The sequence below is a fragment of the Pantherophis guttatus genome, chromosome 2 (assembly GCF_059756535.1).
Source record: "Pantherophis guttatus breed Tessera chromosome 2, ASM5975653v1, whole genome shotgun sequence".
Classification (NCBI taxonomy): Eukaryota; Metazoa; Chordata; class Lepidosauria; order Squamata; family Colubridae; genus Pantherophis; species Pantherophis guttatus.
The window spans coordinates 193,329,255-193,443,128 of NC_142064.1; the positions used below are offsets into that span (position 1 = coordinate 193,329,255).

The 113,874-nt window shown below is 37.4% G+C and overlaps 2 protein-coding genes and 1 long non-coding RNA gene across 21 annotated transcripts; 2 read left to right on the plus strand and 1 right to left on the minus strand.

The window, feature by feature from the left end:
* Window positions 1-28,365: 28,365 nt before the first annotated feature.
* LOC117655862 (uncharacterized) lies at window positions 28,366-74,724 on the minus strand. Its single transcript, XR_015732574.1, has 2 exons — window positions 74,587-74,724; window positions 28,366-30,789 (listed from the first exon to the last, which is right to left on the minus strand). It is a non-coding gene; the product is annotated as an uncharacterized LOC117655862 (long non-coding RNA).
* On the plus strand, window positions 30,719-64,308 carry SLC25A48 (solute carrier family 25 member 48). 3 transcript variants are annotated; one of them, XM_034403675.3, is made up of 8 exons: window positions 30,719-30,972; window positions 37,405-37,448; window positions 44,054-44,125; window positions 50,972-51,224; window positions 53,576-53,833; window positions 57,091-57,224; window positions 62,641-62,767; window positions 64,023-64,308. In XM_034403675.3, exons 1-7 carry the CDS (start codon window positions 30,867-30,869, stop codon window positions 62,758-62,760), a joined length of 987 nt encoding a protein of 328 aa, XP_034259566.1. In that variant the 5' UTR covers window positions 30,719-30,866; the 3' UTR covers window positions 62,761-62,767; window positions 64,023-64,308. The 3 variants fall into 3 exon arrangements, with proteins under 3 accessions (XP_034259566.1, XP_087743589.1, XP_034259558.1); XM_087887463.1 differs by lacking the exon at window positions 64,023-64,308 and adding an exon at window positions 49,352-49,497 and having other exon boundaries at window positions 62,641-62,924; XM_034403667.3 differs by lacking the exon at window positions 64,023-64,308 and having other exon boundaries at window positions 62,641-62,924.
* On the plus strand, window positions 74,519-95,256 carry LOC117655801 (F-box/LRR-repeat protein 21-like). 17 transcript variants are annotated; one of them, XM_087887455.1, is made up of 9 exons: window positions 74,701-74,833; window positions 75,287-75,305; window positions 76,522-76,628; window positions 81,868-81,933; window positions 82,730-82,857; window positions 88,240-88,693; window positions 89,884-90,006; window positions 91,544-91,715; window positions 93,465-95,256. In XM_087887455.1, exons 6-9 carry the CDS (start codon window positions 88,328-88,330, stop codon window positions 94,106-94,108), a joined length of 1,305 nt encoding a protein of 434 aa, XP_087743581.1. In that variant the 5' UTR covers window positions 74,701-74,833; window positions 75,287-75,305; window positions 76,522-76,628; window positions 81,868-81,933; window positions 82,730-82,857; window positions 88,240-88,327; the 3' UTR covers window positions 94,109-95,256. The 17 variants fall into 17 exon arrangements, with proteins under 17 accessions (XP_034259547.1, XP_034259481.1, XP_034259508.1 ...); XM_087887454.1 differs by lacking the exon at window positions 74,701-74,833 and adding an exon at window positions 74,838-75,144 and having other exon boundaries at window positions 81,868-81,951; XM_087887456.1 differs by lacking the exon at window positions 74,701-74,833 and adding an exon at window positions 75,046-75,144.
* Window positions 95,257-113,874: the final 18,618 nt, after the last annotated feature.

Below are 113,874 nucleotides of genomic sequence, written 5' to 3' on the forward strand. Positions count from 1 at the left end.
ACTGGGTGGAACTATATCCAGAACATACAGATACCATGCATGCGAGGAAATAGCCACATCATGGGGAAGGTATGGCATCCTTTTATACCCTCAGAGACGTCAGCTTAGTACCCAATTCTGACTTCCTAATTTAGGTTTGTGTATTCCTTGTTGCCCTGCAAGGGGGAATAGAAACTTCCCAATTAGTCATCTTGATATTTCTTTGTTTACTCAATTGGCCACTTTGGCTCCCTGGCCCTGGAAAGCAGGAGTTTATCCAGATCAAACATAAATTAGGGCTGAGGTGTAAATTATCCCTTGGAGATATGTACCATGCTCTTAGATGGCACAAGAAAAAACAGGGAGAAGATTGATATGGATTCAGGTCAAATGGCAGGGACATATGTTTGACAAATACCAGATACATTACAGAGGCCTAATAACAGAATATATTTGTTACAGGAGATACAAATATAAAGGCATATATGTATTACAGGAACCTAATGGTTACAGAATCTAGTATACCAGTATATCATATTCTAGTATTATTTATTATATCCTTATTATTGTTTCCCTTCACTAACAAGACATCCCAATCCTGAGGGACCCTGGGGTGTCTCGTCCTGCTCCTCCCCACATTCCTCTGAAGCCAACAAAGCCTCCCCCTCAATCTCTGTTGGCTCCAGCTCCGGCTTGTCCTCTTCTGCATATTCAGCCTCTGACAGGGGCATGACAGGGATTTTATAACCCTCAAATGTTCCTTTCTCTTTCTTTTCACTAAGCAGGATGTAGCAACAACTCCCCCCCACTACACCTTTTAACATATGTGTTCGTCATGTTAAAGAATGGAGATATTGCTCTTCCTCTTGCTGATTAACCTTGTTCAGAGGTTTTTTTTTACCTACCTCACCCTGCTTTTGGGGTCTACTTGAAAATTTGACGTTAAGGGAATATTGTCCTTGCTAACATTTAATCAGGTTATCACAGATAACTGGCAGAATGCCTGGAGTAATTGAGAGCTAACTGCATCTCATTGAGATCTCCATTGTGAATCAGATTTAAAAGATAGGGTGGAAAAATCATACTTGTGGCATATGTTGCCCTTGGGATAGAGGCTTCAATCTGGACACCAGGGGCAAGAGGTGCTTTGATTTGTTTAGAACCTGAGTTGCTAAGGTACATGGAGAGAGGAGGAGGGCTAGCTTATACAAGCACAATCTTTCTTGCAAAGTCTGCCAAACTTTCTACTTTCTGGGGATAAACTCAGATTGTTCTCATGAAAGCTGCAATCCATTGTGTGAAGAGCTCTGCCGAAATGTAAATCCTTACTATATACATTTGCTGTTGATGTTCTGTTGTAGAGTTTGGACTTACTTTCCCACACCTTTGAAACATTAATTTCGGTAGCTAATATTTTCATTTTAGGGCAGGACAGGACATGACTTCTTCCCCTTCTGGATTGCTTAACCCTATTCTTAATTTCAACTCCTCTTTCCATTCCTTTTTCTGCTATTTCAACTCCTATTTGAAAAGCAGGATTCTTCATTGCCAGATTTGTCAATGGAATGAGTTCCAAGATTCAGACATTTGGGAAAATTTTTAAAAAATGGTCCCAGAAATAATTATATTTTAATATAAACTATAAAAATAAAATATCTATAATTTAAGAAAACTATAAAGTTTATACTCTGCAAAATTAGTCCTACTTACTAATTTAGCTACTATCAAACAGCCTAAGAAGTCCAAATCAGCTTGCATCTGGTTTGCAAACTATCCTGCCATCCAAATACTATATTTGGAATAACCTCTGCATAAAATTTCATTGTGTGCTGTAAACAGATCATTTTCCGGGCACACATAATATGTAGAAGTAGTTTTAAAGTGCTTGCCCATCCTTATAAAAGAAAACATGAAGGAAGATTTGAGCCAATACTGTTAACTAGTTGTTTTCAATTATTGATTCCAAACTCCTTAGAGCTGCTCCAAAATCCATCATACAGATGGAAAAGCAAATATTGCCTATTCTCACAATATATTTCAAGGAGCTAATCATTCATGCTTTTATTACGTGTTTACCCTTTTTAGTAACCCTTTGTCATTTACAATATTTGAACCCTTCCTACAAAATCTGCATAGCTTCAAATACATAAGAGCCTTGATGGTACAGTGGTCTACGCACCCTGTTATTAACACAGCTGCCTGCAATTTACTGCTGGTTCGAATCTCTCCAAGGCTCAAGGTTGACTCAGCCTTCCATCCTTTCTAAGGTAGGTGAAATGAGGACCCAGTTTGTGGGGGCAATAAGCTGACTTTGTATAAATATACAAAAGTATGAAGGCTATTGCTTAATGCATTGTAAGCCGCCCTGAGTCTCCAGAGAAGGGCGGCATATAAATCAAATTTAAAAAAAAAATAAGGACAACCTTTGGAAAAAAAATGGAACCTATGTGAAGACTGTACTGTATCAGGGCATCCCACCAAGATTCATTATGATTTATGAGAAAGATTGTGAAGCCTATCTTTGATAATGAACACATCAGCCAATTGATAAAAAGTCTACATCTGCTCAATAATCTTACAGAAGTGTTTTGTTTTAACTAATCATCAAGAAATGCCTATCCTAAGATGGAAAAGGAGAATGATCTTGGAAGACATGGAGGAAGGATTAGAGATGCTGCCTAGGGAATGATTAGATAAAAGGGAGTGGAGACCACAATTTAGTAATGAACCAAAAAAGAAAGTTACAAAGGACTCATTCTAACTACCAGGTAATAAAAAGAGACAGGGGAGACTTATACTTTCAGACTTGCAAGATTCTGTTAATGTAACCTCATAATAAAGTCAGATTAGCTAACTTGTCAGTTTTCCTGACTGGTCCACTTGAGAGGCTGACACATTCTTATCAATAGTATTGAATGCTATTGACATTCTTAATATCATATAATCTATCAATCAATCAATAGTATATGCATGACCTACTTTGAAATAATAGCAGCAGCAGCAATAATTTATTATCATTGTAAGTATTGCAATTAAGCACTGCAATTGGGTGGAATGTGCAAAATGCAGTAGTTGCCTTTTAAACATACAGTTTAAAAGGCAACTATTTTCATTGCTATTAGGAAGAATGAAGAATTGGAGCATATCTTAACCCCTGCTAAATATATCATGCCTTTGAGAATGAACTAAAACTTGACAAAACATATAGACAGCCTTTCTCCCCCAATATTAAACATCTGTATCCTGGCATTTGAATAGCATCATCATTTACGTTAAACATAATTTATGTCATGTTAAATCGGCACTAGAAAATTGAGTTAGTTTGTTTTCCTTAACAGAGTGATCAGCAAGATCATTTAGCAATGACAGCAAGAGCTGAAGGTTCAACCTCTTCACTTTCAGCAACCTTGAATTTGTAGAGCCAAAGTTCTCAACTTCTCTCTCCTTGTTTACTGTATATATTTACAAAACTCTTTAAAGAATTGGCAGTCCTCATCAGAAGAATTGGCAGAAGTCAACTGACAGAGCTGCAGCCCTGGGTCTTTGGGGCTGGATTCCAAGACCAAGCTCATCTAATGAATTTCTTTGCAGAATTTCTTCACCAGCTTTCTATGATCAAAGGCAGATTAAACAGTTTCCGAGGGGGTTTAAACTACATTTATTTACCCAGGCATTTTAATTAGTCTAGTGGTAAATGTTTTTAACTGTTTTAATATTTACTGTTGTGTAATATGTGGAATCATTTGAATGTTTTAATAGTTGGTTTAAAGTGCACTTTTGTTTTAATTGCTTTTTTGGAAGCACCCTTGAGCCATTAAGGCCATACATATGTTGAAAAGAAACCAACCAACCAACCAACCAACCTGTTCTCCCAGTTGTAGTAGGAGCGATATCAATATAAACAGAGGAGGCTGACTCCACTTCTCACTTCTCCAGGTTTGTTATAATTGAAGACTATTTTCAATGCTCAACTCTTGATGTATTAAATGCAAGGACTGAGAGGTCTAAAACCAAAGGAGAATTATTTATGTAATCAGAGACTTTTTTTATGAGGTCCACCAATCCCATTAAGAGAAATGACAGTATTTTCATAGATTTGAGTAAAACCTAGGGGTTTTGTCTCTCAAGAGATTTAGGTCTGTACCTTCGTCTCAGGGGATTTGATTTTCTTGAGTTAGATCTTAATCCAAGCAAGAGAAGAATTCAGAATTTGTAGAGTTCACCTTCTATCTCCATTCTTGAGACCGTTCCACGTTTAATCCCATACTGTACATTTGTTATTTTATCTTCTGCATAGCACAGTTACTAATCAGTAGTTCCGTTTTCTGATCAAGCAGGGCAGTTCCACCCTGCTATGTTCTTGAGTTGAATTTAGGTTGGCCAAACTATCCCGAAGATAACAGATAATATGATAATAATTCCTTATCCAAGGAAGTCAGTTACATGTGCTTAGTTAGCATTCATACAACACTTGTTTGCCAATTCTAGTACAGATTATGACAGAAAAGATGGTTTATGCTTAGAAAATTGTACTATACCCTACAACAGTTTGGATTTTCCAGAATACAACCCAGGAAGTCTCTTGTAAAGAAGTCAGGGCAACTGGAGCCAGCAACAAAAATGTTGCAGTGTATCTCCTGTTCCTAACACAGAAAGAGTGATGTATGATTCTCCTAATTTGGTGAAATATGGCTTCCAGCTTAATTGGCCAATGGTAAGTGTGGCTGGGAGTTGTAAAGTTGCTGGGAGTTAAAGCCACATCTGAAGATTAGTACTTCATCTGTTCCTCCCCAAGATTTTGGATAGCCACAACTTTTTCCAGCAACCTGCAAGTCACAGTGAGCAGACCTTTGGTAATTACTAATTGTTTTAGAAGGACAAAGGTTATAGTACATTATAGCTTTTGCCCTTTTGCTGAAATTTCTCTCTCAAAATCCCAATTTTTTTTATCCTTTCTCAGTCTGTAGGTTATCCAAAAATATGAACATTATAATGCAGTTTTATCTTTTTCTGCTCCAACATCAAATAAAAATATAACATGTAAGCTATGAGATAGGTCTAAAATTAGCTTCCCTGCACCTGGAGTTAAATTTATTGAGACCTCTACAATATAGAAGAAGCTATTCATTTTGCCTATAGTACAATGGAAGAACAGAAAAGTAAACAATGTGCAGTAAAGTTTCTTATTTTATTATCTAAACATATTTTTATTCATATTTCCCCCTCCATTGTTTGCTACAATGGAATTTGCTACAATTCTATTGTTTAATAGAATTTATGAAGGAGAATAAAAGGCCTCAAAACTTTCTCCATTTGTTATGTTCAATCCAAAAGAATATCATGTATCTTTTTGCCAAACAAAATGCTTCACTGAGGGATTGATAAATATTTTGGTAAAGACTTGCCAGATGAAACATGTTTACTTTTATGTTTCTATCTGAAATATCTACAATTATTGTTCTGAGACCTCAATATTTCAATATGGCCCTTTCATGTTTGCAAAACAATCCACGATTACTTAGGAACAGCTCGTGTTGTTTTCATTGATCTTATATAATCCTTTAATTTCAGGATTCCATGAAGTTCATTCTTCAAAACAAGCCTAAACAAAATATACTGTTTTAATAATGAATGGGACATAGGGTGTATTCATGGTTTAATAATGAAATTATTGGTGTGTATTGGTGAATCGTCAGAGATCTTTCTCAAGAAGTTAGATCAGACCATATTTTGAAATATATTAAAAGAAATCCATCACATCTTTTGTTTCTGTACTGGATAACATTTTAACTAAACCTATCTCAAAGTGGTAGACTTCAGCTCCCAGAATTCCCCAGCCAGCTTACTGGCGGGAGAACTCTTGGAGTTGTAGTTCACACATCTTAAAGTTGCCAGGGTTGGAAAACACTAATTTAGATTCTCTACGGCTTTCAAACTGAGAGAAAAATTCCAATAAAGTACTGCTTTCCTACCAAAAAATAAAATCAATATGATCTTTACCACCAATATATAACCTTGGGGTACTGAGTTTCAATTTTGATATTATCCATAGACTATGTGCAGGAATTGTCTTATAACTTCTGTTGAGATACAGTATTTGTAATGCAAGGTGGCATTGCTCCATATTTTATATCATATTATTTATATATATATAATCCACCCACCCCCAAATCCTACTAGGCTGGTTCATTGTGGGGTGGGGGTTCTTGGGAGAGATAAGTGAAGAATGTTGGAAGTGTATGCAAATATATATATATTCCCTGCAGAGACACCCAAGATGTGAAGGTCAGCTGTCCAAGTAAAGCAAACATGACGGAAGCAGACAATAGGAAGCAGACAATAAATTTAGAGATTTATTTAGAGATAATAGCAAAGGCATCAATTCATACTGTGTGGGAGTAGGCAATTGTAAATCACTCCTGTATTTTTACCAAGAAAATCACATGTCACAGAGCCAATCGCTTTCTCTCAACCCTAGGAAGGAGGCAATGGTAAACTATTTCTGAAAAACTCTGTCAAGAAAATTGCGGGAATGTCCAGATTGACTCTGAGAATCAAACACAATTGAATGGAAGAGATAAAAAGAAATATCAACATGGAAGATATTTTAGAAGATATTCCTTACTTAACAGAACGTTTAGTGAGAGAAGATGAAGCTAGATCAGCACTCCAGTCACTATCAGGTTGGAAGGTTACAAGGGTATCCACTGAAATATGGCAAGCAACAGAAGAATCAGTCAAAATTCTATCTAAATTATGCTAGAAAGTTTGAGAAAGTCACAGTGACCAACTGTTTAGAAGAGGTCAATCTACATTCCAATACCAAAAAAAGAGACATAACAGCATGTGCAAACTACCATACAATATCCTTAATTTCACATACTAGCAAAATAATGCTTAGGATCACCTACCACAGCTTAGAGCCCTACATGTTCAAGTTGGTTTTAGAAACGTCCAAGCAATACAAGACATTACTGTTGATGCCTGCTGGATAATTGAGAAAGCCAAAAGAATAAAGCATGCACTACACAATTACATAAAAACCATTGACTGTGTCAATTACATCAAGCTGTGGTTCTAATGTTGGAAAAGGTGGAAAGCAAGAGGATGTTCAGCAGCCAAGTATTTATTTATTTATTTATTTATTTATTTATTTATTTATTTATTTATTTATTTATTGCGATTTATATGCCGCCCTTCTCCCTAGGGACTTAAGGCGGCTTACAAAATGACAACTTCAATACAAATCACAATACAATACAAAATTAAAATCAATAACCCAGTTAAAAGACCATTTAAAATTATACCAGTGTACCCCCAAACGGATCAGTTTAATTGGCGGAAGAGCCACATCTTCAGCTCGCGGCAGAAGGAAAGAAGGTCGGGGGCTGTCCTGAGCTCAGTGGGCAATCCATTCCAGAAGGTCGGGGCTCCCACAGAGAACGCCCTCCCCCTGGGGGGGAAATGGACTCATTTACAGTGGTAATGCCTGCACTGTTGGAAGACCTGAAATAACAGTTATAAGGATGGATTGTCATGCAGAAAATCTATGTCATCACTAAGGAATCAAAAATGGCACATAATCATTGATATAAATAAGAAAGAGGAAATCGGGAACCATTGCAATCAAGATATAGCTCATTGCTTACAACAACAGTAGATGCCATTGATGTTCATCAGATTTACCAAGTCTTTGCCAAAGAGATTTTAAGAGCAAAAGAGATTCACATACTCTAATAAGATCTATAATGGTCTGTTTGGATTTAGTTTAGCATTGCATATGCATCTAGACAACCATGATCTATTGAATAAACTGTGGTTTAAAATGAGTCAGCAGAACTGTGGCTTGGAGTATTTACCAAGGGGACAAAGTTCTCTCCAGCACAAACAGACGCTACCTAGTCAAGCTAATCACTGCATTGCACAGTGAGAAAGAGTTATGCATTAGACTTAGATTGACATTTAAACTGAGCAAGAATTGGTTCCAGTAGAGTTTAATGTAGTTTTTATTCTTTGGCACAACTGCTGAGAGTAACATAGAGAAGGCTTTGCTTTGGAATCACGCACAACTGACTAAACCCCTTAGCTCAGATTGGTTGTGGCTCTCCAGGAAGCAAGAAGATGTTTCACTCTCACTCTTAATAGCAGAAACAACTTTAACTCTTGTGTGTAAAGTCAAACAAGCTGCGTGGATAATAATGACAAATATTTTTAAAAGCTTATTTTTTTCTTATAATATATGACTTCCTTCTATTACTCTCCCTCCTGAATAGCTCAATCAGCTTTTCCTAAACTATTGCCTTCCAGATGTGCTGGAGGATAACCCAATCATCTCCAACTATGCATAGCTGCTGGGATCTGTAATCTAACATATCTGGAGAATAGGACACTGTGAGAGGGATATGTGCAATGCTTCAGCGTACTGGGGCTTGAACATAGCACCTGCTCCCACTCCTTAAACAAAAGGATTTCTCAGGATTGTACAGCAGCTGGGAAGAGCAGCCATACAATTGAGGAAAGAAACACGGCTCCTTGAAGGAGTTAGAGGTCAATGGTATGTTTGCATTCCAGCACACTCTGAAGCATCTTTTTCAGCTTCAAATTGTTTCACAAGCCTTATTAATTTATGTCAATATTTATAGATTGTCCTTTATTAACAGAGATGGGGCTGTATGAAATAAAACAGTAAAATGCAATCTCAGAACTCCAAGAAAGGATATTGAATATGTTACAGAACAAACTTATATAAAGTACACTTATAATAATATAATAATATAATAGAATTGCCTCCCCCCCCCCTTTTTTATCACTTTTCCCTTTCTCATCAAATTCTGGATTCCCATTCTAAGCAAACTTCATTATCTCTGTTCTGAATTAATGGCATATGCCTCCCTCTCTTATTCTTCCATAATTATTCCTACTTACTGATCTTTTCTATCATCTCCACTTTTCCCCTCCTGTTTCTGGGAGAGATGATCATGCATGTTGCAGATATGTGAGTTTATTCAAAAGAAACTTTATTTTCAGTAATGTCTTCAGGGAACGACACAGTGTGTCTGCTCTGTTTCCAATCATTAAGGGCAGATTTTTTAAGGTGGGGGGTTTGACATCCTTAAACTCTATATCTACAAAAGCATATTTCCATTGCAATAAGTACTGAGGTTAATCCCCAAAGCTTTAGCATTTCCTTCTTAACCCCCCAAGTTTAAAAATTAAAAGCATAAAGTCAACTGCAGAAAATTATACTAAAGGCCAGCTTTGTCTGTTTTAAAGCAACATAGACAACAATCCTCTGCTCGTTTACTTGGGAGGAAGCTGCACTGAGCTGTATAAAACAAGCTGGGGCAGTACGTTTAAGATTGTGCCTCACCTGCTGAATCTGATTTAATATCTTGGCTTTGAACTCTTGTTAGAAGCTCAGCTTTTGGCATTTTGCATTTATCACAGAACAACAGAACTTGACATTTAACAAAAGAGGCTTATAGAGATTTTGCCTTTTCATTTCATGCAAAAATGGAAATGATTCATTCCAAAGGAGTTAATTTGCTCCTGGAATTTTCCTTCCCAAGCTGATTTTAAAAACTCGCCAAGCTGATTTTTTTACTTATAATATCATTGTATATATTCATTTATCCCTGAAATGTCTACATTCAGAGCATTTCTGGCTTTCTTCACTAAGAGCTGCTTGAATATTTAAGTGAAGTACATACTGACATATTCAACAAAACCTCAATTTATAACAAAATTCCCCTTTCAGTTCTTGTTCACATGAGTGATTTAGGCTTTCTCCTGAGAATGGTCATGCAAATGGCTACAATTTGTATTTAGATCTAAGCCATTCCCCAAACACATCTGTATGGAAAATATGGCCTAATTCCCTCTAACCCTCATTAGGAAATAGAGTTATTAAAATAGTACACGATCATTATTCCCATGAATATATTGTACGCATAATATGAAGAAAAGTATAATTACCACTAGAAGAGAATATTTGTTACTCATGGTTGAACTGTGGGGTCCTCTCTGAGCTCGGCTGTCTTCTTGCAGACATTAATGCACTGATGATGTTACCTAGTTTGGTAATGAAATGTCTACAAGAAAACAACGAAGCTCAGAGAGCTCCAAGAACCCCATAAGTTATAATTATCCACAAAATGCAGATAAGCAGTACACTATTAGGATTAAATAATATTTACTTTTAGGGCCAGGTAGGAATAAAGGACCACCCATTTGAGTTTCCATTTTCTCTTTTGCTTGTGTTGTTATTTCAGAGAATGAATCATTACATCCCCTAATCATAGTATGATATGCCCATGTCACCATTTTTACATGTCACTAGACAACCCATGACCTGTTGGGTCATTGTTTCAGAGATAATTCCTTACCATAATCCTCAGTGCCTTCAAAAATGAGAGTTTCTAATGTATTTCCTTTACTGGAAAAGGGTGAGAAGGAGATATTCAGGGAGATATTCAGGTATACATCTGTCTTATAACCCATGTTGAACTGTGTAGTACAGTCAAACATCGGGAAATGTTTTAGGACATTTTGTATTTAAATTGTACAAATGCTTTGTAAAGCATTTATGTCATAAGTTGCTTTATGAAATTTTTAATATCAAAACATTTTACAAAATTTGCCAAATTTCAGTTCCACTGGAGTCATGGGTCCCAGAATTTGGACTGTATTCTGTAAAATGATTTGAAGCATGTTGATTTAAAAATTGTTGCCCTATTGTTTTGCCCAATTAAAGATTACGTGAATGAGAGTTTTAGTAGTTTTGGTATGTAGATTATCACTTGATATTACATTCTTCCCATTCCCAGTGCATAATAGAGACTCTTTAAAATTATACTTAATCTTGAAGTTTGAGGTGATATTTTCCTAATTCTTCCAATGTAGATTTTGCTGTGGACATAATCTAGGATACTTCATCAGCTATATGGTTGATGATTTCATTGGAGTTGGGAACTTTAGGTTGTTACTGACATGCCCCCTTTTCCCTGGTTGCTGGGCATTGCCTCTATGGATATTTTCCTATGATTATGGAAAGGATCCAGATAATTAGCCCCTACAGAGGTAGTTGCTCATGTAATGCCTGACCAGTGTTTTCTGAAACACTTGTTAGGTCTTGGGTAGACTCCTTATACACATAGATTTAGTGCTGTTTTGAAAGATGTATAAATCTGTTTTGTAAACTTAGTTTTGTTTTGAAAAGAAAGTGCTAGTTCTAAAGGTTAATTTAAGCCAGGAAAAAGGTCTGGATTCTGTAAACTGTGCATTGCTGCTCCTGTCACCAGGGAATGTGTCACAGGTTTTTGCACTGCTTCTACCAATAAGGTGGTTCACAAAACCATAGCATACAAACCCAGTATCCAAGGTTAAAACAATAATGCCACTCACAAAGAAACACCTCAGCAGTAGCAGAGCTCACCTAATTTGTCCCAAATAATATCCCAAAGAAAGGATTTTAAAGATTTTCTTCATTGTTAGCATCTACATCTAAGATTTTGGGATGTTAAGCTCTGTAACCATCAGGGATTGCTACCTGCTCTCATTTGGGATTTTCTGGAATGCTTTCAAAGGGCATGCTTTTCACTACATTGGATACGAGGGAAGCTTACAATTTCATTTGAATGAAGGAGGGCATGAATACTTTGCAAACTTTCATCAAAGTCAATGAAGCTTGCTATTGGTTGATTGATTGCTCCTCCCCACTTCAGCCTGTTCCCCTTTGCCATGTCTGTTAGCCTGTCTGACAGCACACAGGCTTGAAGGAGGAGAAAGTACATCTGAACCAGTGGTGAAATCTGAATTTTTTTACTACCAGTTCTGTGGGCGTGGCTTGGTGGGCGTGGTGTGGCTTGGTGGATATAGTTTAGGTCTGGCAGGGGAAGGATACTTCAAAATCTCCATTCCCACTCCACTCCAGGGGAAGGATACTGCAAAATCCCCATTCCCTCCACACTCCTGGGGGAAGGATATTGCAAAATCTCCATTCCTAGCCCACTCTTGGGCCAGCCAGAAGTGGCATTTGCCAGTTCTCCGAACTACTCAAAATTTCCGCTACTGGGTCTCCAGAACCTGTCAGAACCTGCTAGATTTCACCCCTGATCTGAACCTCTTGGCCAACCCCACTTCTGCAGCTGTGACCTGTCGGCTGGGCTATTTCTTAACATGAGTTTAGAATTCTTTGGAAATAATGCCAATCCCTCATCCAAAAATGACTATTTGAAAAGTCCCACATACAGAAGTGGAGAGTGGGATGAAGTGAGAGCTCCAGACATAAAGTTATGACTTGGACAACTTGAAAGGTGGCTGTACCTTCCATTCCAAGCACCCACCCTTTCTAGTTCAATCTTGCTCTACCTCCCATTAAAAGCAAGCATTGGTGGTTATTTTCTAGCTGGTAGGTGATGTTTGGTGGGAGGGGAACCAAAAGCTAGGGAATCTGCCAACTGCTTTTCTTAACTTGTCCTGCTGTAGAACAGTAAGGATCACATTAGTCACCAGTCTCATTATTGTGGCTTGGCAGCCAAGGTAGTGCAATATATTCCAACTCAAGGACCGGAGGATAGCATGTTAACATGGGCAGCTGGCTGTGCCCATACAGAAAGAATTGCCAGTTTACACTTGCTCAGCCGCAAAACCAAACGGAATCTGCAAAAACAGTCCTATTGAGCAAAGATGGATGGCAACCACACAAAAAAGCAATTGCCCACAGGTTGCTTAACCCTTGTTATTTTGTTTTATTTTGCTTTCTAAATAAATAAACTCTGGCTCTCAGGGTTATTGGGAGAAAAAATACAGTCTTATGTCGATCAGTCTTCATGACACTTAATCATGATGTTATTGCATACTTGAAAAGAGACAACTGAGGAAAACATATTTTTCTCCCACTGCACTATTCCACAGCCAAGATCACATCTCTATAATCTCAGTATCAAGGCTTTCCATCTACCCACAGACTCCAGTTCATGATCATTCATAGCTTGATTGTGTATACACATAGAGTGTATTACCAAAAACTACCTTCTTGGATCCTGCCACAGTCTTGAACTATTTACCACATGAGGGGAAAAGATGGCAGTGATGTTACCTATCTTATTTTTTATTGAGGGCCTGCCCCCATGATGTCGGATAAATAAATACCTATATTGAACTGTCAACACAAGCTGGATATTCTTCTGTTATTCTGACTGCCTTGTTGCCCAGTGGGAACTCCCTTGGGGCTCCTTGACTTTGTCACTTGGCTGATATTTAGTTCAGATGTCCTTTGGTGATTAGTTACTTCAATCCCATGTCCTGTGGGAAAGATAAGGAACAGCTATGGAATTCAGGACCTTCATGGTAGCCATGATTTTGTACAGATAATCTCTGGTCCTTCACATATAGGTAGACACATTTTGAACCTTATCTTTTCCTCAGAGCAGTTATGCTGCAATCTGGAAAAGGAGGACATTGTTGCTAGTCCATTGCATGGTCAGATAACTTCCTCATCCAACTGAGATTGACTGCCACCTGAAAATTTAGTAGAGCTGAAAGACCCGTTAGGAGGATTCTTTCCTCCCACCACCACTTGGGGCAGATCAAATTCAAAAGAAAAAGTTGAAGTTCTATTTTCTTACTTCAACATCCTTATTCCTAGAGGGATACGTGTATTATTGAAATACTGTAAACTGAATGACTAATCTGCAATCCAGTGCTTTTCTTATAATACATAATCATTCCTTCAATTAAAAAATGCAGATATGCAGATATAAATGCAGTTTTCCTTTCTTTCTTTCTTTCTTTCTTTTTTTTTTTAAAAAAGATGAAATTTAAGCACATACTGCTGCCTAAAGGAAATACGAGGAATGACGCAGAGTTACGGAGAAAGAAATATAGGTCTTCTGGAAAACTAAACATGAGAGGATTGGTACATCTGCATGTCATTTCTGAAATCAAACATGATGCATTTCATTATGATAATTACACTGCCTTTAATTATTCTACCTGTGCGTTCAATTGCTATTTTAATTATAAGTCTCATGGAGACAATTTATGGAGGCAATCTTAACTCTGCATATATTTTCCCTCAAACTTTGACTGATAACATTTCCAGGAGTGTATAATACTTTATCACGTGTTCTTGAATGGTAATGTTCTTGTAAATCAATACTTTTACATAAAACAGATTCTTCACTAAAAAATGAAGTACCCTTCATGGGATAGAATATGAGAAGAGCTTTTTTGAACAGATCAAAACCTACCTAGATCAGTAGTCCCGTTCCCCCCCCACCCCCACCCTTTAGTGGCTAACTACATTTTTTAGAATATTCACATTCCCTCCCCTCAGTAACTAATATTCAGCATAAGCTTTAAATTTTGTGTAAGATATTATGTATGGGGATGGGAGTGGGATAGATAGAGAGGAGATTAAAATGTTAACTGCTTTGGGAATAGACAATGATAAATCTTAACTCTGTGTCTATGTATGTGCATAAATATTCATTTAAAAGTAAGGTAAACTACACCATTATCCCTAGCTCCAAATTCCCTAGGAAACAACAGTCTCTAATTGTTGAACAGGCTGAGCCCAAGAGAGGGGTCAAACGTCATCAGTCTCAAGTCCCTTTGTGCCCACAAGAGATCTAAGTCCACCTTAAATTCTACCGACTCTTATCTACTGCCAATTTGTTTGGACCATTAGTAGTTCAGATTCTTGTAGAGAGCATAAGCTTGCAATAAACCTTTACATGCATTTGCACTGCCTGGAACTTCTGATTTCCCTGGTGTTTGACACTAATACTATGAAAATTTCAGGCTAGCACTTACTCACTAGGATAATGTAGTACAACTATCTAGAGATTTATCTAATCCCCATTCAAAGCCATCCAAATCAGCAGCAGCGCTGCATCTTACTAAACTCTGCATTTTGACAATGTCTTTATGAAGAGGTAAATTTTTCCTCTCTATCCTAGACTCTCCCATTCTGCATTATTGAGTATTTCAGGACAGTAATCTTTTGAGAAGAACAGACTGCATACAAGAAGTGAAACTTTATCTCCTTACATTGTTGGCAAGGATTTCTTTTCAAAGAAAATTAAGGATACATCCATTTTTTCCAACCTATTTCTTGATATATCTATTTCTAAATTGTATTTTACTACGTATGTATTTCCTTTGGTAGATATAAGTTCTTAGGGGCTGGTCTCTATAAAATTCTCTATTTTTCTGTTACAGATAGGCTTCAATTGCCCAAGTTGGCCCAAATTATTTTTATTATTAAGTATCACTGTTAAAGTAATTCTCAGGGCTTAGCTGGGCCAATCTTAGTCCAGCTAAAGAAGAAGAAACAAAAAATATTTTTTCTGCTTAGCTTGAGTCCAAGCCAATCTTCAGCCTCTGTGGTTTCACTGACATGGTTGTTAGTAGGTTTTTCAGCCAGGTTGCCTCAGCTGCTGTACATTTCTGGTTGGAAGGGGAAATCTTGTTATGCTGTTGGCACTGCTGCAGAAGTTGGTGTGGCTGCAGGGCTCTGTCTCTCTGCCCACAGTGCAGCTGCTCTTCTGAACCAGTTCCTCCTTCTTCCAGGTCTTCAGTTGCCCGCTGCCCACAGGCTCTGACCCCACACACTCATTAAATCAGCTTTATCTGGGGCATCCTTTGCTTTGATCTTCTGTCAGCTGTGACGCTCCCTTTCCTGAACTCCAGTGCAAAACTATGTAACCCCTCCTCCTCTGACACACCCATATCCCAGCCTGCCAGTCTCCACCTTTTGTGGCTCAAGGAAAGGTGTGGTACAGCTAATTCAGGTCCAGCCTGAAAGTCCTGGTGGGAAAGGATGGACTTATGCAGACTGCTGCCAGCCTCTCTTCTCCTGCCTTTATTTTATCACAATTGTTTCCTCCCTGCATAATTTTTAATCCTTTATCGTGCCTCCAATACTGTAACCTTTCCTCATAGGGGAATTCTTCCAATCTCTTTGGTTGCCTTTTTCTCTGGACTTTTCTTGGGCAGCTTCCGAATTATGTACAAGTCTTCCATTTGCTATGATACTCTGGCATACAGAAGGATGGAGATGGCAATATATATATATATATATATATATATATATATATATGTATGTATGTATGTATGTATGTATGTATGTATGTATATATATATATATATATATATATATATATATATATATATATATATATATGTTTTCTCAGGTTTTTGCGGGTGTTTGTATGTAGGTCTTTGGTTATTCGGGTCTTCTCCCACGTAAAATTGGAAGTGTCTTGGCGACGTTTCGACAAAGTCTCATTCGTCATCTTCAGGCTGGTGTTCTCGGCTTCGTGCTTCCAGGAGCAAGCTGGAAGCACGAAGCCGAGAACACCAGCCTGAAGATGACGAATGAGACTTCGTCGAAACGTCAGTTCTATATAATAGCAATTTCGGCAATGCGATGGTGAATGGCTGGGTCACATTAGTCTAACAGCAAGAGTTATGATCATTTATATATGCCTGTGATCTGAATGATCCCCAGTGCAATTCTGCTTTGTATTTGTATGGAGCGTTTCTTCCCATGGACTGTAATTAAAGTAATACTTTTTAAAATATGTCAGGGCATTTGTATTTTAAAAGTTCTCCCTTTTCTTTTCATTGAATTTGCAGTAAATTATCTCCAAATGTTTTGTTGTGGTTCACAAACCCTGAGCACTTCAGCCTGCAAAGCACATATTATGCTTTGTGGTAGAAATTAACTGTTGTTTTTAATACACATAACATCTGCTAGGAGCATTTCTTGTTAAAATTTCACACATGCACATACTTCTGGTTTTGCAATGACTTCCCAAGAAAAAGTACTGTTTTATTTGATGATGTATAACTTATTTATTTATTTATTTTATTTGACAAGCATGTATAAGATAACAGATATAAATATAAACACGATTATGATACAGGAAATGGATACGGATAAATGGGGACAGGAAGACAGGGACGGTAGTCATGTTGGTGCACTTATGCATGCCCCTACACCCCATTTTAGGAATGGGGTGAGGTCAACAGTAGACAGTCTAAAGTTAAAGTTATGAGGGTTTGGGGATGAAACCACAGAGTCAGGTAGTGTATTCCAGGTATTGACCACTCTGTTGCTGAAGTTGTATTTTCTGCAATCGAGTTTGGAGCGGTTTACCTTAGGTTTGTATTGAAGCTGAAGTAGTCATTGACAGGTAGGACGTTGTAACAGATAATTTTGTGTACTATGTTTAAGTCAGGCCAAAGGCGGCATAGTTCTAAGTCGTCTAAGCCCAAAATTCCAAGCCTGGTGGCATAAGGGATTCTGTTGTGAGCAGAGGAGTGGAGGACTCTTCTCGTGAAATATCTCTGGACTCGCTCAATTGTATTAATGTCCGATATGCAGTGTGGGTTCCAGACAGAGGAGCTGTATTCAAGAATTGATCTAGCAAAGGTTTTGTATGCCCTAGTTTGCAGTACAATATTACCGGAGAAGAAGCTTCGCAAGATTAGGTTAACAACTCTTAATGCCGTTTTGGCAAAAATAATCTTTTTTATAAAATAAATAAATTTTAATAAATAAATAAATAATATTATTTAAATAATATTATTTGAAAAATAATATTTTTTGGCAAAAATAATCTGAAACAATAATAAAATATAGGCATGTACAATCTGAGATAAGAAAGTCATGTGATTATATATGGCAGCAATTGGTGGGTTTTTTTTTTTAAGGACAGATGTTTAATTTGGGATTGAATAACTCTCCCTAAAGGGAATATTTCAAAACATCAGTTGAAGAAAAGGCATCTGAATGAAACAGATTTGTAATTAAAATTGGGGGGAAGTTTAGAACAAATATGGAGATTTGGATTTTCAAAGCAATGTACTGTATTAGAATCACTATTCCCTTTGTCCTTACAAATAGTAGAAAAGATAAGGAAAATCATCCTGCCACAGCCCAAAACTTCAGTGAAAAGCAGCACACTATTTTTATAGCATCCTTCAACACAACTGAAAGGTGCCTTTCCATATAAACAATTAAAACAAAAACCCATGGGAAGAATACTTCTTCCATACACCAAAAATATTTGAGAAACTAATTGGCAGATTATTTCAACAACTAGGCACAGTATAGTTCTCAAACAATCAAAAAAAAAAAGGTGGGGGAAAGCAAAATTAAATGCAATACGTAGTTGCAATGGGTATGAACTGCTAGTAAAAGTTTTAAACAACCAATTGAAACTTAACCACACAGAATATTATTATTAACCTTTATGCTGATAAAGAGTTCCTGGTTATTACCTTTATAGTCCTATATGGCACAGGGTCAGTTTATTTGTGGGACCACTTCTCCTTGAGGGATCTACTATCTTATCAGGTTATAGAGTGAGCACACTGCAGGTCCTCTACCTTAAATGTTTTCACCTGATGGGACTTAGCTGTTTTTGGCAAATCATATTCATTTTGTGATTTTGCAAGCATTTTAAAAGCATCACTAGTGTAACTGTTCCATTGTCATTCTATACTTATCTGCCATTGTTAAATACAGTATACCAATTTTGAGGTGATTCTAGTGTCTGCTATGTTCATTCTTTCTCAGAAGCTCATGGGTACTTTCAACCATCTATTAATTTTACTATCAATATACATTATCCAAGTGTGCATGTGTGTGTGGTAGGTTTTTAAAAAAACAACACTGGCATCATTATTTATTGTAGCCTTTACTTTTTCTATTAAAATTGCTCTGCAATTAAATGGCCTTTCTAATTGTTTTGTGATTTTTCTGTAGGACATTCTTTTTCCTCATGACTGTTTGCCAGGGTCTGTGAGTAAACAGAAACATTTTCCTTTAAAACAAGCCAGTTTCTCTTTCTTCAGCCATTACCTCAGAGTACAATCATGCCAAATGTTGGCACTAAAACAATTCCATGCAAAGAAAGCAAACAACAGAATAAGACGGATAGAAGAATGCCTGAGAGATAAACATGGACAAAACTGTAATTAGCTTTCCAAAACCTCCCACGAAAGTTGAATGAAATACATCAACAATTTAAAAACAGGATTTGTGTTAAGTTTTGGAAATCGTGACTCTAAACTTGTGAATGTTAAAATATGTTGCCAGACAAACTCTAATTCACTTCTATTTTTCTTTTTACCAAGAGACATTGAGAACCTACCTGCATGTCACATTTGCATTTGAGTTTTGAAAATATTAAATAGATGGCTATTTTTAATCAGGACCACCGCATGCAGGAAGCACTATGGTCCTGAAAAGGACTTGTCCTGGACACAGCAATTCACAACTGACACCATTAGGACAATAGGAGCTTCGTTTTCCAAAACTACAGCACAATGGATTGGATTGGATTTTTTATCAAAAGTGTGGAAGAATTAAAGTTACCCTTTCTTTACACTCTGATCATACCGTTATATTTTAAATGCTATTTCATTTTTACAAAGTACAAGGCACTATGGGCAATGTTTATAACATTCTGAGTAATTAAAGCCCTGGGTATTTTAATTACATACACTCATTGTTTTAGCCACAAGTACTGAAGCAGTCCTGCCAGTGACATTTGCAGAAAGAATAATATGAAAGATTATGATGCAAACCACAACTGCATGGTTGAATCCCCCACCATTTTTACATGTGCCTTCTATTTTTTTATATGGGGCATCCATTATTTTCATCATCTTCCCAGAAGCTGCTGAGATCAGGAGCTATCAGTACATTTCAAGTAACCAGTTCTACTTTCCTCTTCTTGAAATATGAGAAGCAATTATCCTCAGGACAGCAATATGAGAAAAATAGGGCCAATTCTCCAACTGTTGCAGCTGTATTTAGAAAAAAAAGGGGAAAGCAAAGTAAATGGAAAGGCAATATTATGTAGGGGACGTCTGAGGGGTGGGATGGCTAATAAAAGCTCAGTCATTTCTCCAACTTAGAAAATGCATTAACTGCTGTTTTTAGTATGATAGGAGGCAAAATTTACTATTTATGAGTTCCAATCACAATTAATAAGTGCTAATTGACATGTTGGAAATGAACACTGACACTAGTGTTTTGGCTAGAATTTGGCTAGCTGGCTCCCAAATGGAGTGGACCAAATACTCTTTACTGAATTGCAATTCTATTCAGATGATGTGCAATAAATGGAATTTTGCAACTGTTTGGAAAGGATCTTTTTCTTTCATGTGTGATCATATTGCAGTATGATGTAATATTTTGCTTGTTAAAGCAATATGTTCATGTTTTATCTCTTTGTAATCTTTGTGCTTCTCCTTAGAAAGAAAAGATTACTCTGAATTCTGCCAGGCACAAAAGGCTATATTAATCTATGTGTGTGGATCTATACAAGGAATGCTGCCAAAATTTGAAACAAAAAAAGTTCTTCAGTATTTTAACTATGAAGGTAGTCACTATGTCCATGGGATGTGACTAATCTTGTTGCATTAAGCCACAGGCAGACAGGAATGTTTCTGATAGATGAATTGGGGCTCTAGTTGCTATCCAGGTGGCTTGCTTCTTCCACTCTTATCAAATTTCCAATTACCAAATGACTTGAGAGCTTCTAGGAAAGCTGCTCCATTATAGCAAAAGGTATTAGTAATGAAGATAAATGCATTGTTTAAATGGAGGTTCCATAACAGCTAGAATTCAAAAATCTTATATTGAGGACTTGGAGTGTGCTCACTCTATAACCCGGTAGGATGATAGATACCCTCAAGGAGAAGTGGTCCCACAAATAAATGGACCCTGTGCCATTTAGGACTATAAAGGCAATAACCAGGAACTCTCTTGGCATAAAGGTAAGTAATAACATTTTGTGTGGTTAAGTTTCAATTGGTTGTTTAAAACCTTTAATAGGAGATCATTCCTGTAACTATCTATTGCATTTAATTCATCACATTTTAATTACATTTCCATTTGAAATGTTCTGTTCTTCCAGAAACAAACACTAATGTTGAAAGACAACCCAATGACTAAATTCTCTGCTCTGTGAACGTATTTCTCTTGCTCTCATCTTGAAAGCTATTGTTTCCCTCACCACCTCCATTCTCTCCTAGGCCAACTGGAACTAGCACAGATCAACTTTTGTAACAAAGCACCCCCAGCAGGTAGATTTCATTGTTTCAGTTTTCCATGAGCACAATAGTCTCCCCATAAGGTAACAGTGGCTGGAAGAACATAAAATGCTAACTGAAAAGCTACAATTGCCATAGACTGAGAGGATCAAAAAAGTAGAATAAGGTCTTTCAGAGTCCCAAGCCATCTCAGTTCAAGCTCTTGCATAGCAACTGCCATTTCCTGACATGAGGAGATTTCCCTCCATTGTCAACTGTGTGAATTTCAACTGTTAAGTCCTGCTTCCTTCTCCAGAAAGTCTAAGGGGCATTAATCCCTAGGAGTTGCTAGCCAAGAGATTGTGGAAAGTTGAGTGTCCCTGGAATGTGAGCATTTCTGGAAACAGGAATATGACCTGACCAAGAGATAATGAAACAGGTTTTATTATTCTATCTGAGAGGAGACTGGGAAAGCCTAGCACCTTGCTAACCATATCCTATGAAAAGGAGAAATCAGAAGCATTTTCTCTGTGTATGTGAGCCTGGAAAAAGGAAGCAATCTCTTAGACAAAGATTAGAGTGCTATACAAAGATGAATCTTTGTATAGAATCCTCTCCCCCCAGTCTTAAGGTACTGAAGTGTTGGTGGCATTGGATTTGGACCTCCAATATGGTTTATTTTAGTGATATAAAGAATGTGGGTAAGAAATTCTGCCTAAAGAATTCTAGCTTTTTATGAGTATCATATTATTTTGTTCTTGATATTACATTGGTATGGAAATATGTTGTAGTAACTAATTCTTAGTTACTAACACTAACACAGACTAATTCTGTGTCTGTGTGCCAAAACTATCAACTACCAAACCTGCAAAAATCAAGATTATACCTAAAAAGCAGCGAAGAGTAAGAATTTTCTCTATCTCTTTGTTTCCATCTAGTGCAGTGATGGCTAACCTCTTCCGGACAAAGTGCCCAAAGAGCGTGTGCCAAAAGGCAATGCGTGCACGGTGCCCTGCATGGGCCCTGCCCCCCATGCATGTGCGGCAGAGACCCGAAGACCAGCTGGCCAGCAGGAGGTACACGTGCATGTGTGGCGGAGCTGCACTGGAGCGATGGCTGGCATGTCCTCAGAGAGGGCGCTGCGTGCCACCTCTGGCACATGTGCCATAGGTTCGCCATTAGGGATCTAGTGAGTATCTACGTTTTTGCATCCCAGTCTGATAATCCTACTTTGTTTCTCATATCATGTTAGAAAATGTAACACCTTGTTACCAAAGGTGTTAAATATTTATCTTTATTAAACCATTTATATTTAATTGGAACTTTTAAGGAAAAAAATTACATGTTATAGCAATTATGAGAAATTCTGGAATAGCAGCATTAAGAGGATTTAACTCTCTTTGTGCAGTTTGCCCTGATTAATAGCAACTGGAAGATTTGATTTTCTCAGACTTACATTTAAGTATTGTTTCTTTAAATTCCTAATATCTAATCGCAGAAGCTTTTCACATGTTTCTGTTCTCAACTGTTAACTTGTTATGAAAGGGGTGGATAAACTCAAGATAAATTGATCTTGCTGACAGCAGATGGCAGTGTGATAACATTCTTCCTTTAAAAAATAAAATATGTAATTCATGTCAATATTTACAGAGGATGCAGAGCATGTGGCTAAAAGTGAAAATTCAGAACATTCACTGATGACCTTTAATCTGTCATCATTGTACATTATGATTTCTTTTTCTAGAGGTGAATCATAACCTAAGGTTATAGATTCACACAAAGCGCAGGAAACTAACACCTAACTCCTTTCTCTTTTCCTTGTTTTGAGAAGGGTTGGAGATTAGTGGGAGAACTATCTCAACAAATATTTTTAAGGATATCTTGAATTCTTCATTATCTGTATGCAGAAAAGTATAATCAGAATTTTGAACACAATTCTAAAAAATATACACCTGTTTCAGGATGTATACATATGTTAATTAATTACTTAACAGGGTGAGTTAATTTAAACTTGTTAAAAATGTCTACCTATTTGTACCCAGCAACCTTTTTCAACCCAATAATGAGTTCAGTAATCATTTATTATTAATAATAGGTGGTAAAAAAGCACAAGCTTCAATGATGCACATGCATAGAAAGTGCATTTAGTATTACAGTCTTGGAGTATTTAAGACTAGCAAAAATTTCCTTTCAGCTTGAGTTTGCTGTCAACAGTCCTTCTCAGTCAGTCTGGGAAAAATCAGAGAAACCTTTAATTCAATGAAGTAATAAATTAAGCCTATTCAAAGTATTATCTTGGTACTTTTCATACTGTCAAATATTCTTGTGGGGTTATCCTTGCCCTCAGCTGCCACAGCCTAACAGCAGTAAACCCCTGAGATTAATTTGAGACCTGCTGTGCAGTTCACAGCTTTGTTCTTAATAAATAAAGTTAATAATAATAATAATAATAATAATAATAATAATAATAATAATAATAATAATAATAATAATATTGCTGGCAGAAACCCGTATCAACCATTAGCACCATATGGGTATTTGTGATGTATTTTTGAATGTTCAGTTGACTGAGTTTCATGTTTAATGAATAAAGTAAATAATATAAAAAAGTAGTATATAATTTGTTGTCAGGTGCAAATAATCAGCACCATTCACAAAATTCTAGTCAACTACAATCAGCACTAAATTGACACTATTTAAGAGTCGATGGAATTCAATCAGAGCTGGACTTGGATTGCTTCTGGCAATGCAAGAATTCTAAACTGATAATGCATTTAACTCCACCCTCCAGTTTTGCCTGCTCTTCTACACCATGGGTGTCAAACTCTCCGTGTCATGTTGCCATCAAGTGACCTTTCGTGACATTTTTCCCATTCGCAGAGCTGGGGTGGGCATGGCGTGTATGCACTGGTGGGATTCAATTTTTTTTACTACCGGTTCTGTGGGCGTGGCTTGGTGGGCGTGGCATGGCTTGGTGGGCATGGCAGGGGAAGAATACTGTAAAATCTCCATTCCCACCGCACTCCAGGGGAAGGATACTGTAAAATCTCCAATCCCTCCCCAATCCAGGGAAAGATTACTGCAAAATTCCCATTTCCTCCCAGTCCGCTGGTACTCAGGATGCAGAGAATAGATGTGGGCGGGGCCAGTCAGAGGTGGTATTTACCGGTTCTCCGAACTACTCAAAATTTCCGCTACCAGTTCTACAGAACTGGTCAGAACCTACTGAATACCACCTCTATCTGTCTGTGACGCATCCGGCCCACAGATCGTCAGTTTGACACCCCTGTCCTACACTTATTTTTGCAATTTCCACCACATTTAGTCAGACATGGAATGAAGAATGGGTGCAATGTTGATATCACCTCCAGTTATTACCCAGCCTTCCCAGTCTCCTTGTACTCATGCTCTACTGTGCCATTCATGCCCCAGTCTTTCTGTGCTCATATGTGGCCTGAGCCAGGCCTTCCAGCCTCACACTATTCATACATGGCCTACACCAGCCCATCTAAGGTCTCCCCCAGATTCCCAACAACACTCCCCATGCCCCTCTATAGTAGCACTACACATCCCTATTCCTTACCTAGGACTCCTTCTAGTTCCTGATTAGTGACCCACACATCTTGTGATTATGTGATTATGCTAAATAATATGATTAAATTACATCACACTTTACAACCACAAACCTAGTCCCAATTGCCATCAGAACCCTAGGACTACCTGTATCATCCCACAGGAAGTATTTAAATCAGAAGAGTGGCTGCTGTTTAACATAACAGATAGGTACTTGAAAGCAAATTGAATTCAATTATAGAACTTGTATCCATGGCTTAAACCACTATTTCCAGTCCTATATCTCATAGCAGGTGCAGAGAGTAACCATATAAATTTGCTTTACAGAATAAAGATGGGTGTTATGTTTGCATTCCTACCTGTACTGTAGAATCTTCTTGGAATCAAATTTAAAGATGGCAGAGACCTATAATAGAAGGTCTTTTTAAAAAGGTGCTGTAGTATGCAGAATCAGATAAATTAACGATGGAACTTAAGGACAGAGAGGAAACGATTTATTATGAAACATGGAATGGATGGTATGATTGGCTGGAAAAGGAATCTAAAATTAATGGATAGTATATAGCAAAAGAGAAGATATTATAATGGAATGTTATATTTAATGTGTAGTAGGTATGTATATAAAATGTATTGATTATATGAATAAGTATGTAACAAACAAAATGTGTATGTATATAGTTGGCTGAAAGATAAATTGGATATTACTAAAAATGCTGGTATTGGAAAGCTGTAAAAGTGTAACTAAGATTTAAAGATGTAAACATTGAATAAAAACAATTAAAAAAAAGAGGTCTTTCTACATCTAGGCCAGTAAGTCTACAGACTGAGTCACTTACAAAATACAACTGAAGAACAATAAGGGAATACTACTACTATTGGTTAAAAAAACCCTACATGTGCCATAAGGCCTGATCCAAATGGTTATCAAATCATTAACTTGATAAACTCATAAACAAGATTATTTATGATATTCTGCCTGGAGTTAGATATCACAAAAGATTTAGGGCATGACAATTAGAAATCTCTGGGAACAGCAGAAACAGTTTAAAAGCAACGATAATAACTAGATATTGGGAGGTGGCGGCAATTAAAAAAAACTATTATATTTTTAACCACTTGCTTTTATTCAAAATAAAATAGACACTAAATTGTTTTAACTTCGTATACTCTGCTTTTGTATCTTGGTTGAAAAGTATTTTGTTTCTGTAGATGTTTCAATATCATAGTTAAAATCATAATTATATAATTATGTTAAATTACTCACAGGTAAGGCTTTCCTATGCAAAGAAGAATTATCTCTAGTTTAATGATTCTTTCAGACTGAAATAGGTTACCTTTGGGAAAAAGTATATGATGGAGATGATCATGCTATGAAATTCATTATCCCTGTTAACATGTCACTGAATCTGTATGCATGGGGCACAAGGAGCTGTGAACGACATGATGAATTGCATGAATAGCTGGCTTATTGCTACTCGCACATAGAGAAGACCTTGCCAGACTAAAGTATACTCTGCATAACTATCAGATATATCCTGTGAAGGTTTAGGAAGAATCCTTCAAGCCTTTTTTCTGTATACTAAGGGCTCAAGGCTGATTTGTCTCTTAGCTCCTTGGGAAAGAACCCCTCCCTCTTAGTGTCTTACCTGGCAACTTAGTGTCAGATTCCATGATAGAATGACAAAGAATAACCATGAAGAATGACAGTTCTGATAGGTTGGTTACTTACTGTAAATCCATGAGGCACTTCCCTCTTTCATTCAAAGTACAGTATTATTTTAGAACTCTCTGGATTCTGTATGCACATACTTTGGCCACAGTGAGGTATCAAATGTTTAGACTGGAAAAGAGAGATATACATTCTCTCCAAGAAGATAGGTATTTTGACTTTTGTGACAATTATGCAGATTGTTATATCTAATTTTTTAGCTATGTCTCATTTTTTAGCATATACTGTGTATATATGTATGTATGTATGTATGTATGTATGTATGTATTTTGTATATATATACAAAAAGTTAAAATCTTGGGTGTTTTCCCACATCATGTTAAATAAGTTAGTTAAAATGTTTAAAATTCTGGTTAAAATCCTAGCTTAAAATCTTCCAAAAATCCTTACAGAGCACTCTGCAAGGTCCTTTAAAGCCTTAGCTAAAATCCTATCAGTACCTTAAAAGTTTTTCTTTCTAGCAATGTTCTGACAGGCTCACAACCCTGTCATCTTCAGGCTCTTGTTTAGTTTAGAAGCTATGCTTGTGTTGCGAGGTCAGAGCTGTCGCTTTTCTATGTTTGCTGCTGCTGACGTATGCTGGTTAGCCTGTAACTCTGTGTCCTGATTGGAGGACAGCAGTTTTTCTTCAGCTCCGACCTCGCAACACACCCATAGCTTCTAAACTAAACAAGAGCCTGAAGATGACAGGGTTGTGAGCCTGTCGAAACATTGCTAGAAAGAAAAACTTTAAGGTATTGGTAGGATTTTAACTAAGGCTTTAAAGGACCTTGCAGAGTATTTCCAGTTTCCAGTAAAAAAAAAAGTGTGTATTGGTCAAGATAGGTTTGCTTAATGATCACAGTATTTGGCAAAGAAACGTGCAAAAGGGCATAAAATTGGGCACAGGACACAAGGTAGCCTGCTTAATGACTGGAATGTCTTACAAGTATAATTCCGAGCTCAATTACAGTCATAAGTCAAAGAATGTAATTATAGATAGACACACATTGACAATGCTAATTATGCTGTTTTAGACCCTGTGCAAGAGTGTGTGTATGTATACACACACACACACAGCTACTTTGTATTTCAAAATGTTGAGATTGCTTTTCCAATTCTCAGCATTCAGACAAGAGTTATTACTCACAGAACACCCAGTGGTTTAGATCTTTAGGAATCTGTCTTCAAATATTTCTATCTATTTACTTTCTGTGCTATTCATTTATTTCATATTCTCTTTCTGTAAAGGTAAAGGTAAAGGTTCCTCTCACACATGTGTGCTAGTTGTTCTGACTCTAGGGGGTGGTGCTCATCTCCGTTTCAAAGCCGAAGAGCCAGCACTGTCCGAAGATGTCTCTGTGGTCATGTGGCCGGCCTGACTAAATGCCAAAGGTGCATGGAACGCTGTTACCTTCCCACCAAAGGTGGTCTCTATTTTTCTACTTGCATTTCTTATGTGCTTTCGAACTGCTAGGTTGACAGAAGCTGGGAAAAGTAATGGGAGCTCACCTCATTACGCGACACTAGGGATTCAAACCACTGAACTGCTGATCTTTCGATCGACAAGCTCAGCATCTTAACCACTGAGCCACCACGTCCCTTTCTGTATTAAGGATCAATTCTGATGTGAAAGAAAAATTAGCAGAAATAGTAACAATAGTGGAAGATACCCAGGAACAAATCTGACAATTGTAGTGCTGTTAGTAACATGATCCCAAATCAAATTAATCATGCAGGATAACCCTCTGGAGATGAACAATGGGCCCGCATTTGAATCTATTCGAAGTAATTGTGACTGAGAAACAGGAGTGTAGAACATGCATAAATGACATTTGCATACAAATTTTACAATTATAAGTCTCGGTCACATCTTGGAACAAAAGGAGGGAGCTGAATACTGGAATAAAAAGGAAAGTTCTCTTCTCCATGAAGCTATATAATGTGAATGCCTATCTGAGCAATTCTAGAAGTGTTAGTATTTAAAGTAATGGCTTAGGGTAAAACAGAAGAAAAGGAACAGCTGAGGTCCAGAGACTAGGCATGTGTAGTGATGTACAAGCTTTTATGTGTCACAAAACAATTTAATGCTGTTTCATCTCAGCCTGGCTACAGTGCACATATTGAGGAGCTGGAAAAATTATTAAACATACCAATAACACTTAGCCTTATTTACAGTGCTTTACAGCCCTCTCTAAACAGTTTACAGAGTCAGCATATTTCCCCCAACAATCCTCATTTTACTGACCTCAGAAGGATGGAAGGCTGAGTCAACCTTGAGCCTGGTGAGATTTGAACTGCCAAACTGAGTCAGCTGGCAGTCAGCAGAAGTAGCCTGCAGTACTGCACTCTAACCACTGCGCCATCATGGCTCATAAACATATAACCAATACAGCTAAAACGTCTGAAAATGTCATGTTACATTATTATGGAAACAGACAAAGAAGCTACAGGTACTCCTTGACTCAACCTCAACCACAATTGAGATTGGAAATAGTAAGTGGTTCGGTCATTAGATGTGATATTACATGAATATAGGTGTGATATTACATGAATATACCCAATTTTGTCACTGTTTCTGCTGTGTTAAGCAGATAGCTAAGGTCGTTAAGTGAGACATTATGTGACTTATGACCTTCCTTGCCAGCTTCCCTATAGACTCTGCTTGTCAGAAACCAGCTAAAACAGTCAGAAATGAAGATTGTGTGACTGCAGGATTGTTGTAAATTCAAGCTGATTGACAGGGGGTCTGGATTGTGATCACATGACTGTAAAGATGCTGCAATGATCATACATGCGAGGAGCACTCATAAGTCACTTTTTTCAGCAGTCTAAATAAATGGTGATTCCTTTGAATGGTTGCTTAAACAAATGGTCTTAACTTGAGGACTATCGGTATTAATGGGCTTTCACGCAAAATCTCACATAGAACTCTAGTAATTTAAAAGTATTATAAATTCTATACATTTATAAAAATTAAAATATGGGGATAATAATTAAAAAGCTCAATGGCATTAATATACATATACCTTCTGATACGTATATACTATATTTGCCTATCAGTTTAAAATCAACTTCCTTTACAGCAGGACTCCAACTCAGGAGCATGGAGAAGAATATGTTGCATTAAAGTGAGTGAGCTGATGCAAATGTCATTAAACTCAGCTGCACAAAATATAACGGGACTTAAAGCATAATTAACTTTTTCACTTTGATTTTCATTAAAGGATTTGATTCAACTCTTCAGACCAAATAATCCTGTAACCAGTTTATATGTATAAAAATCAGCAGCACCAACAGCAAGGAAACACAAATCTTGAGTTTACAAGTTTACAACCCGTAAGACTGTAAACTTGGTGAAAGGGGAGGATAGAGCAAAGTTCAGACCCCAGTTTTATAATGAAGTATGTCATATATGATGGTAATCTAGATATAACTTTTGACAATGAAAATACTGAAGTAGTGGGTATCTTCTGCCTTTGACAGCTATCAATGGTAAAGGAACCAACGATCAAGAAATAGGACATAGACAAGCATTTGATTCAGCACCAATGAAATTCTGGGAAAAGTTATTCAGTTGCCAAAAATGTGGCTATACCTACAAAAATCAGAATGACACCAACATCGTTTTCCCTGTGGCAGTCTATGGAAGCAGGTCAGAAAGATTATTCCTGTTTTTGAACTTTGGCATTAGAGAAACATTTGAACTTTGATATTAGAGAAAACTCCTGAGAGTACCATGGAGAGCTAAGAAAACAAATGAATCCATTATTATTTAACCCAATTTGTCTTGATACGGCTTTTTTTCCTTCAATTCCTATGAAAATACTATCAAAATAGCACATCTTCTCAATGTTTTTGCCTACATCTTCCATTACCCAAGAAATCTTCTTTTCATCTTTTTTTCCTCCTATCTTTTCAGCTTCTTGATGATTCTCAAAATCTGCTTTAAAAGATCCTCAATTCAACAGAACAGTTTTAAAGAATGCAGGCTCACTCTTTTCCAATACCAGATGCTGTTCCATCACTGGACGAATGCAGTTCTATTTCATCCATTGTAAATTCATCCTCCAGGGAGGAGTATCATAAAACTTTTAGGTTATAATATTTTTTCATTGCCATTCTTCCGAAATACCGTAGTCACTTGGATGTTTTCACTCGGAACAATTTAGTTTCCACATATACAATTTTAGTTTGGTTTGGTTTGGTTACAAAACCAAATATACAAGACATAAAGAGTTCATTATTTTCTATGTTGACCATAGATTAGCTATTTGCCTTTAATTAGTAACATCCTAGAGTGACTTCTGGAACCTGTGGTTCTTATTGTACTGTCCCTTTAAGCTTTGTGACTATGAGGTCACTTTGTGCTTTGAAGGCACTTTTGCAGGGAAGAGAGACAGAGACTGGAATCGAGTTGTTTGAGTTCTGAGCCTGTTGAAAGTTGTCAAAGGAACCACTGCTCTGCAGTCCTAATAGGATAAAAAAAAACAGGTTTAAAAGAGGGACATTGAGACTCTCTTCTGTTACTTGCCTGGTGCTGAAGGAGATGAATGTAACCACATCACCCAAGACTAAAAATGAACAGGACTGCTTAAGATATGGTAAAACGGGCAGCTTTCAGTTGGATGATTTTATAGCTGGATGGGTAGGAGGTAAGTAATTCATGTGGGAATAATGTGAAAATACAACAAAGAAGCATTAAAAGGGGGCACAGATTTAGTTGAATGTTGAAGAATTCTGAATTTAACAGTTTGCACACATAGAGTTCAGTGTATTTCTCAGCCATTTGTATGGTTCCGTGAGTATAATTTACCCAATTACTGAAGAAAACATCTGAATTAAGCAGTAATTGCTTGTTATGAACATTCAGTCCTGTGATCTTTCAAAGGTACTAGATCCATAAATCACAGTTGGTTCAGGAGAGGAAAACACAAGCAGGGTTAAGTTTAATGGAAAATTACTCAGGTTCCTTCCCCATTTTATTCGTGCCTCTAATAAAGATTCAATAGAGATCTCCTAATTAATTGTGTTGTGAAGTCAGATCCTGATGTTTAGACAGCTGGTCTAATATTGGCCAGTCAGAAACCTCCGTACAGCCACTCCTTTCATTAACTGTTGGTTTGACTAGAGATCAAGATAAGAAAATGTGGAAAAATACCAACATTGTCTATCTATTTCACTACCGGTCCCCAACTTATTGACAATCTAATGCTCTTATGGATTCAAATACTCTAAACTCCATAACTCCTGGAGAATGACAACAGAGTGATCACTTGGCAATCGCAGTTCATCTTCTGTAGTTCAGGTCTGTGTTGAAGGAAGAATTACAAGGCATTTATATACTCATTATATGATCTCCCAGCCATATACTCATCTATTATGTAGTACATTCCTTCAGAGTTAAGGTTATAAATGCAAGTAGTAAGCGGCAAATACTGTATAGGAGGTGATAGTTCCTAAATTCCCAAGTTATATCATGATTATTACATAAATGAAAAAGATAAGTTGTTTATTTATAAATCATACAGCAGGTCTGAAGGTCACAAAAGGCTTTAGTGAAGAAGACTGCATCTGCCTAAAGATCTAAATATGGCAGATGCAATGGTTCGACATCATTCATGTGCTTTTCAACATGCACAAGTATTCTGGCATTTCCACTACAATCCATCCTTACCCCTTTCAAATTTTGCTCTTTTACTGCCTCTTCTTTCTAGAATAGACTCTGCATCTTGGGTTTATAACTTTTTGATCTTAACATATAATATACTCAAAGTATTAATAGGACAGTTAATTCAAAAAATAATACTACAAGATAGCATGCCATGATTAAGGCATTTTCAGTTTGGAAATCCATCTTGTAAAGATGTTTCACCATGATGCATGGTAAGATGTATCCCGGGTGATTCTGACAAGTTAAACTTGTTTATAGTCAATTTTTAATACCTTTCCTTTATACTTTTAGTTTAGTTTCAATATATGAACTTTTCCAAACAAATTAGACTATTTGCAACACTAGATTCCATGGGGAATGTGAAGTTCTACTCCTCCACTTTATATTGATGTCTTCAATTTCATATTCAATAAAGCATTTAATATTCCACGGTGGTGCGGGTTGAGAAATATGACACACTCCTAAATTGTAATTTGGAAATCACTTCTATTTTTTTCAGTTATACACATCCTTTTCTGTTATCAGTGATTCAGGGGAGATTTTTGGGTAATTAGATCCATACACATATGGAACAATTAAAGGTAGTTTGCAGAGTGCTCAAATGGAGCAGCATCCATGGGATGGAAAATCCCATTATTTCACTGGAATGGTCATAATGCCAGTACAGTACAGTACAGTAAATTCCCAGTAAATTAGAAATAGGAGGCATGGGTAACTTTATGACCAGTCCTTGAATTTATGACCTTTACAGATTGGTAAAGCAAAGGAAAGCTAAAGTAAGATCATAAACACAGTTGCAGTTTCATTTAGCGACTGCTTTGGTTAAGAACTGAGTTGCTGGTCACTAAACAAGGACTACCTCTAATGTTAAGTTAAAATTATCTATTACTATCTATACACCTTGCTGAGATATAGCAGCCTTTTATAATATCTGCTTTTCTGTTATTTAGCCTTGGTTTTAATATTATGGTCTAGTCAAGTGATTCCATTTTTTTTCCTGAGCTTCTATTTTCTAGGAAGTTAACTATCCTAATTTTAGTCCTGACTATCTACTATGTTTCTGAATGTCTGCATATTTCTTCTCTTCAACTCAGAATTATACATTGGGATCTTCCATGGAGTATATTGAGTTATATATTGAGTATCTATCTATCTATCTATCTATCTATCTATCTATCTATCTATCTATCTATCTATCTATCTAATCTATCTAAATATTAAAGTATATAGTAATATTAATATTTGTTACATTAATCATACTTATGTAATTGTGGTATTATTATACATATTTGTATTAGAGTGTGTTCCTTCATTGTTTAGTTGTTCAGTGTTTTTGTGTGCCATTCTAATAACAATCACAATATTTAAACATACATAGTGATACCATTTTTCAACATCTAATCTTTAATCTAGCTATTACTTTTAGTATATTATATAAAAATATGTATAGTATTGTTTTTGTTTCTACCTCTATTCTAGCTCTCAATAAAGTCAATCTTATAGTAAACAGCATTCCCTTTTCTAACTATCATCTCTTGCCTGCTTTAGTATTTCAATTCTTATTCCTTTTTTGACTTGCCTCCCAAACTCCTCCCTTGGGTCTTTGTCTCTGTCTACATCTTTCCTATTTAGCCCAAATATTTCTCCATCTCTACTATCTCTTGTTGCTGTAGCTCTGGAAGTTCTGCCCAAGCCCCTATGTTCTCTTCAAAACCATCTTTCTTTTTATCTAACCCCATTTTTTGATCTCTTAATATATATTGTCCCTTATTTGATTCATAAATCTTTATTATCTTCTCCTTCTTCTATTCCTGTTTTATTGGTTGATTTTTTTAAAAAAAATTGATTTGTATGCTGCCCTTCTCCGGAGACTCAGGGCGGCTTACAATGAGTTACAATGCGATTTATCTGTTCTGTCTTTTCCTCTGGTCTTCCTCTGGTCTTTCTATTATCTCCTCTACTTCCTGTGTTTTATGATCTTTATTCATTGTCCCTTGTTGAACGTTTTCTGATTTCCCCACAATGTCATGCATTAAGTCTTTTATCTCCCTGTGGTTATTTATCAAGATACCATAAGTACTTTGAAGCATCAACACCATTTCTTTTTGAAATCCACTCATCTCCGCCCGATGCAACATCTTTTGCTGGCCCATAGATGCAGGGTGCCCCTCCTTTCTTCGTCACCCATACAGGGTGACTTTAGCCCCTTGGGGGCCCCTCCAACAAGGAGGATTGGGCGTGATTTCGTGGAGCCTTGCTCCTAGCATCCAATCTCATCGTAACGTCAAACGGGACGTCGAGTTTCAATGGTGTATATGTAAAAAGTAGAGTTGTACATGGTGACATGATAAATAAGTCTCTGCATAGTTTCCATTACTTGATGAACTTTCTCCCTTAATAAAATAACTCTGGAGGGAGAGACAGTTATTAACACATGTGCTTGAATAAAGTTTATATATAAAAATATATGGTCATGTTCATTTGATTCTCCCTTAATCTTTTCACCTGGGAATTATTGTATCTTGTTGAACATGCTTGGTGTCACTGGTTATCCTTTGCTTTTTAAACTAATACTGGTAATAATAATTTACCAGTAATTTTATTGGTAATAGTAATTTATGCTCTTTATAAAGTCTGACATTAAGAGCTTGTCAGTGCAATTTAAATAACCAATGCAAATGGCTTGTGGCTTCACGATAGCAAACATTATACCTCATTATTTAACAGTCCTGGTAACACAATTTTTAAAAAATTGCCAGTTGCCTTTGGTTGCAATTTGTGTAGAGTTTCTAGCAGAAATATTCAGAATATACTTAGGTTTGACTGCAGTGAGTATAGAAGATAATTGGGACAGAAATCTGGAGTGTAATAATCTTAGCAATGAAAAAATACTATTTTTCTATTCATTAAGCAGATTCCCCATGTTCACCCATAAGTATGGAAAGTAGGGATTGAAAGGCTTTTTTGCTTTTGGGAGGAAGAAGAAAATAATCTTTGCATTTTCAAATTCAAACTATATTATACACAGCAGTCTCAACTGCTCCTGATCTGTATTCATGCTGGTTTAACTTTAAGCTGCTTTAAGACAATATTGTCTACTCTAAGATACTTTGTCAACATTCTTGCAGGGCAATCAGCCCAGACAGCAGATTACCATGCCTTTCCATTAGACCAAGAGTCTCCAAACCTGGTGACTTTAAGACTTGTGGACTTCAATTCCCAGAATTCCTCAGCCAGTCTTAAAGTTGCCAAGTTTGGAGATCCCACACAGTGTTAAAATACATATACAGTAGATACAGGCATAATAACCAGTCTGTTGTTAGTCTCTGCTTATCTGGGTGTTAGTTGTTGGAGAGAATCTATTGTGGTCTGTTTCCTTCTTAGCTGTTTATTGTCTGTTTTGAATGGTGTGTAAGTGTGGATTTTCTCTATGTTTATTGATCGTTGATTTGTCTGAATGTCAAGCTTCCAGGTATTCTCTAGCATTTTTGCAGTTAACTTTGTTTAGGATACTCACAGTTTCCCAGCTGAAATTATGGTTGGGTCTATCCATGTGTTGTGAGATTAAGCAGTTTTCATTGTGTCTTTTGATTGCTAGTTGATGTGCATTGATGTGCTCTGCTAGTCTTCTGCCTGTCTGTCCTATGCAGTGGTTGTTAAAGTCCTTATATTGTATGTGGTACATGACTCCTGTTTTTATTTCTTGGGCTACTAGATCTTCTGACTTACTTAATATGTTTTATAGGATTGTAGTTGGATTAACGTGTGGCAGTGTTACCTTTTTCATAGCTCGTGTTAGTTGTGCTATAGTTAGTTGTGCTTCAGTTTTAGAAGACAATTTTCTTTTTTGCTTCTTAACTGCCAGGGTAGAGTGGTCAGGAACTTTCTGATAAAGTTGTGTGCTGCCCATTTTGTTGGAAGATGTTGTATAGCTGGCCTGTTTCCTTTTTCTGGTATTCTAGATTGTTGCTAGGGAAATCCTGGAAGCACATCATTCAGACAAATCAGCCACCAAGCACAGATTATCCAGACAAACAATCAAGGAAAATACAATATTCTAATCAATGAACCACGACAGAGAAAACTACACCATCACCAATGCTGGCTAGGCAACTTACTGTATATAAATAGGAAGCAAGTCCCATATTCACAAGCACTGATGATCTTACCTAGTTGACTAATGAAACATCTGTAACCAAACAATCTGTCAATCTAGACAGGTCACATTTCTTAATACTGTCAAGCGGTAAAATGCTGTGGAATGAATGCTTTGGAAAATGTAAATGACCTATCACCTTTCCAGTATAGATGGCAACAGTTACACTGATCAGTCATTAACAGAAAATGTCATTTATTCATATAGCCAGAAATAAACCTCTCCTTTACAGAATACACCTTATGATAGAAATGTGTCTACCTTGAGGGTTATCCTTTATACAATAAACATACTATGTTCCCATACGAAAAAGTAATACATTGTTATGGATCAGATTAGGAAAAGCTAAATAAACCAGTTAGATTTTTTAATTAAAATTATGGGTAGTCATTTCTAAAGCTTACTAAAAGATTAAACATTATCCAGAAAATTACCTGAATCATGAATCCAAGAAAAGAAAATTTAAAGAACAATGAGTTAAATTAAACAATGGAAATTTTATTTAGGGAACCTTCCTGCAGTGAATTGAAATTGGCCATTTGTCCCTGAACGTAGGAGTGACTCTCCAAATGAGCACTGGAAGTGGCAGAGAATGTTGCAAGTGGAAGAAAGAATCAATGAAAATAATCTTCCTCCTTGTTCCAAAGTTGGGTAGCTGAAGTCAGCATCTAATTTTGTTTAATTTTCAAATCATTTTGAGTAGCAGAGTTGCAATTTCTTCTTAAAGTAATGCTTTGTGGCAAAGTTTCTGAATCTGGTTACAGACACTGTATTGTTGAACTCTCTGGAATATAGATATATAAAATATATTTCTGGTAAGCAGAATCATAGAGACAACATAAAAAGAAACAAACTCACACGTTTCCTAAGAACAGGTCTTAAGAGCCACCTGTCCCCCCACAATAACAACTTTTCCTTCTTTCATATTTCTTAGAACTTAGGTGGAAACTACTATAATGATTTTAAATGCATTGTGAGCCGCCCTGAGTCTTCGGACAGAGGCGGCATACAAATTGAATTAATAATTAATAAATAATAAATACTGCTTGGGGGCTGACTTGCAGTAGCTCCTATGTGCTTCTCTACCGGCCAACTATGGTTCTCATTGTTTCATTGGTCACATAATTCTGACAGTGGGAGCTGAACAAGGAAGAATTGTGATTATTATGGTGACACAAATGCTGGGAGTGAATAGAAAAATGTTCTTTTGTTGTTTTCTTTTCCATGAAACTATTTAATTGTTATTTTAAATTTCAGGAGCTGCAGGTGTTATTGTGGGACATCCTTTGGACACAGTAAAGGTTAGTGTATGTATGCATATAATTAATGTAATTCTTACACATGTAAAAAAAATCACTTAGCATGAGGGAGAATTGAGATATTTTCTCTGGTAGGGTATATTTTGTGTGATTAACACAACCCATAAAAATTCTGTCCTGGTTTAATTACAGAGCACATTCATAAAGCTCACATGTAGTATGTGATTGTGCACATTAATACTTTTAGGCGGATTGGGGGAATCTGATACTAAAGCAAAAATTTAGGATTATAAAAAAAAATACTGGCAATGCAGACTATAGATAAATCCAGAGTGATCTTGCATACATTCTAGCAAATTAATAAACCTTTATTGCCCTTAAGACAAGGGGATTAAATTGATGTTATATTGAAACTGGGATTTTTATGTTCCATCAGAGTTCAGATTCTTGATTTAGTACCCTATCACCAGCAGTTTATTTGGATGTATAGCAACTGAAGAATTGCTTTGGTGCATTTGGATGGCACAGCCGATTAGAAGGAAACTTTTATTAATGTGGGAATAAGTCCTGAGATTGTAACAGGCAGTTTATTTTCTTCATTCATGGCCTCGTACACTTCGTGGTGCACATTGATGCAATATGTAACAATTACTAGGTTCCCATGAATAGGATTCGGGTTCTGTATGCTTGGAGGATTTTAAAGACAAAAGTGCCAAAGTACAGTGTTTGGTTGAATGCTCCCCTTTCCTGTAATAACTGTGCCAAAGAACTAATCACATTTGTGTATTTACAATTTGCTGTGCTGTCCGTGAATTTGTCTGGAAGTGAGGTCTGAAGGAATATGTGCTTTCCAGTTCTGCCAAATGGATGGCTTTACTGTCACTGCTGGTAGCGCGTGCTAGGAGTCAACAATAGGCCTTGTGGGAACATTTTTGCTACGTTTCCTACTTTTGCTTGGGCACAGCCAAGAAACAAGCCGCACATCGTTCAATACAACTGTCAAGCTGGCCCCTTCTTTACTATTGGATCTTGATGCAGCTTGGGAATGGCAACTAGGCAGCTTTGTTCCATTTCCAAATCAGCAAGGGAAAGATCTTAAATAGTGAATTAAGAAGCGGAGTCATAGAGCAATTCAGTACTTACTGATTAAGTAGCAAAGGTGCATCCTGAGGAATAAGGGAATGAGAGCGGAGAGCTGTGCTGAATAGCTCAGTCTATTTGAATGTGGATTATGTCCTAGTACAGCAAGTCTCTTCAAATCAACAAATAAGGCATAGACACCATGCTCGAAGTGAGTACTCTGACTCTTTGCACAAAACCTTGAGCCCAGTTAGAAACATGCCAGATTTCAATAAAACAAGAAAACAACATGATGGTCAGGGAATAGGAAGGATTTGGAAAGCAGTTTAAGTATAACCTGGATTATAACACTACTACACTGGATTGGTTTGGAAGAGGGATGAGTGAGTGGGCTGGTCCGGTTTCACAATTATTGTGCTGTTGATCTTATGAATAACAAACCTGCTTCCCAAAAAATGTACTGCTTTTTTTGGCATAGACCTCAATGCAGTAGTTAATGTTTACATTTCTTGTAGGTCATCTGCGAATACCCTATACAGACATTCTGTGAAGTATTCCTCTCCCACATTAAAAAAAAAAAAGGAGGGTGGCAGTGGTGGCGATAAGTTTAATTTTTCCAATATTGTGTCATTGCAAAAGCAGCAGTGTACAAATAACATTGATCACTAATTACTTGAGTTAGTGCCAGTATCTGTCTAGGTCTGAACCCAGACCACCCACTCTGAGCAGCGAAGCCCCTTGGCACTGTTTCTCCTCCTTTGTTGCTGAAGTTCCTCCTTTGTTGCTGAGGTTTCCTGGCTGCTTCTCTCTTTCAGATATCCGGACAGCAAGAAAGGCATAGCTCACATACATTCTCCTTTATAATGCAAGATGAGGGTTCAGGGATAGGGCAACAAACTGAGTGAAAACAAAAGGAGACAAGTTTGCTTTGTAGCTCTCCAATATCTCAAACTGATTTGGCTGCTTAATACATTTTCCTTATCACTACTGGCCTCCTGCTAATAAGACTTATTAGTGGATTTTCTCTTCATAGATACATTGTGGTATTTCTTGATAAGGTCCAGGAAGACATTTATATGTCTAAAACAACCATTTAGTCTGTCTGTCTGCCTGTCTGCCTGCCTGTGTCCCTATCTATCTATCTATCTATCTATCTATCTATCTATCTATCCATCTATCTATCCATCAATCCATCTATCCATCTATCCATCTATCCATCAATCCATCTATCCATCCAAAGATGGATACAAAGATCCAGGTCTATAGAGCCTGCGTCCTGAGCACACTCTTGTACTGCAGTGAGTCTTGGACCCTTTATGCATGGCAGGAGAGAAAGTTGAACACCTTTCATATAAGCTGTTTCTGATGTATTCTTGGCATTACCTGGCATGACAAAGTTCCAAATCGCGCAGTCTTGGAACATGCTAGAATTTCTAGCATGTATACACTATTGAAACAGCAACGTCTACGCTGGCTTGGGCATGTCGTGAGAATGGCTGATGGTTGAATTCCGAAAGATCTCTTGTATGGAGAATTAGTGCAGGGAAAGCACCTTAGAGGGAGACCACAGCTGCGATATAAGGATATTTGCAAGAGGGATCTAAAGGTCTTGGGAATGGACATTAACGACTAGGAAACCTTGACCTCTGATCGTTCAGCCTGGAGGCTAAAGATGCAGCATGGCCTTCTCCAATTTGAAGAGATACTTGTTTGGCAGGCTGAGGCAAAGAGGCAGTCCCAGAACCAGCGAAATCTGGGGGCTGGGCAAGGGACAGGATGTATCTGCCCTCAGTGTGGAAGGGATTGCCGCTCTCGAATTGACCTTTTAGTCACACCAGATGTTGTTTTAGGACCTCATATCAGAGCACGATACCATAGTCTTTTGAGACTGAAGATTGCCAATGATTGACCTATCATCCATCCATCTATCTATCTATCTATCTATCTATCTATCTATCTATCTATTCCTCAGGGAATTCATTAAGTTTATATCAATTTTGCTTATCAGAACATCTATCTAGGTCCAAAACACTGTATGTATTTGGATTAGTATGGTGATACACCTCAATACAGATATTTATTGTAAAACCAATGAAATGCACATCTGCCAGGTTAATCTTCCCAACTGTGACGGCTACATGGCACTTTTCTCCCTATCACAATGGTACAGTGGTCTATATGTAAAGGGAGGGATAGCAGTTTACAGGCTTTGCAATGGCTGCTAGTGAAGTGATTTTGCTGAGAAAACAATTCTTCTTTTCTTTCCCACAATTTATCCAAGGAGTCTAAAATACATAGGCCTCCTTTTTATCCACACAATAATTCTCTAAGATAAATTAGGCTGAGAATTGGTGATGAGCCCAAATTCACCAAAAGAGTTTTATGGCTGAATAGGAACTTGAACTGGGTCTTCTATTCTAAATCAAACTTTTCTAAAATAGCCAATTTTGCACTCATTGAAAGGATCGGTCTTAACTTGCAATTATTTGCCATTCAGAATGAGGAACTTGTTTTCAGAATCTCCCAGGATAAATGATTCTTGACTACAGAGGTCGGGGAGACATTCTGATAATGAAACTTCTGTCTAACCCTTCCAGGCTCAATTTCAGACAATATTATTGTGAGCTGTCCCTAACCACTGCAGAAACTAGGATGCTTAAGAAGAGAAACACTTTGATGCCAGCCAATCTTCTCTTCAGTAAGAAAAAAGAAACAAAACATTCTGGCAGTAGTCTGCTTGCTGAGTGGCATTTCTTCATCCTCTGTGCTGTAATCATTGCTGATATGTCAGGAGTATTTCCTTTCAAAACTAGTGCCCCATGGGAAGCTGGGACTTGGGGAGCCAGGGATTCTCCACCAATGAGAGCACAGACTACTTCTCATTCTCATTATTGTTATTCTGCATATGACAAAAGAAATAGGGAATATGCATTTGCAAGAATGTCCGCCTTGGCAAACAATCTGATTGGCAGGGCTCATTTGCATTCTATTTGCAAATCTGATTGATAGGGCTCGTTGCATTCTGTTATTGAGTTGAAATATCAATCTGCAAGTGCTTCAAGATTTTTATGTGATTCTTGCAGTTTAGATGACTTGTTATTTATAGCTGCGCTATAACTTTATACCTTATTGAGCATCTAATAAAGGAGTGTCAAACTCAATTTCATTGAGGGCTGCATCAGTGTTGTGTTTGATCTCGGGGGGACGTGGCCAGGGTGGGTGTGTCCAGCTCAACATCACTCATGTCAGGGGTACCTGTGGTGGCCCAAGCGCTGTGCCAGCGAAAACAGGCTCCCGAGCTCCATTTTTGGCTGTTGACGGCCTCCTGCAACCCTCTTGCTAGTGAAAATGAAGCTCAGGAGGGCCACAAACTCCATTTTCACTGGCAGAGGCACTGTGGACCGGTCCTTTGCTGTTTCCATGGTGGCCCTGTAGGCCAGATCTAAGCACCCTGTGTGCTGGATCCGGCTCACGGATCTTTTTTGAGTTTTATCTGGCACGTCTGCCAGTGATTTATTTATTTTTTTTATTGAAAAAGTTTTTCAAATACAGATTTTTCCCCATTTTCCCCCCCTCCACCCTAACCCCACCCTTCCCCTCCCCTCCCCCCATGGCTTCTCCAAAGTAAAATCCAAATTAACATCAAATTATATAATACTTTACCATCCTTTTACACCACCCCCCACATGCTAACCATTTCTTTCTAACATTATTATTATATCCCCCCTATACTATACTATACATTTCAAAGCAACCTTCAGCTATAAAACTATATAATAAATCCTAATTTGGCATTTATTCAACTCATAATCTACCCATTTCCTCCACCCCCAAACATATATCTCTTAATTCAAATCTTTTGCATATATTTATATCGGCTCACAGATCTTGAGTTTGACAATCCTGATCTAACAATACAGTTTTTCTCCCACCATTTATGTTAGCTTTATAAGCTTCCGCCTGACATCGTTTTCATTTTTCCAGTCCTCGCTGACTCTGTTTTCATTTTCACCAATTCATTTTTAAATTAGGACTGTACTAATAGTAAACACATTTCTTTGTGTTACAAATAAAACCAAACATGGTGTTCAAGCATATTATCAATTCAAGCTATGAGGAAGGGCATACTAAAGCAATAATGCAAGAATGGGAGATGAATTTCTCAAAACCACTTTACTCGTATTTCTTTTGATAATGTACCCCACTCAGCATTTGATTTTTATCTTTTCCTTTTGTGTGAGGGCATATTTTATTTTCTGCCTAAGTAAGGCAATTATTCTTGTTCAGTTTTGGAATGAATTAATGAATTCAATTATTTATGAATTATTCTATTCTTCCTTTCAAACCGTGAATCAATATATTAAATAGCATTCATTTTGGCACAGGGCTTTGGCGTGCTTCCTTTATTAGAGCTCTTGGCCATGAGCAAAACTCAACGGCAGAGCATAAGATTTGCCTACAAAAAGTTGCAGGTTCAGTCTCAGATTATGGCTGGGTAAGACTCATAGCTAGAGGTCCCCTGCTAGTTACTATAAAAAGTAGTGAGTTGGAAAAACAGTGATCTGGTTCAATACAAATCATTTCCTATAGGGCCCATCATAATTTGCACTTGCAAATTGCACTCCACAATTTGTAGTGGAGGATATATATATATATATTGCCTGAAGTAGATACCACAGAGGGGTTTTTAGTTGGTTTTTTTTAAATTCCAGAAATCTATGTCATGCCTTGACTTTATTAAATAGACTTTTATAATAAATAATGGAGTTTTTTCTTCAACTAAATTTTAAGAAGTGTGGATTACAACAGAGATCAACTATCAAGTGATGGCAATGTGCATAGAGTATGAATAATTGTAGAGGATCATAGAATCATTGGAAGGGACCTTGGAGGTCTTCTGGTCCAACTCCCTGCCCAAGGCAGGAGCCCTTAGACAAATAGTATCCAGACCTGGTTTTCCAATACAGAGATGGCTACCTAGATCAGGGGTGTCAAACTTGCGGCATCACATTGTCATCACATGACGTATTGGGACTTTCCCCCCCTTTGCTAAACCGGAGGTTGGCATGGCCAGCGCCTGACACATCCCACCCACGGGCCAGGAGTTTGACCTAGATAGTAAATGTAATTAATCTAGATATTCTATGTAGAAGGGTATCCATTGAGTTCTCCAAACCTATAGATTCTACAAAATTCTACATTGCATAGATACTTACCAACCATAAGAGGTGTTTAAGCATAATATTTAAGAAAGCTGAATAGATTATTCTGAATCAAAATTGTGCATAAAAAAGAATTCAGCAAGATGATAATCATAAATCAAGTAAATTTGCATAATACTCAGAGTTCATGTTTTTCATTTGCACAGTATGCTGACAATGAAGATTAAGCTATTATTTTACACTTTTTATCTTTGGCAGACACTTGATAGAATGCATGTTTTTCTTTCATTTCCTTGTTTTCTCTTCTTTTGGAACAAAGTATAGATTGGAGTAAAATGCAAGTGTTCTTTGTTTGTTAAATGTAAGCTCTCAGTAATTGCATTTCATGATTGTATTTTTCTGTAGACTCGTTTACAAGCTGGGCAAGGCTATGGAAACACATTTAACTGTATCCGCACTATATACAAAAATGAAGCTGTAAGTATGCTCTTGTGTGTGAAACATAAACGTACAGAGAACAAGGGAAGTTTTTGATGTGCATTAATTTATAAGCATTGTCTCCAGACAAATAATATTCAACTGGGGATGAGATTCCTTTAAACCAGTATCACTTGTATAAATGTTTAATGCTGGGATTTCAAAATTGTTTGAATCTATGACAGGAATGCAGTCATCTAAAAGATTTGGAGAATGCTTCGACTAAAATTCTCTGTCATGGGTTAATACCATCTATACTACTCCCTATATAAATGAAAAACTTCACCTATTAATATTTTAATCAACAAATTTATATACTGATGGCACATCAATGCTCAGATCATATAGCGAGAACACTCAAAATTGATTCTGATTTGCTATTTTGCTTGTATATTGTCTATCAAATAGAACATTTATGGCTTTCAAAATCTTTGTGATGACAAATGCGATCTAGGTTAATTGTCCATGAAAAGTTCTGAAGAACTGAAAACAATTCAGTTTTTTTGTATGATATTGACAGCTTCATTTCCCCCAAAACCTCTCATAATTAACGTGGATTTGAAAATATATTGATATTGGGCACTTATATCACGCCTTGTTTACATCCTTTAGGATTTCTGAATGCCCAAAACACAGGAAGAAGTGAAGTATAGTGTGGCTCTTTATTAATATTTTTCAAATTTGCTTGTTCCCTGTTCTCTAGGAAACTCATGTAGTTTTACAATGTATTCTTAATCCCATCAGTATTCTATGTAGTATAACATGAGTAATCTACGATGGTATAGAAATACAGTAAATTAAACAATCTTTTCATTACAACTGTAAGAGAGATTATGACCGGTTAATGGATAAATAAGATTTTGAACACAGAGTTTTCTCAGTTCTCTTCTGGCAGTAAGTACTCTGGCATACATTTTGCAGTGCAGACTGTGGGATCTCCCAGACAGGTGTTTAGATCTATTCAAGGGAATATGATGTTTCCCCTTCACATGCCACTATTGCTGGGTGCAAGCAGTCTTTCAGATTTCAGCTTTCTCCTGCTTTGGTTACAATAGTTTTGGCCAAATCATGCAACTGAAACAGAAGGAAAATAGAATCCATTCAAAGGTATTAATAATAATGGTGTATGTGGAGCTGTGGTGGTGCAATGGTTAGAATGCAATACTGAGGCTAACTCTGCCCACAGCCTGGAGTTCGATCCTGATGGGTCTCAAGGTTGACTCAGACTTCCATCCTTCCTTAGTTGGTAAAATGAGGACCCAGATTGTTGGAGGCAATATGCTGACTCTGCTTAGAGAGGGCTGTAGAGCACCATGAAGCAGTATAAATCTAAGTGCTATTTAGGGGTGAAATCTAAAATTTTTTGCTACTGGTTCTGTGGGCGTGGCTTAATTAGTGCACGGGGCTTGGTGGTAAGGTGACTGGGTGGGCATGACCAAGTCAATGTCACTTCTTTGCCCTTTTTTAACCTACAAAACACAACACAACACAACTGGCTCACCCACAATGTAAAAGCAGCTGTGCTAGACTCAAAATGGGCCCACAATAAGCAGGAACCTCACACAGCCACAAAAAGCCCAAAAAACCAACTTTCACACTTTATACACACAAAATTCCACATACAGCTTTGTGAGATTTTGTGTGTTTGTGTAGTTAGAGTGAAACACTACAGAAACACACTAAATCTCAGAAAGCTGCACAAGTATTATTTTATTTTATTTTATTTTTATTTTTATATAAAAGCAGCTAAATTTAAAACTTCCTAAACTTTAAATGGCTAGGTCTAAAAAAAGAACAACTAAAAAAAAACCCAATTAACTATTTTTTTTAAAGCTCCCAAAGGGGGAAAAAACTTACCCAATAGAACAGGGGTCTCCAACCTTGGCAACTTTAAGACTTGTGGACTTCAACTCCCAGAATTCCTCAGCCAGCTTTGCTGGGAGTTGAAGTCCACAAGTCTAGGCAGGAAGGCAGGAAGGCAGGCAGAAAGAGCTGCTCACCGATGAGCTTGATTGCAGGCAGGGAGATTCAGTTGCTTGCTGATGCATGGATTGCGATCGTCATGCGATCAGCAACTAAGGTAAGCAAGCTGGAGGCTGGGGGGGAGGGGGGAGGAAAAAAGAAACTTTTTTTCTTTTACATGGCTCTGGCGATCCAAGCTGAGTTGCGTGATTAGCAGGCAACTCAGCTGGGATGTCAGAGTTTGGCTGGTCAGAGCCATTTAAAAGGGAAAAAAAGGCTCTGATGATCGCGTGGCTCAGCTGGGCATGGGGGCGGGGACAGGGATTTTTGCTACCGGTTCTCCGAACTGCCTGCCGCCATCGCTACCTACTCGCCCAAGCTGGTCCGAACCGGGAGCATTTCACCCCTGGTGCTATTGCTAAGTGATATGTGTCTGTGGAATAATGTCACATTTGGAAGGCCCCTAACTTTTCCTCACCATTGGGTAACTAGTATTTTAGAACAGGAATCATAAACTATCGTAGAGTTGAAAATCTTCACTATTTCCTGAGCAGTCTGCTCTACCATAAACAGTTGAGAGTGTTAGAAAAATTATTTCTAAACTTAACCTGAATTACCCTTTCTTGACATTTCAAAGTCAGGGGCAGCAAATAAATTAATTCCATCATCCATGATTTCTTGCTTCAGATATGAAGATACCTACATTAGCAATCCTTAACAGTCTCTTGTATACACAAAACACAATCAAGCTTCCCACATAATGTGAACTCAACATACTGTAGTTTAATAGTTAAATATACAAACTTATCCATTATCTGTTGTATCATGAACAACCATAAAACATTTCCCTTTCCAGTTTAGAAATATCATACAATGTACCTATTGTGTTTTTATCTTCATTTTATGCAAAAGGCAGACTTACTGATAAAAGGGGAATTCAAAGCCTTTCATTTTAGCTTAAACAGAACTATGACTTGCCCATACATTTTGTGCATGTTTGGGGTTTTCCCCGATATTAAAATGCATCTTTTTCATTCTTTTTTCTTTTACTCTTAGAGTATCTTATATAACTAAGCTCACTCTGAGGTGAAACTCTCCTGACCTGCTCTACAAGCTTCTGCTATCAGTTTTTCTTTATGTCAGTTTGTTCTTCCTCACTGGAATGGAATTGTACCTTCAGTATGTACTATATGATTGATTGATTGACTGATTGACTGACTGACTGACTGGAAGATATATTTTTCTGCTTGAACAATAACAAAAAGAAAAAGCTCATCAAAACAAAATTAAACATAGAAAAATAAAAGAAGTGTAAAAATGAAAGTAAAGAAACAAAACAATTTTTCCCTATGAAGTTGTCCTGAGAAAATGTCTCATGAAAAGCAATGGAAGGAAACTGGAGCATTCAGTCTTGAGAAGATTGTGAGGGACTTAATAACACACGTTGAATGCCTGGAAGAATTCACATAGAAGACATTGAACATCTCTATTGTTTCAAAGCATAAGACATGGAATAGATTATCCGATTAAATGCTATAAAACAAATTTTTAGAAGCAAAATCAATTCCCCATAAAGAAGTGGACTCCCCTTTACTGAATAAGTTCAAGTAGAGGCTAGGCATCCTTCAGGATGGCATTACTTTAATTTGGACTCTGCTTTCAGCAGGCAGCTGGACTTGATGGCTTAAATTGCCTCTTCTAATTCCATGATTCATACCACAGTGACTTCTAAAGATACAATCTGCTTTTCATTACTGATACTGCCATTCTTTCTGAAAGTTTGGAAATCTAGGACAATATGGCATCATTTTGCATTTCTTAGTGATCTTTGGTATTCTACAATACTCTATAGCACTCTATGGGCATACTTTATTGAAATACTCTCAAAATGTTCCATATTTAGATTAATGCTTTTAAGTGTATACGTCAACATCTGATTATAACATTAACCCTCCCTTTCCAACTGACCTATTCTTTTTTATGTCAAGCGCTATTATAAAATTCAATTTCTACATTCAAATTCTATCTGTCATCCTACCATCTTCATGTACTTATTACTGATGTATTTATAAACCATTCATCTTATTTCAAACACATTGCATGCAGTTAAGTGGAGGAGAGATGTTGGAAACCATGTGTATTTATTACGTTGATTTTTCCTGCATTTTGGGAGTTCTTCCACTGTCACTCTGGTTTTATACATGTGTTCTGCCCCAGCTACGGGTCCCAAGAAGTGTAGCACACACACACAGTTCCGAAAACTCTGTTTAATACAAACAGACCCCTTTAAAAATGCAGGCTTTAACCACCAATGTCCTTATCAGCCTGCTATGAATTACAGAGATTAAACAAAGTCCAACAAGGGTTGGCAATCAGCCCAGAAACCAAGTTGTAACAAAAAACTCACTCTCAAAATGGTCTACGTAGGACCAAATGTTGTTTCCAGCAATGTTTGCTATCTGTGTGCGAACTTAAATAGGCTAAGGGAGTGGCCAATTAACCTCAAGCCTTACTCTCGAGGAGACTTCCTCCTGAGTAGCCACTCCTGTCTTTTGGCAGCCCTGCATGCCAAAGGATTGAGGAGAGGCTCCTCCACTTCACTCTCTTCACTTGAAGGAGCCTCTGGAGGTTCTGAAGGCCCTGGCTGAGTCTCTGCCTCTGGCACCACATCCTCTTCACCTCCTCACTGTCCGACTCGAGCGCCAGCTGCACAGGCTGCTGGCACGATACCACACCAGCCTCCTCGTTGTCAGGATCAGCCACAATCCGCGCAGGCCACTGGCGGGCCACAACAACATGTTTCATTTTCCAACACTTGGAATTATGCTAGGGTAGTTTTTGGAATTTCATTGCTCTTGATCAGCTCACAAAATTCACGCCTAATGCATTTTTCTGCTCCTTGTAAGAGACAATTCTTATGGTAAATATTTTTCATCACAAAAACACAAACACATCCAAGAAACAAAACTTTTTCAAACAATATTATTTGTGCAGTCCTCTACTCCGAGTGTTCCCCTGTCATCTTAGAATATGCCTATAATAGTATATTCAAAACCTAAAATAAGGTGACATTCTGGCCAGTGGGATATTCTCTTGTCAATTAAGATCATATCCTCCTTGACAATTTATACAGATTTTTTTTTGCTGTTAATAAAAGACCTGTTTTAACTAGGTGACTATAAATTAGGTTTTAAGGTAAAGCAATCCAGTAGCTCAGATCTCTGTAACCTTGTTCTGTTCTCTTTCAATAAATCTTATTAAAAGAAACTCTGGGAGAATCTTGCTTTCTATGAAAGTGGATTGCCAAGAGCTTGACAGTGGCCTTCAACAAGAATGTCAAAGAATATGATTTCTGGAGTACTACAAAAAGAATTACAAAAAGAATTCAGAAAGATCTGCTAACATTTCAAGTAAGAATTCCTGGTGCTTAACAAAATTAACAGAAGTCTGTTTTCGTGCTTTCCAGTTTTAATACCTATATATTTCTAATAGATAGTAGTTGTAATGCCAGAATGTACTGTATAGAGGTAAGCATATGTATTTTTCTCTTTCTTTTTCACATCTACTTCCTTTCTTCTGGATCTCTTCAGAAGAAAGCACAACTGATGAAGAGAAAAAGGAAAGTTAGAGAAGCACAAGAGAATATATGATGATGCCATATAATACAAAAAGATAGTGACTGTGTAAAGATCATTAATATGGACAATTAGGAACATATATACTTTCCCCACCTCTGTTGTTGAAAACACTATAGTTTCTATAGGGCCCTCAGCACCTCTTCCTAAGTACATCAATGTTTTTATGGCTTACGAATCAGAGATCTTACACAAAAACACATGTTCATATCAACTTTTGCTTTGTTATAAAAATTAATGATGTTAGGGAAATTCTTAAATAAGTTCTTCATTGATTAATAAGTTAATATATAATTCTCCAATACAATGTATACCCCAATATAATTAGGGGATGTCTGGATGAAAACCAGAAGTTCTCTAGTAACTACATAATCTGCCTTTTTACTAGAATCCAAGAAATCTCTTTCTTATATCCTCTATGTTGTTCCTATATGTAGCTCACAGTAAATAAACTCATTATAATTTTCTATATTTCATCAACTTTCCACATACTATTTGTTCCCATTAAGTCCAGCCGGTTGACAATGGAACAGAGCAGAATTTCTTACGCAACACTCATAGGCTACCTATTTCTGCTAGATATAGAAACTCAGTTAACAAAACTCCGCATTGGCGACAGGAAGGGCATCCGGCCATTAAAACACTCTGCTAGCTCCATTTAGTTGCCCAGATTCCACCCCTAACCCACAAGGGATTATGGGGTCGTTAAATGAAGATGATGATGATGATGATAGAAACTAACTCAGTGCTATGGTTCTACCAGTTCTCAATTAATCCCTTGAAGATCTTTCTATACGTTTACCTTTAGAAAGAAATTTCTAATTATGTCTATTTATTAAACTACTTTTTTCCATTTTAATGTAAACAACACATTCTGTTTTAGATGTGGGAAGAACTATTATTAAGCAATTCTTTTACATTGTTAAAGTGCATAGACTGCAAAATTTATCTAACATCTGTCATTAGCAATATTCAATTCTTAGATTTTGAAGTATTTTGTGCCCTTCAGAGTCTCCTCTAATTGGCTAATTTAAAATCTTAATGGGTATACCGATAAGTTTTTTAAAAACTAAAAATGTAAGGCAATGTCCTGAATGTGGAATACAAGTTTTTCAGCAAGAATAAAAACCTATTAAAAAGCTGTCATTTGGATCTTAAAGAGGCAATGAAACAAATGTTATTTATTTAAAGTATTGGCTGTCCAACTCCAGTGGACCTGTATTCACATCCTCTTTTACTTTTCTTGCAGGTTACTGGTTTTTTTAAGGGAATGTCTTTCCCACTAATCAGCATTGCTGCTTATAATTCATTGGTATTTGGTGTCTTCAGCAGTACCCAAAGGTTTATTTGCCAACATCGTTATGGGAAACCTAACCATCCTCCTGCACTTACAGATATAACTTTAGCAAGCATGGTAACTGGGGCTTTCTCAGTAGGAATTGGTTGCCCAGTTGACCTAGTAAAAATAAGGCTACAGATGCAGACACAGACTTTTCCCAAGGGTAAGTCCAGAATGTACCTTTGCTTTTTGTCATACCAGTTTAAAAAACTTCCTTTTTACCTTTACCACCCTGGAATTCCTAAATTTAGGGTAGAGTTGGGACAACTGGATGGAGCTGCACATTTACTGGTCAGATGCCCTTCCTGACTTCATGCTGAGTTCTCAGCAGACATTTTTCTTTGCGCCCTAGGAAACATCTGCTGCTACCTAGGATTGAACACTCAATTTTCTGAATGGGAGGCAAGCATCTTTCCCACTAGGCCACTCTTTTCTCATACCAGTTATGTATAATATAGGATAGGATAGGATGTAACATGTCATGACATCATGACAGCAAACCCAAAACATATATTTCTATCCAATGGCAGGACACAAATCTGTATGGGCAGAATTTGCATCCTATTATCACAAAATATGTGTCATCATTTTATTGCATTTTATGCACATTGATTATTCCATAGAATTATTCCTATAAAGCAATAATCCAGCTATCTCTGAAAGAATTGACTTTAGCAACCCTCAGTATATAAACAATATTGTTGAACTTATTAAATAAACCTTTATCTCATAAAACACAGTTGCAATGCAATTACACTTGTTCATTCAGTATGAATATTGCCATATTGGGTTAAAATCACATATCATTTATTTTAAAAAAGTTGTATTGACCTTTATTTAAAAATATTCGCCTGTTTAAAATAATATGAGCCACCAATAGCATTGTACAAAACAAATTTTAATGGTCCATGCCCAGGTCAATAGTCTAGCACAGTGATGGCTTTTCTGGACCGAGTGCCCAAAGCGCATGCCCAAACCCCCAAAATGCAATGTGCGTGTGGCCCTCGGCAGGTGCCCAGCCCAGCCCCTGCACATGTGTGCACGGACTCCTGCATGCACCCTGCCCCTGCGCATGCGCACATGTCCCCACATGTCCCCCACCCCCCGTGCATATGCATGCACCCCCACATGTGCCCCGCTCCCTGCGCATGCATGGCAGAGACCCGAAGACCAGCTGGCCAACAGGACGTGTGAGCGCATGTGCAGAAGGGCTGAACTGGGGCGACAGCTCGCATGCCATTAGGGAGGGCGCTGTGTCACCTCTGGCATGCGTGCCATAGGTTTGCCATCATGAGTCTAACATCATTTTTCAGAAATTACAATCAGATTTCTTTGGAAAGTAACCAAATAAAACATAAGAGAAACAGACATGGAAAAAACAAACATACCATCACTTGCATAGCTACAATTGATATATAAAATTAAGAGGAAATGTGTTAGTTAGAAGCAGTTCTAACTCAAGTGAAAGGGATGAAAGGATGAAATGTGGGTGTTTGAATTCCATGAATCATTTTCCTTTTTCTGATTTCTGGTGGCATCATACTAGCGTGAACCTAGATCTAGAAAGGGCCTTAATCATCAATTTGTTGTATACCTGCTGGCAATTCCAGACCTTTGACACGGCCTCCCCTCTTGTAGAGGTATCCCTGCCCTTTTAGGTTTCTGGAAGGCGGTAAAGACCTGGCATCTCCCTGCCCCCAGCCCAAGGATGCAAGGATGGGAGTTGAGCTGGAAACCTGGTTAGTCTGGCCCAGGGGTGAAATGCTCTGAAGTCTGTTACTGGTTCGCTTCGCTACCGGTTTGCTTCGTGCGCGCATGCGTGGTGTGTGCCAAACATGCACTTTGCGTGCGCATGCGCAGTACATGGCAAACATGCACTTTGCGCACATATACATCACAGGCGCTACCGCACAGGCTGAAAAAGAAGGATTAAGAAGTTTTTTCTGAGTCTTCAAAGGTAAGTAGAACAGCGATGGGAGGGAGAACAGCTGTGCCGCTGATTTATATTCGCTAGAAAGCAGGATTTCCTACTTTCTAGCGAACATAAATCGCGCGGCACAGCTGATCGTTGGAAATATTGGTTCGCCTGAACCGGTAGCATTTTTTAAAAAATACCGGTTCCCTCAAACTGGTAGCATTTATTACTACTGGTTTGGGAGAACCGGTCCGAATCAGTAGCATTTCACCCCTGGTCTGGCCCTGGGAAGAAGGGTACTTAAGTTTTCATCCTTGTTTATATGGATTGTTGTGAGCTGCTTAGAATAATTATATGAGATAAATGGCTACATAAGCAAGTAAGTAAAGTAAATAAATAAGCAAACCAGTTTTTAATTATTATAAAGTGGTGATATGAAACTCCCATTGCCTCCATGTGTGTTTGGCTGGGGAAAAAAAGCAACAGGAATGAAGAAATCAAAACAAATCCACCCCCTGCCTCCTAAGCCAATATACATAGCAAATCTCTGAGGAATTATTTGTATCTGATCCTGAACTCTCCTTTTACTTCTTCTCTAGCCAACCTGGAAATGAAGCACAAAGCAACTGGCATTTCAGTACAGGCTGCCTACCGAGGTCCAATTCACTGTGTTGCTACCATTCTTCAGCAGGAAGGTTTGCCAGGCCTCTTTCGAGGTACGACTGCCATGCTTCTGAGGGACGTCCCAGGATACTGCCTCTACTTTATCCCTTACGCATTGGTTTCTGTCTGGATCACTTCAGAAGAATGTCTTTCTCCCACTCCCTTTGCAGCGTGGATGGCTGGTGGCATTGCAGGTATGAATTTATCTCTCCATGTGTTAATTGGCAGGATTCAGATCGTGATATTGGGCCTTAATATGGTTGGTTTGCTCTTGCATTGGAATGATAAATAAATGCACTGGCTATAGGCTAGCATCTTGGGTAGACTAGAACAAATTAAAATATTATTTAAAGCTCTTAGTGCAGCATTACGTATGCATGAATGAATGAATGCAGGTGCTGAGTTTATCTTCATTATACCAAAAAATCAAGGACTGCTAAAAATTCCCAAAACTGGTTTTGGGAGGGGTGCTCCATATCCTTGAAAAGCATTTTTTCCCTTTCTTCTTCTTCTTCAGGTTTTAAGTACTATACCACCACTAAGGGTGACAGCAAGATTTCCTTTTCCTCCAAATTCCCTTAAATGTTTTGTAGGAATAAAGTCACAATTTTAAAGTGAAAAATAAAAGGATATGAAGGAAAAGAAGAATTTGCTGACCTTCCTCAGAAATAGAGGATCAAGGGATGTAAGAATGTCAGGTTTCATATGACATACTGTTTTTGGTTAATTCTTTCAGAGGGTAGACAGCACCACACTTGTTAAAAATGTAAATTTATTTTAACAAAATTTTCAAGGCCTGGACTGCTCCCTGCAGCACTGGATGCTTGCAAGGAAGTTTCTTCTTTGTGTTTCATTTTGAATTGGTCACTCAGACAGAAATGGAAAAATTATCTTTTCACCCTTCTGTTTTTCTTCTTATCTCCTTGTTTTAATGCCTCAGCATCCATAAGCCTTGCTCCCTTTTGCTGTAATTTATGCACATTATTTAGCTTTAAAAAGGAAAATCCACTTATATTTTCTTACATAATCAGCTCTATTTTTGTTTTACTAGAAAAGGGGACGAAGTATCTCTGAGGTCAAGGTTGTAAATTTGATTTAATGTTATCATAGCATGCATCAACTCAATATAAATTTTAAAAAATGATATCTTTTTAAAAATTATTTATTTTCCCGATTAGCTAATTTTTAAAATACAGAAATGGGGAAAATCCCAGACTTTCAATGTTTTTTTCTCACGTAACAATTTCTATTGAGGGATGGTAATTTCTGATATGTGCCACTGCAGGTTGGTCTACTAATTTATAAAATAACATGAAACTATTTGACTACTTCTCTCTTTTACTGTGTCTGCTACTTTACTTTGAATGATAAATACGAGTTTCACTGAAATCAGTATTTAACCTGTCCAATTATTTTCAAACCTTGGCACTGGCTCACGTAAAAGCAAAGCCAGTTATTGGTTAACATGAATAGATTTTTCCAACATTTCACAAGAGTAGCACAACCTAACTGCATTCCTCTAAGCCAGTGCTCTGTAAAAACATTCACGGACATAGAGCAATGTGCAAAACATCGGTTAACTTATAACATACTCTCCATTTATCTGAAACTCTGGGGCAATTGTGTTTGAGGTATGCGAAATTCTAAGATTATACCATGCTTGAATGCCACTCACTTATTTTGAATGTAAAACTTTTACAGGTAGTCCTCAACTCACAACCACAATTGAGCCTAAAATTTCTGTGGCTAAGCAAGACAGTTATTAAGTGAGTTTTGCCCCATTTTACAAGTTTGCTTGTCACAGTTGTTAAGTGAATCACTGCAGTTGTTAAGTTAGTAACACGGTTGTTAAGTGAATCTTCCCCATTGACTTGGTTTGTCAGATGGTCTCAAATGGTGATCACATGACCCCGGAACACTGCAACTGTTAAGTGTCTGAAATTTGACCATGTCATCATGAGGATGGTGACCATGAGGATGCTCACTAAGTTAGTTTTTTCAGTGCCACTGTAACTTTGAATGGTCACTAAGTGAATGGTTGTAAGTTGAGGACCATCTGAAAAAAAGAGTTGCTTCTTTTAAAATTAGTTTTTTGGGGGTTGATTCCTAAAAATGTTGTTTAGGGTCAATTTTGAAACTATGAGCATTTTCAAAAAAGTTTGAAAATACTTATCTGTTGATGGAAGAATTCCAGAATTTTTCTGATAACAGAACCTAAAATAACTACATTTTATGGGGTTTTTTTTTTCCAACAGTGCCCCATTAGGGAATGTTTTCAAAAATATTTTCCAAGTCATCACTTTGGTCATTTGTTTTAATAGGATGGGCTCCAAGGTGCCAGTCAATTTGTACTACCGATGCATCTATTTGTAACGCCCTTGTATGAAAAAGCAAGGAAGCTAAAGATTCTTCTGAGTTCTTATTGTTTTTTATGGCTGGAAATATGCAAAACATTTCAAGTGCCCTTCTAAAAGTATGCATAAACATTTCAGGTTGTGTCCCAGCAGAACACAACCGATACAAAATAGTCTGATCAAGAAGCTGGAACAAACAAAGTTAAAGTCTTGAACAGATGGTCTTCCTAATAAAGCATTATCTAAAGAGGAATTGTTGAGATTCTAGAGAACATTTAGCTATATTTCAATATAAATTAATTCTCTGTTAATTATACAAGTAGCCTTTGTTTAATGACCATAATTGGGACTATCAATTCGATAGCTAAATGATGTAATCAATAAGCAAAACATCACTTCACTATGATGGACTCATCTCATCTCCTGTCAGAAATACAGGAACTAAAAGGGAAATATTATTAATTTAAATTTTAAAAGATTTGAAAACTTTAATAAAAACATAAATATATATATGGTTCTAGTCTAATGCTGGGGCACACTGATGGCAGGAATATTTCCAAACAGCAAGTAATTAATGGTGACCGTGGTGGACTAATGACCTCACTACAGTCATTAAATGCATCACCTACCACCATTAAGAGAGACATCATATAATTGCAACTTGCAATTGTATTGTCAGGTTCTCCATTGATCGTTTGACAGAAACCAGCTGTGAAGCATGCAAGTGGTAGTCACATCACTGAGGGTCACTGCAATGGTTGCAAAACTGCCCATCAATTGTGAGGTGCCCAAATGGTGATCACATGACTGTGGGGATGCCGAGATGGTTGGTTGTAAAGTAACTTTTTCAGTGCCATAACTTTGAATGGTTGCTTAAACAGGGTAATCATTAAGCAAGGATTACCTATAACAACATTTTGCCACTCTTTCCCCACCTTAGCAAAAATGCTTCAAAAACACAATGTTTTGCTTTTACAAATCCCCGATCCCCCATTTTTAAGAATTTCTCCTTCATCCCAACCCAGCTATTTGGTTTCATACATGAATTCAAAATGTATTGTCTAGCTAATGACTAACATCTACCAATTTCTCCCTAGGAATCATATCTTGGGGAACAGCAACTCCTATGGATGTTGTGAAATGCCGTCTCCAAGCAGATGGAGTTTACTTAAACAAATACAAAGGAGTCATTGACTGTATCTATCAAAGTTACAACACTGAAGGTCTAAAAGTAAGCACTAACCTTTTGAGAATGCCACCTCATTATTGGTAACAAACTTAGTATGAATAAATTATCCATGGGAAGTGGGGGAACATGTGGGGTCAGAATGACAAAAAGTCATCATACCACAAATTTTAGGTATGCATGAATATCATGTAGAAAAAAAGTGATACAAAAATGCTTTCATTAATCTGATCCCTTTACCATCCAACCCACCAATGGTTATTGATAAATATACCGTAGATATACCAAAATTCAGTAAAATTATACCATAACATTTCTGGTCAAAATATAATGACTAGAATTCTGGCCAGTTTCTCAGGTGTTTTTAAAGGGTAATTTAAATATATTTGATATGGATTTAATTTTATTAACGTTTTTCTGCTTTATATTTAGACCTTTTATTGTAAGCTGCCTTGATAATCAAATATACAGAAATAGAGGGAATAAATTTCGTAATTTTAAAAAGAGATATATAAATATAGCAGAACCTGTAGGATAGGTCTCACAGCAGCTATGAGATCAAAACAGCTAAATGGAATCAGTACCACTAAGAAGTCTCATTCATTATCTCATTTGAAGCAGTACTGCCACACCATGTTACTCAATTGATTTATTCAATTGCTGCATCTCAAGCAAAAATATATTTCAAGGTCGCTGACACACAAACAAACCAGTAGTGGGTTGCCTCCGGTCGGACCAGTTCTATAGAACCAGTATTAAAACCAGCAGGAGGCTCTGCCCACCAACCCCGACGTCATCAGGATGCTTCTGCGCATGCTCTCTCTCACGCGCAGCCCCGTTACGAACCGGTAACAAAGGTAAGTAGAACCAACCCCTGAAAGAAACCCAGCACTTTAGAGGAATATTTGCTGCACTTTAGACGGATAATAGCACATAGGAATACGATTGAAATTCTTAGTATAAAATGCTTGCCTGAAGGAAGCTGAACACAACCCAAGAAACAATAGCATTGTCCATAGATTCCAAAAGTCACAGGTCTCCAAATCAGTAGTCAGGTGATCCAAGAATTAACAGCCACAAACAAGAAGCAAGAACACAATTCAAGAGCTGGATAGACAAATGGTTGTTTACAAGAAGGACTCAAGCACAGGAGCTAACTAAATCTATCTGCAGCACTGACTGAGAAGTCTTATTGAGGAAAATTGCTCTGCTTACTTCTTTATGTACCAACGCCTGGGGCTTATGCCTCTTCATCGGATCCAATTGAACAGGAGATGCCTGTGAGTGATCAGGCTCAATTGAATCCTGGCTTATTGATTCCTGAGGCTGACAGTTCTGAAGCACAGACTCAGCTGGAGTAACATCTCCAGAGTCAAGTTTAGACTCTGAATTGGCTCATATCAACATACGAATTTTGAAGGTGGCAACAAAAATATAGGCAACTAAAAGTAAATCAATAGGGATGTCACACATGGATTCCCTCTTTTTCTTACCACATGTTACCGGTAGTAGATCAGTGGTTCCAATTCAGTCCTCCTGCTATGTTGGAACAATTCCTGGAATGCTCAAGAAAGTCATCCCAGTTAGCTGAAGACTTAATGCAAATTCATATATCAGCTCACAAACTCAGGTATAGCAATAGAAATGGAGGAATGATCTATTAGAGGTCTTCCTCCTATGCAAACAGCCAGCAGTATTTTGAGCATTATCATTCATTGAGATAGTTGGTATCACAAAATAATAAGATTCTCAACAAGAATGGAATGTGCATTACTCTGAATCCTTGCTGAGCAATCCCAAGAAGTACTGGAGATAGGTCAGGGTTGCTTTGGGAAGCAGCTTCCAAAGCATGATTTATACACAACCCTTCATTGAAGCAAAACACCCTTTCAAAGCTTCACACAACTGTATTGGGCAAATGGAAAAGGCTGATGACTACATGTTTGAAGCAAAGCAATGGAATATCGTGATCATAGTTCTATTTGTCTTTTGATCTTACTAACAAAAATAAGACTACTTTTTTTTTGTCCAAATATAAAAGGTGCATATCATTTTCCCTTGATTTTTTCCCTTCCGTAATTAGTGGAAGTAGTTGATATTTCTCATTGTATATCATGTGTCCTAAATATTCCCGTTTTCTTTCATATGATATTCATAAATTAGGGTTTTTTTTTGAGGAAGTATCTCATTTTGTATACATTCAACCACGGTATTTTAAATACTTGGATCTATAAATCCAAGTCTTCTATTCTGCTGATAGCATCAGTTGGCAAGACCTTGTACAATCTATCAATGGAGTTATGGCCTTAAGTGCCAAAACTTAATAAATTATTTTTCAAAATAACTTATTTTTCAAACTGTTATTCTTGTATTTTCAATCCTGCTCCATCTATTCAATCTTGCTATGAACCCATTTATAATTCAAAATACAGCTCAGACATTTTATACTGTTACACTCCACAAGTATTTTTCTGCAGGCATAGTAGTTGGTTCAATAGTATCAATATGAATTTACATTGAAAGTCTCAATGTTTGTCTCAGTCATCACGTTATATCAATTTACATATATCAAATCTTGCTGTTATATCTCCATGGGCATTTCCAAAGCCAGTTTCTCACTGTCTGCAGGCATTCACAAGATCGTTTAATCTTGTTCTTGGTGGAAGAATGCCATTTCCCTGCTAGACAAATCCTAACATGGAATATGATAGATTGTTTGTCTAAAATAACATGATTGTACCTGTCTGGCAGTCAATGGCCTTGAAAAACTTAAGTTTAATTTTGGATGGATGGATGATCTTCATCATTCAAAGGCATTCTGGATATTTTGGACTAAATATTCTAGAAATCTTTTTCAGCATGTTTACTTTGGAATTCTAAGTAGTGGAATTCACCAGCTGAGTAAAATTGGTATGTACCTGAAAATACAGCTGCCTCCTCCTGAATTCCCACAGGAGAGAAGAGAGGGAGGGAGGGAGCGAGGGGGGGGGAGAGAACAGGTGACTGGATTTGTATATGGAAGACAAAGATGCTAATCTCCTCCTGATCACTTTGCAGCATCATGGTTTTAATCTGAACCTTTTTGAGGGCAAAATATTGCTTTCTGGCTCATATTTTGGTTACAGTGATTCATCAAACAAGTCACAGCAACAATATTTATGATGTGGTTTACAGAGTTATTTCTAATATTATGTCTACATCTGATTTATACTTGCTCTGTCCTGAGGGTAGCTGCTTCTCTTTTTTATCTTCACTTCACTTCCCCTATGCCCTCAGGACCTCACAACCTTTTGATAATTAGTCTCTACTGAAAATCAGAAACATGGAGACATTGCTTCTTACAATTTTGAGGCAGTAAATTAACCCCTGCACACATACACACACACAATCCCCCCCAAAATAAGAAACACTAGAAAGCAGGACCTAAGCATATTTTTTTTAAAAAAAGAGAATAAGTAAAACAACTCTCCTGAATTGTAACACCCTTTCATAATTCCCCCCCCACACACACACAAAACCTTGGCCTCCTTCACATCTGTGATCAAGTCCTTCTCTTTGCTCAGCTTGTGTTCTTGAGTGTGACTCTCACCCCCCCAAAACAGCCACCCCTAATCTAAAGGATATTTTAGAGAAAAATCTGAGCAAGTAATTGCTGATATATTCTGAGAATTTCATAATCAGAATGTTGTAACTGAAAAAGTTGTCAACACTACCTTCACCATCTTCAAAAAGGTCTCTTGAAGAAGGACTTTTCACCCTGGTATCACTATTGAGCTATGTAGTCAATATCTCCATAACTAATCTTCCTTCATTTCTACAGTCTCCTTGTGAGTCCTGAAACCAACTTTTTATATATAAACGTTAAAATATTTCAGTTTTGTGCATGGTGCCAGTGGTGGGTTCCTCCCGGTTCGGTCCGGTTCGGCCGAGCCAGTAGCGGTGACGATATGACATCACCAAACCGGTTCTCCCCCCCCACCCTCCCCCCCCACGTTATTCTGACCTTTTATTTGGTCCCACCCCCAATCTGTTGCTGCCTCCTGAGTCCCAGCTGATGACTAGAGGGAAAAAAACTGTTTAAACTCTTGCCACGGGGCTTCAAAGGGCCGTCCTACAGCTGATCAGTGTTAAAAGCAAACAAATGAGTCGGGTCGTAAGTGCGAGGACTGGTCATAAGTGCGAGGACCTTCCAGAAATGACTCTGACCAGCTAGCCACACCCACCTAGTCACATGACCTCCAAGCCACACCCACAAAATAAGCCACACCCACAGAACCGGTAGTAAAAACATTTAGAACCCACCCCTGATTGGTGCATCTCTATTTTAAACCCAGAATGCTTATGATTGTTTCTCTCAAAGGTGGTATGTGTGTGTACACACACACACACATGCTTGTAAGCAAATGGGAAATGTACTATGAAAGGTCTGATACGAGAAACATTTATTCACATTTTTACAAACACTGAAATTTTTCAAAGCTTCCCAGAAATTTTGACACATTTCCTCTTTTACATTAAAAGAACTGTGAGTTGTGAAGATGAAATTTTACTGTAGCAGTAATTTTGTACTGAACTCTTTTTCCCAATAATTCGGACTATGGGTTTATGATACTATACCAAATGGATTTACTATATTTCTTTGAATAAAAAAAGAAGAAAAGCTTCAGGAATAGGATGCTGAATCACAATATAGGAGGAAAATAGTAAGACTAGCTTGAGCTGGTCCTTGGGAAATAGATTATGGGAAGAATCCACACCGATGGAAAACCAGAGCGCAATGTCTGCAGAACCAAAACAGAAATAGATGGATTCTACATCTCACATAAGATCTGAAACCAATCCTGAAATGGGACAGAACATTGATAAGGAAAGTTCTTTAAGGAGACTGAATTTTATGAAATCTGAATACTGCTCAGACAACAATTTCTAAGCCTGAAGACAACAGCCTTGGAGTGCCCTATATTGAAAAAATTTGGAAGCCTAGAAGAACTTGTTATTGCAGGGTTAATAAAGGGAAGGTATAGGTGAATATAGAAAGGTACCATCAAGCTTGCATTCCCATTTGCAGTACTGGCAAAATAGTCACGTATCCACGGTATTTTCAGATCCTTGAGTGTCTGAGCAATTAGAAACCTCATTGTGGGGAACCTTTGATCCTGATGTAGTTCCACTGCACAGAATTTATCAACTGGCTCTCCTTGTATTCTTTGTGTAGGATTATAGGTTGTATGTTTTATCCTTGTAATTGTAATATCGGATGTTAAAAGGACAGGTATTTAATGTCAATACATACAATGCAGAAACTTGTGGAAAGTCATTTAGCTGAGCCCACTCTTTGTGTTTCCTATAAAACAATGATGACAAAATAGACCTTTCTGATATCTGGTTTTCCTTTCCTGTTCAAATAATTTCTTCAAAAAATATCTGACAGACATAACATTTTCTTTTTTCTTATAACCAGGTCTTTTTCAGAGGTCTTACAGTGAATACAGTGCGAGGATTCCCTGTAAGTGCTGCCACATTCCTTGGATATGAACTTTCACTCAAAGCCTTAAGAAAAGAAGCAGAGACAAATCCTTGAATTCCAGGTCAGTTTCAGAGATTCTCGAGCACTTCAAAATATGCTTCATCAGCACAATCATCTGAAAAAGATGAATGATGGGATGGATATCATGGACAGTATCCAATTGTTCTGCATCTGCACAAACCATGTTTTTGGCACTTTAAAAAAAAACTTTTTAATTATTTGAAATTCTGTTTTTTGTGGGGAAAACACACAGAAAGGTAATTTAACAAGAGTTACTTCTAGGCACCCTGCCCGTCCTCAAGAAAATTATAAAAAGTGACTTCCGGTGGCTCCGCGATCCCCGATGGACGTTCCTTTAGGAGCTCCAGTCCCATGATTCCGTTTGCTGCTAGAACAGCGAAAATCAGCTGTCTAGCGGCTCGAAACTCATTTTCCCCCAGGGAAAAAGGGGGAGAGAAGAGCAGAAGGGTCTGGGTAGAGCTTCCCTAGACCCCCAGGGGTTTTTTTTAAGCCTGGGGTTTGCAAGGTGAGAGCTCCCTGAAAGCCCTTCAGTGCTCCAGATCCGGGACAAGTCTGCTTTATGCAGAACAAGGGGTCGCGACCACACCAGCAATGCAATTTTAAGGATTATAAGAAACTTCGACCCTGGATGCTGGCAGAGCAAAATCAGGAGAACAAAAAATTCAAGTACTGAACTTTAACTCCGTTTAAAAGGGAAAAAAAAGATGGCACCTAAGGGCGTGAAAACGAAACTTATTAGTGAAAGTGATTGTTAACGCTAGCAACATTGTTAAAGTTACTGGATTACACATCAAGAAAAAGATTTAAAGTGGTAGTGGAATGGAAAAGACTATGGTATTGACCTCAACTAATTTATATTTCTAAATTGTGTGGAAAATAATTGGACTTATTGACCTGATAGCTGAATAAATTTAAAGTGAAAATTGAAATATGGCTGATATCAAGGATGGAGGATCATTATTGTATGAGCCAGCAAACTCACAAGTTGTGACTGTAAAGATCTTACAAGAACTCTTAAATTTTCATACTTCTGTTATATTAGAATCAATTAAAAGGTCTGTTCAAAATCAAAATTTGGAGAATAACAATGATTTGCTGGCTGGAAAACAGGAAGAAATTAACCAGGCTAATGTGACTTTGGAGGAGGAAAAAGAGGCTGTCAGGATTAAGATGGAAGTTAGCACACAGGAAACAGAGGTTTTGGTAGAGGCTTCTGTGCAATTAACTGAAAAGCAGTAAATAGACTCTTTCCTGCAGACTGACAAATTTTACCGTGACAATTCTTGGCTTTACAGACAGAATCAATCTTTAAGGAATGAAGTGACTGATTATACAAGCAGGAAGAGTCGAAATGGAGGTTCCAAATTAAAGGAAATAATTCTAAGAAGAGAACAAATTCCAAAGATACATCAGCCTCAAATCCAAATTCAAAAATTTTCAAAAATAAAAGCAGGGGGAGGAGCAATGCTGAAGAAGAAAGTATTATTGAAGAAGAAGGACTGGAAAAAATATAGAAAGAAAGGAAGAATGGAAGATTAATTTCTTTTGGGAAGGATCTTAGTAATAAATCTGAAAAGCTTACTGAAATTAGTATCTTTTAAGTTTAAGTAAAAATGTTTAACTAAAAATGGATAGCTTTTAAAAAGTTATCGAGGTATTAAAACGGTTAACTTTAACGTTAATGGATAGCTTCCTGAAAGTTTTGAAATTTATATTTTGAAGAATGAACTCAAGAGTTAGAAATAATTTAACTCAATGGATTAACAGTATCTTTAAGGTTATATTCTGAAGAATGTTTTATTGAAGTAAAAAGGTTTAATTAAAATTGGATAGCTTTTTAAAACTTACTGAAGTATTAAAATGGTTAATTTAAAATTGAATGGATAGCCTTTTAAAAAAGTTTTGAAACTTATATTTTGAAGAATGTCTTATTGAGGTATTAAGAGATTTTAAAATGTTTAACCTAAAATAATAATTTTTTTTTTAAAAAAAGACATGCTTTAAAGAAAGTTTTAAAATGTTTAATTTAGAATTTTACAAGGGAGTAATGTTGAATAAACAGAAATTGGCAAGTGGTTTATGAATGACCAAAGAGGATAAATGTTTAATTTAGAATTTTATTAGGGAGTAATGCTGAAAAAGAAGGTATGGAAAGGATTTTAGTAACAAATGTGAAATGTGATAAGAGAATTTATAAAGGGGAGGTTAATGAATAATTTTTAAAAGAGGAGTTAAAGAGTGTGAGGGAGTTTTGAATCTTGTAGTAAGTTAGCATATTTTAGCTTATGCTTGTTTAATGTTATACCCTGTTTTTGCTCTGGGAAGTCCAGGGGGATGTGGGGAGGGGGGGGGTTGAAAGTTATGTGGGGATAAAATTGTTGTCTAATTTTTAATAAAATTAAAAGATAAATGTATTAATAGAGAAGTAAGAAATGGGGGGGAAATGTTATAATAAAGGAAATGATAATATTAAGATATGATAAATACTGGAGGAGTAAAAAGAAGACACAAAAGATGTATTCAGAAGATACACTGAATGATTGATTATGTATTGTTTGTTTGTTTATAAAATAAAAAAAAGAAAATTATAAAAAGTAATATATGAAGGTTAATGAAAAGCAACGTCTCTACTTTCACAATTTTAATTTAATTAGTGATACTGTAATTAATAAAACAGACAAATTATTCTTGAAATGAATCATTTTGTTATCAGTATTTATTTCTTCATGCAATGACCACCATTTGCTATATACTTCTGCCACCAATGGGACAAACTGCTTAAAAAAAGGAACAATACCCCCCATACTTTTGTCTCTTGAATCAAATCCTGGCAGTCTTTTCTATTTCTTGAGATAAACAGATGCCCACTGTTCCTTCGATTTGGGGGAAAGGGTGGAAGGAAAATGGTACTAAATCTACTCTGATATGAATACCATATCCAGAATATGTCTGCTATCCTGTATCGGGCTCTGGATGACCTACGGATAGGCCCACAGCTGTCATGAAGACCATGAACTCCCAAGCCATCTCAGACTCCATTCCTAGGAAAGGCAGATTAAAGTTTTCCCCAAAACTGTAAATCTGAAGAACTCCCATCACCAACCCAGAAATGGACTCAAGGAACAGCAGGTAAGAAAATGCTATGCAGAAGAGAGGCTAGTACAACAGCAACAATCTTGTCTGATCACTAGAACCCAACTTAATGAACAGGGATTCAAATCTGAAAATCTATAGCATAGCACCTATGAAGACCATAAGGGACTCCCAGATGACAATCACCTCACTTTTCTAGGGGGTCAACAGAATCATCACCATAAACAATGTATGTTTAGTCAATTTAAGTGAAAGGACTCTCAAAATTCAGCTGTGTCAAAAATTCAACTGTGATTGTTGTTTAAAACAGACTGATATAGAAAATATCTTTTTAAAAAATCTACTAAGATTTTTTTTTACATACAGAGAAAACTTATGGATCTATATTGATAAGGGAACTCTCAGAAACAATTAGGAAAGAGTAAATCATTAAAGTTGGGATGAAATAGTGGGTAGTGTTAAGAAATAGAACTTTATTGAATTTGGAAAGTCATGATCTGAGATTTGGGTGACATGATATGGTATGATAAAACCGAATGTAGACTTAAATCATCATTATGTTGGGCAAGCTGTTCTTAGAATATAGAATAAATATAAACTCAAGGCTTTGTCCCAAAACACCTTTATAATTTTCACCTCAAGAAACATTCTAAAATCAAGAAATGAGACCCTACCTAGAATTTTCTCAAGGGGATTTTAAAATGAAATCAAGAGAAGATTTGATAATAGAAAGATATTCTTGTCAATAGTTTTTTTATGTACAATTAACAGAAAGATTTAAAGTGGATAAAAGATTTTATAATTATGTACTAATGATGAACACGTTATTGTTAAAATATATAAGTATTTGCTGAAATATGAGACAGAAGAAAAACAAGTGAAAGAATGTATAATAACACGGATAAACGGGAAAATATGTGGTTGAAAAGAGTGAAATCCACATTATGTTCTAGTTTTAAAAATAATTTTTGTAAAATTATGTATCATTGATATTTATCATCCAAAAATTGTTTAGAATGCATAATGGTACAAATCTTTGCTGGAAATCTAAACAACATGAAAGGACCTTTTATCATGTTTGATGGACATGTAAAAAAGCTAAAACATTTTGGAGGAAAATACATACACTAATTCAGAAGATTTTAAAGTAACACTGAAACCAGATAATTTTCTTCTGGGACTAGCAGAGATGCAATCAGAAGAAAGTCATGAAATTTTGTTTTTATATATGACAAGGTTTATCATTACATATATGGAAGTTTGAATAAACTTTTATGGCTTAATTGATGCAAACACCATGAGAGATTGAGATAAGGTTATCTTTATCCACATTTCCTCTAATATTTTAATTTATTATAACTATCTGGTCAAAGCTCATTCACTGTACTTTTTCTTCTTAGGAGATCTGCTACAATTGACTAATATATTTGATTGACTTTTTTTGTGCATTCATCTAATCCCTAAAAAAAAATTGCTCAGATATAATGTTATGGATGTAGCACAAGAGCAACAATGCCAAAAAAACAAAAATATCCATAGGAAAATTGCTATGGTTTTTTTTTTTTTTTTTTTTGGTGGTGGTGGTAGGGGAGGCAGAATGTAGAAATCTACAGCTTTATCCTCATATATAAGAATAGTTCTAGCTATTAGACCAAATCTGCTTACTCCATTTTGGGATTAAGAGATTTAAGAGATATCTGAGTTTTGCATAGGATCCATCATACAGTCACCTAGCTTCTCAACCTGAAAAAATTGTGCAATGAAATTTTGCAAACTGCATGTGGCGGAAGGCAGTCTGGATTCCCAGGAGAGTCTGAGTGCATTCCAAAGGAACAAAAGACTGAAGTTTTAGTGGGACAAAAAGAGTCAGAACAGCTCCTTCCTAAGAGTTCTCAAGCACACCTTTAATGATGCAAGTAATTTGCATTAGTTTTTAGTTCAGTTTTGCAATATTTCTATCTATAGGTGTAGAACAGTAAAGGAAACTCTTTAGAAGAACCTCAGCATACTTTTCTTGGTTTTTGGAGCCTGATACTGTGTTAGTTAGCTGACTAAATCTAAAACTGTATGAATTTATGAAAAACATAGTAAGTTAACTACTCCTAACTTCTGTCGCAACCTTATCAATTCAATCATATGTAGGAAAATCATTTATTTATTTTTGTTTGTTTGTTTGTTTTCAGTTGTTCAGGGCTAAACTAGCTGTTTACATACATTTTTTTCTTCCAAGCAAATATTTTTGGTTCACACAAAAAAATAACAATCTTCTATAAAACACTTTAACTATTTTAATTTGATTTTTATTATTTGAATTAAAAAAAGCAGCAGCAAGGTCAGATCTCAAAAAAAAAAAAAAAAAAACCCACAAACCAGACAATAAGAGGCTTGTCTCCCCCACTACAATGTGAGAAAAGACTTCAACAGAATACAACTGATAAAAGACTTCAACTGAATACAACTGATAGTGATAAATTCACTATCATCCATATATCCCCAGTGATGCCACATAATATGATACCTATCAATAAAGGTTTTTAAAGGACTTCTTATGGGTTAGATGCTTGAGGACTTCTTATGGGTTAGATGTGCACAAACATGTTGATTATACCTTTATTCCTACACTGCCTACAGGTGCAATATATGAAATATGTGTAGTTTTCAAGTTGTGACTGTAATGGAGCTTGCCCATTATGGTTGTAACTCGTTACAGTCTTAAAACGGGTTGCCAATGTGCCCGAGCCAATTTTACAATTTTTTTTTGTTGCAGACATTAAGTAAATGCCATTGTCATTAAGTGAAGCAACGGTTTTGCTATGGGTTCAGTTTTGCTGAAAACCAGAAGTATCTGCTGGTGTTTGGCAAAACCATTATAAAATGTCACTGCGGTTAATGTCACTGCAGGACGTTGCAAGCGGCTGTAAATGTTTTTATGTTTTTACAGAGTAGGTCTCGACCTGGGCTATCATTTTACTGTATGTTTTATGTTGCATGTTCATCTCATATGATGTAACACCTAGCATACTATATCAGTCTTTATGAGATCCACTTTCCAATCTCAAGCTAGTTATTTGCATTATTCTGAATTTCTTTTTGATTTAATGATTGGTCTAGTTGTCACAAAGAATAGATCCTTTCCGGCTTCCAACTTTTTCTTAGTGATTATAAAGCAAAAGCAGAGTAATTGCTAGCTATAAGTGTACTAACTAAAACATAACACTGACATCTACTGGTTTCCACCTATTACAGCATCCTTTGTTAGAGTTTGGCAATTAGAATGTGGCAATTTTAATAGTATAGTAAAAAAATGAATGTGCTAATAGCTATGGAAAAGTAGGTGATAAATGAGAATTCCCTTTAACAGAGATGGTGAAACAAGAGACAGACACTATAAATCAAATTTGGCTGCTTATGCAAAGCTGTTTGATATAAACACTTTGTTGTCTTGCATCTGGAACTTTTTGTTAAAAATTACTTATGTTTTTACTGTAGCAGCATTGAAAAATTGCCTAATTACATTAATAATATGGCAGTACCCTCCTGTGGCCTAACACAGCATTACTATTCATAACAGGAAAATAAAAGAAAAACAACAAAGTCTAGATGAATTGTTGAATGGAAGAAAAGTTAGGAAACGTTTACGAGTATTCTATGCCAGATTAAAGCAGTTCTGAATCTCTGGGTTCCTAATATCAGCAGAACCGAAAAGCTAAGATGGTTTATTTGAAAATAGGGCAGAAGACATATTGAAAATTAATCAAAAATGCTTCTGACCTCAAATGAGCACAGCATCTTTCAGATTTTATTAAAGCAGTTGTGTCCTTTTTCTTTCTTTTGCAGATTTCCATTTGAATATCATTAAAACAGCTGTACATCTCTTTTCAGGTCATGTGTTAATTAAGTGGTCCCAGGCTACTGAATACTTTCTCCCTTTTCTCCTCTCTCTTTTGAAATTGAAGGTACATGGCTTTTTATCGCGTCTGAACCTGAAGTAGCTTGGGCCAGGGAGATTATTTCCATTATTCTTGATATTTCAAGCTAACAGAAGACAACTACTATTCAAAGAACTTCTGAAGTTTTCAAGAATGAAAACAATGGCAGTGTGAAAGTTCCCTCAGTTAAAGTATTAGAGGACAGATTAAAGAGACCTAAACATTATAGAAGAGATGGAACTGTGTATATCACAGGTAACTCATCTTCAAGTGAAATGAGAAATTTAGTCATCATTCTATATTTATCTTGCTTATTATTATATGAGTTTTTCACTTCTTTTTTTGTTTGCTTTTATGTTATATGCTACCTAGAGTCAGATGTCTGAGTTGGGTGGCCTTATAAATCTTAGAATAATTAAATTTACTCTGACTTCTGTGAGTGAAGAGACATCTCTCACATATTCCTAAGCTTTTTAACTTCAAATGCTGCATTTCTTGCACCGATATACTCGAGAACTATATTATTATTTGCTTGCCAACCTAATCTATTTTAAAATATGGGAAAATATGGCAATTATTTTCAAAAACAGGTCAAGACAAATAACATCAATTTTACAAATAAAACCTGACTTTATTTTTTTCTAAAAAACTATTCAGAATTTCTACAAGGTTGGATATTTTAAATCTTGACAAGCAATCCAAATACTTGCCTAGGTGATTTTTTTTAAAAAAAGAGAAGCAATTGTTTATTCTAAAAATAAAGAACAAAACAAATTGCCTAAACCCCTTGAAGAATATTTCTAGTCACACGGTACTGAAAACTGCTTGGTGACTAATAACTCTATTAGGCACCTTCTTGAATGTGACATACTAACCTACTTTAAAGATATTGATGTTGTTCCCATTTCTGCCTCTTTGGCAATTCTAACCCAGTAGAACTGCAGTATCTAATTATGGTAAGATTTAGTTATCAAGAATTGAATTGATAGTTGAAATTAATTCTATCGGTAAGTAGAATAAAATGATACAATTTTGCACAAGCGTACATTGCTTTCCTACTCCAGGCCAATAATGTGCATTTGTATTACTAAGACCTGTCTATTTGTAGTTTGCAAAAACACCCCATTCTATGACTTGTACCAAAAGATACATCATTGAGAATGTCAAGGAAATTCTTTGTTGCAAATGTATTTGCAGTAGGAAGTAGAGTTTTTCCCAATCTCAAAATTCAAGAGTAAGTTCCTGGGACAATGTATTTCTCTTTTTTTAAAAAAAGTGTTAGAAGAATAAAATGAGGCTATTCTGTAAGAAATCCTAGGACACTGCAGAATGTCCTAGAAATCTGTAACTAATAAACCCTCATTTTATGCTCAGCATGTATATCTGTATAAATAAATATTGTTTTTCATGACCTGCTTCCAAGGAAAGCCAAGTACTGGCACTACTGAAGCTCCTCACAGTTCAGAGATGAGTGTATAAATTTAGCTATTCTGACTGCAGCAACACAGAAACCTATATAAATATTCACCTACCTTTTAAATGTGTCAGAAGAAATGTCCATCTGGGTTCAGTTCCAAGTGGGGAGAAAGGCACTAGAAACATGGAGACTGCTTGAAAAGAAGGTTTAACAGTGGACAGGACCAATGGTTTTGAGGTCCTGGGCAAAAATGCACATGGGTGAGAGAGACACATTTATACCCTCTGTTGGGACTTTGAATTTGAGCTTGTATTCTGATTGGTTGTCAGACTCCCATGGACCCATGCAGGGGAAATTTTGTAGGTTGTCTTTTGAGTCCCAGGCCTGGTTGAATCTTGCTGGGTGATGATGTAATGAAGAGGGTTTTAGGCAATTCCTATTATGGTTGAGGGCTAATCCTACCTTTGTTGGATCTTGGGTGGCATTTGCTTATGAATCGATCAAGCTATCGCTTTATCTCTTAAGTGCTGACATCTGCTATGGACTATTGAAAGTGAGTCTGCTTCCTGCCTAAAAAACATGTTTCTCCATTTCTCAACCAGGGCGGTATAATATTCTGCCTTTTTAATATTTCCTAGAATATTTCATTTTTCTAGGAGAGGGGTGGGTGCTAACGTCTTACAAATGTGTAATAATTACAAAGTAACCCCCCCCTACCTCCGAAATGGAGAGAAATTCATACAACAAAGTAAAACAAAAGTGATTCTGCTCGAGACTGGAGGTACTTTGATGACAAAAACATCCTTGAGAATCCCATCTTCCATAAACCTAAGGAGTGTAAACAATGCAACAGCCAATCATTCAAACTTTCCAGAATTATGATTTTTCATCTGCAGAATTCCAATTCCCTATTACAGAGGTCAAATAGAGGAAATTTCTTATCTGTCTCTAGAAGAATGCTTGTTTTAACATATTTCTGAAGCTATTTGTATATTATCCTTAGTTTTGCTGATAAATGTGGGCCACATTCACCATTGCTAGAAACATTAAATGATACCCATAATTATTATTATTATTATTTTTTGCTATACTAAATATACTAAGTGGCCTCAACTTAAAAGTCATAAATTTAGAAATAGTTTAGAACCAATGAGTATTTCTGAAATAACTACCCCATAAACCTGTGGCAGAAATAGCAGAAGTATATAAAAAAAGATTTGGTATCTATTAGATCCGCAAGAAAGATTTAAAAGATTTCACCTTGACATAGATGAAGATGAAAATACTCCCATCTGCAAAAAGATGTACGTTTGTACCTAATAAATCAGTTGCAAGGTTTTCAAGATTTGAATGAAACCAATGTCTAATGCATGCCAATCCTGTTTGCAACTCACACTTCAGCAATGAAGACTCCACGTTAGAATATGAAATATCTTCAATATTTTTGTGCAGTAGAAAGATCTAGTTTATGCAATATATATTTTTTCACATATAGAATAGAATAGAATTTTTTATTGTCCAAGTGTGATTGGACACAAAAAGGAATTTGTCTTGGTGTACATAAAATAAAGATATGTTCATCAAGAATCATAAGGTACAACACTTAATGATAGTCATAGGTTACAAATAAGCAACCAGGAAACAATATCAATATAAATCGTAAGGATACAAGCAACATGGTTACAGTCATACAGTCATAAGTGGGAGGAGATGTGTGATGGCAACGATGAGAAGATGAGAAGATGAATAGTAGTGCAGACTTAGTAAATAGTTTGACAGTGTTGAGGGAATTATTTGTTTAGCAGAGTGATGGCGTTCGGGAAAAAACTGTTCTTGTGTCTTGTTGTTCTGGTGTGCAGTGCTCTATAGCAGGGGTCTCCAACCTTGGCGACTTTAAGACTTGTGGACTTCAACTCCCAGAGTTCTTCAGCCAGCAAAGCTGGTTGAGGATCTCTGGGAGTTGAAGTCCACAAGTCTTAAAGTTGCCAAGGTTGGAGACCCCTGCTCTATAGTACCATTTTGAGGGTAGGAGTTGAAAGAGTTTATGTCCAGGATGTGAGGGGTCTGTAAATATTTTTACAGCCCTCTTTTTGATTCATTCAGTATACAGGTCCTCAATGGAAGGCAGGTTGGTAGCATTTTTTTTTCTGCAGTTCTAATTATCCTCTGAAGTCTGTGTCTGTCTTGTTGGGTTGCAGAACCAAACCAGAGTTATAGAGATGCAGATGTTTTATAGAAGTGTTTTATGTAAATATATTTTTTATATATAGAGGCAAACTTATGTTATTTTGATTAGTGAATACCTCAATTCTAAATGTCCTTCATACAAGTTTAATTATCGGTGGATCTCATTTCCTCCTAGGGCAAACATCCACAGCAGAGGTCTTCAAACTCGGCAGCTTTAAGACTTGTGGACTTCAACTCCCAGAATTCTCCAGCCAACTATGCTGGCTGGACAATTCTGGGAGTTGAAGTCCACAAGTCTTAAAATTGCCAAGTTTGAAAACCTCTGGTCTACAGCCTCAATTTTTTTGAAGGTTGCCTATAAATCAGGCTCGGCTCTTGGCAAATGACTGGACTAGTCCCTGCGGTTTTCTTGGCAACGTTTTCGGAAGCGGCTTGCCATTGCCTGCTACTTTAGGGCTGAGAGAGAGGGACTGGCTCAAGACCACACTAACCGCCTCCTCCTTTCTAGTCTGACACCTTAACCACGACGCCAAACTGGTTCTCTTATAACCTCAATGACCGGCGATAATTTTACAACTGAATAGCGCAACGGCTTGCAGCTAATTCATGAGCAAGCAAGCCCCGGAACTCAACGGCATTTTAGTTCTTATTTTTTTTTAAAAAAAATCTGCAATTTAGTGGTTTTTATTATTTTTTTTTAAATTTTTAAAAATAAACCCGCCTTTCAAACTTGAGAGTCGTCTTGACGTTTTGATTCCCTTTACTATCACGTTTCGCATTAACTAATAAATTAACGGTGCACCAGCGTGCCTACCATCCCTGTCCTAATGTTTTTCTTTTATTCGTATCCTTTTCACGTATTTATAATTATGTTTACACTTGTATCTGTCATAAAATACATGCTTGACGAAAAAAATAAAAATAAATAAAATTAACCCCTCACCATATTTCCCTTTCTTCGCATCTTTGCTTACAGACTCTAAACCCCCGCCCACGTTAAAAAAAAAAAAACCCAAGGCGACCCGCTAAGCTTCCCAACGTGACAAAACTGCACTTTCTACCATCTTAAAACGCCCACAAAACCCGCTTCGAGCCCAAAATGGTAGCAACGATCACGTGACGACCTTCCCCTTTTTTCCCCCACCCTACGTCCCGCGCCCTGCGCATGCGTTATTGTCTTTCCCTCCTTTCATAAGGAGCGAAACCTGGATGGGGGGGGAAGAAGGTAGTTACCTTCGACGTCCGCAAGGGAGCGGAAGCGGGCGATAAGAATCTGGGTCAACCAGGTGCCGTATCAGGCAAGCGCCTGCGCGGAAAGAACACGTCAGTGGGCGGGGGGAAACTGCTGTCAAGCGGCAACGCCCACTCCAGTCCGTAGTCGCGGAAGTGGGTCTCGGTGGCGTCGCGTGCGGCTCCTCCCCCTCTCTCTTCTCAGCCGCTGCGCTGCCTGCATCCCGGCGGACGAGGAGCGGCGATCGACGTAAGTTGGCAGGGAGGGGCGCAGCTATCATTTTAGGCGAGAAGATCTGGCTCCTGCGCCAGAAGCCTGGGCCTGTCTCTGAGTCCGCGGAGGCCGGTGAGGTCAGCAGAGATTGGAAAGGTAGAGAAGGAGCCCCGGGACTCCTTTGGGCAGCGTCAGTTGGCTAGGGAGGTCCGGGATAGCGGCGGGGATTTAGCTCGGGATGGGAAGCCTCCTTCTGGTGGTTGATCAGCTTTCTTTGCCAGGCTTCCCGGCCCAATAGTAGTTACTTTGCACTCTGGCTTGGCGGCTGTCGGTGGATGGCCAGGCAGGTAAGCTAGCCTAAGAATAGCTTCGGAGGCGGGGGGGGGGGGCGGCAAATTAATTTCAAAGTCGTGTTTTGCAAGCGAAGGCTGGGACCGTTGTGTGGCTCATCTGACGCCTGTCTTCTTTGCCATGATTTCTCCCCCGCAGGAGAGAAGACTTAATGCAGGTAAAACGGTAAACCCAAAAAAGGGAGGGGATGAAATGGGGATCTCTCGCCTAGAAGCTCTTGCTGGACACCTGTTGTTGTTATTTAATCGCTGTTAGGTTACTAAACGGAAAAAAAAAGCAAGCAAACAAACGAATAAGGCCAAAACCTTGTGAGTTTTGAGTGCTATTGTGTGACATATGCACACAATAAAGCGATTTATATTGTCAGTAGCCTAATAAGTGTCCAAGAAGTGACAGGGAGGCCTCCCTGGGGCTCATGGAGAAAAAAGAAAAAGTCAAGCAGTAGCCTAAATAAGCCATTGACAGCAGTTCACCCATAGTCTGTGATTCATTACGAACTGAAAATCTGCTTGATGTAAAATTCCATGTGTGTGGGTATGCTTCACGCAGCTGTTTGTAAACACTTGTACAGCTGCTAGACATAACTGCATTTTCCCACACACACATTCTGGTCAGTGCATCTTGAAGATGAGTAAAGACGATACTTGGGTGCTTTCATTTTCTATGTCTTTTATTGCTAGCATGTTACAAAGGTTAATGGTGCTATCTTTTTAACAGTGCCATTGTACGGTATTATGTTGACATATACATATGTATATGCAAAGGCATAGACATATACATTTTCATCATGAAAGAATACATCTAATAGGGTGACTACTGTTTGTCCTGGCAGGTTTTGAAAAGGTGCAAATGAAGGAATAATCCATTGCAAATTGGAGTATGCAAACAGACTTTGAGAGAAAATTGTGCTTAGTTTATCAGACAGTGTCAATTGGATGTAATTTGTTTTAAAATGCATTTTCTAATTTTTTAAAACTGAAATTGCCTTTTTAACACAAATTATAGTTATTGAAGATAAACAATTATTACAGTAATCCATTTAGTTCTCCCCAGGAAGGATGCAGAAAGAGATGACCCCAAATGCCAGAACAGCGTGAGGTCAGTAACATGAGATAACTATGGGGGCAGCACAGTTTATATCAGTCTGCTTGCCTCCTGTCTCAGATATAACAGGATAGCATATTAACCTGGCTATAAGGAAAAAATTATAGAATTTATTTTTCCAAGATGAAAAAAATGAATTCTCTATGTAAATGAGACTAGAGTCAGTTGTAATGATGATTACATTCTTGCTTTTTCTGAAAAGTTGAGAATGCTGTTCTGAAGTACTGTTTTGGGAGATTATAATAGAATTTCTTTACTGTTTTATATAGCATAGAAGTGCAAGCAGGCAGATGCAGGTGATTGCCTCATGGCCACAATTAACCATTGGGATGAACATCATTCATCCAGCATTGTGTAACGTGGACCAACATTTTAGGTAAGGAAATACTCCTACAGAAAGATGTTTCAAAGCCTCACTTGGATTTAATTTTATTATTCTAATTAACATCAAAATATTATTGACAAAAGTTTGCTTATATTTTTTTTTCCAGAAATATGTATGCTGTACCTAACAATCATCTTGATTCTGTTTTATTGCTATGTAAACCAAAAAGGTATCTTCTGTAAGACTATCATATATCTTAGAAAATATTGGAATGGGAGAGTCCTATAATTCCTATAATGAGATTATATTAATTTAACTTTCTGTGACTATTTCTGGTTAATTTAGCATTTAATATACTAATAAATATTACATCCAAAATGTCATGACTGTCCTATAGCCAATTTCTACACTTAGGTATATATTTACTCAAAACGTATCTGACTTTTGGTCAAACATTGATATTTGGTTTTTTTTCCAGTTATTGAAATAAATAACTGATCTGCAGAGACATTTACTAAATAACATATTTTTAATTAGTGTGTATCTTTTTCAACCTTGTGCTCTAGTATGAATAGTTTCTCTTTTTGTCAAACCCATTGGTAATTCTTGGTTAATCTCATATTCAGAATTAGGTTCTCAACATTGATTTCCACTGGCAGGGAAAAATCTCATGTCTTATAACCTAACTATTTGATTGTTAACTAGATTAATTTTTTGATTTTTTTTATTCAGAAGATAAACGCAAAGTATTATAAGTCTGCCTCCTCATTTTTTTCCCCTACGGAAATAGATTAGATAGAGAGAAAAAGGGAGTAATTGGTCCAAAGTCACCCAGTGAGCTTCTGTGGCAACTCTAGTATCCCCAGTGCAAGTCTAACACCTAAGCAACTTCACAGCACTAGTTGTCATCATTTTAAGAATACTTATATGGAATAAATCTACATTTAATTCACTGCAGCTTAGTCTTTGATTAGCCATCAAAACTATTCTTACATTAATAACAAACTTCAACATGTTGAATCCTAGAATGCTCGAGCAAGCCCACATGGATGGCATAAATATAATGTTCATTGGGCATAGATGTTTTAATTTAATTTAATTTAATTTCCAATTTATATACCGCCCTTCTCCCTGAGGACTCAGGGCGGTGTACAGCCAAGATAAAAAAACATAGGATACAAATATTAAAACATTTAAAAATATATATAAATTTTGGCCCGAAAGTTAAGAATCAGAGACTAATTAAAAGAATTTAAAAATTTTAAAATTTTAAAAATTTCTTCTTAGGCCAACCCGGCTTGTTGAAAAAGATGGGTTTTCAGGGAACGACGGAAGGCATTGAGGTCCTGGATTCTTCTTATCTCCGGGGGCAACTGATTCCAGAGGGTAGGAGCCCCCACAGAGAAGGCCCTCCCCCTGGGGGCCACCAGCCTACATTGTTTGGCTGATGGCACCCTGAGGAGGCCCTCTCTGTGGGAGCGCACGGGTCGGTGGGAGGTCGTCGGTAGCAGCAGGCGGTCTCGGAGATAGCTAGGCCCTATGCCATGGAGCGCTTTAAAGGTGATAACCAACACCTTGAAGCGCACCCGGAAGACCACCGGGAGCCAGTGCAGCTCGCGCAGGAGCGGTGTTACATGGGAGCGCCATGTTGCTCCCATCACTACCCGCGCTGCTGCATTCTGGACCAGCTGGAGCCTCCGGGTGCTCTTCAAGGGGAGCCCCATGTAGAGAGCGTTGCAGTAGTCAAGGCGAGAGGTGACGAGGGCGTGAGTGACTGTGCACAAGGAATCCCGATCAAGAAAGGGCCGCAACTGGCGAATCAGGCGAACCTGATAAAAGGTCCCCCTGGTAACAGCCGTCAGATGTTCCTCCAAAGACAGCTGCCTATCCAGGAGGACTCCCAGATTGCGAGCCCTTTCAGTGGGGGCCAAAGACTCGCCCCCAATAGTCAGTGATGGAGTCAACTGACTATATCGGGATGCCGGGAGCCACAGCCACTCAGTCTTGGAAGGGTTGAGCCTGATGTTAACATCGCCATAATGATTACTAGCTATTGACACTTAATTTACTTAAATCTCTTTAAAAGTTATTTAAATAATGGCTATAGCTAAATTTTATACCAACAAAATATGCTGCATGTATTTCTTTTTTGCCTCTTCTGAATTTCCTGCCAGTTGGATAAAATTAATTGCAAGTTCTAATGTTCAATGGAGAGATAATTTTCTCATCTTTTTTTCTCGGTGCCTAATTTTATAAATTTAACATTAGGCTAAATATATATTTTTTGCAATGCCCAGGTAAATTAAAAAAAGACACATATTTGAGGAATCCCATTTTTCATGTTGCTCAAATTTTGAAATGCTTGTAAGATTGTAGTTTTAGTTTCCTTATTCTTATTTGTGCTATAGCAGTCTGCATAGGAAACATGATCATTGAGCTTCATTCATGCTTTCAAAATGTGATCAGATGAAGATAGTTGGTGAAAATCAGTCTTATAGGATCTGGACCAGGGGTTGGCAACCTTTAACACTCAAAGAGCCACAAAAGTCCTAACTGGAAGCCCCCGTTCAATTCTGGAGCCAACTGGAAGTCCGGTTCCCCCATCATAGTCTTCTAGCGTGGTGTCCTTTTTTCTCTTCCTGTCTTAACCGAAAGCCCTATCAATTGTGGAGCCGACCAACAACAGGGAGCCGTAGCAGAGAGATGAAAGAGCCACATGCGACTCTAGAGCTGCGGGTTGCTGACCCCTGATCTGGACTATAAACATCCATATGACAGTTAGATAACAGCAGTGAAATTTGGATACCCAGTTTGTTGTCGTGTACAGTTGGTCCTCAATGTATGACTGGTCGAAGGTACAACCAACTTATTATTACTCATGAAAACTTAGCTTTGTTCAGTTGTCATTATTGGTTTTCAGTTTAAGATTTCAAGTTGGCTTCCTTTCAATAATTGTAGTTAAAATTAACAATTTTCTGAATTTGGATGCAATACTAAATTGCATTTAGCAAAAAAGTGAAAGCAGAATCTTCCAAAGTGGATTACGCTGAAACAGGTTTGCCTAGTTGGTTCTTATAATGCTAAATGAGTTTCTTATGCACAAATGAAATTGCTCTCTCTCTTGCTTCAGGGGACAAAAAGATGCACACAGTATAACTGTAGCATTACACTGTATTCCCACAGTTTGAGAAACACAGTTCCAAGTGCTGAAGGGAGGGTGTTAGGCCATTTGCCATTCAGCACTCACACAGCCGAGAAAAGGGGAGTAACAAATTGCTTGGGTGTGTTAAGTTATTTACAAACTATCCTAAACAAACACATGTATCTGTGACACTCTTCTCTATTAGAAAATGAATTCTGAAAGTCACAAGAACGTATTTTTTATTCCTGTCTTTACCCATTTCTTAAGTTTGCACAAAATAGTAGCTGTACTGCTTTTATTTTTTAGCTTCCTTTCATAGAATTTCCAGATAATACCATAAAATTATTAACACTGATAACTTTCATATTCCTCAATATTAATCAAAGTGCATTTCCTTGAAGAACTACATTGGATTATTGCAGATGAATTCAGTATGTAATATAATTTGTAATATACTTATACTGTAATATCATCAGTGCAATCAGAACAAATAATGATTTGCAGATAAAATATGCAGTTCAATTCACTATACTATATATAAAAGAAATTAGAATGAATTTTCTTCTCCAAGTGATGTCATCTTTAAAGAGCTTAACGAAAAAATATCAGAACCTTTTCTGTCAGCAAATATTATATACATAATATAGATTTTGTAATTTTTCAAACATGCACTTGAAGAGTATCATCCGTAACATTTTTATGAATACAGGCAATCTGCTAAACCATTGTTAAATAATTCAAAGTACAGACTTTGTGGTACTTTGATAGCACAAGATATCCAACTGAAAGATATTCATGATATCTTTCAGTTTCTTCTTTAATTAGCTATATGGTGATGTTTAATATGGTTTACCAGTTTTGGATATTTTTGTATTCAAAACGTGAAACAAGAGCCTTGGTAGTACAGGGGTTTAAGGCACCCTGTTATTAAGCTTGTTAAGACCAGCTGCCTGCAATTACTGCAGGGTTCGAATCTCGCCAAGGCTCAAGGTTGACTCAGCCTTCCATCCTTTCTAAGGTAGGTGAAATGAGGACCCAGTTTGTGGGGGCAATAAGCTGACTTTGTATAAATATACAAAAGGATGAAGGCTATTGCTGAGCACATTGTAAGCCGCCCTGAGTCTTCGGAGAAGGGCGGCATATAAATCAAATTAAAAAAAAAAATAATAATAATCTGCTTAAACAAGCATTAGTTCCAAACTCTAACTTAGTCCCTTCCATGGGTTTCCTAAACTGGGCAGGTCAGTTTTCTTTGGTGGATGATTTCACATGTCAATCATTCTCCTGGGATTTCACCCTGCTCTCCAGTTAAATGCTTTCAGCCAGTTAGAAAAACTTAGCAATGGGATGTTCAGACATCAGAAAGATGTTTGTGCTAGGCAGGAATTTCCACATTTTCTGAAGTATATATGTGCACGTGCACCTCTAATTCAAGGCCAGCTGATTTGTGAAATTAGTCATCAGGCTGGAGTTAATTTAACATACTTGAATCTATTTGGGTATATATTGTTATATATGAAATATTTGTGTTTTATTTATTCTGAATAAGATACCAAATAAAGTTTTATGATGTACAGGTCAATAATCTCTACAATATTCTGCTCTGTGCTTAAATTGGCTGAAAGGAAATATAACTGTTTTCTATATTGCAGGACCTAGCCAATATTTTATGTCCAATTATAATACATATTATCTCTAAAATACAAGTACAATGTGTATAATAAAGCATTCCTGTAATGTTAAGAGTGGCATAAGTATTACCATGCATTAACAGAAGTCATAGTGGACTTATTAATGTCTTCAGTGCTAGAGTGGCCCATGTGATGTCATTTTCTGGAGGGTTTTATGATGGAATCATACTGTGTTTTCCTGAAAATAAGACTGGATCTTATAATAATTTTTGCTCCAAAAGACATGCTAGGTCTTATTTTCCAGTTAGGTCTTATTTTTGGGTAAACATGGTAACAGATCTAACAGATTAACAGAGTTGGAAGGGACCTTAGTTGAGGCTTTGAGGCCAAATACTACAATTGGGAATGCAGTGCTGCGCAACCAATCTGTTGGTAAAAATGGCATCCATGAGTACAGAATTTCTGTTGGGCTTTTTCTGAAGAGTAGAACTTAAGGCCACATTCTTCTTCTTCCCAGTTAAATTATTTGCTGACTGGAAAAGCCAAACATGACTTTGGGGTTATACATCCTGGATCCAGAAGGGTATAGTATGGCAAACTGGTTGGTTGGTTGGTTGGTTATTTATTTATTTATTCATTCATTCATTCATTCGTTTGTTTGTTTAATTTCAGTGGGTCTGCTGTAAGGTTCATTTAGTTTTTATTTAATCTATTGTATTCAATTTTAAAACTTTGAAAAATAAAACATCGGTGGTGTGGTGTTTTGTATTTTGCTTGATTGCATGTTTTAAGACAGGAGTTGTATGTTGACTCTGCAACCCTTTCAGGGCGGGGCTCAAAGGTACCCGACTATCATTCATACGTCAGACCCATTTGATTTTACAAATGCATGTACAAACATGCATACTTGTAAGGATTCCTGAGAAGGAATCTTGAACCTCATCCATAGGTCTGCTTATCATGATCCTTGCTATTACCTCTGCCAGATGGTTGCCTGTATACATTTTAAAAAATGATAACACGAGAATTATAATTTCTTGAACTTAATAATGTCTCCTCTTATTGGTAAGTATTCATATAAACTAGTACAAACTGTCATACTAATTCTCTACCACAGTATTGCTAATTATATTCTGTGACCTATTTACTAGTTATTCTAATTTATGTATGTATGTATGTATGTATGTATGTATATATATGTGTGTGTGTGTGTGTGTGTGTGTGTCTTTTTCTTTTTCGTAGGCTTTTATGTGCATATTCTTTCTAGCCAGGTTTACATAGTTTACGTAGGTAAAACCTGGCTAGAAAGAATATGCATATATTTATGTATATATATATATATATTTCAAATATAATATTTTCTTCAAAATATTTTTAAGTGAACTTAGTGTATGCAACGATTGCTGGAGTAACATCCCCGGTGGCTGAATTCTTCTGACCACAGAACATATACAGCAGTGATGATAGCAGTAGAGATATCTTCAGCAATGTTATCCCTTGATTGAAGGTAACTGCTTTTCAGAACGGTCTGAACCTTTGGATTGCAGTCCGTCTTGCCTCTAGAAAATACCATGGTTTGGGGTGGGAGGGAACGTATTTCAGTATTTCAAAAGTATTTGGCTACAGTGGTCCAAGCTTTAAAAAGGGTAACAGGCTCTGATGATCTGAAACTAAAGCATTGTTGAGCTCTATTATTGGTCAAATTTAAGCCATTTCTTCCCGCCCCACACAAACACACACAAAAAGACTTTCACGTACCTTTCTTACTATTTCTACAACCCACTCCATATTATTTTACTTATATCCCAGTATTCTTTGTGCGAGAGTAATCTATTTACGGTTTTCGCCCAGCAAGAAATTTAAACTATGAAACTACAACTATTAATCGCTTAATTGGCAAACGGATTTCAGGAGGGGAAATTGCAGCTTTGTTAAGGAACTAATAAATTCGTGTATGGCAGTAGCTGAGCTTAATATACTACTACTACTTAATATACCACTGCTACTAAACTATATTATTTTTATTTTTTTTAATTTAATTTATTTATTTATTAAACTTACGTTCCCTGCATCTCACTAGAAAGTGAGTCTGATTGCTTAGATTGAGTGTCAGGTGTCTTACATCCCTGAGCTTGTTCTTCATAAGTTTGACAAAGATAAGGTTGACAAAGATAACTAATCTATTGGTTCTATTTGTTATTATTTATTATTTTCTATTATTAGTTCTCTTATAAATAAGCCTCTGAATATTGGTCTGTATTTGGGGGTGCTATGAGTAGGAGGAATGTCATATCACAGCCTGCAGTAATTGGACTAATCATTTGTTTTGTTCCTAGGCCATTCTTATTTTTAATGTATATCACTAGTAATCTCAATGAGACAAATGGAATGGATCTGACATCAAACAATTAGGTTTACACTTGCCCTTATCCAGTTTTTGAGAAAAATGAATTTCAGTCATTTACCTTGAAGATAACTCAGTGTCCCAGAGATAAATTCTTCTTTTCAATAAATCCAACTTATTGAATTGAATTGTCAATTCTGTTTTGTATTTTCTTTATCTAGACCCAAGAAAGGGTTATATGATAGTAAGTTAAAGAAAAAGGTAATCTGGACTGGTTTATATCTGATGACCAGAAAAGTGGTCCACGTCATGCGAACGCATGCACAAGCAAACCAGTAGCAAACTAAATTGAAACCCACTACTCATGTTGCCCAATAGAACTTTTAAATATATATGTAAATAATTTTTTAAAAAACTAATGCATCTGCAGATTACATGGACAGAATAATCCCATATGTGATCATCCAGGATTTGAATGCCCTGTTATGGAGACAGTTTGGTATTGTACTTAAGATGCTCACCTGAAAACCAGAACTCAATTCTAGCCCTGCCATAGGAATGAAAGATGACTGAGTGACTTTCGGTCGGTGACTCTGTTTTAGCTTAACCTACTTCATAATGTCATTGTTATGGGTAAAATAAGAGAAGGAAGGAATATTTTGCATATTCACTGCTTTGAATTATTTTAAAAGGCCAAACAAAAATTTAATAAATAAACATCTCACTTATGCATGGAATTACATTGTTAGAGGCATTTTATGTAACATCAATTTGTACTCTGTACTCTGAAATAGTATGCATAGAATAGTTTTAGAACCTGTGCTGTACAGCAAAATTTCTCTATATATCTCATAGGTCAAAGAGATGCAGATAGGGTTATGTATTCGGATACAATTTTTCTATTCGGTTTTACCATGTGTACACATACAAAGTTGTACTGTAATATATTTAGTCTTAATCACTTCTTGTTGTTTTATTCACTGGATTTAAATTCAAGACTATCCATTAGTCATGCTATAATGGACTAAACTGATAATGAAAGTCTAGTATAGTTGATAAGATAATGAATTTATTAAATTTGAAACCATTAATCCTAATTTTATTTGATTAAAAGCTTTCCATCAAGGGAAGTGAGAATGCTATTTTGAAGATGTTACTTGCCAGCTGCAATTTAACATGCAATTAATTAAGATAATTTTAGTTAGACATTCTTTCTTAGTCAATTTAAGAAGTTAATAATCGCTGGAGCCTAAAGAAATATAATTAACATAAATACTATAAAAAACAAATGTCTCTATTACTAGCAGCTTTGTACATTTTAATTATGAAGGGGGAAAGATGATACAAACACTTGAATAAAGAAATTTACATAGTAGCCTTTTCAACCAATCCAATGTTGCCCTTTTTAATTGACATTTAGTTTTTGTATAGAGATTCATAGGTCTCTAGTAGAGTCTTTCTATTAAATGTTCTTTGGAATTTAAATCTAGGAACTTGTATATACAAGGCATGTGTCATATATATCATCATTGTATAAAAATTAAGCATACTTTGAATATATTTACTTGATTAACATTATTTATCCATTCAGTATCAGTAACCTCACCTTCATGGTCAAAATTTCAAAATGTTGCCAATTAGAGAAAAAGTGTAAAAAGAAATAATCCTCTATTTTTTTAAATGGGTGTTTTTATGGTATGTCTTGTAAAGTTATTTTCTGCTATTAAGCAGTTTCTTTAAGTTTCAGTATGCATGTATGTATTTATTTATTAGGTTTATAGGCTGCTCCAGTCTGCTGATTCTGGGTTGTATGGGACAATATGATTCAGGATTCATGACTAAAAATGTAAACAGTTGTAAAGTCTCCCAAACAAGAGGCCAACAAAACAATCCACCCTCCTTGACTTTATTAATTATTTCAATTTATATGGTTGCCTAGCTCAAATTCATGACTAACAGCCTTAAAAGAAAAAAAAGGCATTTTTTAAAAACCCAGGAAAACAAAAATACTGCACATAGGGTAGCTACCTGGCTAAAAACAAACCCATCACACACAAGTTGACATAATTAATGAATGTGCTCAGCCCTACCTCCTAGCCCACAGACTTGATGGAACAACCCATTTCTTAAAAGAGAAAGGGCCAATCACATAATGTACAGAATACTATTTTAGAGAAGGGGAACAGTGACTGAAAGTCCATATGTTTTTGGCCCTAAAACATGAGACCCTCTAACTATGGTGAACATGTGAGGAGCTCACAGATCCTTCATGCAAGTAGATATTGCAGGGAGAACATGATCTTGTAGATATCCAGGCCCTGAACCATGAATGGCTTTCAAAGTGATAAGTAGCACCTTAAATTGTATTTGGAAGCCAACTGGCACTAGGAACATCCATCACTACCCAAGCCACTGCATTCTAAACTGATTGCAGCTTCCAAATGTTCTTCAATGGTAGTTCCAGGTACAGTGCACTACAGTAGTCCAATTAAGAAGTGGATAAGGCATGAGTGACAGTGAATATTGATTGCCATTCCAGAAAAGAGCTGTCTAGATGGTACTGAGCAAAGGCCTAAAGCAGAAGCTATGAGTCTAGAGGACTCCCAAGCCATGAACTAAATCTGATCAGGGAAGTGCAAACTAATAATGGAATCTCCCAGTAAACGGCTGACTTTCAAACCCACAGTGACTCCCATCTTGCTGGATTTGCATCTTACTCTAATCCTCCCCATCTAGACAGACAGCTTCTAGGCACCTGAAAGTATTCAATAGTGAACGATCTTACCATGTGGTTTCATTTATCTAAATAGGAATGGGGGAAAGTGTAGGATTCAGGGCAACCTTCAAGAGGTTTAAGATTTGATTTCTCCCTCAGTCCCTCCACAATCCTATTGGGAAAGATAGATAATTACATATATCTATCTACCCTGTTTCCCCTAAAATAAAACCCAACCGGAAAATAAATCCTAGCATGATTTTTCAGGATGCCCGTAATATAAGCCCTACCCCCAAAATAAGCCCCAGTTAAGATTGTCAGCCAGATGGCTGCATTTAGTACCGTTTTTCCCCAAAATAAGACCTAACCAGAAAATAAGCCCAAATGCGTCTTTTGGAGCAAAAATTAATATAAGACCCGGTCTTATTTTCGGTGAAACATTCTATCTATCTATCTATCTATCTATCTATCTATCTATCTATCTATCTATCTATGAGAGAAAGAGAGAGAGAGAGAGAGAAAGAATGAGAATTATACATATTCCTTTTGGGAAAAACATATTTGTACAGTTTATGGACAATAGCCAATGGTAAATTAATTTTCTATGAAGGAGCTCGAAGTGGAAAATAAGAATCTGTTATGCCAGGGATCCCCAACCTGTTGGCTGCCGGGTCACGTGAGTGGCTGGCCAGTGTGTGCGCATGTGTGCATGTGCTTCCCCTCAATTGCGCTAGTATCACGAGCAACGTGCAGGTGCTAGCGTCACCATGGGCAGTAATGTCTATGCGAGCGTCATGAGCATGCTCATGGCCCCATTTGCGCACACACATCCCCCCACTCCGGGCCACCAACCCAGAAAGGGTTGGTGTTGTGCTATGGGTGCAACAGTTTAACCTGCAGTGACCTTTGTGGCTCCCTGGACCTCTGAGATCTCTGAGATTGCACTGCCAAAATCCAATGACAAAATAGCTGAATTTGATTGGCAACTTCCTAAAAAGGAATGAGGGCAGGAACCTTCTGAGAGGTAAACCATCTATATTCTCATCCTCACTACCATTTTAGCACAATGTTAAGCCTTTGTAAAGAAAATAATAATAAGAGAAATTTAAGAAGATGAATAAATCAAGTGTGATGGAATGTAGTCTAGATTCCCTGGAAGGAGGGGGTGGAAGGTGGAGGAATAAGAGGCAGCTCAGTCCAAATATTTTGTGTGAGAGAAAGAGGGTGAAGACAGCCACTCCCTGATAGTTCTCAGAGAATATGCTTGATATTGAAAGAGTGTTTGGTTTGGCAAGATTGATGTCAAAGGTAAGAAAGACACATGATTCTTCCAAGCACATTTCTTTATTCTTCCACACCTAGAAGACAGAATCTTTCCAAACTGATTCCTCTGAAATGCACCCCTTTCCTCCTGGGAATTCAGACTGCTACATTCCATCACCTAGGAAATCACTGCTAGACAAACTGTTTTCATCTTCAAGGCCCTGAAAAAAATCCTGAAATTGGCATTTTCAAGACTTGCTTTGAATGTAACAGTGAGATTTGGAACAAATATAGAGATGGGCAGTTATAGGAAATAAATTGCTTTCCATAGATACCACTTTAGTAAACCCAGAGAGGAGGAAGTGATCTTAAAATCAGCTACAACTTTTCTTGGATGTCAGTAGAAGATATCCAACTGACCAATGTAAAATTGGGAATTCGAATGGCATTCATTCACCCCTCAGATAGTGCCTAGTCTTTCTAAAAATAGGGATTTTATAGATATTGATTAATATTGTCAGATTTTGCATTCTGAAAGTCCTTTAATTCTGTCCTTATTTTCCTAGAGATCGACTGTATTTGAAAACTTACAGAAAGCTTTGTCCATTCTACACAATTCAACAGTATTTGACGTGATTTTTTTTTGTCATCGGTATGAAGAGGATCAAGGAGACAGTTAAATATGAAAATCTTCAAATGCTAGAAAGAAAGAAAAAGCAAAAAACTGGTTTTTATAGCTCAATGTTTGCTGCATCTCATGCTTTCAACTTGATTGACTGGGGAAACCTGCCAATCCATATAGTATTGCAAATCTTTCAGTATCTGCCTCTTGTTGATCGTGCTCGGGCATCTTCAGTCTGCCGAAGATGGAATGAAGTATTTCATATTCCTGATCTTTGGAGAAAGTTTGAATTTGAACTTAATCAGCCTGCTACATCTTACTTGAAGTCTACTCATCCCGATCTTATTCAGCAGATTATCAAGAGACATGCTAATCATTTGCAGTATGTAAGCTTCAAGGTAAAGTATGTTTTAATAACTCTGAATTTTGTTGTATTTTTTTGCACCTTGGATTTGCATTTTCTTTGGCGGTTTTTGTGGGAAAGCTTATTTTATATACTTCCTACTTGAAGTATTGAAAAAATGCTCAGTGTTAAAGTAGATTTGGGATTCCAGCTCAATCATTCCCTTACACCCTTTCCCCTTCAGCCCTGATGTGACTCACGATATGCCCCAGTTGTTAATTGATTAATACAATATATGTCAATATATATTGCTAGTATGATATACCATACGCTAAATAAATGAATAAATCCCCCCGTCCTTTCAGAGCAGAGGGTGTGGGAGGAATTGCTGGCAGCAAACAATATACATTCAGCACAAGTGAATAGACATATTTATATACAGACCAAACAGAAGCAGAATGAAATACGGATCACTCACTATTTCTCATTACATCTAATTTTAGAAATCTGTGGGAATAAACATGTAAGGGACTGTTTTTGACTATCTCTTGACTGAAGTCTTAGTGTACTTTCTTTAAAAATGAATTAATCTTGATCACCTGAATAGTGTGTCAGGTATATCTCAGTAAGTGCACAGTGACTCCTTGTATTTCTTATATTTTTAAATGTACAGGTAGAACTTGCTTAACAACTGCCTATTTAGCAACCTGTTTAGCAAAGATTGAAGTTACCATGGCACTGTAAAAGTAAATTTACAATCAGTTCTTGCACTTGCAATCGTAGCAGTAGCCCTGTGGTCACATGATCAAGATTTAAAAGTTTCCTAAGCAGTAGGCTTTTACAATTGTTGCAGATCATTATTTGTGTGCTTCAATGCTGGCTTCTGACTAGCAGAATCAATGGAAAAACCAGCCTTAAAATTGCAGGTTGTGGTCACACGATGTTTTCCTTAATGACCATATTACTTAGTTGCCAGGCCCAGTTGTTGCAAAGCAAGGACCACCTGTATTCAATTTATGTGTGCTTGTTTGAAGTCCTGTATCAGCTTCTATATATATTTGTGTACCTTTCTGTTCAAGAATTGTAGGTGATGAGTGGTTAACCTTAATTAACTGATGAAAAGCAGTACTTGGTAGTGCTCAGAATCAAAGGGTTCCCATATTCTTTAAAGCTAGCAAAGAAGCATAAAAGGAATAGCAGCATGAGATAATCTTTATCTTGATGAAAAACTTTTTTTTCCCCCAGGTTGACAGTAGTACCGAGTCTGCAGAAGCAGCGTGTGATATTCTTTCTCAGCTGGTGAATTGTTCTATCAAGACACTTGGCTTAATTTCAACAGCAAAGCCAAGTTTCATGGACGTTTCTAAGGTATTGCTTGCAAAGATATGAACTTGGAAAACTGATAAATACAACTTTTATATTCAGTAGTTGCATATATATTTGGGAACACAATCTATAGAATTTTTCCCCAATGTGTCACCTTTGGAAATAATTCATTGATTAGTTTTGCTTTAAGAACAAAGTTTGGTATAATAGGAACCTTTACAAATTGACTTTTTCTAGTCCTCTCTTTCTGCTACAGTTCCTTGTCATTTCTAGAAGATCTGTTAATCCTCTGGAACAAAATGAAGTAGCTGCAGTATAAAGAAGCAATTAATGAATTTGTTTCCCATCCTTTTCCATTCACTGAATCAAATATTGCTGTAACAAGTGAAGCAGCGCAGTTGGATACCACCCTATAATTTAAATAAGCAGGCCCTGCTGGGAAAACCTTAAATCCTGACAAATGCTAGCATGGGAAAACAACCCTTGTGACCAAAAGAATTCTAGTTGGTTTTTTTTTAAATATATACATATGTTTAGTTGAAAACAGTACATTAGTAGTATGTTGATCACTTGATGATCGGTACATAGGCAAAAAAAGAAAATATACCAAGTTTGAAAAAATATTATGGATGGAATGAGGTTGCTGGAATAGAATCCTCCAAATCTATGTTCTTTAAAACATATGTTGTATATCTCCTGTATCATAAAATAGTTTTGTAAGAGCTGGAATATTCAGGGGATATATTACCATTTCAGTTCCTTCTGAAAATCTTGGAAATTTGCCAATTCATTATCTACAAATGTTTACAATTGTACCTCATATTTCTGCTAAATTAGATAAATAAGCATTCAAGGTGGTATACGATAATTCACATCACTAGCCACCATGATCATGCTGACTAGAGTTGGGGAAGTTATATAGTAGAACAAATTCCTGATAATAAAATCTATAAAGAAGAGTGTTTTTTTTAAAAAAACATCCTCCTGTCATTGGACTCCTTTCAATATAATTCCAGTGAACTCCACTCAAACAGTACTTCTTCACAATTATTTCAAATCAGTTATTTCATAAATTGATGTAATTATAATTACTTCACAGTAATTCTCTTCCCACAATTCATTTTCTGTGTGCTTCTCAAATTTACTGCAGTCAATATTCAACTCACCAGCGGGGTGAGGGGAAGTAATCTATTGTTCAACACTTTTCTATCATCTAAATGACATAATTGGTTATAATCTTTTGGTAAAATTATGCTATTACCACAGTATTTGAATTTGATCTGCTGAGTAGTTCGTTATTGCATTCAGGCCTGGTGTACTCATAAATAAAGAAGGTTCATTGATTGTTAAGGGTATACTCTTCAATATTAATAGCTCTAAACCATCTATGTTATGTGTATTTTATGGTAATGACTCATTAAATACTTCTAGATAAACATTCCTTCTGAAAAAGTTCTTCTTAAACAGCTTTTTAGAAATATGAACCAACAGTATTACCCCTTTTAAGAAAAAATGCAGTGAATTTATAACTGTATAGGAGATGTATGTGAAATGTTTCCTTTCTAATTTGTTTGAATAGGCTCATTTTGTATCAGCGCTGACAGTAGTGTTCATCAATTCTAAGTCATTATCTTCCATTAAGATTGAAGATACACCAGTAGATGATCCATCCTTGAAGGTTCTTGTTGCTAACAATAGTGATACTTTAAAATTGCTTAAAATGAGCAGCTGCCCTCATGTGTCACCTGCTGGTAAGTAATAAACCCAAGTAAACAAAATACAACACTGTGGCAAGAGTGATGAACTGTTCTTATTGTATTACCTTTACCTTTATCAAAATTATCTTCCTATATAGAATTTTTTTTCCATGCCATTTTTTATTCTTGTCATTGCAACTCCTGGGTTCATTCTTAAGTAGAAATTTTGAATAGCTTTTTGGATGTAGCAACAGAGGCTACATCTTTTAAACGAAGAAGCAGGTTTATTATTTTACAGTTTGATAATGTTAATGTGCTGTGCAGTGCTCTAAATTTAATAGAATCATAAAACATAAGATCTGAAGGACTTTAAAAATCATCTGGTCCAAACCCCTGTACCATAATGGCTTCTTAAATTCTGCCATCTTTCTTCTCATTGGAGTGGTGTGTAGTTGATCTTATTCTGGGAACATTACTGACTCTCCTATAGTCTTTAATCTTAGAATGTCTCAGTAGAAAAGCATAATCAGAAACTTTTCAATCATGTTCTCAATGTGAGGCCCAGGAAAGAAGTTCATTTCTTTTCATACATTGGCAGTTGCTACTTCAGTATGTTTTAATAGGAGCCGTAGTGGTGCAGTGGTTAGAATGCAGTATTGGAGGCTAATTCTGCCAACTGCCAACAGTTTGATCCTCCCTGGCTCAAGGTTGACTCAGCTTTCCATCATTCCGAGGTCGGTAAAATGAGGACTCAGTTTAATGGGGGTAATATGCTGACTCTGTAAACCGGTTAAAGAGGGCTGTAAAGCACTATGAAGCAGTATATAAGTCTAAGTGCTATTGCTAATAGGGTGTCTCCAATCTTAATGACTTCCTCCTCTTTGGGGCAAAGAGAGAAATCTTTTCCTTTCCAGAGCCTATATAGTCCTCTTCCCCAGCTCTGCATCCAGTTATTCTTTGCTGAGGGATCCAGAAGCACCATAAATGGAGAAGCTCTCATTCAAGCAGTCACCATCTTGCTTGCAACTTGCAACAGATGTTCTTTTTTAAAAAAAGATGACAACAAACATGGTTGTCCTGTGAGAGTCATGAGAGTTACTATTTTGATTTGCATGTTTTTTCAGATGAGAAGATGGTTGAGGGAGAGTTTTGCTCACTAGATGAGCTGATTTTTTTTTTCATAAGTTAAGTCAGGTTCCTAGTTAAGCAGGGATTTAGTTCATTTTCAGATCAAATTAGGCAAAATTACAAATAAATGATTGTCGAAAGATTTCACAAAAATATCTCAGTGTATTACAAAATAAAATTTCTCAGTGGATTTAATTATGCAGAATTAAAACTGTACAAGCAATGGAACCAAAAACCATCCTTGCATCACATTTTTTTTTTCCTGGTAGACATATTTTTCGGTGACGAATTAAATCTTTGCAGATTATATCTATCATGTATGGTTTTGGACTGAAGCTGCATTGAAAGAAATTTTATTGATTTTAAAGATATTTTTTCTAAATGATTAACACTGTATATCAATGTTTTTGTTTAGAACTTGTCACTGCGGAGAACCAAAATGTTAAATGATAAACCCATTGAGATATTGACAGTGTTTCTTTACTGAATTTGCAGATGTGTTTTCTGAACAAACAGGAAACAATGTAGAACTTCTCCCCATCACTTTCATGATTTTTCCCATTCAGAATACATAAAAATATTTGCAACTTTGCTGGTGCATATAAACACTATAGCATAAAAAAATAAATTGAAGTATATTTTATACACTTACGTTGAATTTTCTGTCTCTCTTAGGAATTCTTTGTGTTGCTGACCAGTGTCACGGCCTTAGGGAGTTGGCTCTTAACTACCATCTACTAAGTGATGAACTGTTGCTGGCTCTTTCAAGTGAGAAGCATGTTAACCTGGAACATCTCCGTATAGATGTTGTAAGTGAGAATCCTGGACAGACTGAATTTCACACCATCAAAAAGCAAAGCTGGGATGCGCTGATTAAGCACTCCCCTAAAGTCAACATTGTGATGTACTTCTTCCTATATGAGGAAGAGTTTGATGTATTCTTCAGAGAGGAAACTCCTGTAACTCATCTTTACTTTGGCCGTGCAGTAAGTAAATCAATGCTTGGCCGCATTGGATTGAACTGCCCAAGGCTTATTGAATTGGTTGTCTGTGCTAATGGTCTTCAGCCTTTGGATGATGAACTCATTCGCATTGCTGAACGCTGTAAGAATTTAACTGCCATGGGACTTGGTGAATGTGAAGTTACCTGTCGAGGCTTTATTGAGTTTGTAAAGATGTGTGGAGGCAGACTCACAGAACTGTCCATTATGGAAGAAGTGCTCATTCCAGATAGTGACTACAATCTGGATCAAATTCATTCTGAAGTTTCCAAACATCTTGGAAGAATGTGGTTCCCTGATATGATGCCTACGTGGTAAACTAATCAAGCCATAAGACTCTACTGGTCAGACCTGGCTGTACAGGATGTTGATTTCTATGCAAATAAGGAATTCTGAACCTGAGATGTAATAGTGAATTATTGTTTTCAGTACTTAATTATGTAGTGGCAATACCATGCCCCTTGAGAAATGGAATATGGACTGTACTGAAGTATATAGATTGGAAGTACATCTCTTAAATATTAAGTGCTTAGAGTATTCTCCAATTCATTAGAATAATTTAAAATTATGTCTTCAATTGTCACGGACATCATCTAGTGCAAAGTACTACAGTGCTAGTATTGTATCTGATACAATTGGCTTTCTTTGGTGTCCCAAATTTTAAACTAAAGCTTGTTTTTCCTTTTCCTCTAATGAAAACTGATGGCAATGTACAAACTTGTAAAAAGCAGCAGTAACACTATTAGAACTGTGGCAAATGTATGACTGTGCTACAAAAGCTAGTGTTATAAAAAAATCTGCCTAAACATTCTGTATAACAATAACAATCTGCTTCTTGGCTGCAAATTGCAGGAATGTAAAACTCCAGATATTGGGGTTCTGTTACTGACATGTTAGTGGAAGAGAAGTATAGATCTGAGAATTAAGAGTTCAGAAGAAAGGGGAAGAGTCTGTATCCACTGATGAACCTGTTAAATTTCAATCTTGTAATTTGCCTTACTGAATTACTGAAAGTAACAATTGTTGTTAAATGAGAAGAACATACTTGAACAATTCTCTAAAGTTCAGATAAAGCTATCAGTATATTATAATCATTCTGCATTATGGAAAGATCTAGCAATTTAATTGTTAGTATTTAAAACAAACCCAAGTAAAGTCATCTCACCATTTTTTTTCAGTGAACAGTTTTGTAATAACCAGATCATAATGCTGTGTATAAAATAATGTCAGAATGTTGATGTACATGTACAAAAATAAAGAAGTCTATGACATTAATGTATTTTTATTACTATCACATATATTAACAGATATTTATCCAGGTGATAAATCTAAAACATTAATAGGTATAAAATAAAAATAAAAACTATATATCCCCTACAGTTAAGAGTTAAGATGTATCAAATCAAAATACATACCTTTACATTTGAAATAGTTGATACAGAAATAAAATTAAATTATGCTCCTTATTTATTTATTTGTTTGTTTATTTATTTATTTATAATGTAACTGCAATCTGTCAAATAAACAATGTCACCTTGTGGGACTCGAGAAATATGTCTACTCTGTTGCCATTTGGAATGTTCTTCCTGCAGACATTTCTGTGGCTCCTACTCTTCTGTTGTTATTAAAGACCTGGCTTTGGGGACAGAATGATTATATAGTTCCTGATTTGGTTTTATTTGGTTCTGGTAGATTTATGATCAATGTTTTGCTTTTCTGGCCAGCTGTGTTCTTTGATAGATTGGCTTTTAATTGTAAACAGCTTATAATCATCGAGTATGATGTTTGTTTGATTATTTGTTTGGTGGCACAGTGATTAAAGTGAGTATTACAGGCAAACTCTCCCCACAGTCTGGAGTTCAACCCTAACCAGCTCAAGATTGACTCAGCCTTCCATTCTGCCGAGATCGGTAAAATGAGAACTCATATTATTGGGGACAATATGCTGATATTATAATCTGCCAGAGAGTGCTGTAAAGCACTATGGGGCAATATATAAGTCTAAGTGCTATTGCTATTGTGATTTATATCTGGTTTAAAATTGAGCCAAATTCTGTATTTCTATTTTAGGAAGTAATTTTAATTTATTGGGAATTTCTTTTGGTATTTGAATTTATTCTAATATTGTCCTCATGTTATAGTCTACATTTAAATATAAACTGTTCAAAAGAATCAGACCTAACAAAAGAGGAGGTGGAGTTGCATTATGTGTAAAAAAAAAAAAAAATCACTGTATCGCTTCAGAAATGCATAAAACCAAGGATAAAAGCCTCTTTCAATGCATATAGGTTAAAATAAAAGGAAAAAAAAGAATGACATAGGTATGTGCTACAGGCCACCCAACCAAGCAGAAGAAATAGATAACTTTCTGCTAATTAGTTAACTAATGTGTGTAGGAAACATACCACAGTAGAAATGGGGGATTTTAACGACCCCGACAACTAGGAAATTTAGCACTTAGAGTTATATACTGCTTCACAGTGCTTTACAGCCCTCTCTAAGCAGTTTACAGAGTCGGCATATTGCCCCCAACAATCTGGGTCCTCATTTTACTTCAGAAGGATGGAAGGCTGAGTCAACCTTGAGTTAGTGAGAATGGAACTGCCAAACTGCTGGCAGTCAGCAGTCAGCAGAATTACAGTTTGTAGAGCAATCAGCCTGACTTCAATACGTGAGAAGAACCTTGAAAAGATAATCAAGCAACAGATCTGCAAACACCTGAAGTAAGCAAAGTTATAACCAAAATCCAACATGGGTTTGTTTATGTCAAATAAATCTTATTTCATTCCTTGATAAAGTAATTAAATAAGTGGGCCAGTGAAATGCTGTGGACATAAATATATTTGGATTTCAGTAAGGCATTTGACAAAGTAGGCCACAACCTACTTCTTAGTAAGTTAAAAAAATGTGGGATAGACAGCATCATCACCAGATAGATTCATAACTGGCTGACAAACCGAACTCAATATGTAGTTTTTTTATAGAACTACATCTACATGGAGGGAAGTAAGCAGTAGAGTACCCGAGGTTCTGTCTTAGGCCCAGTATTCTTCAGTATCTTCATAAATAATTTTAAGATGGAGTAGAAGGGGAACTCGTCAAGTTTGCAGACAACACCAAGCTGCCAGGAATAGCCAACACCCCAGAAGACTCGAAATCCAGAAGGATCTCAACAGACTTGAACACTTGCCCCTACCTATCAAAATAAAATTCTATGGTTAAAAAAAAAGTAAGGTTTTACACTTAGGCAAGAAAATGTACAGGTATAGCATAGGTAGAATCTGGCTCCATAGCAGTAACTGTAAGAAGGAATTAACTCGAGTCCTAGTGAACAATCATTTAAATCAGGGGTGTCAAAACTCGCAGTCCGCGGGCCAGATGTGTCACATGCTAACCCTGCCCCTGCCCGGTTTAGCGAAGGGGGAAAAAGTCCTGATATGTCATGTGACACTGCTGTGATGACGTGAGTTTGACACCCCTGATTTAAACTATGAGCCAGCAGTGCACTGCAGCCACCAGAAATGCCAATGCAATCCTAGGCTGTATTAACAGAGGGATAGAATCAAAAGCATACAAAGTATTAGTACCGCTTTACAATGCTTTGGTAAGACCAAACTTGGAATATTGCATTCTGTTTTGGTTGCCACAATATAAAAAAGATGTTGGGACTCTGGAAAGAATGCAGAGAACAGCAACAAAGATGATGAGGGGGCTGGAGATTAAAACATGAAAAATGGTTACAGAATTGCGTATGTCTAGTCTAGTGAAAAGAAGGCCTGGGGTGACATGATCGCAGTGTTCCAATATTTGAGGGATTGTCACACAGAAGAGGGGGCCAACCTATTTTCCAAAGCACCAGAAAGCAGAACAAGAAGCAATGGATGGAAATCTATCAAGGAGAGAAGCAACCTAGAACTAAGGAGAAATTTCCTGATAATAGAACAATTAACCAGTGGAATGGGCTGCCTTCAGGAGATGTGAGTGCTCTATCACTGGAGGTATTAAAGAAGAGATTGGACAGCCTTTTGTCCAGAGTGGTATAGGGTCTCCTACTTGTGCAGGCAGTTGGACTAGAAGACTTCCAAAGTCCATTCCAACTCTGTTAATCTATTATTTAACTCTCTTTCTACACTCTGACTATCATTGTTTCCTGGTGTGAAAATGTCCTAATGGAGGAATTGCCTCATTATATGGTCCATTGCAATTCTATTAAATCAGGGAAAGTCAATGAGACAAGAAACCTGATAGGAGAATGAGTTAAATGTGAATATGCTGCACTCATATACTGCTCATCCATCAAAATTTTGCTGAAATTGTGTAGGGGGGAAAAGAGAAGCAAAATAAATGTGTGGCAAGCATTACACAATTTAAAGTTGCCACTGCAATATATCATAGAAAAAAAAAACTAGACAATATTTTATACTGTAATTCCAAACAGAGAGATGATTAAACAGGATGCCTTCAAAGGATTCCGCTTCATGGGGAATATATGAATCAGACTGAAAGCTTACTATATCTCATTAAGGAAATATTTTCTTTTATCGTGTCCTATTCTTTTCTAAACAAAGGGCTTGTAGGTTTTCATTGTCACCACTAGATGTCATATATAGAATCATTAGGGCACATTTTCAGATTCTGAACACAGCTGTGCTCTCTTAGGAAGGGTTCCTGAATTTGTTCAGAGCTGAACTATTAGGAAAGCAAACTCCATAGACTGGAAAAAGAAAAGCTGAAAGGAAAGAAGTGAGAGTGTTCGGAAGACTCAGGAAGTATTTGACAGTTTTAAGATGGTTTTGGTTTTAGATATACTGAAGCATCATTATGGAACCTGGGAAATATTTTCAGACTCACCATGGGCAACCTACTTATTCATCACTGTTTGACAAACAAATAGGCAACACACATTTCCTGGTGAGGAAATATGCTGATGTTGAGCAACAAAACTTTGCCTGACCCCGGAACTGAAAGTTGACCGCTGTTTGCCATCTTCCCCCAACACCAATGCAGTTTGAGTGCAATTCATAAAAATAAGCGTTTTTTTCTGCTCGTTCCTTAAACTTGTTGCCTTTAACAGCTTTCCTGCTGTTTTTAAACCTTTCTGCTACTTTGGCAAATTGGTTTGGCACAAGATTTCAAGTAATATTGAATTTAAGGTGATAATTCAAAACCACTCGAGTCTTACAAAGTATCCTTGTATAGTGTTATCGTTATTGGCCAAAAGCCTTCAGTGAGTACATGACTCTAAACAGTGTCATTTTGTTTTTCAAAAATAAAAGTAAAATTGTATTAAAGTCTCAAGTGCTGCAGAATGGTTGCCAATAGAGTTAAAAGTTTTATCGTATGCAGGGAATAAACATGCTGAGTTTTTCTTCTCCCTGTATTCTCTACGGTACTTGGGTCCTTCTGATTGCAACCCACCCATCTCAAAAATGCAATTTGATTCAAATGATGCTCCTGCTAGATAAAACAAAATCATCTCACTCATTATGCAAATACACTAAATATTTAACTCGGATATTAGGCAAGCTAATCCTAGGTAGTAATGGGACCACCAATTCAATTACATATGAAAACATGGTGATGGAACAACTACACGAGAGTCAGCAGGAATGGTGAGTAAATTAAACTATTGAACTTTTGAAGTAAATTCAACTATTCACATGTTACTCATAAGTAGGGGTGTCTGTAAGGAGCCACTTACACATGCCGACTTCAATACTCATGTTTTGAGTACCTTTCATAATGTATACAATTACAGTGGTGATTCTATTTATGTCTGTATTTTTGAATTAAAAGCACACCATGGAATCTGACAAATTCTGAATCCTGGGGTGAAACAACAATTTAGGCTTACTTTCTTTTTCCTGGGATAGAGTAGCCCGACATATATGTTTCCATTGTAATAGTTGGTATTGCTGTGCTTGTTATCACATATTTTCCCTAAAACTGATAATGCTGGTAAATAAACACAATATTCTAATATCAGCTTTTAAAGGTATCCCCAATTTTCTTTTTAAAAAATCAATTCAATAATGTCCAGAAATAGGAATGATAAATCTGAGCTTGTTCATTTGTTCTATTATTTCCAAATGTAGCTTTTTTTTTTTTACTTCAAATAATTATCAGCATTGTCTCCATAAGATCTTTCTTTCCCGGTTGCATTTTACCAGTAAAAAAATATTTATTTATTATTGCGATTTATATGCCGCCTTTCTCCCTGGGGACTCAAGGCAGTTTACAAAATGACAAATTCCAATACAAATCACAATGAAATAAAATTAAAATCAGCAACCCTATTAAAACAGTTTAAAATTATGACAGTATACCCCCAAACGGATCAGTTGAGTTGACAGAAGAGCCACGTCTTCAGCTCGCGACAGAAGGAAAGAAGGTCGGGTGCTGTCCTGAACTCGGTGGGCAATCCATTCCAGAGGGTCGGGGCTCCCACAGAGAATGCTCTCCTCCTGGGGCCATCAGCCGACATCGTTTGGCCGACGGCACCCTAAGGAGGCCGACTCTATGAGAGCGCACAGGACGGTGGGAGAGTGGCTGGAGATGGTCCTGCAAGTACCCCGGGCCTAAGCCATCTACACCAAAATAGTATAGATGTATATGCATTTTATATAATACATTTCTGTGTTCATTAATGAACATCATTGATGGAAAGATAGGACTAGGGAAAAATCAAGTGGACATTCTCAAACAACCTGAATATCCAGTTACTATCATTTAGCAAGCTGAACTCATAGGATTGTTATAAAGTTAAAATGTGCTTACATGGTTTCTTAGAAGAAAGGCAGAATATAGTTCATAAGTAATACAACTGTTTTTTTCCTATCTTGAACTATGTTTAATTCTCTTTACACCACATATTTTTGTAGATTTTTTTTCTTTATTGCATATGTACTACAACCATCATATGTTGGCCTCAGGAATCACTGTTTCAGGTTATGAATGCAACCATTTTTCCATTAGGTGAAGGAAAGAGCAATTGCTTGAAATAAAACTATCAAAAGATAACTCTTTGGTGTATATCCCTCCAAATTATTTTTACAGTTTTTGGAAAATTATATAAAGCAATTTCCTATGGTAATTTCTCTAATACAGTGGGAGCCACCTGAAAAACTTTCAACTCAAGGAGGGGAAAGAGAACAGGATGTATTCGCAAACTTAATTTGAAATTTCTCATAGCTCCAACTTTTTGGTAAATGGCAGTTAAATAAATTAGTTCAATGCATACATTTGATAAATAAATCCAGAGCATGCAAGGTAATAAAAACAATATGGCAATTAAGGGAAAGGAAGGTCAAATTTCTATTAAAATTAATTGGAGGTATATTATTATGAGGTTTACTCTTTTCAGCATCTTGCCTATCCATACTTACTGGTAACTAAGACTTAGTAAACAAAGTAAACAAATACTTATACTTCCTATACTTCCTTTGTCATCTGAATGTCTGCTTCACTTTTAAATAACATTCTAAGGGCATACTCTAAAGAAAAAGTAGAACTGAGAAAAACTAAATTTGATAACATTTTCTTTAAAAAATGTTCCCTTTTTATAGTATAGCTTTTTGTTAAACTAGCTCATTTCAGTAGCAACTTTTCAAGAAACCTGTGGCCACATAGAAGCCTTTTGGAGATCATATGGAAAATGTTCCAAGCTGTGAACCTAGATTAAAGCATTCTATTTTTATATTGTTATGAACTGATTTTCCTCCTGTTTTGCTAACTGTGATGTTTTCATTGTTCTCAGAATTACAGTTCAATTTCCCAAACTTCTCGGTTGCCATTTCTGAGCTGAATGGTAATTGAAAAGTACTTCACTAAACTTATAGTGTTTCCACAGTTGACAAGAGACTGATTTCTGTTGTAATTGGATTTCTACTTTATGGGAGGACAATGGTGCTGTTAATTTGCTAGAATAGTCCAATTCAATGTATTTGCCTCAAAAATTCTCAGTACTTTCTTATATACATGATTTAATTTCCTCACTTTCAACATGAATTAAGAGTTATCGAAGCTGATCTTCCTATTTCGCTGTGACGGGCCACATCAATTTTAGCCACAAACTGATTGCCAGAGTCTAAAAGCTAAATTATGACATGACGTGAATAACATGTAGTGTTAACCATGTATGAGATCATTTCCAGGAATCTCTTGAAATGTAGTAATGCGAGAAACATCTGGCCAATGTACAGTTGAATTTAATTTAAATGTGGAAGCCTTATTCCAAGGAGAATATGTATTTATACATAAATCATACTCTTTTCGGAGAGTTCCATTCAACCACCTCATTAGACATTAGAAGTTCAGAATGTCTCCAACATTTTGATGCATATTAGTTATGCAATTCCAATTCTACTTTAAATTATTTCCTAAGTGGGCTTTTTCCATTTTCTTTTGATTGCATCACTTGAAGCCCAAATTATATTCTGTTGAAAGATCAAAGATTAACATAGACATATGGTTAATAGTGCCCTGGAAAGTAGGACCCAAAGATGAATGAATCTAAGATTTCACTGATCTCTCTACTTCAACCCATTGCAGTTGTGACGTTACTTCTAGAGTCCATAGTGTCCTCCTACATGCTGAACCAATTGCATCATCTTTGCCTACTGAACCAAGACCATTTTTGGAGACTGAGCTAGCCTTGGCTTTTAAGGCAGACACTGTGTTTAACTGAGGAGAAAACTAACTGGATTTGGTACAACATTCTAAACCTAGATGCTCACTATAAATTATAATTTCAATATTTGTGTGAGTATAAGTTTCAGATGTTCTCATCTTATTTGGAAAACAGCCTTATTGTTAAATGAAGTTTATTTTCATTTTATATTATTTAGAAGATTCAGAAGCCATCTTACCTCAGAGGCTGTAGGTAGTGTTTAAGATATGTAATAAATTACATATAATGAGCCACAAAACAATAATAGTAGCAACATCTCCAGTGGCACAGAACTGACTTGGTTATTCCTAAGGACAGGTCTTTAATTGTTCTTCAAATGTCCTTCCCAAGAGATGCATTCTTGTTTCAGGTGATAAGCCATTCCATGGAATACAACTGCCTTACATCCCACCCCTCCTATTGTAACTCCTGATAGGAGGGGAATTTAAACAGGTGCTGTATTCATATGGGCTAGGACAGAATTTGAAACAGGTGATCTGTGACATAGTCAAGGATCAGCCCACTATAAGGAGGACTGCCTTTAAAGTCAGGGCATGTAAAGGTTTGTGAGAATAACTTTGAGGAAAAGCTGAAGCCAATGTATGGTCAGATAAGAGAAATAGCCCAAAGCATGGATGGACATTAAGAAAGCATCTCAGATTGGACCCTCCCTAGTTTTTTTTTATTTATTTATTTATATGCCGCCCTTCTCCGGAGACTCAGGGCGGCTTACAATGCGTTAAGCAATAGCCTTCATACTTTTGTATATTTTATACAAAGTCAGCTTATTGCCCCCACAATCTGGGTCCTCATTTTACCTACCTTAGAAAGGATGGAATATGTTGTGACAGCAGATCTATCAGGCCTAAACAATGTATATTTGATGAGCTTTTGGACGAGATATCTGAGTTCAGTTGCCCATGTGACTTTTGTTTTCTGTTCTAGCTGGCTGGCTAGTATTATGGAGCCATATTGATGTAGGCCAGTGTTTCTCACTAAAATGCAAATTGACCCTAACAAACCATTCCGCCACTTTGCCTATATCAGTGTTTCTCAATCTCACCTCCTTTAAGATGGCTGGACTTCAACTCCCAGAATTCCCCCAGCCAGCATTCCCAGGAAATACTGGGAGGAATATAGGAAATACTAATGCTCTGATGGTCATTTTGAAAAATCCTTTCTTAATGAGCACCTAGAAGCCAAGAGGAACATACGTGGCAAATTTCAAGTTTGTAAGCTTTACGCTTCTGGGGATTTCATGATTACGGTATATATATATGTAGGTCTTTGGTTATTCGGGTTTTCTCCCACGTAAAATTGGAAGTGTCTTGGTGACGTTGGTGATGCCCTAAGCTTTATGGTCTCCCCAAGATACACAAAGAAGGAACCCCACTTAGACCCATAGTCAGCTCCATAGGCTCACCTCTACAAAACCTAGCCAAATTTCTCGCCAAACAACTACAGCCCTATGCAGAATTCATCACCTCATACGTAAAAAACTCATTCCAGTTCATAGACATCATAAAGCAACAAAACTTACAGCCCAGTGACCTACTCGTGAGCTTTGATGTCATATCCCTCTTCACCCAAGTACCAATCAAAGAAGCCTTGACAGTTATCCAAAACAAATATAACCCCCCCAAGCACATCTTAGATCTGACCAACCACTGCCTATCCAACACATACTTCATCTATAATGGACAGAAATACAAACAAACAGAAGGAGCACCCATGGGATCACCCCTCTCACCTGTCATTGCCAACCTCTATATGGAATACTTTGAAACCCAAGCTGTAGAAAAATCCGATCACAAACCCAAACTCTGGCTCAGATATGTGGATGACACCTTCATAATCTGGCCACATGGGAAAGAAAAACTGGACAACTTCCTCACACACCTCAACAGCCTACACCCCAAAATACAGTTCACCATGGAAACAGAAGTGAACAACCAACTTCCCTTCCTGGATGTCTTAGTCTACAGAAAATCCAATGGCTCCCTAGGACACACTATATACCAGAAGAAAACACACACAAACCGCTATCTGCACGCACTCTCACACCACCACCCTGCCCAGATCAACTCTGTAGCCAAGACACTCATTTCCAGAACAAAACGCTTAGCTGACGAACAACACCTAAAAACCGAACTACACACCCTCACTAACGTACTCACATCCAATGGATTCCAAAGAAATAAGATCACCAACCTAATCCAAAAAGAAACCCCCACTAAAATCCAAGACAGAGAACAAGAAAACGGCAAGGCCCTCCTCCCATACATAAAAGGCACCACAGACAGAATAAGCAAAATCCTCCACAAACATAACATCAAGACAGCATTCTGCACAAACCGAAAAATATCCACCATCCTAAGGAACCCCAAAGACAAAATTGAGTTAGAAAATCAAGGAGTATATGAAATCCCATGCACCGCCTGCCCCACCACATACATCGGACAAACCAACAGACGAATAAGTGCACGCATAGAAGAACACAAGAACTCAGTCAGAAAAGAGGAACCAACTTCTTCCCTGGTCCAACACCTTAAAGCCACAGGACATGATATTGACTTTAAAAAGACCAGAACTATCGCCAAAACTGAACACCTTAACAACAGAATAATCAGAGAAGCCATTGAGATAGAAAAACGCCCACACAGCATGAACAAACGAGACGATACCTCCCGCCTACCAGCCATTTGGAAACCCGCCCTTATTGACAAACGAGTCCCTAACACGACGAATGACACCAGACCCACACTCACGAGTGCCACACCTGATGTCACCACCACACATCCACGCAGAAAGCAGACTCAAACCCACACTGATAATGAGCCACGACCAAGGACCAGAAGCCAGACCGCAGCTGCATCATTAGCCACTTTAAACCCCTCCAATCCATACATGAAGCAGACTGACACCGACCATGAAGAGCTCGCACGGCCACAAACACGAAGCCAAACAACAACAATGCAGCTCACCAGCTCAAATCCCCCTGCAACTCAGACTAAGCTGAGCACAACCAAGCCCCCACCCAAACAGAACACAACCCCAGCCAATCAGAGCACAGCCAAGCCCCTAACCAATCAGAACACACCTCCACCCAATCAGAACACAGCCAAGTTCCCACCCAATCAGCTCACACCTCCACTAGCAGTTAAAAGGAAGAGACAGCTGCGATCTCACATTGCTCCTGGAAGCATGAAGCCGAGAACACCAGCCTGAAGATGACGAATGAGACTTCGTCGAAACGTCGCCAAGACACTTCCAATTTTACGTGGGAGAAGACCCGAATAACCAAAGACCTACATACAAACACCCGCGAAAACCTGAGAAAACAAATATCCCACCTCTACGGGGAGGAAATCCACCATCTGACCAGGACCTATGAAAAACTCGAAGTCCAAAGAGCTTCCATTTTATGTGACCTTGCATTCCTACACAACTGCCGAGATCAAAATTTAATCCCCACAGCCTTCCAACTGAAATTCCACTTCAACTCTGCAGCCACCAAACGCATTCTGAAAAGAACAGAACTAGCCCTAATCAGAAATGAACTCCACAGAAAAAGATTCCTCCTAGACCGAATCAACAAAGATCTCCTCACACTTCACCTCAAACTCAGCAACAAGATCCACCCCGTACTTTGGGACAAATCCAAACAACTTGCCATCTGGAGAGCCGAAACACAGACCACCCTCAAGACAGACACACACACCAACAAACTCCGAAGACTACAAGAACGCCAGAAACAATCCCCCCCACCCTCACAGCCACACATGAAACAAACAGTGCATAACATCTCAGATAGGATCCTCACCAAAGCCGAAACCAATGTCCTTTCCAAAGGATTCAACTTTGCAGTCGCTCCCAAAAGCATCCCCACTGAAACCATTATATGCGGAGTTGAAACCAGCCTGACCAAAATCAACCCCGACGATGCAAACAGAATCAGACTCGAAATCACCAATATCCTCTGCACCAGCAAGCCACCCAAAAGTAACTTACCCAAAGAGGAACAGACAGCACTACTTAACCTGAAAGAAGACACCAGCATAATAATCCTACCAGCAGACAAGGGCAATGCCACGGTGGTTATGAACACATCTGACTACCAAACCAAATTAACCAACCTACTCCAAGACTCCATATACAAACCCCTAAACACAGACCCCACCACCTACCTGGAAAAAACCACCAGATCCAAAATAAAAGCCTCCCCCATCAGCGAAGAGATTCAGCAAAGAATCATACCCAGAGAGAAATCATCCAGATGCCCTAAGCTTTATGGTCTCCCCAAGATACACAAAGAAGGAACCCCACTTAGACCCATAGTCAGCTCCATAGGCTCACCTCTACAAAACCTAGCCAAATTTCTCGCCAAACAACTACAGCCCTATGCAGAATTCATCACCTCATACGTAAAAAACTCATTCCAGTTCATAGACATCATAAAGCAACAAAACTTACAGCCCAGTGACCTACTCGTGAGCTTTGATGTCATATCCCTCTTCACCCAAGTACCAATCAAAGAAGCCTTGACAGTTATCCAAAACAAATATAACCCCCCCAAGCACATCTTAGATCTGACCAACCACTGCCTATCCAACACATACTTCATCTATAATGGACAGAAATACAAACAAACAGAAGGAGCACCCATGGGATCACCCCTCTCACCTGTCATTGCCAACCTCTATATGGAATACTTTGAAACCCAAGCTGTAGAAAAATCCGATCACAAACCCAAACTCTGGCTCAGATATGTGGATGACACCTTCATAATCTGGCCACATGGGAAAGAAAAACTGGACAACTTCCTCACACACCTCAACAGCCTACACCCCAAAATACAGTTCACCATGGAAACAGAAGTGAACAACCAACTTCCCTTCCTGGATGTCTTAGTCTACAGAAAATCCAATGGCTCCCTAGGACACACTATATACCAGAAGAAAACACACACAAACCGCTATCTGCACGCACTCTCACACCACCACCCTGCCCAGATCAACTCTGTAGCCAAGACACTCATTTCCAGAACAAAACGCTTAGCTGACGAACAACACCTAAAAACCGAACTACACACCCTCACTAACGTACTCACATCCAATGGATTCCAAAGAAATAAGATCACCAACCTAATCCAAAAAGAAACCCCCACTAAAATCCAAGACAGAGAACAAGAAAACGGCAAGGCCCTCCTCCCATACATAAAAGGCACCACAGACAGAATAAGCAAAATCCTCCACAAACATAACATCAAGACAGCATTCTGCACAAACCGAAAAATATCCACCATCCTAAGGAACCCCAAAGACAAAATTGAGTTAGAAAATCAAGGAGTATATGAAATCCCATGCACCGCCTGCCCCACCACATACATCGGACAAACCAACAGACGAATAAGTGCACGCATAGAAGTGCACGCATAGAAGAACACAAGAACTCAGCCACTTTAAACCCCTCCAATCCATACATGAAGCAGACTGACACCCACCATGAAGAGCTCGCACGGCCACAAACACGAAGCCAAACAACAACAACGCAGCTCACCAGCTCAAATCCCCCTGCAACTCAGACTAAGCTGAGCACAACCAAGCCCCCACCCAAACAGAACACACACCCATCCAATCAGAGCACAACCAACCCCCCATCCAATCAGAGCACAGCCAAGCCCCTAACCAATCAGAACACACCTCCACCCAATCAGAACACAGCCAAGTCCCCACCCAATCAGCTCACACCCCCACTAGCAGTTAAAAGGAAGAGACAGCTGCGATCTCACATTGCTCCTGGAAGCACGAAGCCGAGAACACCAGCCTGAAGATGACGAATGAGACTTCGTCGAAACGTCGCCAAGATACTTCCAATTTTACGTGGGAGAAGACCCGAATAACCAAAGACCTACATATATATATATATATATATTACAACAAACAAATAAATAAATTTGATGGTGTTCTTACAAACTGCACACATCGAACTGTTCATGCCATCTCTGTTGAGATGGTAAGCACAAGGCAATGTTGTATCTGTGAATGATCTTTTACATTCATGGTATTTATTTTTTGAGCTGGGATAACATCAAGGGATAGTGAAGAACTGTAAACACACCTATTCCTCTCTCCCACCCAGTGGTGAAATCCAAATTTTTTTACTACCGGTTCTGTGGTTTTGTCTTGGTGGGCGTGGTATTGCTTGGTGGGCATGGTTTGGTGGGCGTGGCAGGAGGATACTGCAAAATCTCCATTCCCACCCCACTCCAGGGGAAGGATATTGCAAGATCTTCATTCCCACCCCACTCTGGGGCCAGCCAGAGGTAGTATTTGCCGGTTCTCCAAACTACTCAAAATTTCCGCTACTGGTTCTCCAGAACCTGTCAAAACCGTCTGGATTTCACCCCTGCTCCCACCCCCAAAATAGCCTTTCTTTCCCCTTTCCCTATCTAATTGGCTGGAGCTATACAACCAAAGTCTCATAATAGTCAAAGTACGTTACGAGACAATCTCATGAACTCAGAATTTTTCCACTTCTTCTTCTTCTTCTTTTTGTTGAAGCCCCGTTGACTCATTTCCCTGTCTTCCTCCCCCTTCCTTTGACAAGCAGCAGCCCCCAGCCACAACAGCCAAATAAGTAGGAGATGTCTCAGCTTCCCAGGAGCCAGACCATGCCCTTGGCCTCTTTGCAAACCAGGAACTGCAGGCCAGACTGAATGTGGACAGGGTTCTCCCTGCTGACATGCTTCTTGTCACAATCCCAAAGAAATTCAGTTCTCTTAACTGAATATAAATTAACCTGACAATCATAAATTACCTGATCTCTACCTTTTTTATGTAGAAGGAAATCACTCCCCCAGACGTTATATCCCACTGTTTTGCTTCTCCAGACTGTTTTCTCTAGAATAAGTCATGTTTTAGCTTTTTAAGAAAACGTTTATGCCTGTGATACATGTTACTTCTTCTCTACATTACACAAATTGCATCAGATTAAAGTTGATCTCCATATTCTTTAAGCAACAGCTTCCCAGATACAGTGAGATCAGTGTTGTACTGTGTTTCCAAGCAAAAATGTACACAATGTATGAGATGAGTAGCAATGTACTGTATCAGTTACCATGGGAATTGTGATGCTTAATTTACTATATATAAAAAGTTCTTCTGTGGCATGTGGTTGATTCTTCAGGACAAATCTTGATATTTCCCTGACAGATGCATCATTGAATTTTTTTTTTTCCTGAAATGTGGAAAAATTAACATTTTAAGTATAGCATTTGAAATTTAAGATTCCAAATGCCACACTTAGGCTGTAACCTATAGTCCCAGGAAAATAAGATGACTTTTTGTCTAGTCCAGGAGACATGGAACATATTATGTTTTTTCCTTTTGGGCTGCAGAAATCCTATATTCCTCCAGGCACAGAGAAAGAAAAGTCTCCAATCGTCTCTGGGGACAAGAGTGAGGAGGATGAGAAGACATTTCGTGGAACATGTCAGATGGATTTGAATCTGTAGAACCCTAAGTTTCACTTCAGTTGTTAGGTTACCTTTGAAGGGCTTGCTGAATGCAGGAGGGCAAATAGCAGGAAGAGAGGGAAATATGGCTTTTCTTTTAGTTCAATCCAATGTGAAGATTTCTGGGGGTCCCAACTAATCTGGGTAAAGCAATAGTCTAGTCCGAGAAGATTGTTTTGTCCATGGGAAGCAATGAAAGGATTAATATATATATATTCAAACAAAAGCATTCTTCATGTGTTTCTTCCCATGAATACTTTGCAGGTTTAAAACAAATCTAAAAAGTCTCCCAAGCAAAAGTTCTGGATTGGAAAGTTTTATGGCATTTCAGAAGTTGCATTCACAGAACTCAACTGGGTGATGGTGATGAGATGATGATGATGATGATGATGATGATGATGATGATGATGATATGTTACAGGTCACCAACAAGCACAACCGAAATCATCACGATACGTTACCCCAGTCTCAATCTTGATTGGAAAGTATCGTGATAATTTGCTTCTTTGAGGGCCTTCTGAAGCATTGTCAGCTAAATAAAAAGTTATATTTACTACTTCAGCCAGCTCTGTGAAAAGGGGCTTATTTATCACTTGCAGTTCTACCTCAGGAGCAGTGTACACCAGTGGTGGGTTGCCCCTGGTTCGCACCTGTTCTATAGAACCGGTAGTAAAACTGGCGGGAGGCTCTGCCCACCGACCCTGACGTCATCAAAGAGTGCAGAAGAGCATGTGCGTGGCCCTATTGCGAACCGGTAGTAAAGGTAAGTAGAACCCACTCCTGGTGTACACACATACAGCTCTAAGCCTGATTAATATGTCTGATTAATAAAGTCCAAGGAATCCTTGGGCTTTAGACCAGATTGGAAGAAATTTTATATATATTAAAAATGTTTCCATTTCTCTATCTCTTCCATCTCTATATGGCAGAAGATAATGGCAATGCACTTTCATGTCTACCAAAACAAACAAACAAAAAAAAACAAAAAAACACTTCACGCTTATATATATCCCTAAATTGCAGGGGTAGGGAACAATGATCCTTTTATGACTTGTGGACTTCAACTCCCAGAATTCCTGAGTCAGTCATGGTGGCTCAGGAATTCTGGGAGTTGAAGTCCACAAGTCATGAAGGGGGTCATTGTTCCCCACCTCTGCCCTAGAGTTATCAGGACTGAAGTTTAACATAAATGAGGCTTTAATGTAAGAGTATTTTCCTCATATAATGAATAGGAAAATAACTATGAAGCAATTTAGGGATCTGCATGAACAGGCAGGGTTAAAGCAATGCATACAGAGGCACACACAACTGAAATATGACACAGATTATAAAGCTTTGAAACATAATGTAATTCTGTTTAATCGTATATCTTTCCCTTTTAATTAGTTTCAGAATAAGTAATACAAAGGGTATAGTGATTTAAAATGGACTCATAAAAAAATAAGGCCGTACGCTACACAGTTTAAAACAGCAATTTTCTTAGTGGATCCATTTCAGCAGTCTGGGGTTTTGTTTTGTTTTTTGGCCAAAAAGTCTTCCAAAGCAGTATGGCCAAGGTCTCAACAATCTGATTTATAAAAAGAGAGCTGGAGCTTTAGCAGCTTAAATGTCTGGAAAGACAAATGGAAAATGTAATTTTTTTTTAAAAAAAAAAGAAGGAATGAGTGAGAAAAGTCAAGATCAATCATCAAAGGAAAAGGATGTGGGTAGGAGAGTCAAGGGGGCGATGTCGGGGATTGCTTAATATTCTTCATTGTTCCTTTTCTTAAGAATATATGAAGAAGAAAGTAAAATTTGAAATACCCGGTGAGTCTGTGGTGATTCTTTTATATGCTAAGATAAATGAGAGATGTTACCTACACTTGATATTCAATGCATGGGCAGTTCTAAAAGCTGAGATATGAATCAAAGAGAGCTGTATCCCATATTGCTTGTTCAGGTACAGACTTAATATGGATTAATGTTACATTTATTAGGTCAGACAGTCCAATTTGTCTCAATCCCCCACCCCACCCCAGAAATAGCTCATAATGTTCTGTAATAGACAGGGGCTCATTTTGACTTATTCAAAATCCTGTAATGTGGCTTTTGTAAGTATACTATGACCAAGCTGGATTTTAGGATTGGGGTTTTGAAGATACCTAATGGTGGTCTAGGTGATTGATATGGTAAGTCAAGAATGGTAGAGAACTAATGTACCTGAAAGTGATATCAAAATAGGAATACGTAGCACTACAAAAATAAAAAATAAAAAAAAATCACCAGATTGGTAGAGAGTGATATGATTGCTGGATGGAGGATAAGTGATAGAGCGTGGTAGGGGACGGTGAAGGAAATCAGGGAAGATTGAGGGAGTGCAAGAAGAAACAGTAAGGTTTGTGATGGTGTTGCATGCAGAGGAAGGAGAATGTTGGATAGACACCAGTGATGGGATTTTTTTACTACTGTTCTGTGGGTGTGGCTTGGTGGGTTGGCATGGCTTGGTGGGCGTGGCTTGGTGGGCATGGCAGGGAAAGGATACTGTAAAACCTCCATTCCCACCCCACTCCAGGGGAAGGATACTGCAAAATCCCCATTCCCTCCTGATCAGCTGGGACTCGGGAGGCAGAGAATAGATGGGGGTGGGGCCAGCCAGAGGTGGTATTTATTGGTTCTCCAAACTACTCAAAATTTCTGCTTTCCAGAACTGGTCATAATCTGCTGAATACCACCTCTGATAGACAAAAATATCAGAGAGAGCTGGAATGTGTTTTTATGAAGGAGATGAAAACCATCCCAAAGAGAAAGATTGGCTGTGAGAATGGAATGTACCAAAATCAATGGTGGAACTTGTTGACGACATCACACTGATTTCCAATAAACTTCTGAGTGCAATTCAAAGTTATGGTTTTAATTTTTAAAGCCCTACTTGGCATGGCAGCTATGTATCTTCAGGTCCAGTGGAACCAAACCATCCAAGGTACATTCCTCAGAAGATGAAACCCAGGGTGTCCCAGAGCCATCACGGGAGACAGAGTAAAGGCTCAAAGACAGTGTATTGGTTGCAACCCTTTGAGACAGACTACCCTAGAGGTATGGGCTGCACTTCCTTGGCATTCTTTAGGAAGTCCTTGAGTTTTTCCACAGGCATTTGCAGCCTAACAGATATGAAAGATTAAGGTAATACCATGGTTTGCACACTCATGTGTTATTGTTGTGTTTACTGTGTTGCTTTTAAACTGTAGAGGGTGGTTGAAAAAATAGGAAAAGCCTGCAACCCAATTTCCCATTATCCAGCAATGGAAAAACATAAATGGTGCCCATAGCACCTGGGAGTTTTATTTGACTAAGATATAATTTTCAGGAAAGGTAGAGCATTGGGGGTTGGGGGCTGTATGCAACATTTGTAGAATTAAAGCAGGTCTTTTCACATTTGTTCAATAGCCATCGTTGGTCAGACTTCTTCCACAGTATTTTCAAAGCTCCCATTAACCAAGGATTGATCATCATAAGGACAACCAAAGTCATCTCCATGCCAAATCAGAATCTGAACCCATATTAGAAAGAATTTACTTATTATTTATTTATGAAATTTATTGGCCACTCATTAAATGGGTAACTCTGGGTGGCTTACAGTCGTTAAAATATATGTAACAGCCATCAGAATAGCCATTTAGATAAGTCTCCATCCTCTAAAGATTACTAGTTGCAGTATCACCACCCGCTCTGCCACTTTAACTAAATATAGAATGTTGGATGCCCACCAGCTGATAGCTATTGAAATAGATGAGGTCCAGTCATTCTAAGTTAAGGCCTCTGTCAGCTTTGGGAGCCATATTAACACAAGAAGCTTCCACACTGCCAACTTCTTGCTCTTGGGAAAGTAGGAGAGGGGATTCAGTAGAGTGAGTGTAGTTAGAC

Bases quoted from the DNA above. Each gene is read 5' to 3' on its own strand.
- SLC25A48 (XM_034403675.3), top strand. From the start codon at position 30,867: ATGAATGTAACCACATCACCCAAGACTAAAAATGAACAGGACTGCTTA. The intron at 37,449-44,053 runs GTTAGTGTATGT...ATTTTTCTGTAG, and splicing joins ATCCTTTGGACACAGTAAAG to ACTCGTTTACAAGCTGGGCA. The intron at 51,225-53,575 runs GTAAGTCCAGAA...CTTCTTCTCTAG, and splicing joins GACACAGACTTTTCCCAAGG to CCAACCTGGAAATGAAGCAC.
- LOC117655801 (XM_034403656.3), top strand. From the start codon at position 88,328: ATGAAGAGGATCAAGGAGACAGTTAAATATGAAAATCTTCAAATGCTA. The intron at 88,694-89,883 runs GTAAAGTATGTT...TTTTTCCCCCAG, and splicing joins TGCAGTATGTAAGCTTCAAG to GTTGACAGTAGTACCGAGTC. The intron at 90,007-91,543 runs GTATTGCTTGCA...TTGTTTGAATAG, and splicing joins GTTTCATGGACGTTTCTAAG to GCTCATTTTGTATCAGCGCT.